This window comes from Lithobates pipiens, unplaced genomic scaffold (assembly GCF_037356315.1).
Source record: "Lithobates pipiens isolate NorthernLeopardFrog02 unplaced genomic scaffold, aLitPip1_a1.2 Scaffold_30, whole genome shotgun sequence".
Lineage (NCBI taxonomy): Eukaryota > Metazoa > Chordata > Amphibia > Anura > Ranidae > Lithobates > Lithobates pipiens.
In genome coordinates this window covers 180,348,681-180,492,859 of record NW_027507791.1, presented here as the reverse complement: position 1 = coordinate 180,492,859, position 144,179 = coordinate 180,348,681, and the positions used below count along the sequence as shown (strand labels likewise).

The window sequence follows — 144,179 nt, the reverse complement described above, 5'->3', positions numbered from 1 at the left end:
ATTTCATCCCTGCCTGCTTTAAGCCCCCTAAATGCCAATCCCTGCAGGTAATGACACAGTTCACTTTGAACTCCACCTTATTTCCATTACTCTCTGTAGGTATTAGATGTGGTCTCACCTTTTTGTTTGCACATCAAATACCAAAGGGTACTTTCACACTGGGGCGATGTGGGCGGTAGTGGTACAGCGCTGCTCGTTTTAGTGGCGCTTTATCATTGTTTTAGTGGCGCTAGCGGGGCACTTTTAACCCCCACTAGTGGCCAAAGAAAGTGTTAAAAAGGGCCGTGTTGCATTCATTTCTATAGGCTGGGCGAGGTGCCCCAATAATGCTGCTTGCTGGACTTTTCAGAATGTCCTTCAAGCGCACCTCCCCAGTGCGAAACCTGGGGTGGCATAAGAAGCGCTTTACAGGTGCTATTTTTTAGCACTAAAACGCCTGTACAGCGCCTTCGGTGTTAAAGGACCCTAAAGAGAGTTCTGGAAATAAGGTGGAGTTCAAAGTGAATTTCTACACCTAAGTGGAACCCCACTTTCAGAAGATTTGAGGATATTATTAAACCGAGAGACTGGTGGACTTAGGCCACAATAGACAGATTGAAATTCTGCTGGTTCAGCAGACATTTCAATCTATCTCTGTGCAGACTGGTTGTACAGAATTTGACTCCATCAACTGACAGTACAACCAGCATGTCTTTATGTTTTTTAGCAATCAGTGCTGGCTGCTATAGCTGCCAGCAGTGATCGCTGTATTCTGATGGCTTGGAAGCTTTCACCTCAGAGCACACACCGACACACGGCTTTTACGGAAGCTTGGTAATTCAAGTTCTGGGCTTCCCTAACATTACAGCCCTGTGGGGCTGTGACCAAGTCTGGGCAAGAGCTGGGATATGACATTACTTACCTCATATCCCTGCCACTCCTAAACCTGCTCCACTGCAGCACCAGGCCCATAATGCCCTTAATCTGGCCTGTGCTCCGGCATGTGCATTTCTTACTATCCGCAATTGAGACAGTAGGAACCTGCACCCTGGTGAATCTGGTGTTCATGCTGGGGAGACAGCAGGACTTGCGTGTTTAGCCTGCTGCGCTCACTGTGACTCTCAGCTACTCTGCTTGCTTGGCTTGCCCAGTGGTGTGGTGCTCACTCACCAGAGAAGCTCCGGACTCCACAGGTAGTGCTTAGTGTGGTGGCAGTGACAGCACAGTCTTTAGTCTTCATCTTCCTGCAGTCTCATTGGTCTGTGTACTGGGTGTGGGAAAGGGGCCAGCTCTTTTTCTCAGTCTCTCTGGGGGCAATCATGCAGTCTCTTTCTGAGAGACTGCTCCATTCTCTGAGAGACTGCTCCACTTCACACTGCCTGTACAGAGACTGACTGCTTCACAGTGCCTGCACAGAAAGTGACTGCTCTCTCTGTGCAGGCAGTGTGAAGCGAGGTCTGTGCAGGCAGTGTGAAGCAGGGTCTCTCTTTGTGGAGGCAGTGTGAAGCGGGGTCTCTCTCTGTGCAGGCAGTGTGAAGCAGTCTCTCTCTCTTTGGGGCAATGTGGAGCAGTCTCCCTCTCTCTCTGTACAGGGAATGTGGTGAGCTGATTCAGTGGTTCAATGGGCCACTTGACTGGACTTGCCCCCCAGGCCTAAGGCTGCCAGCCCTCCCCTGGGTTAATGTTTTATTGAAGCATTCCCCCAAGCCATCAGTTTGAGGGTGGTACACAGAGGTTCACAACTGTGTCATCTTAAATAACTTGCACAACTCCCTAGTTACTCATGACATAAATGAGTTGCCCTGGTCTGTAAGGGCTTCCTTAGGGATCCCAACCTGACTGAACACCATGAACAGCTGTTTGGCAATGCTCTTACCCCGAGGCAGTTCCCTTATGCACTGCATCTGCTAATGGGTAGCATAATCCATGATTACAAGAACATGCTGATGACCCAAGGCAAACTTAGGGAGTGAGCCCACCAGGTCCACGACGAACCTCTCAAAGGACACTTTAATAATAGGTAAGGGCACTAAAGGACTTTGGAAGTGGGTTAGTGGGGCTCACATTTGACACACAGGACAGGATTGATAATAATTCTCAATATCTTTCTGTATCTACTAAAATCTGCCAAACACAGTTTCTATGGTTTTCTCAACCCCTAATTGACCTCCTAGCAAGTGCCCATGGGCAAGTTCCAACATCATCTGTCTGTATGGCTTAGGGACCACCAACAGTCCAACAATTTCATAATTTTTTTTTACATACACGATACATTAAATCCTCATTGCTGCTGAAATAAGGAAAACAGGGCCTGTCCCCTGGTTCGACATGTACATCATTAATCACTACTCCCAGACCCTGGCAAGGGTAGGGTCTTTTCTCTGCTCGGTACCAACGTTTTTCTTGTGCACATTAAGGTCAGCAAAATCTAATGTAGCCTCAGAGTCAGCAGATGTCTGTCCACCTTCACTGGTTGTGGGGACTTCCTCAGGCTCCTCCAGTTCTCCTGCCATAACTGAGAAAGGAAGACCCAGGGACCCCTGAGAGAAGTCTCTTGAACCCACATTGACTCAGTAGCAGAGCCAGAACTACTGGTCACCACTGACAGTTACTGTGATTCGGGACAATTCCAGGGTTCCCAAAACGTAAGAAAGTTCATGCACCAAGTGGGGCACAAGTCCGACTGGATGGGTCACTCTACCTAAGTCAGCTTTAAAGTTAACAGTGGCTGTAGGATACTCCTGGGTATCCCCAAGTACACAGATCACAGCAACTTTTTTTTTTGCATGAAAGTTCACAGTTTGAACCATCTCAGCTTTAACCAAAGTCACTAGACTTCTAGAGTCCAGCAATGCCAAAATAGCCTTATCATTCACAGTCATTTTGCACATGTGTTTTCCTACACTTAATGTTGCAGCACATTAAACAGCAGCAAACATAGACTGTCTCCTATAAGATACATCACACTGCATGGGTTCATCTGTCAATGGACAGTTGGCTGTCACATGTCCCAGTTTGTGGCAATGAAAACACCTGATGTTGCCCCAGTTTGGTTTGACAGGCAGTGGCTTCCCTTTTTGGGATGCCAAACTTCAGTCCTGGCTCCAAAAATCCTCCCCCAATCTCCTTTTCATGCTTACCACCCACTTCCCCAGGAACAATCTGACCAGTTGCCTGGGGAGACCGTGGCTTTGGGTGGAAAGTCTGTGCGGCTGTAGGGGTGTTGACCAGGCTCTCTGCAGCAAAGTATCTCTCCACAAGCTCCACCAGAATGTTTGCTGACTTGGGGTCTCTTTGACTCACCCACTTCTGCAAGGGAACTGGTAGTGACCTCCGGAATTGGTCCATGACCACACACTCCACTGTTTGTGGCCCAGAGAGGCACTCTGGCTGTAGCCATTTCTGCACCAGGTGGATTACGTCCAACATCTGCGAGGCCTCTCATCTTGGAAGAACCAGCTATGAACCCGCTGTGTTCGAACTGCTAAGGTGACACCAAGTCGTGCCAAGATTTCCTGCTTGACCTTTTGATAGTCTTCTGCTTCTGCCGACTCCAGATCATAGTAAGCCTTCTGTGATTCTCCAGATTTTAGGCCAACCTTCCCCCTTCCAAATGTTAGCAGAAAGGCCCCTGGATCATCTTGGAAAGAAATGGACCCACATGGATGGCTGAGGGCTTGTCTCCAACATCATTCATTTTAGCAGGTGACCACTGTGCTAGCATCTCCACAATCTTAGTCAGGGTTTTCTTATCCACTTTTGCCTCAGTGGCTAGCTGTTCAAACAGCCTCTGCGCTTGCTCCTGTATAATAGTGTTAGTTTGCTGTTATGCAGCGTTGGATAACAGCATTTGTTTGAGGATTTTCTCCATGTTTAGTCACTTTAGGTACTGGCCCATTAAGTAGTAAGTTACTACTACTGGTCGCAGCCTCCACCATATGTAACCTGGGGGACAGGTAGCTCCCTGGGATGAGCAGTCTTTCAGGCACAGATACCAAATCCAGTGAAGTAGTGACAAACAGTGCTGTGTTTATTTGTGATATATACAAGTCTATATACAGGTGCTGTACAGTGTTCCAAAAACAAATAGAATCTGTAAATATTGTTTAGTTAGTGCCGAGACATGGCTAGGTTTTTTTTTGGTTATTTTTGTTCCTAACTATCAGGCTGGCAAGCTTACAGCTTCCACATACATAGCTTTTACCAACTTTTTTGTCTCCTAGACAGAAGTTGTCTGAGGTTCCCAGGCCAAGAACACTGGCTGTCTTTCTCAGGGGAGTTTAAATTAACCTGAGGGAGGGGACCAAGACCCGAACTGGACCATTGATAAGAGATCCCTTAATGTGTATGAAAGGAGCCTAGGAGATGTATAAACCCCGAACAGGACTTTTTCCGTCTCTCTCTGGGATGCTCTTCTACAGCCCCCAAGCGCATAACTTTTAGAGACAAGCTGGTTGTGACAGACCTAGCAGGGACAGAGGCTGTTGGAGGGGACAGAATGCGAGCCTCTTGCCTTGCGATTATAGGCCCTGGCATTTGGGGGAACGCTGCTCTTTGTGAGCTGTATGCCTGGGGACCCCTGAGGTGGTGTTACTTGGATTCAGATCCATGTCCCCCCAAAGACACACAGACTCTGGATATGTATTTGCCATATTAGCAATAGACTGAATCACACTGTTAGGACACAAACTGTTAGATGCTAATGTCATCAACTCCAGCCACCTGTCTGTTGTGTAAATGAGTCTAGTCTGGCTTATAAGAATATTCCACACATTGTTGTTTGTGCTAATTAACCCTGTGTTTATGTTTATGGTAATGTGTATTGAATAGTCAATCAGTGAGCTAGGAGACAAAGTCTTACCCTGAAAAGTCCAATCTCTCAGACAACTAGTCTGGGTCAATGATTAGATAATTAGCTCATGCTAATTAGGTTAGGTTTTAGTCTTCTACTGTATTATAAATACTTATCATTTTGGTTCTAATAAATCAGTCCACGTTGAGCAGCTAAGCAAGTGTCGTCTTGTTTTGTGCTTGTGAGCGGTTGGAATATCTGATATTTATATTCAGACTTAGGAAGCGGTATACTGATGAAAGCACTCAATCGGAGTGTGGGATCGGTTCCGTCACACTGGTGCTTTATGGGCGGATAGGCTACGCGCTTGGAGCAGCTGCTCCTTCAATAGGCCTGGAAAGGAAGTGTCAACAGTGTGGTATTTATATGCCTGAGCTGTGGCCTATCTGCCCATCCAGCACTAGCTTGTCTCCTTGTTGGAAGCCCTCCCCTGGAAGTGTTCCATGTCGGCCCCAGTGTATGGCTGATGGCCACAGGATTTACTCTGTCGATAATCATCCACCTGCAGTCCCACATCTCTGCAGCGTCACCCGGATTGGGAATTGAGGAAATCTCCATGGACCACTGAATAACAGATGAGCCTTTTTGTCTTTTTATGTCCTGTAAGTGTAACCTTAAGTTGTGTCATTAAAACATACATTTTATTACTGCACTCAGGTGGCGCTTCCCTTTTTACCCTTCTCTTGCTTACTACAGAGCCAGCTCTCTGAGGACAGCAGCCGCATTTCTGATCAGCCATTATACTTGGTTTTAAACTCCTGAACTGCCAGATAACATTTTAACCACTGGACTGCCAGTTTGAGAACCATGGACTTAATACTCAGTCAGCTTTAATTGTCCAGTTATTGTATGCATCTTTTGTATTGCGCTTACAGTTACTACCATATTTATTTGTCCACCTCTTCATTAACACTGGGAGGTCTATAACAAACTCTGATGATTACTTTTGTAGTAGGCACAGCCATGTGCAGTTCCGCCCATAATTGCTTCAGCCTCATCACACTCTCCATCAACTTGGTCCTCTTTCACACTCGCTTTGAGATCACTTCTCACATAGAGACAGACCCTGCCACCCCTCCGTTTTACCCATATTTCCAAAAGAAAGCATAGCCAGGAATATTAATGGCTCAGTAATGTGAAGAATGAAAATAAGATTCAGCAATACCAATTTAATCATAATTTTCTTCATGCACCAAAGCTTACAACTTACCTATTTTGCTTGGAAGACTTCTGGCATTGGCAAACTAACACTTTCATTTGTCACATTTTGCAAATTTTGTATTTTAATACAAATACTATAATTTCCAATGGTTGTTTGTAACATGGGAACCTTCACATCATCTACCATAGCCCTCCTCCCATCTTTCTCCATTTCACCCACTAACATGTACTGACCCCCATCTGCCCCGTTATAATCTATTCCCCCCCCCCCCCCTCAATCCTAGCTTAAACCTTTTCCCCATCACAGCACATCTATTTAAGAGTAAACAATCTTTAGCATATAGGTTGAACCCCAATGTAAAGCCCAGCGCTCTAAAAACCCAAATCTCTCCTTACACCAGGTCTTTAGCCATGCATTCAGTTCTCTAATCTTCTCCTGTCCTGTATTGTGCATGGCACAGGCAATATTTCAGAGAATATCACCTTTGAGGTCTTTTCCTGTAACTAACGGCCTAGTTCTTTATATTGGTTCTTAAGGAGCCTCCAACTTCCATATATTCTGTCATTGTTCCAGAGTGGACCAAGACAGTTGGGTCCTGCCCAGCCCCTCCCAGTAATTTAGCAACCTGGTCCACCACATGCCAAACCCTGGCACCAGGGAGACAGCAAACAATTTGGTTGAGGCGATCCTGGTGCTAAATTATTCTATCAATCCTTCTGATTATAGAATCCCCTATTACCGCCAACTATCTAGGCTTACCTACACTACCATCACCGCACCTACTAGATGGGCTTCTTTCCCTGCTGTTAGGGGTAGCAGTGACATCTATGGGTGCCACCTCTGAGCTTGCCACCCCAGATCTTTACCCAACTTGGCAAATTTGTTTGGGTGCTCAAGCCTAAGGCATGCCTTCCTGTGAGCCCCTACTACCCCCTCAGACTACAGTAAACCATCTTCCTGCTAATCCTGACTTACCCCTCCACATCAACCCTACCAACCACCTGCTCAGTGAGCGGAAGACCCCTTTCAAGGTTGTCAATTCTGCTCAGTGTCTCAACTTTCTCCTCCAGATCTCTAATGTGAGCTTCCAGAAGGGCAACCAGCTCACATCTGTCACAGCAGTATCCAAATGGAGCTGTTGCTCCATTGTTGTATATATGTGGCACACTGTGCACTGCACAAAACCTTCAATCTCTTGTTATAATCTCCTGTTTTAAACACTGGTTTGTTAAAGGGGGCTTCCAGATTCCGATAAGCACCCTGCCTGAAAACCCCAACAACCAACGGCCACGGTTGTCGGGAAGAGACCCTTGTCCTCATCAACATGGGGACAAGGTGCTTTGAGGTGGGGGGTGCAGGGCCCACTTGCCGCAAAGCACCCACCCCCCCCCCCCATGTTGAGGGCATGGGGCCTGGTATGGTTCAGGAGGGGGGCGTTCATTAAAGTCGGACGCATGTTGGACTTCAAGTTGGAGGGAAAAGTCGGATCCAAGGTGGTAAGACTGTCGTGTCATACCAGTGTGAACCCAGCCTTAAAAGCTGAAGTAAAGACCCTGAAGAAAATAAAAATGCAACCACAGCAATCACAAGCAGTAAAAAGCAAAACTGTTTTTCACTCTCCACTCAAATTTCTCACTCTTCCAGCTTCCAACAAGCAAAATGTGTCTTTGTGTTGGTAAAATAAAGTTTTTACGCCAGAAGAAGCTTGAAGATTTCACACATTTCGTAATAACATTAACATTGCTGTCCTGGGCATTGGTGGGAAATATCCTCCGGCACTCCTGGACACCCTTCAGAGGAAGAGTTGTGTCACATATGGAAAGACATTTGTCAACCAACTCAGTAACAAAATTCGATGGACACCTATTGTAAGTAAGGCTGAATCTTAATTATCATAGTTTTAGTGAGGATTTTTTTTCTCCCTTTGCAATCCTAGAAAAAAACTGAGTTTTGTGACAGATTCCCCAATTACATAGTTACATAGTAAGGGATGTAAGGGAGCATGCTAATGGGGACACCTGATGTAAGGGAGCACTCTGATGAGAACAGATTTGACTGAAAACACATACATTGTCACAGTGCTATTATACAAGAGCAGAGTGAGGTATGTGATATGTGGAGGGGAAATGGGGGTGCTGGGAGCTTCGGCTGCTTTGTACTCCGGCACTTCACAGACGAGAGCAGAAGGAGGATGGGCCTGATTGGTACTGGGGGAGGATTCTGCTCTTACCCACTCCAGTTGCAGCCTACTATGGGCAGAAGAGAGGAGGCACCCAATGAGAACACACCACTGTGAAGTGCCACTCAGGAGTGAAAGAAGACCTCTCTTCTAATTGTCTCCCCTTCTCATGTGACATATAACCTGACCTGAGCTAGTAAGAAGGAGAAGCTGCCTTCATTTCTGGTGGGCACTGCACTGAGGAGGTCTGAACTGAGGAGATCTGAACTGAGTTCACAGACGATAGAAGGACAGAACAAAGTATTGTGGGAGTGTGGGACTTTAGGGGCACCCAGTTCCACAGACAACCTTTAAAAAAAAAAAATGTAAATCTTTATTATGGTGACATTAAAAAAACATGAATACGGGGGGCGTGGCCTGGACGGAGACCAGGATGGCAGCATAAGCTGAGAGCTCCTGCGATCCGGGGACTGAATCTCGCCTTTTCAGGGAACCTACACCTACCTCCACACAATGAGCAGATCCACGAGAAGCTCCTCTACCTCCCGCACTACCACCGACCCAGGTACTCCATTACACAGGAACATACCGGAGTTGTTCTGCTCCCAACGCGTGGCTGCGCTGGCGGCCTCACAGGCCCAAGCCCCGGCCTTGCCTGACTTGGATCCCGATGCTTCTATGTCTGGACTTTCTTCCGCGAGCGCGGGACGCGCTCACCCCCCCAGCCTGTTTGACCTTGAAACGGTAACTACCGACATCAAGAACACGGTCACCGCGGCTATCGCCAATCTCAAAACGGAGATCCATGCGGTAGCCCACCGCATTGATGGGGTGGAACAAGCGACCCAGACGCACGCGGCCGCCATTAAGCAGGTGCAGACTGCCTTTGACTCTCAGCTCTCCCAACTGCTGGACATTCATAGGCATGTCGAGGACCTCGATAATCGAGGCCATAGACATAACATTAGGGTGCGAGGGGTACCCAAAGCTGTTGAACCAGGGTCCCTACAACAGACCATATGTGCGATCTTTAATGACCTGATTGACAGGCCGGCGGACTCCCCCATAGACATGGAGAGAGCCCATCGAGCATTACGCCCCATACCCAGGGAAAACGAACCACCTAGGGACATTATTTGTTGTGTGGTGAATTTTCCGCTTAAGGAGGAAATCCTTCGTAAGGCCAGGGAACAGGGCCGTATCCTCCATAATGGCATAGAAATCAAACTATTTCAGGACTTATCGCAAATTACACTTCAGAACAGGCGTGCACTGCGCCCCCTCCTGGAAGCGTTAAGGGCCAGGAATATCCAATACCGCTGGAAGTTCCCTACTTCGCACTCCCGAGGACCTGCTGGGCTTCTGCGAACAACTCGATCTCCCACGTATTGAGCTTCCGGACTGGTACACCTCCTTCTTCCCCATGGAACCCCGGCTCCCTGTTTCGCTCCACCAGTCACCGAAAGCCCAAAGACATCGTTCCAGAAGGAATAGGACCGACCCGTCTACACCAAACAGCCACTCAGCACGCCGGGATCAACACCAACGCAGCCCAGGCTCCCCGCCCTCACCCTCCAGGAGGAGGGATCGCCTAGAGATCTGATGCCTCCTTTAGGTCTGACTGCCAGATGCCGCCGCCTGCGAGGTACTGTTTTTCCTTTGCCCCCTTTGTTGTTTTTTGTCCTGCCCGTTTGTATCCCTTTCTGCCCCCTAAACCCCCCAAGACCCGCAACCCCCTTTGTTGCCCACTCTGCTGAAGGCCGCTAGGAACTGATCCTCATTAACTGCAACGAGGCATGAGCCATGGGTGGTCAGCGTGGGCCCCGGGGCCCTGGAGTTTCACGTCTTGCCTATGTCACCACCTCTCCCTACCCAGAGATGGCACTGCTGCCTCATGCCAGTCGATACACGGCCACACGACATACAGATACCGCGACCACTTTGCTGTAACCTGTTTGTCTATAAGGTTTATCGCTTGCTAGCTGCCTACCGACTGCATCTCTTCTCCCTTGCTGACTTATGGACCAACGCTTCAGTCGGAGCATTTGCGACAAAAGACAAGCGTTTCTATAAAAACTTTTTTTTCTTTTTTATTTTTTTATATAACATTTTTTTTTTTTCTTTTTTTATTATGTTTGCTCTGTATGACCTTGCTGAAGGAAACCTGGAGGACACCTACTAGCTTAGACATACTATATTTAGGGTTATTGTAATGTCATGTATGCTTTTATGTGGGTTCTGGTGTGCTGGTTTCCATGCTCTGCTCCTCCGTTCCCCTGTGCAGGCTCGAGATTCCAGCTAGTGGGTTCTTGCAACTTAGCGGGGTGTTTTCTCCAGGCCTCTATGGCTCATAGGGCGCCTTAACCTCGCCCTCACTATGGTATTGTGTGTGAATTGTCTATGCTATGTGAATATCCCAAACCCCCCCCCCCCTTGTTTTCCCCCTTCCCCCCCTTGTTTCCCCCCCCCCCCCCCCCTTTTTTTTTTTTTTTTTTGGGGCACCGTCTGGCAGGATGGTTCATGTGGTTCTGAAGTTTACACTTGTTTTCTGTTTTTTCGTTTTTGTTTTTGCTATGCACTGGACTTGGGCTCTAGAGCCCTTACTTGCTCCGATAGTATTGTACCAATGGTTGTGGAGTTGCCTTACCCATAGGTTCCCCACCCACACTTATTCTGTTTCAATCTACTTACGATTCCCCCTCCCCGGATCGCAACCCTCCTGAGGTTTCCGCCCTTTCCTCCGCTCCCACACAGCGGTCTCATTGAGATCCTGCTGACTTTCCAGATCCTTCTTCCCCTTTAGGTGGCCTAGCTGGCTAGCGCCACCTCTGGTTGTCTCTCCTTTACCCCCTGAATCTCCCTTTTCTCTGCTCCCTTTCTGGCCTTGTCCCCCTCACTCCCTCTTTGTCTGTCCCTTCCCTAAATTCTCCTCCTTCCTCTTCTCCCCCCTCCCCCCCCCTTTTTTTTTTTACCCGGCCTTCCCCTCCAATTTTGTTCTCCGACCCGGCTTGGATCCGCCCCTGCCCTACTTGGGGGCACCCTACCTCAACCCGCTTTAATTGCAAGCGTTGGTATAAAGAGACGACTTCTGGACATACGTTCTTGAACCTTTTACAATAGAGTAGTTGTGTGCATTAACCATGCCTCCCCTGACTCTGAAGTGTATTTCTCTCAACGTGAAGGGGCTTAACCTTCCTGAGAAAAGTCACAAGTCCTGTCATCACTTTCTAAACATAGAGCGCACTTTGTACTCCTACAGGAAACCCACTTCCGCTCCGACGCCATCCCCAAATTGACCAACCATGTGTACCGAACGGTGTTCCACTCCACCAACCCCACCTCCAAGACTAAGGGTGTCTCCATTCTTATTTTCAAACATGCTAACTTTCAGGTTTCGGACTCCCTCATTGACCCAGAGGGCAGGTTTATCTTCCTCAAGGGGTCATACGCCTCCAGACCACTTACTTTAGCTAATGTTTATTGCCCCAACGATCACCAGGTCGCCTTTTTTAGGAAAACTTGTGATCTACTAGCCTCTTTCCGGTCCGGTGTGGTTCTTCTGGGAGGAGATTTCAATGTTCCTCTGAACCCCTTGCTGGATTGCTCCACGGGCTCCTCTACTTTACCCTACAAAGCACTTCGCCAGATCAACCTACAATTACAAGCATTGTCCCTCCACGATACATGGCGCACCCTGTCTCCCTCTGACAGAGACTACACTTTTTACTCGGCCCCCCATCGAAAGTATTCTAGGATCGATTATTTTTTCCTCTCTCAATCTGACCTCCCCTGTCTTCAACATGCCACCATCGAACCAATGTTTTTATCGGACCACCACCCGATTACAGTTACTATAGCCTTTCCTGAGTCTCACTCCAGAAATAAGACTTGGAGATTGAACCCTTCTCTTCTAAAAGATCCCATGGTCCTAGATTGCATCCGCACAAGGATACAGCAATACTTCGCGGAAAACTCGAACCCGGAGATCTCTCCTATCTCCTTATGGGAAGCACACAAGTGTGTGGTCCGTGGCAAACTAATAGCCCTGGCCACGAAAGCCAAAAAACAACAACAGTAGTATGTGAATTCCCTTCTCAGGTCTATCAAATCTCTGGAAGCCTCCCATAAACTGTCCCAAGCGCAGGCCACTCTTCAGGCGCTGACCCACAACCGAAACTTACTTCTTCAAGAACTAGGTAGAAGATCTAAGAGGCGGTACATTCTTGGCCAGAGGATCTTCTACGAACAAGGCAACAAATGCGGCCGTCTTCTGGCCCGCTCAGTCCAAAACTCAAAATTATCCTCTGTAATTCACCATCTCCGTACGCCTCAGGGAGACCTGGTCAAGAATGAGGATATCGCCAAGGAATTTGAGCAATTCTATTTCAAACTCTATAACTTGGATTCCCCCACTCTAACACAGCAGACAGTGGAAACATGAACCGCCCGCATTAGGGAATTCCTCTCTACTAATAGCCCGAAGCCACTATCCCCCCAGCAGTCATTAGATCTAGAAAGACCTATTTCTCTTCTTGAACTAACCACTGCTTTGAAGCAAATGAAACCCGGTAAATCCCCGGGCCCAGACGGGTTCTCTCTCCAATATTATACAGCCTTTCTAGACCCACTGGCCCCCAAACTCTTAGACACTCTCAACGCACTTTCCAATCCCCAGTACAAGCCAGAGAAAATGCTAGTAGCTCACATCACGGTGATCCCTAAGGAGGGTAAGGACCCTTCTCTAGTTGCAAATTACTGCCCGATCTCTCTTTTAAATGTCGACATCAAGGCGTACGCGAAGATTTTGGCCAATAGACTCCTCCCCTTGATTCCCGATCTAGTCTCCTTAGACCAGGTAGGTTTTGTCCCTGGTCGTGAGGCCAGGGACAACACCATTCGCACACTCAACCTACATCACTGGCTCACTTCCACCAACGCGAGGGTTTTTTTCCTCTCACTGGACGCTGAGAAGGCGTTCGACAGGGTGGCCTGGGACTATATGCGAGAAGTCCTTGCCGCCCTTGGCCTGGGACGTCAAATGCTTTCAAACATAATGGCTTTATACTCGGGTCCCACCGCGGTAGTGAAAGTTAATGGCCACCTGTCGAACGCCTTCCCCATTAGCAATGGAACGCGTCAAGGTTGCCTGCTCTCCCCGTTGATCTACATACTTTCTCTGGAACCCTTCCTTAATATATTAAGAGACAACCCGAACATCCAGGGCATTAGGGTCAAAGACAGGGAATTTAAGGTTGCAGCATTCGCTGACGACATCTTATTGTCCTTACAATCTCCCCGCGTCTCTCTACCTAACCTTCTCAAGGATTTAGCTCACTTTGGCACCCTGTCCAATCTCAAGATTAACCACGCCAAGTCACAGGCTCTCAATGTCTCCCTCCCGACTCCAGAGGTGACTCACTGCCAGGAATCATTTCCCTTTAGATGGGAACAGGACTCTCTCACCTATCTCGGCATCCGTATTCCAGTCCGCCTGTGCGATTTGTACTCCAAAAATTTCCATCCAACCCTGTTGCAGTCTCAACAACTTGTCAAAGACTGGATGAGCTTGAACGTCTCATGGTTTGGTCGTTCGGCACTACTCAAGATGATAATTCTACCCCGCTTCCTTTATCTTATGCAGACGATCCCTATCTCCCTACCAGCGAGTTTTTTCGCAGCCTGCCGTAAAACTTGGTCCACTTTTCTGTGGAGAGGCGCACCACCTCGCATTAAGTTCACTAGACTCACTCTTCCTAAATCTAGAGGGGGTATAGGATTACCAGATCTTCAAAAGTACCATACTGCCTGCCTACTTACGAGGATCACGGACTGGAATATTCACGCCTTGAAAAAATTATAGGTGCCCCTGGAGAGTGCCTTTTTCTCTGGCCCACTTCACCTACTCCCGTGGCAGCCCCCTAAGAACTGGTCCAGTGCCCTAGTAGCTCACCCTCTCATTTACCCTACGTTATCAGCCTCTAGGAAGTTGGGACCGCAGGGCTCTCCGGCCATCCTTCCAGGCCCCCTGACCTCCTTGCGGGGAAATCCTGATTTCCCCCCGGGGGTTTTTTGCGCAGGGAATGGCCACACGAGGATGTCCTACCACTCCAGTTCTATTCTAACAATAAGCCCCTGGCCTATGAAGACATAAAATCCACCTCCAAGACGTTAGCGTTTTCCTTCTGGACATATAGACAAATCCGACACTTCCTCTCAACCCACTCTGACCAGACAGCGTGGACACGACCCTTCACACCCTTTGAGTCCTTATGTTACCGCAAAAGGCCACAGAGACACTTGATCTCCTTTCTCTACACCATTCTCATGGAGACGCCAAGGCAGACTTCTAACCCTGCCCAGGATTCCTGGAACAGGGACCTACATCCACCCTTATCGACGGAGGAGTGGAACACTGTTCATGAGTACTCACACAAGGGCTCGTTAAATGTTGCGAGTCAGGAAAATGGATATAAAGTGATCACAAAATGGTACAGAACCCCATCACTTCTTCATAAATTTTCCCCCAATATCACAGACAAGTGCTGGCGATCTAACTTGGAGGTGGGAACGATGCTCCATGTGTGGTGGGACTGCGGGAACATTCAGCCCTTCTGGAGAGAGGTCCACAGTCTCATCTCGCATATCACGACCTACACCCTGGACTTTACCCCACACCAATTTCTCCTGCATCACACATCCCTACCCAGAAAAGTATACTTTAAATCTCTGGCCATGCATATGGTGAATGCAGCTAGACTATGCATACCCAGACATTGGCGCTCCGCAAATGCCCCGACGGTCAGGGAATGGTTTGCACAGATTTCCTCCATGAGAGAAATGGAAGAATTAATCTCTACTGCACATGAAACCATGCACAAATTTTACTCTACATGGGCTTACTGGTCCCATTTTGTCACCACAGCTCAGTATCGTCAGTATGTCCCCTAGGGTTGCCCAGAGACTGAAGCCCGGCTCTCTCTCCCCACTGGGGGGAGGGCAGGGGCGGATCCACCAGTACCCCCCCCTTTTTTTTTCTCGACCCCCTGTCACCCTTCCCATCCCTCACTCCAATCCTTCCTCTGTCCTCTCTCTCTCTTCCTTTGCCCCTTCCCCCCTCTATGCCCGTTCTACGGAGAAAAGGGTACCCGACCGTGCCATAATTGGGTGCACCGCTACCCCTTGGAGGTACGAAACTGCCTTGCTATACCCCCCCCCCCCCACCTGCCATAGCTTCAGGGTAAAGGCGGGGGAGGAGCTTTTCATTGCTTACGATACTCCACCCAGTTATGTTGACTTATCGTTATACCTGCTGTGGGCGTTTGCTCAATTCCACCTCAACCAATTTTTGTTATGCATTGTCACAGGTACCCTCCATACTCGGATACTCTGTAATTCTGTTATTTAATGATCTGTGTTGAACACCTTGTTATGCCTACTCTGCTGTATTTTCTTTCAACTAAATAAAATACTTTGTGGAAAAAAAAAAAAAACATGAATACAATTAAATATAGGATGTACATAAGTCAAAAACTCATACTCTCCAGATATACAGATGTAAATGGTTAAATCATCTATATTATAGTAATAATTCCTGACATGTTACCCGCATGTTTTAAGTTTGTCTCTTCTTCAGTGTCAATAATTGATGGAGACAACTGATGTAAGGGACCACTCTGATGGGGGCACCTGATGTATAGGATTACTCTGATGGGGAGATCTGATGTAAGGGGGCACTCTGATAAGGAAACCTGATGTAAGGGAGCACACTGATGGGGAGATCTGAAGTAAGGGAGCATGCTGATCGGGACACCTAATGTAAGGGAGCACTCTAATGGGGACACCTAATGTAAGGGAGCACTCTAATGGGGACACCTAATGTAAGGGAGCACTCTAATGGGGACACTTAATGTAAGGGAGCACTCTAGTGGGGACTCCTAATGTAAGGGAGCACTCTGATGGAGACACCTGCAGTAAGGGAGCACTCTGATGGGGATATAAATAGACAAAAAGTACAGCACTGGGTAATAAACTAATAATGCAAGTGATTATGAATAAAAACCGTGATTATACAAAGATGTATTCTAAATAATCAAAAAAAAAAACGTCATAATAGTCCATATGTGTTAATATGATCAATCCATGAGCAACAAAACGTGTATCAAACGCAAAAAACATTCATAGGTGAAATAATCCAACAAGGAAGTGTTCACAAACGAAATCCAAATGATAAGTTTCCACCACTAGTGCAGCCCCTCACCTAGGAATAAGCAATGGAGGCTTACCAAAAAGCCAGCAACCACCCTTGTTCAGGGGGGTCACATAAGGCTTAGTAGAGCAGCAGGCTTGCTGTTGAAGTACTACTGACTGTCCTAACAGGTAACCTACCAACGTCTGTGGAAAGTGGTTTCAAAGGCGCTTCTGTCAGGATACGATCACTGCGCATCAATGGACGTGTCCTTCCACCAGTGGGATGTAGTCATCCAATGGATTTCCACAAGTTATAAGGAGAAAAAAAGACTCCAATAGTGCAGAGATACCTTTGACTAATTTATTCAAAAAAGGTACCAACAGGTTCACAATACATAAAAGCGTTTCTTGCAAGGATAAAAAATAAAAAGGATCTGCTAATCTCCAAAAAATCGGTTCGGGCATGCGCACTGCGTGTATGCGCAACATCCTTACGGCTGTTTCGTCACAGCTAACATCATCAGGGGTCGTCACCTTTTTGTGTTTTTTTTCCAAAAATATGTAGAAGAATACGTATCGGCCTAAACTGAGGAACAAAATAGTTTTTTTATATATTTTTGGGGGATATTTATTATAGCAAAAAGTAAAAAAGAATGCGTTTTTTTCAAAATTGTGGCTCTTTTTTTGTTTATCGCGCAAAAAATAAAAAAACGCAGAGGTGATCATATATGAAGGTAAGTGGTGTCGCGCTCCTAGAAGATTATTTTACTAGCGAACGCTTAAGTGAGAATAAATTAGAATTCATTACGTAAAATACCAAGGGGTCAAGATGAAATACTGTCTATTTTCACTATGGTGTTAAAATGATAAATGACGTAAAATTGATATGGAATCCACAAAGATATGTAAAAATATATAAAAAATAGAAATATATATATCTAAAATATATAACACTAGACAGTAATTCTATGTAAATAAACAAAGTATATAGATATTAAAGAGTGCCATAAATAAATGTGAAAATTAGCAAACAAGTGCAAAAAAGCAAATATATGGCGGGGCTGTGCAAAATATGCAACGTGGAAATAAATAGATAAATAAATCCCAAAGTGGAATGTGAAGCTCTTAGATGGTCCACAGTGCCAAACAGTGCAAGTGTAGCAGTGTTTTTCAGGGACACTGAGTGTTATTGTAATACTCTTCAGGTGACAGTGTGACTTTAGTGTGGAAAGAAACTCTTCAGTGTCATTGACACTCGTGGCTGTGCTAGATTATTACCTTACTGCTTTAAGGTAAACAGCATGTAGAAAAGGAGGAAGGGGTTTAGACTCTTTCAAGCTGTGATGTTCCTGCGTGTCCCTTATTGGGTATGCAGCAAAGCCTGGGGGGTCCTTGGACAATCCTTCCGTTCTTTTTCACGCTGTGTCAGTCTCATATATTCAATGCAACAGGGTATAAAGAGGGGATATAGAGCCTACCATGGTGTAGTTTTTTCAATCAAAAGCAGTTTATTAAATAAAATTGATTGATAACTCACATTTCCATATGTAGGTATGCACAATGTAAAAACGAGCGCCGAGCTCGTACCTGACCGTCTCTTCCAGTGTCTGTATGCCTCCGTATCCTACGCATTACGTCACAAAGCACGTGACTTCCCCATTGCATATTTTGCACAGCCCCGCCATATATTTGCTTTTTTGCACTTGTTTGCTCATTTTCACATTTATTTATGGCACTGTTTAATATCTATATACTTTGTTTATTTACATAGAATTACTGTCTAGTGTTATATATTTTAGATATATATATTTCTATTTTTTTAATATATTTTTACATATCTTTGTGGATTCCATATCAATTTTACATCATTTATTGTTTTAACACCATAGTGAAAATAGACAGTATTTCATCTTGACCCCTTGGTATTTTACGTTATGAATTCTAATTTATTCTCACTTAAGCATTCGCTAGTAAAATAATCTTCTAGGAGCGCAACACCACTTACCTTAATTTTTTTCCACATATTTGGGTAACAGTTTGGCCCTGACGGTGGATGCAGCACCTATAAAAATAAAAATATATGCAGATTCCCTTTTCCTTTTAGAGCAGGAGTACTTACCCTACACAGAGGTGATCATATACCACCAAAAGAAAGCTCTATTTGTGGGGAAAAAAAGGACGTAATTTTGTTTGGGAGCCACATCGCACAACCGTGCAATTGTCAGTTAAAACGACGCAGTGTCGAATCGCAAAAAGTGCTCTGGTCAGGAAGGGGGTTCTTCCAGGGCTGAAGTGGTTAAACATTGTTATATCTCACCACTCCATATTCAAAGTGTGGCGCTGGAGAGTTTATTTTGCGAATGGGATGACATAAAGTGCGCATCTACCATCCTGCTGTTGCCTTTACTTTTATGCAACTGTGCTGCATGTCCCTTTGCTTTCTTAAAATCTGCAGGAGGTAATCTAGTGCAAGACTCTGCTATGCTCGGCTACTCCCTCTCTGCCCTTATTCGCTGTGTTAAATCTAAGATCTGATTGCCGCTGTGTGAAAAGAGAACTCATTCTTTGGATCCCTTACACATTTGTAATTGAATTGAGTGCTGACCAATAGGAATACAACAGATAATACACTTTAATTTTGTGCTCAACATACAGTATGTTGATGCCAGCTCTCAAACACTGATCAGCCATAACAATAGGACCACCCAGCTAATATTGAGTATGGCCCCTTTTGCTAAAACAGCCCTGACCCGTTGAGGCATGGACACCAAAGTAACATCCACATCAATAGCAGGGCCCAGCAGAACATTGCCCAAAGCATCACACTGCCTCTGCGAACTTGCCTTCTTATACAGCATCCTGGAGCCATCTCTTCCCCGGGTAAGTGATGCATGCACCAGACCATCCACATGATATAAAAGAAAATGTGATTTATCAGACCAGGCCACTTTCTTCCATTGCTCTGTAGTCCAGTTCTGATGTTCATGAGACCATTTTAGAAGCTTTTGGCTGTGGACATTGGTCACCATGGGCTTCATTCACAACACCATACACAACAAACTGTGATGCCCATTTTTTTCTGCTTTCACCACATCAACTTAATGGACAACATATTTACTTGCTGCCTAATATATCCCACCAATTTTCAGATGTCATTTTAACAAGATATTCTCTTTACCTGTCAATGGCCAAATTGCTATGGCTAATCGCTGTATATATTATTGATGGTGTTATGATGCTTGATTTTGTGTGCACTGTAATACCAGGTGCTTATTTTTAAGGTGGCACAGTATTTACCATTGAAGCCTATTTTGGGGTAATTACCTATTATCTTTGATTTTGTGCTACACCTTCTTTGGGGTTAGCGTAACATCTAGACTTCTGTCCATGTGAACTAGACAACATTGTCTAATTTTAATAGGTGGGGTATAGGGTATTGGTTTACTTACGTTCAGTTGTATATTTATTATTAAAACCTGAATATTCAACATAATTTTGATAATAACTTATTTTCTTGATCATACATCACGGGACACAGGAGCTCATTACATAGTGGGTTATATAGGCACCTCTGGTGATTGGACACTGGTTAACCCCAATTAAGGAGAATTCCTCCCCTATATAACCCCTCCCATATGGGAGGCACCTCAGTTTTTTCGCCAGTGTCTATGGTGGTTGGTCACGTAAAACATGTGCTATGAAGAAAGCTCTGTGCAGGTCCCTGTGGGGGCCTAAGGGCTACAACAAACCAGATCCATATTTGACTCCCAAGATGATATGGTACCCGGGCCTCGTCAGCCGAAGAAACGAGGCTTGGCCTGTAAGTCCTTTCCTATTGGAGGACTGGGCTCTGGGAAAACGAGACTTGGTGTACTGTTTACACAGAGTGCAGGAAAGTTTCTGGCAGAGTCTTTTACATGGTCCAGGTAGGAGGCTCTTCTGAGAAAGAGCCCTAGATAAACCTGAAGGTTGGCTAACACTGCCCGCCGTGATGGGTGAAGGCTGGAATTTGTCTGTTTCAGCTATTCCTGCGGCGAGGAGAGGTAAGGGAAGTTAATCCTATATATATATAATTATATGATGGATTTCTTCATTTTGAGTAGTTGTATGTCTTACCTGGTTTCCACCACTAGAGGGAGTAAGAGCAGCCTGATGCATACTTACATGCCTTTCAGTACACACGCTCAGTGAAGCCTGGTTCTCCAGCTGTCTCACATCTCCACTGCAATCCCTGCCACAATAGAGGTAATACAGGGGTCCCACGTAGTCTGGGGGTCCCACGCAGCTCCGATTTAGTTTCCCTTTCCCCCCCCTGGATTCCGCGGTCCTCGTGCACGCGCGGCGGGCGCGCTCCCGGCCTTATGGAGGAGAGGGGAGTGTGGTTGTGAGCCGTGCACGTCAGTGTGCACGGCGCTGTACTGCGCAGGCGCCAGGCGTCAGTTTTAATAAGCCCAGAGCGTCAGGGGGCTGTAAGTGGAGACACAGGAGCTGTGGGCAGTAAGCATCCCAGGGGATTTGATCCAGGCAAACCTTAGACACATACTCAGCCTGATGCCGTGCAGTTTAAGCATATATATTATTGTGAGACTTTAGGCACAACAGTGATTGCACTTTGTACTAGTACCTTTGCTTTGTAGCTTAGGACTATGTCGCCTTGTAAGAGGGTCTCAGGGGGAGGTAACAAGAGCACTGGTAAATCACGGCCTAGGTCCAGGGGTTCTATAAGTGACTGTAAGTTACCATCCCCCCCTGCAAGACTGGAGCCAGCCTCTCAAGACGAGTCAGGGCCCCTGTCAGGTTTTGCAGCCTCTCCTAATGTCCCAGCCCCGGTTTATGTCACTGAGAACTCTCTTAGGGCTACATCAGAGGGTTTTGAAGGGAGAATCATGAATTTTATTTCTGCTTCCCTGAAAGATAGCAGGAAAAGGGGTAGATCCTCTCCCTCTGCTGAGATTCCTCTCTCAGATGATTCTTCTGACAATGAGGAGAGATCCCTGTCTTGGGACAGGGATCTTGAGCAGTCGGAGGAATCAGAGGAAGAGGAGAGAGTCCCCTCCTCCCAGGTGCTCAGAAAACAGGTGCGGTATTATACTGAATTGGTGCGTACCACATTCAGAATGCCTGCTGCTGAAGTCGCTACGTCCTCTGTTTCTTCCCTGGGAGTCAGGAAAGCCCCACAGACTGCCTATTCCTTCCCAATTCATCCCTTAATGGATAAATTGTTGTATGAGGATTGGGGACATCCCGATAAACTGTTTGCTCCTCCTAAAAGGTTTTCTATGCATTATCCTCTGGAGGAAAGTTTCACCAAGAAGTGGGGGGTCCCATCTGTTGATGCGGCTGTTTCTTGCGTGAATAAAAACCTGACTTGTCCCTTGGATAATGCGCAGGTATTTAAAGTTCCAACTGATAAGAAGCTGGAAACCTTATTAAAAGCCTCCTTTTCCATGACTGGCGCTGTAGTGCAACCTACAGTCACAGCTGTGGGATTGTGTCAGTTCCTCAAGGAACAGGTTAAGCAGATGCTTGGGCTCCTTCCCAGTGAGGAAGTAGAGAAATATGCAGAAATACCTCATATTCTGTGTTTCACGATTGATGCGATTTTGGATTCTGTCCAATAAGCATCACGTTTGTCTCTCCTGTTGGTACACATGCGAAGGGTCCTATGGCTAAAGAATTGGGCAGCTGAGCTGTCATGCAAGAAGCATTTGATTGGGTTCCCGTTAAAAAAGGGGAACGTTTGTTTGGAGAAGAATTAGACAAATTCGTCCAAAAAATTTCAGGGGGTAAATCTACTCTCCTTCCAGTCAAAAGGAGCAAACGTCCTTCATTTAGGCGTGCTCTCTCTCTCCCGGAGCATCAAGCTCTAAGCAGTGGCGATGGCATTCTCAACCCTCCTCTACAGGAAAGGCTCAGGGCCGGGCCCAGGGGCAGAAAAAGACTTGGGGGCGAAAGCCTGCCAAGCAGAGCCCAAAAGCTTCCTTGTGAAGGGGCGCCCCCGCTCGACTGAGTGGGGGGAAGGCCCCTGCAGTTTGCAGGAGCCTGGCAGGAAGAGATCCGGGACAAGTGGGTGATCTCTTTGGTATCTCTGGGCTACAGGCTAGAGTTTCAGGAGATTCCACCTTCTCGCTTTCTAAGGTCAAGGATCCCCAGGGATCCAGTAAAGCAAAAAACGCTATTTCTGGCCTTAGATCACTTACTATCCCAGGGGGTGATAGTAGAAGTGGACCCAAAAGAACAGGGTTCAGGGTTTTACTCGAATCTCTTCACCGTTCCGAAGCCAAATGGAAGTGTCAGACCTATCCTAGATCTGAAGGATCTGAACCGGTTTTTACGCATCCGGTCCTTCTGAATGCAGTCAATCCGCACTGTGGTCTCCTCCCTGCAAGGGGGAGAGTTTATGGCATCAATAGACATCAAGGATGCATATCTCCATGTGCCAATTTTTCCCGCACACCAAAAATTTCTAAGGTTCGCGGTAGAGCGGCGCCATTTTCAATTTGTGGCCTTGCCGTTCAGGCTTGCTACGGCCCCTCGAGTCTTCACAAAGATTCTGGACCCTATCTTGGCAAACCTAAGAGCTCAGGGTATAGCTGTCATGGCTTATCTAGATGATTTGCTTCTCATGGAGAAAACAGTAGCGTTCCTGAATCACAGCGTTACCAGAATGCTAGAACACCTGGAACGCCTAGGTTGGATTATAAACCTAGAAAAGTCGTCCCTACAGCCTGCCACCAGGTTGGAATACCTGGGTATGATCATCGACACCGCTCACCGTTTCTTCCAAGGCCAAAAGCCTTGGCCATTGGGGATCTAGTGCGCCTAATTCTGGGCAGGAGATCTTCCCCCATTTGATTGTGCATGAGACTGTTAGGGAGAATGGTCGCCTCCTTCGAGGCCGTCCCATTCGCCCAGTTCCACTCAAGGCCTCTGCAAAGATGCATCCTTGCGGCTTGGAACAGGAATCCCCAATCCTTGGATCTTCCTATGCATCTATCCCCAGGGACACGCAAGAGTCTCGTCTGGTGGTTACAAACCAAGAATTTGCTGAAGGGCAAAACTTTTCTTCCTCTTCCATGGAAGATTATCACAACAGATGCCAGCCTGACAGGCTGGGGAGCAGTGTTGGAGGAGACGTGCTCGCAGGGGAAATGGTCTGCGATCGAGAAGCTATTGCCCATAAATGTCTTGGAGATCCGGGCAGTTCTCTATATGGCTCTCATAAAGTGGTCTTACAGACTACGAGGTCTCCCTGTTCGGGTTCAGTCTGACAATGCCACAGCAGTGGCTTATATCAATCACCAGGGCGGTACCAGGAGTCTGGTTGCGCAAAAAGAGGTGAATCGCATACTTGTCTGGGCAGAAAAGCATGTTCCGTGTCTTTCTGCAGTCTTCATTCCAGGAGTGGAAAATTGGCAGGCGTATTTTTTTAACCCCCAGCAGTTGTGCCCAGGAGAATGGGCTCTGCACCCCGACATGTTTCGGAACATAGGTCACAGGTGGGGTACTCCAGACGTAGATCTGTTTGCATCCAGGTTCAACAGGAAACTGGACAATTTTATGTCAAGGACAAGAGATACACTTGCTCAGGGGTCAGATGCTCTGACAGTTCCCTGGGATCAGTACAATCTGATCTATGCCTTCCCCCCGAGCCCGCTTCTGTCGCGGTTCCTGGGAAGAGTCAAGAGGGAGACAAAATCGGTCCTTTTGGTGGCCCCGGCTTGGCCCAGGCGACCGTGGTATGCAGAGATCATGAAGTTGGCCATAGGCAAGCCATGGATCCTCCCTCTCCGGCCAGATCTGCTCTCACAGGGTCCAATTTACCATCCTGCTTTACACAGTCTGAATTTGATGGTTTGGCTGCTGAGACCCACATTCTGAGAGACCGTGGGCTTTTGGGGCCAGTCCTTTCTACTCTGGTCAATGCCAGAAAGCTGGCATCCAGGCTTATTTATTACAAAATCTGGAGGGCATATGTTTCCTGGTGTGAACTCAGGAAATGGCATCCTAGAAAGTATGTCATTAGCAGGATCTTGGCCTTTCTCCAGTCAGGCCTAGAAATGAATTTGGCCAAAAGCACTATCAAGGTGCAGATTTCGGCCCTGTCAGTGTTTTTTCAGAAGCCATTTGCATCGCATTCCCTGGTGCTGGCTTTCATCCAGGGGGCCATGCGGATAAGACCGCCAGTCAAACCTCCGGTATGCCCATGGGATCTGAATTTGGTTCTCTCGGCTTTGCAGGGGCAACCATCTGAACCTTTGCATCTGGCTTCATTAGTTCTCCTGACTAAAAAATTGGTTTTCTTGGTAGCCATATCCACGGCTAGAAGAGTATCAGAGCTAGCAGCTCTTTCCAGCAAGGAGCCGTATCTAATTATTCATAAGGACCGGGTGGTCATGCGTCCCAACAGGTCCTTTCTACCTAAGGTGGTTTCGGGATTCCATTTGAATCAAGACGTAATCCTACCATCCTTTTTTCCGCACCCACAGTCCGCAGAAGAAGAATCTTTGCACACTTTGGATGTGGTTAGAGCAATCAGTATATATCTTCAAGCAACTGCTCAGATAAGGAAAACTGATTGCTTGTTTATTTTGCCGGAAGGCCCTAGGAAGGGCCAGGCGGTGTCAAAATCCACCCTCGCAAGGTGGATTAGACAGGTTATTTCTCAAGCCTATAGTGTTAAAGGGAAAATCCCTCCTTTTCAAGTGAAAGCGCACTCTACTAGGGCTGTAAGTGCTTCTTGGGCAGTGCATCACCAGGCCTCCCTGGCTCAGATCTGTAAGGCTGCAACTTGGTCATCAGTCCACATATTCACCAGATTCTATCAGGTGGATGTCAGAGGGCAAGAGGATATCGCCTTTGGGCGCAGTGTACTGCAGGCTGCAGTTTAGGTCCTCCGGTCCCTGGCAGTCTATAATTATGATCTGTGTCTCCCTCCCCTCAATCTAAGCATTGCTTTGGGACATCCCACTATGTAATAGTTTCATAGTTAGTAAGGTTGAATAAAGACACCAGTCCATCCAGTTAAACCTGAGCATCTACAATTGTCCCTATCCCTGTACATTACACACTCACATTGGTCCCTACCCTCAAGGAGCCCACAATCCAAGGTCCCCATTCATATACTAGGGACAATTTTGGACAGAAGCCAATTAACCTACCTGCATGTCTTTGGTTTGTGGGAGGAAATCGGAGTACCCAGAGGAAACCCATGCAGGCACAGGGAGAACATGCAAACTCCAGGCAGGTAGAGTCGTGGTTGGGATTCGAACCAGCGACCCTTCTTACTGCTAGGCGAGAGTGCTAACCACTTCACCACTGTGCCCCTGGGAGCTCCTGTGTTCCGTGATGTATGATCAAGAAAATTGGATTTTTATATACAGCTTACCTGTAAAATCCTTTTCTTGAGAGTACATCACGGGACACAGGGCTCCCGCCCCTCTTGGGTTTTACGTGGTTTCTTATTGCTTTGCTACAAAACTGAGGTGCCTCCAATATGGGAGGGGTTATATAGGGGAGGAATTCTCCTTAATTGGGGTTAACCAGTGTCCAATCACCAGAGGTGCCTATATAACCCACTATGTAATGAGCTCCTGTGTCCAGTGATGTACTCTCAAGAAAAGGATTTTACAGGTAAGCTGTATATAAAAATCCCATTGTTTAGCAACTTCTTTCTATGGACTAAGGTGTCTATACCTTGGCCTATTATGTTTTGATTTAGTTTTCTGGGTGCAGTGACCACATGTAAAAGTGAGTTGGCATTTTTTACCTTGAGCTCTACTCCAAAATAGGGCTCTAATGCCACAATGTAAATGGACAGTTTTTGAATCAGGCCTTATTGTTGATAAAGCTAAATTACTACATACAGTATATGCTAGTATCTGCATCATAGTCCAAACATGAGTGTCGGACCTCTGCTGCAATAAAATGGAACTGACCGGGCCTCCTTGAAGTTTACCTCAATAACCCTACTTTACAGCATACATTAACTGAAGTAAACTTACAGTCAGCAGACTCTAGGGCTCCACTAAGAATAGCATATTCATATGCAAAAGAAATTGAAAAAAAAAAAAACACAATACATTACATATCCCTTAACATCCACAATATGGATGATTGGTTAAAGAGCTGGTACACTATTAAATGTATTGAGTAAGTATCTAGTGTGGCGCCACCTTTAGGAACCAATTACAGCATAGTTAATATCTGAGAAGGGTTCACTGTTCACAAAACCCTCATCCAATTAAAGTTAATAGTCTGAGGGCTATAAATGACTGAACCGACACACCTTCCTGAGGTAGCTGAAAAGGTTTAATTTCTCTTTAGATAATCTATCTAATTACATCAGCCTATTGACAGTTCACTTTTTGGATGCTTTTTTTAAGAGCCTCTTTAACATCTTTGTTCCTCAAACCATAGATTACTGGATTAAACAAAGGGGGGAATATATTGTAAATTAGGGCATAAACTTTGTCAGTGTCCACAGTATGCAGTTCTTTTGGTACAACATAGACAACAAAAACACTGCTAAAAAATAGAATGACTGTGGTCAGGTGTGATGAGCAGGTGGAGAAGGCCTTACTTCGTCCTTGCTTTGTCTTTATCTTCATAATGGAGTATATTATAATTATATACATGGTCAAAATAAAAAGAGGGATGAATAAGGCAGCGATAATGCTGGCTGATTGATTGGCAGTGTTTATAGGGGCTGTATCAGCACATGCCAAACTCATAAGTGGTGCTAAATCACAGAAATAGTGTTTTAATTCATGTGGTTTACAGTATGGGAGTCTTACAGAGAGGGTCAATGGCATTATGGCCAACAAGAAACCATAACACCAGCATATGAACGTTACCACCTTGCATACTCTTCCAGTTATGATACTGGGGTATCTGAGAGGGGTAAATATTGCCATACAACGGTCGAAGGCCATAATAGCTAACAAGCTGCATTCATTGATGGCTAGGCTGTGGAACATGTAGAGCTGAGCAAAGCATGCTTGAAATTGGATCCTTTTATTGTTGGTCAACAGTATGGACAGGAGCTTGGGAACAGTGGTGGACACTAACCACAAATCCAGAAAGGATAAATTGGCAATGAAGAAGTACATAGGAGTATGAAGACTTGTGTTAGACCAAACCAACAAGATTATGATTGTGTTTCCGCTCAGTGTCAAGAGGTAGATGGTGAGAAAGAAGACAAAGAAATAAAATCGATACTGCTCAAGATTAGCAAATCCTACTAGGAAAAAATCACCTAACAATTCAGTGGTTTGATTTACTTCTTCCATAACATAACAGAGTATATGTCAACTCTTGGGAAGAGGGTTTTCCTTCTTTACTTGACCTGTGAACACCAAACAGACTGTTACAAGTTCCATTTATTAGTTTGAATTTACATATAACAACATGAGCAATAGAATATTTGCACATAAAATACTGTACATTTTGTAACCACTTCAATACAGGACTCTTTCACCCCTTTCTGTCCAGGCCAGTTTTCAGTGCTCTCTTTTCTCTCACACTTTGAATGACAATTACTCAGCACTGTACCCAAATGAAGCTTTTAGCATTTTTTTGCGTTTGAACTTGGTGGTATTTAATCACCACTGGCTTTTTTATTTTTTGCCCTAAAAACATTGCAAATAAAACAATTTTCTCTATAAACGTAGGCCAAATCGTATTCTGCTACATTTGTTTAGTAAAAATAACCTAAAATCAGCTTATTTTATTTAGTCTTTAGAGAGAAAGTTTTAGAGTCTACAATCTATGGTATGTATAATATATATATATATATATATATATATATATATATATATATATATATATATATATATATATATATATATGTATCACCGGCTCATGACGAGCATGCGCTATATGTTTTTGAAAATTTATATTCCTGAAACCACAGTTGGGTTTTAGGGCTAATTTTGCTAATTTATGGTTTCAGTACCAGTCTGGCTGGATTGCACTGAGTTCTCTGTCGCTGTCACCGCCGGCAAGTGGTAGAGTGCAGTTTAACTTGGTGTATTGAGTGCCATGTTTTCTCGGAACCAGCCCAGTGGGAGTGTTCTCCTGCTGTGCACTCTGGGAGGTGGTATTTAAGGTACTGACATCACATGCTTTGGAATTCCGGTCCAGAGGATATTTTCAGTTTTTTTGGTCCTGGTCCTCCTGACCAGCCCCAATGGCCCCTCTGGCCTGGGGTACAGATCCATGCAATTTCAAGTCTCGGGGCTAGATAGCCTGAGGCGAAGTAACTGCAGGGACAGGCCTGAATGGATATCGAGGCCTGAGGATTCCCAGGTGGTCCGGTGCTGTCTCATCTAAGGAGAGGCCCAGCAACTCGAGAAGCATCCAGGGGAGGACTCTTCAGGAGAAGGCCATGCACAAGGCTGGTTTCTCTGAAGGAGTCTGGAGGCTCAGTTGAAGGACATTTCATGGATCTACACTTATACGGTATCGCCGGACCGGCTGAGAGATATTGGTACCGTATGATAGTTCTTTAAATTTGTATATGTCCCTCAGTTACGCACAAGTCTGTGGCAGAGACTTTTCTCAAGTATTTCACATTCAAGTCTATGGCAAAGACTTTTCTTTACTTAACACCCTACCGGCTGCTAGGCCTAGTGAGAGGAGGTCTATCCGGAGGTTTTGAGAATCCAGCTGTAAAACGGTTATTCTCTGGATTTTTTCTATAAAGACTTTCTATTTTTGCAGTCCAAAAGTACCTGAACTTCCTCCTAACCCTCTACCCTAAACTGAGAGATCTTGTTTCTATTTCAAATAAATAACCCAAAAGAAGATCCAGTGTCAGTTTCTGCATTTCTTTGGGCCATCTACTACGCGAAACCGTAGACAAAGACGAGGTCAAGAAGGTAACGGTAAGCCCAACAAAACCAGCAGCTCCTTCGTCAGTGCCATTATATATATATATATATATATATATATATATATATATATACAGTATCTCACAAAAGTGAATACACCCCTCACATATATCTTTGCCTATGCCATCTTTATGTAGAGCAAAAATTATTTTTTTTCATATCCTCAGAGAATTCTTTTTTTTTTTTTTTTTTTAATAAACTTTTATTGAAGGAAAGAAGCATACACAGTATAGGAAAACACACTGTTACCAGGAGAAAACAGCCACGTAATATATACATATTCCTTTTAGGTAGGCAATGAGGTACAGACGAGTATATCCCTCTTTCCAATCTATAGGAAAAAAAAGCTATAACGGATTAGAAAAGAGAAAGGTTAGAAAAAGAGAAAAGCAAGAGTGCAGAGTGCTGAAGAGAAAGAGAGGGGAGTAGGGAGTGCGGGGGGGGGGGGGGGTGAAGTTGGCCTGAGAACCTGCCTTCTCAGAGGGCAACCTCAATACACATATATCAAAAATCAGTTGAGATTCATACAGGTTGAGACATAATATCCGCATAGGCAGTAGAATATTTAAAGGCGACCCAGCAGGCCCATATTTTTTGCGCTAAATCGGCCTTGTCACGCAGGGAGAGAGTCAAGTCTTCCATAGCATAAATATTGTCAACCTTAATTAGCCAATGTCGAAGCGTCGGGACCTTTCTCTGCTTCCAAAATTGTGGGATGAGTGTTTTAGCGGCATTAAGGAGATGAGGTGTGATAGAGTTTTTATATGAGCCTGCTGGTTCCCCTGTACAATGGAGCAAAACATACCATGGGTCATTAGGTACCTCCCAGCCCTGAATCTGGTGGATCCAATGCTAGACCGCCAGCCAGAATGGTCGGATCCTAGGACAGAACCACCAGATGTGGGCATGAGTAGCCTCTTCGCCACATTCTCTCCAACAAAGCGGCGAGACTTGGGGAAGACCTTGTGTAAGGTCACGGGTGTGTAATGCCACCTGGTCAGCAATTTATAAGCCACCTCCGCCATTTTTGAGGAACCAGAGGCAGTATGCGCCATGTTGAGGACCGTAGATTTTTGGTGTGTGGTAAGTTCCTTATGGAGATCCATTTTCCAGTTATGTATAAAAGTAGGGGTGGTAGTAGACATCAAGGATAGTAGGGCATGATAAAAGTATGAAATGGGTTTCTCAATGGGTTGGTCCTCCAAGAAAGCGGTCTCCAAGGGGGTGAGGTTATTAGCAGTGTGCAAAGGCTTGGGCAGCGAGGATACAAAGGCTGCCAGTTGTTGATATTTCCAACGGTCCATAGAAGAGATATGCGAGTCCCCCATAATGGCAGGGAGTGGAAAAGTGCCAGATGGGCCAGCGACTTGACACAAGAGAGTTCTAGTCCCCAGGTGCCAGGAGGAGCGTGAATACAGGTCGATGTTGCCAGGGGGGAAATAGTTGCGTCCAGACAGGGGTAGTAGTGGAGAATTATAAGCCCATCCCTGGGCTTTACACAAAGAGTCCCAAACCATAAGAGAAGAGCTTGTCAATGGTGACAAGTTGGCAGAGAAGGCTCTATATTTCCTCGGAATCCACATTTGTTTAGAGAGGTCGGTACCACTGAGTTCAGTTTCTAATGCAACCCACAATTTAGTACGAATGTTATACTTCCAGTCTGACAACCGGGCCAACACTATGGCGCGGAAATAGAGCCGGAAGTCTGGCATTGCTAGGCCCCCTGTCGGACCTCGACCATACGAGCAAGGACCTGGGGAGTCTAGGCTTCTTCCTGTTCCAGACATATCTATAAACCAACGAATTCAATAATGTGAAAAAACCAACCGGTATCCCAAATGGGATCATTTGAAACATGAAAAGCACCCTGGGTAGCAGATTCATTTTGACCAATCCAATTCTTCCCAACCATGAATGATTCAATTGTGACCATTTCTGGATATCAGACCTTATGGCGTTGAGGAGTGGCAGGAAATTTGCGCGGAAGAGGGCGAGTGGGTTGGGAGTAAGTTGAATACCGAGATACATCATATGCTGTGTCTGCCAGGTAAAGGGGAAACTTTGTTTCATATGGGATGTGGCGGTCGTGGGGACCGAAACGTTCAGTATTTCAGATTTGGCCATATTAATTTTAAAATTAGAAACCTTACCGTAAGCCGCGAATTCAGATATGAGATTGGGGAGGGTAATCAGGGGCTGTTGTATATAGAATAGGACATCGTCTGCGTATGCCGCGTATTTATGTTCCGTGCTCCCGACCAATATACCGTGTATGTTTGGGTTACGTCGAACGATGGAGAGAAAAGGCTCTAGGGAGATTGCAAAGAGGATTGGGGAGAGCGGGCAGCCCTGGCGCGTACCGTTATGTAGAGTGAAGGAGTCACTAAGCGTGCCGTTGATTCGTATTTGAGCCGTGGGATGGCAATACAGAGCCGCGATCTGAGATCGGAGGATAGGGCCGATGCCTAAATGAGACAACTTTGCCATAAGATACTCCCAGTCCACCCTGTCAAACGCTTTTTCAGCATCCGTGGACAATAACAGGGTGGGCTGGGAGAGCCGACGTACGTGTGCCATCAGGGAGATGGTGCGCAGGGAGTTGTCACGTGCCTCCCTCCCTGGTATAAAACCCGTCTGGTCCCCCGATATCCATCTCAGGACCAGGGGGAGCAACCTATTCGCAATGGCTTTAGCATAAATTTTTGCGTCAATATTCAATAATGAGATGGGGCGATAACTCGCACAATCGGCCGGGTCCTTCCCTACCTTAGGAATTACAGTGATATGGGCATGCACAGTTTCCGGTCGGAGAGTCCCCCCGGTTAATGTTACATTAGCATAATTGGTCAAGTGTGGGAATAGGATATCAGCATAAGAACGGTAGTAAGACACCGGAAAGCCATCAGGGCCCGGTGCCTTTCCGTTCGCCATGCCCTTCAGGGCACTCAGCAACTCCAACGAGGTGAACTCCCCCTCTAAAGATGCAAGAGTCTCCGGAGGGAGCTGCGGGAGCTCAGCCTTGGCCAGGTATGCCTGGATGAGCGAACTCCGGATGTTGCCATCCGTAGCCCCTTGGGAGACACTATAAAGGCGTTGATAAAAATCCCTAAATTCTTTGGCAATGTGCGGGGTGTCATAAGCCATTGATCCTAGAGGGGTCTTAATTTTAGAGATGAAGGCAGCTGCCTTCCGCTGCCTCACAGAGTTAGCGAGCAACTTACTAGGTCTATCCCCCCATTCATAGAAACGCTGGGATACCAGTCGCGAACGTCTCTTATGTTCTAAATGTAATAGGGCTTTTAAGGCCTCCCGTTTCTCCGTCAGGGTATGGAAGAGGGCCAGAGTCTGGCTCCGCTTGTGTTGCTGTTCCAGCTTCCTAATATCCTGTATTAGGGCGTCCTGTCGTGCTATCCATTCTCTCTTTTTCCTGGCGCCCAGTTCAATAAGTTTACCTCTAATAAAGGCTTTATGGGCCTCCCATAACGTACCGGGGGAAACTTCGGTGTCCGCATTGGTTTTAAAATAATCGTCTAGTTCCTCACCTATCATTTTTTTATCTATCTCCTCCAAAATCAGATTTTCATTCAATTTCCAATTAGCAGATTTAAGTGGGATTGACTGCACTTTTAGGGTGAGCAAAATCGGGCATGGTCCGATAGGGGGGACGTTTCTATACGAGACCGCACTAGTAACGGCAGATGTCGGTGATCTATCAGGCACAAATCGATTCTAGGGTATGTCCGATGTACCGCCGAATAGTAGGTGAAATCCCGGTCGCGTGGGTGCATGATCCGCCAGGCATCCATCATCTGAGCCTCAGTAAGCCGTGCACGAATGAACCTCAGCTTGTTATGGGACAGGGTCGACCCCCCCCTGGAAGTGTCCAGGGTGGGTTTAAGTGCAATATTGAAGTCTCCTGCCAGGATCATGCACCCACGTGCGAAGTCTCGCAACGAAGTAAGCGTAGATGCAATAAAACCCGCCTGGTCTCTGTTGGGGGAATAAAGGGTAGCCAGGGTACAGGTCATGCTACCCAGGGTGCCTTGCAGGAACAAAAAGCGGCCAGTTGGGTCACTAAGCATAGAATCCAGGGTGAACGCGGTTCCTCTACGAAACCCAACGGCCACTCCCTTAGCTTTAGAAATATCGGACAGGCTATAATACCACGTGGGGTATTTGGGGGAGTATAATTTGACCTGCGTCGTATGGGTGAGATGGGTTTCCTGAAGGGGGCAGGGCTCCGGCCCGGGACGTCGCCCTCACGCCCGTCACCCCAAGTGGGGCAGGGGCACAAGGACGCCGCCCCAGCCGTCCCCCGCCATGAAGGGGGGAGGTGACAGTCGGGCAATCGGGACTCAACCATGCCATGGGGGTGAGGGATGCATCCCGAGCGCCCGGCGCCAGCACTTCAAATAAACTCACAGCACCATAACATAAACATAGCAGTAAAAAGAGAAAAGCAAGGCAAAAGGCAAATAAACAGGCAATGTATGTAGGGCAGCCACTGGGAACCGAACTAGGAGATCAGTGGGCACATTATCGCATAGTCCCCCTAGCCCACTCGGGGGTCAGCTCAAGACAGGTCCCCATAATGTCCATAGGGCATCCCACTCAGAGCAGTCAAGCAGTCCTGCTCGCAAGTACGGGGCAGCAAATGAAAGGGCCGGGCAGTAAAGTCAAACAAAACAGGAAACTAAGAAAACATGCCCGGTGGAGAAAAAATAAAACTTTACCCAGGAGTCATACTTGCGGAGAACGATGAACCCCTCGCAGCCGGGGAAGGAGAAGGCGTTGTAGCGAAAGCCCGTAGGGGATTCCCTCTACTGACGGTCCAGGATGTCTCGTGGTATAGCTTGCGGTTTGCGGCCTACCCTCTGCCAACTGTTGTCCGAGCCGCCTGGCACTGGTGGGATGAAGTCTTGCCAGCCGGGGAGGTCCGGAACGTCGATATTGAGGTCTGCACAAAATTTCGCCAGGTCCTCAGGGAACCGGAGGGCCGAGGTTTTGCCGTTGACAGTAGCTAGGAGTGCCGCGGGGAAGCCCCATCTGTACCTTATGGACGCTGCTTGGAGGCGTTCAGTAAGCGGGCGCAAAGCCCTGCGTCTGTCCAAGGTCTCTTTCGCCAGGTCCGGGAAGAGGGTAAGTGAAGCGCCATCAAAGTCGAATGGCATAGCATCCCTGGCTTTCCGCATGATCATGTCCTTATCCGGGTAGTGATGGACTCTGCAAATAACATCGCGCGGAGCGTCCATAGCCATACTACGGGGACGGAGAGTCCTTTGGACCCGGTCAATTTTAAGGGGCGCGTCCGCTGTCCGACCCAGGAGACTGTTAAAGATACCTCTGACCGATGGTAGTAGGTCCTCGTCTCCGGTCGCCTCCGGTAGGCCTCGGATCTGGATGTTATTGCGCCTGTTCCGGTTCTCTTGGTCCTCGATTCGATAAAGGGCTGTCCGGTGGGCAATCGCTAGCTGGCGGGTGGTCGACTGCAGGGACCGTATGGCAGTGGCATGTCGGTCCAATCGCTGTTCGGATTCCTCCACGCGGGCCAGGACCTGCGACAAGTCAGAGCGTACCGCCGAGACCTCCTTCCTAATCACTTTCTCCAGATGTAACAGCATGGAGGCCAGGTCTGTTTTAGTAGGAAGGTCGCTCACCGTGGGCACCGCTCTAGTAGGTGTAGACTGGGCGCCCTCATCTTCCGACTCGGCCGAGGATTCAGGTAAGCATGGTCTGCGCGTCGGCCTGTCTGCAGAGGCGGAGTTAGTACCAAGCACTGCGCCATGTGGTGAGCGGCCTAGGCCATCCCGCCCATCTCCGTCTTCGGGTTCCGCGGATAAAAAACGCTTGATCGTGCCCGCAGCGGCACCCTTCTTGGGCAGAGACTTCCCCGTCTTCCTCCCCATCATCAGGCAAGGTAGCTGTGAGAGTATCGGGGCAAAAAAAGATAAAATTGCCGTGCCAGCGCCGGAGCTCCCGGGAAACACGTCCGCTCTAGCACATCGTCAAGCCACGCCCCCTCAGAGAATTCTTTGTGATGAGGTGCCATGTTGAACCATTATGAGAGAGAGAGCGATAACACCAAATTTAACACACCTGCTCCCCATTCATACCTGAGACCTTGTAAAATTAACGAGTCACATGACATCAGGGAGGGAAAATGGCTAATTGGGCCCAATTTGGACATTTTCACTTAGGGGTGTTCTCACATTTTTTGCCAGCAGTTTAGACATTAATGGCTGTGTGTTGAGTTATTTTGAGGGGACAGCAAATTAACAGTTATACGCTGTACAAGCAGTACTTTTCATTGTAGCAAAGTGTCATTTGTGTAGTGCTGTCACGTGAAAATATATACGTAAATATTTACAAAAATGTGAGGGGTGTACTCACTTTTGTGAGATACTGTATATTTGAAACTTGATCAGTCTTGATGTACTGACTGCCTATTTCACTTCATGAGCCCCTAAAATGCCAGGACAGTACAAATACCCCCCAAATGATCCCTTTTTTTGGAAATTAGACAGTTCAATGAATTTAGTAAGAGGCACGTGAGTTTTTTTAAGTTGTAATTTTTTTTAGTCACAGCTTTTTGGTTAATGGAGATTAGATACAATTCGTTTTTTTTTTCTTGCAAAGTTGTAATTTTAAGTTATTTCTCACACACAGCATAGGCATACTTAAAATTACACCCCAAAACACTTTTTGCTTTGTCTTTGAGTATGGGGTTACCACATGTGTGAGATTTTTTATCGAATTTCCTGACTATCTAACACATTTTTGGAGGCCCTGATGCCCAAGGATAGTAGACACACTTAAAAAATAACCCCATTTTGGAAAGCAAACACTTCAAGATATTTTTTGAAAAGCACAGTGGGTCATTTGAAGACTTCTTTTTTTTTTCCCCACAAGTTGTTGGAAAATGCAGGAAAGAAAACAAAAATGTATATTTTTTTTCAAGTTGTCAATTAAGATATTTCTAACACACATCATAGACATACTGACAATTACACCCCCAAACAAAACACATTCCACTGCTCCTGTGTATGGAGATACCACACGTGTGTGACTTTTTCACAGCCTAGCCACATAGAAGGACCCCAAATCCAAGGAGCACCTTCAGGCAATCTAGGGGGATAGATTACGTATCTGATTTCCTAACTACTTATCACATTTTTGGAGGCCTTTGAGTACCAGGACAGTAGAAAACACAAAATGACCATATTTTGAAAAGCATCATGGAGCATGAATCTTTTAAAAAATTATTTTTTGCCACAAGTTTTTGCAAAGTGCAAAGAGAGAATGAAAATGATTTTTTTACTCAAAATTGTCAGTTTAATACGATATATCTTACACACAGCATGAGCATACTTAGCATTACAATGCCTGCCTCCACACTGCCAAGCAGACCTAATTTAGGACTCTCATTAAGAACTTCTCATCCGATCCCTGTCAACTCTTCTTCTCTACCTTCAACTCTCTTCTTTGTCCTCCATTGCCTCCACCCACTAATTCAATCACTGCCCAAGAGATCGCCAATCACTTAAAAAATAAGATTGATTCAATACATGTGGAGATCTCTGCTGATGTCCCCAGGCACAATCATTACTTCTCTCATTCAATCCCGCTACCATAGACAAGGTTGCTAAATTTGTTCTAACACCCACCTAACCACCTACCCCCTAGACCCTGTTCTATCTCAAATACTATGGTCATTCTCTGTCTCTATTCTACGCTCGCTAACTCACATCTTTAAGCTCTCCCTCTCTTCTGTAATCTTTCCCAACTCTCTAAAACATGCACTAGTCACCCCCATACTTAAACCCTGTCCCTTGGACCCCACCAATGTTAACAACCCTTTAAATGGAGGTGATTATTTTCTATACCCACGGTATTTTGCAGTATCCAGCAGTTGGTTATTCCTTTATAAAAATAAAATCCTATCCTACATTTTTGGATATATTTACTCATTTTTAGATATTTACTCTAATTAGGTCCATTAATCAGAATGTATTACTTGCCTACCAGCAAGTCCCCAGGCCAATGATTCATGGCTGGGACCTGCTGATTGGCTGTGTACAATAACAACCTAGAGCTCTTGTGTTGGTAAACAATACAGAGTTCTATAGGAAAGGAACGCAAAGCAAGGTTGAGAAATTGAGAGATAAGTTAGTAAAAGCAGCACACTTTAAAAACATAGTTAGGCATATATTTAACCCCTTGATTGTCCTAGAGGTTAACCCCTTCCCAGCCAGTGTCATTAGTACAGTGACAGTGTACAATATCACTGATCACTGTATTAATGCCATTGGTGTTGTCAGTGGCAGTTAGTCAGTTCTCTCCAGCTTAGTGTCAGATTGGCTGCCGAAGTATCACAGTCCTGTTATAAGTCGCTGATCGCCACCAATACCGGTGAAAAACAAGAAAGCAAAAGACAGTACCATACTACCATCGTTTGTAGGCCCTATGACTTTCATGCAAACCAATCAATACACTTATCAGGTTTTTATTTATCAAAAACATGTATCAGATTACATTTTGACCAAAATTTATAAAGGAAATTCAAAATGAATTTTTTTATTGGCTGTTTTATAGCAAAAAGTAAAAAATATAGTTTTTTTTTCTTTAAAATTTGTTTAGTTATATAGTTAATATTGCAAAAAAAAATCTTGTTATGTGAAAAAAATTATATAAATTTAGTTTGGGTAACGCATCGCATGACAGTGCGCAATTGCCAGTTAAAGTAGCGCCATGTTGAATAGCAAAAAATGGACTGATCATGACAATCTCCCAGAGCTCAACCATTCTTCCAGAAGAGCATTTGTGAGCACGGATGTTGGTCAGGTTTGCAGTCTCTGCTCTAATTCATCCCAAAGGTGTTCTATTGGTCTGAGGTCAGGACACTGTGCAGTTCCTCCACCCCAAACTCACTCTCAGGAAGGGACCATCCCCAAACTGTTCCTACAAAGTTGCATGACCTTACAAATACGCTTCTGGAAGAATGGTCAAACATTCCCATAGACACACTCCTAAACCTTGTGGACAGCCTTCCTAGAAGAGTTGAAGCTGTCAAAGCTGCAAAGGGTGGTCCAACCCAATATTGAACCCTACGGACTAAGACTGGGATGCCATAAAATTTCATGTGCGTGTAAAGGCAGGCGTTCCCATACTTTTGACAATATAGTGTAGTTCCCCCTGCAGGGACTCTCTGCAATCCCAGTGTTGTCAACCTGTCTTGCGTGCTCCTGGCTGGAACTACAACTGTATGTGCAGACATTCAGTGCACCAATGTGCAGCACAGAAGGCCTTCCTCTAACCCCTATGCTCCAGCAGTGGACTGTCCCTTGGCGTACCCAAGTCCAATGCAGGGTCATTGAATGCATGTCCAGTACTTTGACATCATCAAGACCAGAGGACCTGTGGCAGCTGCATTGCAGCCTGGAGGGAGCCTAGGTGAGCAGAGGATTGGATAAGTAAAACAGCTTTTTCTGATCCTCTAGACCTAAATGAGCATATAAACCCTGCGTTGAGGTGTCAGCTCCCTTGCAAGGGAGAATTTTTCTTTCCCTGGACTTCAGCCTTAAATAAATATTGCACTAAACTACGAAGCCAAATTGAGTACAATATTTAACAGCCTGTGCAACTGTAAAATTAATCTAAGGAAGGAAGGTAGGGGAGACCTATACTTAAAATAAATACATACCTTGCTTGTTTGGTCTTAGGGTGGCAAATGCAAATGTCTTATTATTTGACGTGGCTTTTTATACCTTTTAGTGAAAAACCATCCGACTATACACAATTCCTGGCCAAGCACATATGTGCTATTATTGTTTGTAAACACACATGTCACCATTTGCTCCTCTGGGGAGGTCATTACAACTTATTCTTACTATTATTTGTAACAATATCTAGTCCTCAGAGTCCAATCAAAAAATAAATAAAAAAATAGATGCTTGTAAATAACTCCATCATTTGTAAAAGTTACACCAACTCTAGGCAAATAGGTAAATCCACAGCTGAAATTCACAAATGGTAGCTGTTCTACATGCCAACTGATTTGTGATTGTGTTTTATCTTGTCCTCAAATCGGGAGAAATATTTCCTATATCACTAACCTTTTAAAATGGGACCTGGCACTCAAAATGATCAAAAAACATTAGAAACACAATACGTATTTCTGATCCCAGCGCTCAAATGGATAAAAGATGTTGATGCACTGTAGCAACTACTATGAGACTAAATCAATAAATGAAGATGCAAAGATAAAATATAAAGAAAAATATCCCAGCATTAACAGCGCTAGAAAACATATAGCTAAAAACGTTTGAGTGCAAATAGAAATACCACACATAAAACCAGTGATCCTCAACCAGGGTTCCGTGGAACCCTAGGGTTCCTCCAAAGGTTGCTAGGGGTTCCTTCAGCATTGGGAAATTTCTGTCCCTCAGACACCATTGATCTTTTTAGCTATCTGTAAGAAGGTAATTCTTCCCAATGACCACAAGTGTAAGGACCATTCTTCCCACTGACCATCACACTATTGTATCATGAGTTGTAGATTTCTCATTTTGAGCATGGGTTCCCCCGAGCCCGGAGAATTATTTAATGGGTTCCTCTGTGTTGAAAAGGTTGAGAAAGGCTGTATAAAACCAAAAATTCATATGCAACAGAGTCCTAGTAAAAGTCCATAGGGTAGATGTAGTGCTCCGTGACCCCTCATAAACGTAAGTCAGCTTCAAAGTCTACACACCATCACCAAAAAAAGAAACCTCGTGCTCAGAGTGGTCCCCTTTGGTAATGCACTTACCACAAATGGGCTAATAGCGAGCCTTATTATCTCCAGGTAATACTGTATACACCACTATTCTGGAATAGGATCCTTCAAAGGCCAGCAATCATAATATGGGTGAACCTGGTATTTCCTTTATGGTGTGAACTGTTCTTGTATATATCACGATTATTGCTTAAGATTGCTCACTAAATAAACCATGCAAAACAGAGGGAATATACATAGCATAACACTGATTTATTTGGGAACATACCCGCAACCCATAAAAATATGCTTACAAGATTCATCAGATAAAAATGCGATGAGACCCGGGATAACAGATGCTGAGACTGGTAGACAGGGGAGCTTCGTGGACATGTACTAACGCGTTTCGTAATCACATCTTCCTCAGAGGACCCCTTGACGCCCTCTGAGGAAGACATGACTACGAAACGTGTTAGAGCATGTCCATGCAGCTCCCCTGTCTGCCAGTCTCAGTGTCTGTCATCCCGGGTTTCATCTCATCTAAACACCAGGAAGCTGCGAGAATTGGCTGTGTGGTACAGACTTAAGCATTTCCATTGCTGTTTTTATCTGGTGAATCTTGTGAGCATATTTTTATGGGTTGCGGGTATGTTCCCAAATAAAATAGTGTTATGTGAATTCCTTCTTTTCTGCATGGATTATTTGGTGATCAACCTTAAGCAATAATCATGATATATACAAGAATAGGATTTCAGTTCACACCATAAAGGAAATACCAAGTTCACTCATATTATGATTGCTTGCCTTTGAAGGATTCTATTCCAGAATATTGGTGTATACAGTATTACCTGGAAATGATAAGGCTCGTTATTAGCCCATTTGTGGTAAGTGCATTACCAAAGGGGACCACTCTGAGCACAAGGTTTCTTTTTTTGGTGATGGTGTGTAGACTTTGAAGCTGACCTATGTTTCTGAGGGGTCATGGATCACCACATCTACCCTATGGACCTTAATGCTGTGTACACACGACTGGACTTTCCGGCAAAAAAGGTCTGACAGTCTTCCCGACCGGTCTTCCCGATGGAGTTCCGACGGACTTCCGACTGAACAGACTAGCCCACACACAAACAGACTCCATCCGTTTTGAACGTGAAGAACCAATGCACGTCTTCAGAGCAGTGATGATTTACATAACCTCCAATGTAACCAGGGCTGTACTAGAAGCTGACTTAATTAGCACTAGGATGTGACTAGTGCATACTTTGTTTTGTCTCCTGCTTACCAACATTTCAGGCTCCCCGCAGCACTCCACGTAGCCAGCTCAGCCAAATACACAGTGGGCCACACATAGAGGACTTGAGGACCTAATGCAGGTCACCTGTTCTGCACCAGGGCTCCCTGGCTGGCAGCTGAATGTCCCGGGTGGTACGAGTCACTGGTTGTTAGCACACCAGTGGTTGCCAGCTCCCTAACAACTAAGAGCCTTGAGAAGGCAGCTGTCACATTTACCAGGTGGTAATAACACTGATGCTAAATGTTTCACTTCACATGGCAGCTGGAGATTTGCGTGGCTGAAACTTGGCCAAATACCCATTTGTTAAGCTATTTGTACAGGAATATTCATAGAGAGTACTTAGTGCAGAGGTTTCTCTCATATAATTTCCCTTTCTGGTCAAATGTTCTTAGCCCATAGTGTTATGCCGCTTACACACGACTGTTTTTTCCATCAGAATAAATTCTGACAGTCTTTTTGACAGAGTTACGCTGAAACAGACTTGCCTAAACACGATCACACCAAAGTCCATTCGTTTTAGACATAGGCCCCTTAAAGTGTTACTAAACCCAGGACCCTGTATTCACTATATCTGGTCTCCCACAGTACACAGAACATGAAATGCAATTATTTTAGTAAATATAAACAGCTAAATACATTTTCTCATCAGAAGTTAGAGCAGTCGAATGACTTCTATCAGTGTCTGGTTAGAGTTTGTAGAGTTTTCATTCTCTTCTGACTGTCCTATGAGGCTGCAGGACCCCTGACCCACTGTCTAGACAGTGCTGATTGGCCCTGTGCTGATCACATGCACTCTCCTTAGAAAAAAAACAAACTCTCTAGCAATACACACCAAAATGAGCATGGGCAGAGTGACTCCAAATGCTCTGTCTTATCAGAAGAATGATTAGGGATAGTGGAAGAAGGAGAGGATCAAAGAAGACTGGATCAAACAGACTTTTTTCACAATGTGCAGGAATAACTCCTTAAAGGGGTTGCATAATGCTATGCATTAAGGTGAAAAAAACACCTTTCAGTGACTGGCCCCCCAGTCCCCCGTTTTACTTACCTGAGCCCTGTATTTCTGTCGCCGGAGACACGCTCTCCCTCTCTCCACGGGGCCCTGGCTCTTGATTGTATATATTGACAGCAGTGGGAGCCAATGGTTGCGCTGCTATCAATCAAATTCAGTGACCCAAGCGACGGGGGCTGGGGCCGAGTCCGGCATTCATGTCTATGGACACAAATGCTGGACTCGGAAGCATGCCTGCAAGGTAACCCCCCAGGAGAGCGCTTCTCCTAGGGGGTTATCTGAAGTGGGGAGAAGCCACGAGAGCCATCAAAGGAACCCCAGAAGATGAGGTTCTGGGCCACTCTGTGCAAAACAAGCTGCACAGTGGAGGTAAGTATGATATGTTTGTTATTTAAAAAAAATAAAAAAAACCTTACAATCACTTTAAGTTCCACAGTAAGTATAGCAAGCAAGGTTTACTGCATAAACAGACAGATTTTACTGTTGTGGGTTTAGTAACACTTTAACAAAAGATTACAACTTATACAGTAGGTTACCACTTTCATTCTGATGTCATCAAACTAGCCTTGAGAAATGGGCACTATACTTGGAAACACTGATGTTTGGTTCCCCTATTTCTGATGATTTGAATTACCATCCCTCTTTGGCTCCTTTAGGCTTGGTTTGCATTTTTTCATTGCAGTATGCAATGTTCTGTACTGTAGTATATGTACATTGCATTGTGTTGGCATTATTTTTAGATGGCACCTCAAAGCATAACAAACATGATATAGTGCACCACAACACACATATGTGAATGTTCTGTGAGTTTTGGCGTCTTGTTATAGTTATTTTCTGTGACTTTAAACTAAATTGGTTGTCCTAATACAACACTCTTCAACACACCAATCCATGCAAAGGTATATAGCTATAATATTTTTTTTTTTTTTTAAACAATTTTTATTGAAAATTATATAGAACAGCTTATACATAACAGCAATTGGTTTGGTTTACATGAAATGTAATACATCTGCGGACGCAGCTATAATATAACATATATATAAGGGGTCCAGGTTTGTTGCGCAGTGGAGGATCACATAGAGTTATGTTTCAGGGGCAGGAATGGGAGGTAGGCTATTACTGGGACCATGACAAAAAGGAATCATCACAATCTGAGCTTTCTGCTTTTTTCACTATTGCGGAGAGTGGTGGAGAGAAAAGCAGCTTGTTTTTGGCACATAGAGAGCTTTGAGAGATACATTAGAGAGGATGTAAATCCCTTTGGTTTAAGGATACAAATTTTCCCACTCTTGGAGGAGGTGGATGCCGACTTCAAACAAAAGTGGGAAAATAACCTGCAAAGTTGTACCATGACAATGATGAAACTTTTGAGTGAGGAATACCACAAACACATCAAGGTCATGGACAAAGAGATTAACCTCATATACGCCAAGCTACAGCCATTCAAGGACCTAGCTAGTTTCAAAGAACAGGAAGAGACAATTAAAAATAATTTAGGTCTATTTACTCAAGATATTCTTGCAACCAAAGAGAAAAAAATCTGGAGGGACAAAAGAGCCTTCAAAGAAGGAAAGGCCTATAGGTGGCATCGGGGCAATAGATCTGTACCCCAAAGAAACAGACAAAAAGGTCAAATGTCTAAGGAGAAAGGATCAAACTCTTCATTTTATTCATCTGCTTCTTGTTCTTTCACACAGAATTCACAAACAAATGATAGAAAATCTAAAAAGACAAAACATTCACAGCGGATGATGTCCCGATTCAGAAGAATCACACAACTGAATCCACGCCTATACAACAACACTCTATGCTTCCTACCTTTGGAACTATTCTCAATCTAGGTAAAGGTAATTCATGAAGGTGTGCCTATAACTTGCCCTTTGGGGTGTCTATTGTGTCTATTTGGTACAGCTTGTGGGTGCTGGCTCTCACATTCACTGGAAATTATCTGGATTGGTAGAACCCTCTTTATGTCTTCAGAAATTGCGGTTGGGTAAATGGATGTTGCCCCTGTGCCAATGAAAGAGTGGGCAGCCAAGAACCTGGGAAGGCTAAAGTAACTGCTGGGTCCTATGTACCATGGCAAGTTTCTCACTTTATGGTACTGGAAAAAGAGGAGGCTTGTTGCCAGTTGTAATTTGGAGCAGAGGTGGAGGTCTCCTTACAAAGGAAACAATTACCTAAATACTTAAATGTCCATATTCCAGACACAGGAATACTTTGAACAGGAACTTCATCCATCAACAGGAAAATTAAAGTACTTATAGCTGCTGACTTTTAAGAAACATATACTTAACATTTCAAGATGTCCAGTATTTTTTTCCATGTAGCCAGTTCTATCTGGGCTTCTGAATTTCTGTGCCGCCATCTTGTACTTGGGAGCTGGCTGTGATCACATACAGCCAGTCCCCTCCTGTGTATGTGCAAGATCTGGACTGCAGGGAGGCTGGTTCTGTAGCCTCTTGGGATATGTGACTTTATCCCAGGAGGCTGCAGGTGGAGGGGCTAACCAATAGACATGGCTGCCGTCAATAAAAAAATGTTCGTTCTGTTCTGTTATGGTTCGTATTAAAATTAATTCATACTTCGTATTTTGTGTCCGTAATTCTGTTTCAATTCGTACGAAATACGAATTGCCGTTAGGTTCATTAAAGGCAAAAATATACCTCAATATGACAGTCGATGCTGGTGGAAGTTTGTTTTTTATCCGAAATACGAAATTCCGTTGAAGAATTTCCTATCCGAAATACAAATTTTCGTTAGATGAGGGGCTCCCACCATCCCTGTGCTGTGCAGACTTCCTCCTAGGGATTTGTAAACAAAAGTTTGTATTTCGTACAAAATTCGGACGCATGGCCATTTGTATTTCGGATCCTCCCAAACGTATGAATTTAAGGAAATTCGTATGAATTTGAGATTCGTACTAAACGAATCGCACATGTCTACTAACCAAAGAGAAGAGAAAGTGAGAGAGAGTACCACCAATACAAATGTACTTGCTCCAGAAACAAAAAAAGTGATTGTGTAAGAGGCTGGGGAAGATGAAGGAGGATGATGGGGAGTGTACATTTTTAGATAAAGGTCTGCTTTAAGTGTTAGGTCTCTCTTTGTGTCAATGTCATTTCTAAACCATTCCCATAAAATAAAAAAGCGTAATGATAGTTCCAGTTTCTGCTTTAAAATGTGCAATGAACTTTGCATCCTAGATGGAGACAAGGTCACTCTGTTCTGTTTGTCTTTAGAAATCTCCTTTGTCCCAGATAACTATGTCAACACTTTGCTCTAGAGACAGCTAAACCATTTTTTCTGCTTTCAAAGTAGTTAGTGGTATTTTGTGTCTGGATTTAGGAGTCACCATGCATGTCGCAGTGATAATGAGCCTTTTCCGTAAGTAGATTTCTATTAGAATCCTTGCATATGCTTAAAGAATAAAGTGTATATAAACTCTTTTCATATATCTAAGTATTTTTGAAGGGTAAACTCTAAGCAATGAACTTCTCTTATTTACTTCCTTTTGGTCTGTTAGCTATATCATAGAAAAGTTTTTTTTCTTCCCTTCAATTTGATAAATGCAAAAAATACCAGTTAATTCTGCTAGAAATCTGAGCTGATAACTTTCTGCCTTGCTCGACATTATTAGCATTGCATTGTCACCAGCTATTTGTGTGAACTTACAGAACACCCCCCAACAGGGGCAGACTGACAGATTATGGGGCCCCCGGGCAATAGGAGATTATGGGGACCCCAGGCAATAGATTATGGGGCCCCCAGGCAATAGGAGATTATGGGGCCCCCGGGCAATAGAAGATGGGGCCACACAGTATACACACACACATACAGTATACACACACACAGACACACAATATTCACACACAGTATACACACACTGAAATGGTACTGGAGAGGCGGGGCAGCTATATTCTTGGGATTTAAAAAAAAAACGGATTTTTACATACTGTGCCTGGTTTTATTGAGGCTGGCAACCCTGATGGTGCCCCTTAGTGGAATGGGGCCCTCGGGCAGTGCCTGAGTACCCGAATGGTCAGTCCGCCCCTGCCCCCCAATGGTATGGAGAAGAGAAAGAAGGGGTTTGTTCTGGAATGCTAAAACTCTTCATGCCCTATGGGGATGATGCTGCTATTCCATACAGTAAGGTCCCTAGGACTGTAAATGTATTACCACCACCAGGTGAAAAAATAGAAGCCTGAAAAAAGAAAACGAATGAACGTACTACATCTAAGGACCTGTACACTTCAATATATTACTGTTCTCTGATTTAGCTATTTTTTAATCTGCAATCTTTAATCTACTATGAAATAAATTAGAGCTCTGCATAAGCTTCGTTTACAAATACATTTTTGAATGCTTATTTAGCCACTTCAGCCTCGGAAGATTTTACCCCCTTCCTGACCAGAGCACTTTTTGCAATTCGGCACTGCATCGCTTTAACTGACAATTGTGCGGTCCTGCGACGTTGTACCCAAACAAAATTGACGTCCTTTTTTTCCCACAAATAGAGCTTTCTTTTGGTGGCATTTGATCACCTCTGTGGTTTTTATTTTTTGCGCTATAAACAAAAAATGCGACAATTTAAAAAAAAGCAATATGTTTTACTATTTGCTATAAAAATATCCCCCCCAAAAATATAAAAAAACAAATTTCTTTCTCAGTTTAGGCCGATATGTATTCTTCTACATATTTTTGGTAAAAAAAAATCGCAATAAGCGTATATTGATTGGTTTGCGCAAAAGTTATGGCGTGTACAAAATAGTGGATAGATTTATGGCATTTTTATTATTGATTATTTTTTATTAGTAATGGCGGCAATCTGCGATTTTTATCGTGACTGTGACATTATGGCGGACACATCGGACACTTTTGACAATATTTTAGGACCATTGTCATGTATATCGCGATCAGTGCTATAAAAATGCACCGATTACTGTATAAATGACATTGGCAGGGAAGGGGTTAAACGCTAGGGGGCAATCAAGAGGCTAAGTGTGTCCTAGGGAATTATTCTAACTGTGGGAGGGGGGGGGTGGGCTACCACTGACATGGCAGCGATCACTGCTCAGGGAGCAGTAGATCTCTGTCATGTCACTAGGCAGAACAGAAAAATCCCTTGTTTACAAAGGCATCTCCCTGTTCTGCCGCTGGGTGGCACTATCGCGGGACACCAGCGGACATCGAGTCCGCGTGACCCACGGGCACGGTCCTGGAGTACGGGGTGGGCATGCCGACAATGCTGCGTCTTAAAAGGGACGTACCTGTACGCCCATTTGCTCAGCCATGCCATTGTGCAGACGTATATCGTCGTGCACTGGCCGGCAAGCGGTCAAACATAAAAAATGTATAAAGGGTCTAACTTAAAATATCATTTTATCCAATGAGATTACTGGCCTTTCCCTGTTTACATGTGACCGGCTGTGATTGAACACAGCCAAACACATGATTAAAGAGCAACGGCTGCGATCGCCACACTATGCACCCCCACGGGCGTGTTTGACCGGCCTTTCGGGTGTGCCATCATATGATGTCTATCCAGAACGAGAGCCGCACTGTCCCTCCGTCAATTGACGGTGGAAGGGCGGAAAGTGGTTAAGAGAGTGCTCCTAATCTCAGCTCGTTACCTGTATAGAAGGCAACTGGGAGCTAGAAATCTAGCCGATTGATAGAGGATCAAATACTTATTTCATTCATTAAAGTGCAAATCAATTTATAACTTTTACAATTTTTGAAATGCATTTTTCTGGATATGTTTGTAGTTCTTCTGTCTCTCACTGTTAAAATAAGCCTACCATTAAAGTTATAGACTGATCATTTCTTAGTCAGTGGGCAAATGTAGAAAATCAGCAGGGGATCAAATACTTTTTCCCCTCACTGTATAGTAAATATCTCCTACACGTGCACCGTTTAGGAGATATTTACTTTAAATACAGCCAGTGACATCATCGATGCATGCACTCTGAAGGAATGGCATACCCATATCATTCCTTGAGAGCTGTGCTGTAAACAGTGACTCCCACACGAATGCGCAGGAGTGACATCATCACCAGCTCAGCCATTCATATCCTCAAAGCCAGAAGGAAGACCAGGTGAAGATGTAAGTGCCCTCAGCAGTGACAGTGCACCGATGGAGGACTTTGTTTTCAGGTAAGTCTGCCATAATGTGCTAGTATGCGATGCATACTAGCACATTATGACTTAAACTGCATCCTATCACAGTCAAACTATAAGTTGATAAACACGGACATTGCATTGGGGGTTATTTACGAAAGGCAAATCCACTTTGCACTGCAAGTGCACTTATAAGTGCACGGAAAGAGCACTTGGAGGTGTGGTCACTGTAGATCTGAGGGGGACATGCAAGGAAAAAAAAAAAATTATTTTAGCTTGCACACGATTGGATGATAAAATCAGCAGAGATTCCCCTAATTTTAGATCTTCCCTTCAGATCTATAGTGACTGCACCTGTAGTGTGAAGTGTATTTGCCTTTCGTAAATAACCCCCATTGCCTTTATCTGTGTAAATTCCAATATTCGGTATATACCATAGTTTGTAGACACCATAACTAATTTTACACAAACCAATTCATATACTCTTATTGTGATTTTACTTTTACCAAAGACATGTAGGAGAATACATTTTGGCCTAAATTCATGAAGAAATTCATGAAGAAATTAGAATTTTTGATTATGTATTATAGAGTAGAACTATAATTAAAATAATTATAAGAAAACCCAGTGGCGAACAATAATTGCCAAAAGAAAGCTCTACAATATTTGTGTTCTAAAAAATGCTAAAAATGTCATTTTCATACAGCATTGGATGACTGAGCAATTGCCAGTTAACCACTTCAGCCGGAAGGATTTGCCCCCTTAATGACGGGCCACTTTTTACAGCACTGCATCGCTTTAACTGACAATTGCGCGGTCGTGCGACATTTTACCCAAACAAAATTGATATCCTTTTTTTACCACAAATAGAGATTTCTTTTGGTGGTATTTGATCACATCTGCGGTTTTTATTTTTTGTGCCATAAACAGACAAAAGCGACAATTTGCTATAATACACATCCAAAGAAAAAAAAATGTATGTATCAGTTTAGGCCAAAATATATTCTTTTACATATTTTTGGTAAAAAAAAAATCACAATAGGCGTACATTGATTTTTTTTCACAAAAGTTATCACGTCTACAATCTATGGGATAGATTAGGGGACTTTTTTTTTTTTATTGTTTTTACTAGTAAAGGCAGTGATCTGTGATTTGTAGCGGGACTGCGACATTACAGCAGACAAATCTGACCCCAAATTACACTTTTTGGGGACCAGTGACATTATTACATTGATCAGTGCTATAAAAATGTGGGAAACAGGGAATCACCTTGTTTACAAAGGTCGTTCCCTGTTCTATTCAACAATCCTCTTTTCTTAAAAAAGAAAAACTTATGCTGTAGCAAAAACTGAAGATGAAATTTAATTCTTCCCATGCGCTCTTTCAATCGAATCCTACTCCACTACAAAATCACAATTAGATAAAGCACATCATGATCTTGATCTTTTTCTCTTAAACTCTGCCGAAAAATTGTTATGTAAATCTAGGCATTCATTTTACCTTAAAGCCAATAAATCTACTACACTCCTAGCTCGAGCCCTTAAAAAGTCTACTCACACCTCCAAACCAATACGCCTGAAACTGTCACAAGATACATACACCAGTAATCCTGTGAAAATTCTTGACTCTTTTCAAAAACATCTTGCTTCTTTATATAAAAAAGAGCAATCCCTAGATCAAGCTTCTACAGATTCACTCTAGGCCCAACGAGATAGCCTTGAAAATTCCATAACCACTAGTGAAATTACTATAGCTATTAAATCCCTTAAACTAAATAAATGCTCAGGCCCAGATGGCTTTTCAGCCATGTATTATGAGAAGTTTGCTCATATCCTAACTCCATTATTGACCAAAGCCCTTAATTCTCTTCTTACTGGACATTCTTTTCGACCTGAAACTCTAATGCCGCATACACACGACCGGACTTTCCGGCAGAATAGGTCTGATGGAATCATTCTGTCGGATATTCCGATCATGTGTGGGATCATCCGATCGTTTTTCTTTTAAAATGATGATGGACCTAGAAATAGAACATGTTTCAAATTTGTCCGACGGACTCAATTCCTATTTGGAAAACCGTTCATCTGTATGCTGGTCCGATGGACCAAATACAACGCAAGGGCAGCTATTGGCTACTGGCTATTGAACTTCCTTTTCTAGTCCCGTTGTATGTCATCACATTCAAAACTAACTGACTTTTGAACAGACTTTAGTCCATTTGTGTGTGGGAAAGTCCTTTCGTTCGGAAGACCGGCGTAACTCCGTCGAACGTCCGTCGGGAAGACCGTCAGACATTTTATGCTGGAAAATCCGGTCATGTGTACACTGCATAACAGCAATTATTTCAATTATTCCAAAACCAAATTCGGATGAAATATCTTGCTCCAACGATAGACCTATTTTCCTACTTAACCACTTGACCACTGGGCACTTAAACACCCTTAATAACCAGACCAATTTTCAGCTTTCGGTGCTCTCACATTTTGAATGACAATTACTCAGTCATGCAACACTGGACCTATATGAAATTTTTGTCCTTTTTTCACACAAATAGAGCTTTCTTTTGGTGGTATTTAATCACCGCTCGGTTTTTTATTTTTGTGCTATAAAATAAAAATGTGCCGAAAATTCTGTTATAAAAAATATTTTTCTTTGTTTCTGTTATAAAATTTAGCAGATTAGTAATTTTTTCTTCATAAATTTTGGCCAAAATTTATACTACTACATATCTTTGGTAAAAATAAGTACAAATTGGTGGATATTATTTGGTCTTTGTGAAAGTTATAGAGTCCACAAGCTATGGTGCCAATATCTGAAAATTGATCACACCTGAAGTACTGACGGCCTATTTCAATTCTTGAGACCCTAACATGCCAGAAAAGTACAAATACCCCCCAAATGACCCCTTTTTGGAAAGAAGACATTCCAATGTATTTAGTAAGAGGCAGGATGAGTTTTTTGAAGTTGTCATTTTTTTCCCCAATTCTTTGCAAATCAAGATTTTTTTTACTTTTTTTTTCACAAAATTGTCATATTATCAGTTTATTTCTCACACACAGCATATGCATACCACAAATTACACCCCACAAAACATTCTTCTATTACTCCCGAGTACGGCTATACCACATGTGTGAGACTTTTACACAGCGTGGCGACATACAGAGGCCCAACATGCAGGGAGCGCCATCAGACCTTCTGGAGCACCCAGGACAATTCTGACATTTCTCTCCTACATGTAAAAATCATCATTTATTTGCTAGAAAATTACATCCAGACATACAGAATCCCAAAACATTATATATGTTTTTTAGCAAACACCCTGGAGAATACAATGGTGGTCGTTGCAACTTTTTATCTCGCACGGTATTTGCACAGCAATTTTTCGAATGCTTTTTTTGGGAAAAAAATACAGTTTTGTGCTTAAGAAAAAAACACAGTAAAGTTAGCCCAATTTTTGCATAATGTGAAAGATGAAGTTACGCTGAGTAAATAGATACCTAACATGTCACTCTTCAAAATTGCACACGCTCGTGGAATGGCGCCAAACGTCGCTACTTAAAAATCCCCATAGGCGACGCTTTAAATTTTTTTTTACTGGTTATATGTTTTGAGTTACAGAGGAGGTCTAGGGCTAGAATTATTGCTCTCACTCTAACGTTCGCAGCGATACCTCACATGTGTGGTTTGAACACCGTTTTCATATGTGGGCAGGACTTATGTATGTGTTTGCTTCTGCATGCAAGCACATGGGGACAGGGACGCTTTAAAAAAAAAAAAAAATGTTATTGTTCATTTTACTTTACTTTATTTTAGTTTGACATTTTTTTCCCCAAAAATAAATTTTTTGATCACTTTTATTCCTATTACAAGGAATGTAAACACTTGTATCCCTTGTAATAGCAATATGGCATGACAGGTCCTCTTTACAGTGAGATGTGGGGTCAATAAGACCCCACATCTCACCTCTAGGCTGGAAAGCCTGAAATAAAAAAATAAAAAAGATTCTGGCTTTGATCGTATTGGTGAGTCGGTAGAAGCAACGGAGGGTGGCGGAAGGGGGGGATGACTATGGCTGGGTATTGCAGGGTATCACCAACTATGGCTGGGTATTGTAGGGTATCTTTGAGTATGGCTGGGTATCTCCAAGTATGGCAATTTATGGCAGGGTATTGCGGAGTATTGGCAGGGTATTGCAGAGTATTGGCTGGAATTTTACTGCAGAGTATTGGCAGGTACTGCAGAGTAATGGAGGGTAGTGCAGAGTATTAGCTGGTATTGCAGAGTATTAGCTGGTGTTGCAGAATATTGGCGGGTGTAATGAGTAATGGCAGGGAAATTGAGGGGTTAAATTTTGGTGAGCAGCAATGTGGGCACTGCAGATGCAGCCCACAGCCCTGCTGACACCGATCTCTTCCCCCTCCGCTGTACCGATCGGTACAGAGAGGGGGAGGGAAGAACCGGCGTCATGTCATTTGACGGAGCGATCACGTGGTAAACGGCTGCGATGAGCGCCCGTTTACCGTGATCTGTGATGCGCCGGGTCTTGTGGACCCGGCAGTCACGGATGCTCTCGAGTGCGCGCCCCAGGGGGCGCGCGAGAGCGGAATTCTGGGAGGACGTCATATGACGGCCTCCCAGAGTTAAACAACCGCCCTGTAGCCGTCATTCGGCTATGAGCCGGTTGTTAAGTGGTTAATTTAGACATTAAACTCTTAGTGAAAATCTTAGCAACACGTTTAAACAATATAATAGGATCTTTACTACACAGAGATCAAGTAGGCTTTATCACAAGGCGTCAGTCAGGAGACAATATACGTTGCCTCTTATCCTTAGATGTCAAAAAAGCATTTGACACGGTCTCGTGGCCATACTTTCATTATGTCCTACAACGCTGGGGATTTGGTCCTCATTTCCTTAGTTGGACCTCATCATTATATAACAATCCCAAAGCCTATGTAAAATATGCAGGATACAAATCTAATTTATTCAATATCAATAAAGGAACTCGCCACGGTTGCCCACTTTCTCCACTTTTATTTGCCCTCCTCATCTAACCTCTTGTTCAATCAGTTTGCTCCAATCCTTCTATTAAAGGCCTTGAATTAGCTGGACATCAACATAAAATTTGCTTATTTGCCGATGACATTTTAATTTTTATGTCCTCTCCTCATATTTCCACTCCCAACCTAATCCGGAAACTAGATCATTTTGCCCACATATCAGGCTTAATCATTAACCTTCAAAAATCTTTGGCACTTAATATTTCCCTATCTCCTTTGGAAGTACAACAAGCACAGACATCTCTTCCCTTCTCATGGTCCATTACTCACCTTTTTTTATCTAGGAGTCACTCTTACACCCAATATTACTGAATTCTTCTCAGCCAATTTCCCACCTATTTAAGTCACATTACTTCTTTATTAACACAATGGTCTTCTCTCCCCATATCCTGGATAGGTAAAATGAACTTTATTAAAATGTCTATATTACACAAAATAATTGTTCTTTTCTGGGTTCTGCCCATCTCTGTTGCGGTATACTTGTTAAGAATATTAAAGCGTAAAATAACTAAGTTTGTTTGAGGCTCTTCAAAACCCTGTTTACCTAATCATTTCCTAATCTATCTACCTTTTATTATGTGGCTCATCTGGCACAAATGACTAAATACCATGCAACCTCTGAAATCCCACTATGGGTAACCCTGAATTCAATAGGTTGTGATCCGCTGTATATTTCTAATCTATTATAACTGCACTCCTCTGATCATAAAATAGTCACTAATCCTGTTACCAAACATTCTCTTACTATTTGGAATAGATTTAAATCAACAAACGGCCTACAATCCCCATATATTCCAATTTTATCGTTCTTTAAAAATCCCCTTTTCTACCCTGCCTGGACCTTTCCTAAATCCTTTAAAGCCTGGACCACTTCTAAATTAACTTGACTATATGATCTGATATCCTTGACTTCCTTTATACCGTTCCCTGACTTATGTGAAAGACATGGACTTCCAAACTCAGAACTATTTAGATATCTACAAATAAAACTTTTTTTACACCCAATATTCAAGGAAAATATACACTTGATAAATTATCACGTTTTGAAAGCATATACAAAAATGATCCCATGCAAAAGGACTTATTTTGACCCTCTATGCCCAATAGGGATGAGCTTCGAGTTCGAGTCGAACTCATGTTCGTCTCGAACATTGCCTGTTCGCCTAATCAGTGAACAATTTGGGCTGTTCGCAGCAAATTCGAAAAGCCGGAACACCCTATACAAGTCTATGGGAGAAATCTAAAGTGCTAATTTTAAAGGGTAATATGCAGGTTACTGTCCTAAAAAGTGTTTGGGGACCCGGGTCCTGCTCCAGGGGACATGGATCAATGCAAAAAAAAGTTTTAAAAACGGCCGTTTTTTCAGGAGCAGTGATTTTAATAATGATTAAAGTGAAACAATAAAAGTGTAATATTCCTTTAACCACTTGCCGACCGCCGCACGCCGATGTACGTCGGCAGAATGGCACGGGCAGGCATAAGCACGTACATGTACGTGATTTGCCTCCCGCGGGTCGGGGGCCCGATCGGGCCCCCGCCCGGTGCCTGCGGCGGTCGGTTTTCGTTCGGGAGCGATCCCGGACGAGGGGACGGCCATTCATTCATGGCCACCCCCTCGCGATCGCTCCCGACGAATGGAAATCCCCGGTGACATCACTTCCTCTCCTGTAATGTAAACACAGGAGAGGAAGTGATGTATTCTCTCCTCCGTGTCGGTATTTTTCGTTCCGACACGGAGGAGAGCGGATCAGTGAGTTGCACCAACACATCCCACACACAGTAGAACATGCCAGGCACACTCACACCCCCCCTTTACCCCCCGATCACCCCCCCAATTACCCCTGCCCCCCAGTCACAGTGACACCAATGTCATTTTTTTTTTTTTTTTTTTTTTTTTTGCATTGGTGTCATTTGTGACTGTAATAACTGTTAGGGCAGTTAGGGTTAGCCCCCTTTAGTTCTAATGTACCCCCCTAACCCCCCCAATAAAGGTTTAACCCCGTGATCACCCCCCGTCGCCAGTGTCACTAAGGCTGGGTTCACATTGCAGCGGTTTATGAGAACGAATGTGATTCGCACCGCACTGCAGTGCAAATCACATCCGATCTCTGTGCGATTCGAGTTCAGCCATTCGCCACACCCGCCGCACCCGCCGCAAATTCGCACGGGACCCTTTTTTTGGCCCGCAGCAGAATCGGATCGCATGGGTGTTCACACCATGCGATCCGAGTTTGCAGATCGCACTGCGATATGCGAACTGATCTGGGGGTGTCAGTAACATTTCACTGACACTCCCAGCAGTTCGCATAGGGCAGTGTGAACTGCCGCCGGGAGGCATGCGATGCGGGAACCCGCCGCGGATTCGCGGCGTTTCCGCATCGCTCCAGTGTGAACCCAGCCTAATAAGCGATCATTTTTCTGATCGCCGTATTAGTGTCACAGGTGACGCTAGTTAGGCAGGTAGGTATTTAGGTTCGCCGCAGCTTTTTATAGCGCTAGGGACCCCCATATACTACCGCATAAAGCCCCCTGATTGCCCCCTAGTTAACCCTTTCACCAGTGATCACCATATAACTGTTACAGGTGACGCTGGTTGGTTAGTTATTTTTTTATAGTTTCAGGGCACCCGCCATTTATTACCTAATAAAGGTTTAACCCCCTGATCACCCGGCAGGTGTCATTTGTGACTAATAACTGTTAGGGCAGTTAGGGTTAGCCCCCTTTAGTTCTAAGGTACCCCCCTAACCCCCCCAATAAAGGTTTAACCCCGTGATCACCCCCCGTCGCCAGTGTCACTAAGGCTGGGTTCACATTGCAGCGGTTTATGAGAACGGATGTGATTCGCACCGCACTGCAGTGCAAATCACATCCGATCTCTGTGCGATTCGAGTTCAGCTATACAGATAGTATGGCTGAATTCGTGTCGCACCCGCCGCACCCGCCGCAAACTCGCACGGGACCCTTTTTTTGGTCCGCAGCAGAATCGGATCGCATGGGTGTTCACACCATGCGATCCAAGTTTGCAGATCGCACTGCGATATGCGAACTGATCTGGGGGTGTCATTAACATTTCACTGACACTCCCAGCAGTTCGCATAGGGCAGTGTGAACTGCCGCCGGGAGGCATGCGATGCGGGAACCCGCCGCGCATTCGTGGCGTTCCCGCATCGCTCCAGTGTGAACCCAGCCTAATAAGCGATCGTTTTTCTGATCGCTGTATTAGTGTCACAGGTGACGCTAGTTAGGCAGGTAGGTATTTAGGTTCGCCGCAGCTTTTTATAGCGCCAGGGACCCCCATATACTACCGCATAAAGCCCCCTGATTGCCCCCTAGTTAACCCTTTCACCAGTGATCACCATATAACTGTTACAGGTGACGCTGGTTGGTTAGTTATTTTTTTATAGTTTCAGGGCACCCGCCATTTATTACCTAGTCTCACTAGTGTACCCCTAAATTTAGGGGTGTCTACTTTCTAAAATGGGGTCATTTGGGGGGGGGGGTTTGTGCCATCTTGGCATTTTATGGCCTTCAAAACTGTAACGCCCTTAGAAAGCCTGAAGGCGGTGCTTGGTTTTTGGGGCCCCGTACGCGGCTAGGCTCCCAAAAAGTCCCACATATGTGGTATCCCCGTACTCAGGAGAAGCAGCAGAATTTATTTTGGGGTGTCATTTCACATATGCCCATGGCATGCGTGAGCAATATATCATTTAGTGACAACTTTGTGAAAAAAAAAAAAAGTTTGTAATTTTCCCGCAACTTGTGGCAAAATATAAAATATTCCATGGACTCAACATGCCTCTCAGCAAATAGCTTGGGGTGTCTACTTTCTAAAATGGGGTCATTTGTGGGGGTTTTGTGCCATCTTGGCATTTTATGGCCTTCAAAACTGTAATAGGTAGTGAGAAGTGAACTCAAAAAATTACGCCCTTAGAAAGCCTGAAGGCGGTGCTTGGTTTTCGGGGCCCCGTACGCGGCTAGGCTCCCAAAAAGTCCCACATATGTGGTATCCCCGTACTCAAGAGAAGCAGCAGAATTTATTTTGGGGTGTCATTTCACATATGCCCATGGCATGCATGAGCAATATATCATTTAGTGACAACTTTGTGAAAAAAAAAAAAAAAAAAAAAAGTTTGTAATTTTCCCGCAACTTGTGGCAAAATATAAAATATTCCATGGACTCAACATGCCTCTCAGCAAATAGCTTGGGGTGTCTACTTTCTAAAATGGGGTCATTTGTGGGGGTTTTGTGCCATCTTGGCATTTTATGGCCTTCAAAACTGTAATAGGTAGTGAGGCGTGAAATCAAAAATTTACGCCCTTAGAAAGCCTGAAGGCGGTGCTTGGTTTTCGGGGCCCTGTACGCGGCTAGGCTCCCAAAAAGTCCCACATATGTGGTATCCCCGTACTCAGGAGAAGCAGCAGAATTTATTTTGGGGTGTCATTTCACATACGCCCATAGCATGTGTGAGCAATATATCATTTAGTGACAACTTTGTGTAAAAAAAAAAAAAAAATTTTTTTTTTGTCATTATTCAATCGCTTGAGGCAAAAAAATAAAATATTCAATGGGCTCAACATGCCTCTTATCAATTTCCTTAGGGGGTCTACTTTCCAAAATGGGGTCATTTGGGGGGGTTTTGTACTGCCCTGTCATTTTAGCACCTCAAGAAATGAGATAGGCAGTCGTAAACTAAAAGCTGCGTAAATTCCAGAAAACGTACCTTAGTTTGTAGATGTGACAACTTTTGCGCAAACCAATAAATATACAATTATTGACTTTTTTTTTACCAAAGACATGTGGCTGAATACATTTTGTCCTAAATGTATGACTAAAATTGAGTTTATTGGATTTTTCTAATAACAAAAAGTAGAAAATATCATTTTTTTTCAAAATTTGCGGTCTTTTTACGTTTATATCGCAAAAAATAAAAATCGCAGAGGCAATCAAATACCATCAAAAGAAAGCTCTATTTGTGGGAAGAAAAGGACGCAAATTTTGTTTGGGTACAACATTGCATGACCGCGCAATTACCAGTTAAAGCAGCGCAGTGCCAAAGTGTAAAAAGACCTCTGGTCATTTACCAGCAAAATGGTCCGGTCTGAAAGTGGTTAAATTTCGTAGCTGGGGGGTATCTATAGTATGCCTGTGAAGGGGCGCATGTTTCTGGTGCTTAGAACTGTCCCTGCACAAAGTGTCATTTGTGCAGGAAAAAAAGTCTTTTAAAATCACTTGCGGCTATTGTTGGGTCCCGTAATACAGAGAACACTCAATGAGTGTTCTCTGCATTAGCCGACAATTCATTCATTCGTTGATAAAAAAATAAAATAAAAAAAGCGTGGGGGTTCCCCTAAATTCAATTACCAGGCCCTTCAGGTCTGACATGGATATTAAGGGGAACCCCGTGTCAAATTAAAAAAAAAAATTGCCGTGGGGGTCCCCCTAAATATCCATAACCAGACCCTTCAGGTCTGATATGGATATTAAGGGGAACCCCGCATCAAATTTTAAAAAAATTGACGTGGGGGTCCCCCTAAAAATCCATATCAGACCCTTTATCCGAGCACGCAACCTGGCAGGCCGCAGGAAAAGAGGGGGGGGGAGAGAGCGGCCGAGACACTGCAGAGATCCCAGCACTGACGTTTCTTATATTAGGAGGGCGGGGCCACCCGTCACCTGACCCCGCCCCTCTGACGCTGGAGAGGGAAGCCAGGGGTTCCCCAGTGACGTATGGGTGACCCTGCCCCCTCTGATGTAACGCAGGTTTCCGTTACATCAGAGGGGGCGTGGTCACCCACACGTCACTGGGGAACCCCTGGCTTCCCTCTCCAGCGTCAGAGGGGTGGGGTCAGGTGACGGGTGGCCCCGCCCTCCTAATATAAGAAACGTCAGCGCTGGGATCTCTGCAGTGTCTCCGGAGTGGAGACAGAAGAAGGATGTATGGACAGCGCTGGACTGAGAGATCTCCCGTCGCTGGATATGATCATCCATCGCTGGACCCCGGAGACCCGTCGCTGGATAGCAAGAGTGGATTAGCACCGCTGGAATCTTTTTTTTATTTTTTTTATTTTTAATAAAGGAATTTTTCAAAAGTGTGTTTGTCTTATTTAACCATTTTGACACTTTCTTTGTGAAATGGTAGGGGTACTTTTGTACCCCCTTACCATTTCAAACAGGGGGGGCGGGATCTGGGGGTCCCCTTATTAAAGGGGGCTTCCAGATTCTGATAAGCCTCCCGCCCGCAGACCCTCACAACTAACGGCCAGGGTTGTGAGGATGAGGCCCTTGTCCTCATCAACATGGGGACAAGGTGCTTTGAGGGGTCACAGACCCCCAAAGCATCCTCCCAATGTTGAGGGTATGTGGCCTGGTACGGTTCAGGAGGGAGGGGGGGCCGCTCTCTCGTCCCCCCCTCTTTTCCTGCGGCCTGCCAGGTTGCGTGCTCGGATAAAGGGTCTGATATGGATTTTTAGGGGGACCCCCACGTCAATTTTTTTAAAAATTTGATGCGGGGTTCCCCTTAATATCCATATCAGACCTGAAGGGTCTGGTTATGGATATTTAGGGGGACCCCCACGTCAATTTTCTTTTTAAATTTGACACGGGGTTCCCCTTAATATCCATGTCAGACCTGAAGGGCCTGGTAATTGAATTTAGGGGAACCCCCACGCTTTTTTTAAATTTATTTTTTTATCAATGAATGAATGAATTGTCGGCTAATGCAGAGAACACTCATTGAGTGTTCTCTGTATTACGGGACCCGACAATAGCCGCAAGTGATTTTAAAAGACTTTTTTTCCTGCACAAATGACACTTTGTGCAGGGACAGTTCTAAGCACCAGAAACATGCGCCCCTTCACAGGCATACTATAGATACCCCCCCAGCTACGAAATTTAAAGGAATATTACACTTTTATTGTTTCACTTTAATCATTATTAAAATCACTGCTCCTGAAAAAACGGCCGTTTTTAAAACTTTTTTTTGCATTGATCCATGTCCCCTGGGGCAGGACCCAGGTCCCCAAACACTTTTTAGGACAGTAACCTGCATATTACCCTTTAAAATGAGCACTTTAGATTGTGAACGTTCGAGTCCCATAGACTTTAATAGGGTTCTAAAGTTCACACGAAGTTTAGGTCTGTTCGCAGGTTTTGGTGCGAACCGAACATGGGGGTGTTCGGCTCATCCCTAATGCCCAACTCGTTACTAAACTTGATTCTGATCCACCCTTGTAAGTAGATAAATGGGAGGGTGATCTTGGTCTTTCGCTGGAAGCAACCGAATGGGACAGAATCTGGAATACTACAAAATCCTCTTCACAAAACATAATTTCTTTAGAAACGAATTATAAAGTGCTTACGCTCTGGTACTTAGTCGCTGCCAGAATTGCGAAATTTGCCACCAATTACTCCTCATCCTGCTTTTGAGGATGTAGTAATCTTGGCTCTCACCTTCATACCTGGCGGAATTGTCCAGTAGTCAAAAGGTATTGGAGAGATATATTTCTTATACTTTCAACCTTATTTGCAATCTCTATACCTCCAGATCCTTTGAATGTATTGTCGGCTTTAGATTTAAGAGCCCTATCACACAGCCAATTCAAACTTTTAGAACAGATTACTACAGTTGCGAAACAAACAATAGCTAAAACCTGGAAATCTAACAATTTGATATTAAATGAAACCAAGACTATAGTTCAAGACAAAATAAGTTACTTTAATGCCCTGTACACACGATCGGACATTCCGACAACAAAATCCATGGATTTTTTTCCGACGGATGTTTGCTCAAACTTGTCTTGCATACACACGGTCACACAAATCTTGTCGGAAATTCCGATCGCCAAGAACGCGGTGGCATACAACACGTATGACGAGCCAAGAGAAATGAAGTTCAATAGCCAGTGCGGCTCTTCTGCTTGATTCCGAGCATGTGTGGAACTGTGTACACACAATCAGAATTTACGAGAACGGATTTTGTTGTCGGAAAATTTGAGATCCAGATCTCAAATTTGTGTGTCGGTAATTCCGATGGAAAATGTCCGATGGAGCCTACACATGGTTGGAATTTCCGACAAAAAGCTCCCATCAAACATATTCCAACGTAAAACCCGACCATGTGTACAGGGCATAAGAGTATATGGCTCCCTTGGGTGACTCACTATTTACCATCAAATTTTGATGAAGCCCTGTTGATGCCTTGATAATTATACTCACACACTCTCTCTCTTCTATAGCCATATGATTATTAACACACAGCCTCAGGGCCCCAGGGATTCTTCCTATCGCTTCTCCTTTTTCTCTCTTTTCTCTTCCTTCAACCTGTCTTTTCATTATATATATCTTTTTTTTCCCTTTAGGTTCAAATAGCAATACTTTTGTAGACTCTACCTGGTTTCAAAAGATCATAGATATAAGCTCCCAGACGCTTTATAACAGTGATAATCCCTTATCACTCTTTTCTAATGCATATTTTAGTTTAGTTGTAACGTTTTACTTATCTGAGGCTTTATTATATATTTTAGATTCCAGCCTCTATTGACCAAAATGTAAAATGTTATCTACACCACTAATCCTAAAACAGACTATGCAAAATAGGCTACTTTCAGTTAAATTGTGGAGCAATAGTTGTTTATTATACCTTGACATATTACTTTCTAGCACTGCTTTTGAACCTTTGTGATTTAAATTTTAATAAACAAATTTGACAAGGAAAGAAAAAAATCCAAAGGGTGGGCTCATTGCAAATATATTGCGGTTTCCCTTATGAGGAAAAGGGGCCCTGGCTGCCATAAACCTGGTACATTCATGCATTGGTTAAATTGTTTTACCTCCCCTGAGCTGCCCAGGTCCTTAAAATAAAGTAAAAGATTGGGCACCACAAGGAAAGGGTAGGAAAGAAAGAAAGAACTTAAGAAGTGTGGGAGATCATTAAATTCTGACCAGCCATTAAGCTTTCAAGTTCTTCACAGCTTTGTTGTTTTTTTGTTTTTTACCTTGTTAGTTTTAAATAGTTAAGGCTTTAAGCACTACGAGAACCTTGGTTGGTGAATGCCTGTCTGGAACTTGTGTTGAAGACAGGTCTTTAGACAATGTTATATTATACGTTATGTGATTGGCATGGATTTAGAACGGGTTTATGTTGGTTTGAAAACAATTAAAGCTTTGGCCTTGACCTTCCAACAAAGGTTTGTCTGGTATATTCTTGACGAGGGCAAGGTTTTCAAAGGAAAGTGTGTATCTCAGTTCAAGTGTGTGTTGGGTACCTGCCCCATCATTTATATACACAAAGACAACTCAGTTTGTTTATATGCCACATGGGCCTTGAACACCACCTGTCACCAACATGTCACCAACATACAGTGCATCTTTAAGCTCAACTTCAGTCAAAAAGATTTTCTTTATTTGCCAGTAGTAGTTAAGGGTCAAATTTATTTTTCTGTGTCCTCTTCAGGGAAAATGTGGATATTTATCGTCATTGCCTGTCAGCGCAACTGGAAGACATACAGCAATAAAGACTTGACATGGCTTTGACACTTCCCTTGGTTGGGCTTTAATATCTTTACCATGGTGACTTGACAACACTTCACAGATTTGTCAATGTTTCCAACATTGTTAAACATTTTCATTTGAATGTGACTACTATTAAATATACAGTGCAGCTGATTTTACGTGCTAAGCACTTGGTGAGGTGTGCAGCTATCTCTTTCTACTTCTATACCATTAGGAATGTGTGCTGTACCTGGACTTTTTTCATTTCTGGCAAATTGCCTTTTTCACCAATCCTGCACCCTTCCATCACAGCAGTAGTTTATCTGCAGAAAGGAGAAATGTCTAAATGTTGAAATACTTAAAATAACATATTCTAAACACTCTTTTTATTTTTTATCTTTCAGTGTCTTCTTGGGTAAAAGCTGGTGAGTTTATTTTAGAAGAGGTTTATACCTCATATTATTTCTGTTCGCACACTCATATTATATATATTATAGTATTTTCCATACAGTATGCATGATGTAAGCCATATTTACCACTTATACATGACATCTGCACACATGACATATTTCTGCTATAGAAGTACACAAAGGGATATACCTGACTTTCAATAATAGTCTAAGAAGCGCTAAGGTGCAGCGCTTCATCAGAAGCTGTAGAAGTGTCACCAATCCTTAATACCATGTTTCTGATACTCATAACCATACAGTAAATTGGAACTTAAAGTGGTTGTAAACCCTTACAAACCACTTTGACCTACAGGTAAGCCTAGATTAAGGCTTGCCTGTAGGTCCAAGAAATATCTCCTAAACCTACACGGTTTAGGAGATATTTGTCAAAACACAGGTAGACAGCGGCGCGCAGGCGCACTGAGCGAGCCACTGTCAACGGCGATATGCCGCGAGTGGCAGCTCCCGTGCGCATGCGCGGGAGTGACATCATCGCGGCTTTGTCGAATGACAGTGCCGGAGCAGCGAGGCCCCCCGAGAAGATGGAGGCTCCGTACACAAGGGGACAGTGGTGACTTCGCTGGCTCCTGTGTCAGGTAAGTGACACATAATGGACTACTATGCGATGCATAGTAGTCCATTATGCTTTACCTTTGCAGGGAATCAAAGAGGAAGTAAACCCATCAGGGTTTACTTCCTCTTTAACAGGGAGCTTTACAAACAGATGGATTGTATCGTCCACAAATTGAAAAAGCTGGGAAAGGGAAGATATTCTGAAGTCATTCAGTTAATATTGTATCACCAACTGGCAGTGATAGGTGAACCCGGAGTAACTTACTCAACCGTAAAATTTCATCCCTTAGAAAGAGTTTGGACTGCCATACCTACATTTTAATACCAACTGAATACTCAGTTTAAATGACCTAAATACACTCTAAGTGCATCAAAACAAAACATGTGCAGACACCTGATAGTCTGCACTTTAGTCTCTGCATGGAAGCGGTCATCCTGACGAGGTCTGATATGCCCGATGCTGATTCAGAGGTCAGAAAAATGACTGAGTTTTGTTGATTGCAGATCTATATAATAGGTTTGACTCAGCAGGAGGAGGAGGAGGGTTTAGACCCTTGCAGAGAGACCACTCTTGTGCACAGAGAGCAAGGGCTCTTCCCTACAGCAACTTTCCTAGTAGTTGTAGGTGCTTCTGAAGAACTTCAGCTGTACGACTTTACACACTTTGTACATGTTTTCAGGACTTTGCTCATACTTTTAATGTATCTGTGTTAAACTTATTTCACCTGAAAGTTTAATTAGCTTCAAATACAGCTGGAAAAACAAAACAAAACACAGGTTTGTCACGAGAGCCACGTGCCTGAGGTGAGACTGAAATAGTGGGGAGGCCTCCCTTGCACCTCGGGTCCTTGAAGCCTCTGGATATGGAGATAGAGACTTGGTGGACACTGAGTGGGACGGGTGCCAGGGGTGCGGAGCACCGTGCAAGCCTTAGCCCCCGTACACACGGTCGGACATTCTGCCAACCAAATCCGTCGGATTTTGTCCGACGGATTTTGTCCGACGGATTGTGTCCGAAACTGTTGCATACACACGGTCGGACCCAGTTGTCGGATTTAGCGGTTGCCAAGAAAGCGGTGACGTAAGCCGTGTACGGTGGGACTAGAAAAGGGAAGTTCAGCACCACGTCCGGCACCCTTTGGGCTCCTTCTGCTGATCTCGTGTAAGTAGAAGTTTGGGGAGAGACGATTCGCGTTTTTCACATTAGTGATTCAGATCGCTACTGCTCTTTGGTTTCTGCTTGTCTTTACGTATCTGATAATCAGTGCGTGCAGTCATTAAGTATTTGTTTCTCATTGTGGACTATATCTAGGTATAGTATGCTTTGAAAGGCATTTTTTATTGTCTGCTTGCTTCTGCTATTCAGGTCGTTCTTTCAGGCCTTGCTGTTTATCGGTGCTTTCTGATGTCTGTTCTGACCAGCCGACCGTTTTCAAACCATGTTTCCTCTACGTACTCGTCGTACAGTTTGTGCTGTGCAGGGGCTTCGTGTTGGGGTTCTTTTTTTTTTTTTTTTTTTTATTGTCAAAACATTTTTATTGAAGTTTATACATCAATACAGATAATCAAATTAGCACATAGTCAGTGGGGACCAATGGTTCGGTTACATTTGCTATAGTATAAAAGGCGGACGCAGCCGCCAACAGACGAATGAAAACCTTTAAGACATTATGCGACTCCTAGAAAAAGAAAAGGAAAAATGTCTGGAAAAAAAAAAACCATAGGGAAGAAACTATGAACCATCGTGTAATGAGCTATCTTATTATCTAAACAGCCAAGTGGATCCACCGAATCTCAGAGGCTATTTGATTGGAATGAATTTATCTGCCATGTTATTAGTCATAAGTATAGACAGAGGAGATGGATAACTAATAGAGACATTGATCTCTAAGTATGAAGAGATCGCATAGTTACAAAAATTTGTGAGGTAAGCAGGGGAATTTGTGAGACTCAACATTAGAGCAGATTTAATGAGTTCGGAGAAATCCGAGGTGAAAAAAGGCTCCCATTCATTGGGTATCCTCCTGTAAGGGGAGTCTGCTTTTGGAGCTATGTAGTCAAACCTGCATGAGTCGTTTATAGGGATCAGTAGTCTTAAAATGAATCCAACAAGCCCATGTGGTCGTAAATTTCGAAGGAGTATCGTTAGCTTGGTGGATCAAATCTTCCATTGTCATAATAGTGTTAATGTGATTAAACCAATCCTGGAGTGAAGGGGGGTCAGGAGAGCGCCATTTGCGTGGGAAACATGTTCTGGCAGCATTGATCATGTGCATAGCTAGAGACTTATAATAAGAGCAGGCGGGTTTAACGGAGTAATGCAGTAAAAATTGGGCCGGACTTTTGTCCAGTTGATATGTAGTGACCTCTGCTATTATTTTGTGCACTTCTGACCAATATGTTTGTATGATGGGGCATGTCCACCAAATATGAATAAATGTCCCTGTGGCCGTGTTACATCTCCAGCACATCTGGGAGATGGAGGGATTAATTATGTGGAGTTTGTGGGGTGTAAGGTACCATCTTGATACTATTTTGAAGGCAGTCTCTTGCGTGTTAGCGTTGACTGATCCCTTATGGACATACCTATGAACATTATCCCAGTCAACGTGTTGGGGTTCTTACTTTGACACAAGCCCGTTCCATGAACAGGGAGGGGAGGCGTTTGTGGACCAAGAATTGGTTGCGCCAGCGTCACCAGTTCTCGCACATGCCTTTGCTCCGTGAGATCCTCGAGAATAATCCTGATCATTTCAGGAATTATCTCCGGATGAGGGACCCCATTTTTCACTGTCTACTGGCTTTGCTGACCCCTTATATCACCAGGCAGGATACCTGCATGTGGCAAGCCATCACTCTGGAGCAGAGGCTCATCGCCATGTTGCGCTACTTGGCGACAGGGAGAAGTCTTCAGGACCTCAAGTTCTCTACAGGCATCTCCCCCCAGGCTCTGGGGATCATTATTCCAGAGACCTGTTCTGCCATCATTCAGGTCCTGCAGAAGGACTATATGAAGCTAAGTTTTATCCTTAAACATCACATTCTATGTATTTCATGATTGCTAATGTCTTGCATTTCTTTCCTCATTCCCTAATTACCATCATTGCAATATGCTCTAATTTATATGCTCTGCCCCTTTGTCCTCATGCAGATTTGCCTCACTAACTTCCCCACCATGCTCTTCTTGGCCCATAAAACTATAGTCTAGTCACTTACCAATGTTTTTTGTCAGCTCCATAGTATTGCTTTCCCCTAAACACCCCCTAAAATTTCTACAAATGTGATGTGTATGCTTCAATTCATGCAGAGTGATCTTTTTTTAAATTTTTGGGGTTGTGCCAAACTCATTAGTAACCCCCCTCCTACCAACTGCTAGCTCAGCTGATAGCAATCCTCTATCTGATGACTTGACCAAACCCAATACACACTCTAAATACCTTTTTCATGATCATATTTATGGACAAATTCACCAAAGCATGTAGTGTAAGGGCCTGCTTCAATACTTTCAAATGCTATTTTTATTTTTGTAACACATTCATTTTCTTGCTATGTAATAGCAGAATGTCAAAATGTGCTTCCATTTTGTTATTATGACACTTCTTACCTGTCCCGTGGGCTACCAATAGTGTAAGTAAGGAGGGGCTTCACAAAGTATCACACATTATTTAGGCATTCAGCTCTCAATCAAGTGGAGAGGGTTACCTATCCTAAACATCCCCCCTCATTTTTTAGCAAGGGCCCATCATATGGGGGGGGGGGGGGGTGATGACTCTCATAAGGGGACCTTATACTTTAGGCTTTAAATACTCAGTTCCCAAAATGTTATACTAATTTTGATCAAAAATGTGGGTGTCTAATCTGTTTGCAATGTTGATTTGTCAAATTACTAATTTTTGTACTTGTTTCACTACACAGTGTCCTTCAACGCCACAGGAATGGTAGACTGTGGCCTCCCACTTTGCCAGTTTTTTTAAAGTTGTGCCTTTTTCACCAACAGTGCAAACCCAAGTTCAGAGCGAGATGAGGGGACAGTCTCTTCTTCAGATACTGTTATTATGTTGTGGGTCTGCTACACACACACCTTCTTTTTGTAACTCATGTATGTAGTGAATTACTGACCAAAATTGTGCTCATTTTCAGCACCATGGCAGGAAAATGGCATGATTGTCCAAATTTACACCTCACTGTGGTTGTTTTTTACTAAAGGCACATCCACTATGCACTACAAGTGCACTGCAAAAGTACACCTGAAACTGCACTTGGAGTGCAAAGTGGAGTTACCTTTAGTAAATCACACTCCTTCTCAGCACAAACTAAAATTTGACTACAAATACATTTTATGCGCAATGAAAAAGGAAGCCACACATTGTTGAGAATTAAACTTTTTAATACAAGCACATTCACATGTGCGTTTTGAAAAGGTTTTTACAACAAACCAAGAGATTGTGTGTATCCAAAACAGAGTTTAATCCGAATTTTGTTTCCTTGTTGTTTTTGTGTAAACAGGCATGTATTAAACCGTAAAATACAGAACACAGGAACTTACAAAGTTCAACTTTGAAAAGTGAAGACAATATCAGACCTGAGTATGTACAAACTGGGCTGATATTGCCTTGATCACATGGGGTGTGACCCCTGAAAAATCCAAATTTGGAAGATGCACACAGTGTGTCAACATGTGCTATCTCCCATCATGGGGGATCAATGTACATGCTTTGGGGCTGCAACCCCTTCATCTCAGACACTTTCCACAAAACATGTACATTGATCCCCCATGGTGGGAGATAGCATATGTTGACACACTCTGTGCATCTTCCAAATTTGGAATTTCGATAAATACAACATTTTGTTTTTAAAATAGCAAAAATAAAACCCTATCTAGTTTTTGTTGTTTCACACTCTCCCCAAAACATCAATGATGTTCTTCATTTTATTTTTTACATCATTGATGTTTTGTTGGATAATTTCCAAATCACGATTGCACCCCATTATCTCCCCGATCAAGATCTGGGCACTTTCACTGGTAAAACCGGAATCTTCTTCCACATCACCTACAAAAAAAAGCAAACAAACACACCATGTAATAAAAATATGGTGATATACATTGCTGAGCTTACCGGAAGCTGTGTTCTCCGACACTCACCTGTTGTGGTGACAATTTGTCCAACCTCCACGATCTCTCCTTCCTCCTCCTCCTCCTGCTCCTCTGTTTCTGCTTTTGGAAGTTGGCCTAGAGGGGTGTGGTCCCTGGTGTCCTCATACTTGCCGAGTCTTCTCTCCCCTATGAGAATGTAAACAAAGAATAATTAGCACACAGAGGGCAGAAATATTAATCTGAAACATTGCTTGGAAGTGTTGTACAATTGTGTTTTTGGGCCGAGTTACAAGGTGAGAACATTATTGGGTACACTTTGTTAAGCTGAAATACTTCCCTGCAGAACGATGTTTCTTACGAACGAACGAAACCATGAACTTGAAAGTGGCCATTTTAAAATGCACAACATGAAATCAAAGCACATGGAGCAGTATGCAAGCAAGAATAATCATATGAACACATGACAACTACTTACTTTTTTTAATAACACGCTTGATCCTTATTTACTGCTCGCGCTCCCTCAGTTTTAGGTCTGACCAGCGTTTTCTCAGTTGATCCTTGGATCGGTGTACCCTAAAGACTCTTCACAACTTTATTCATGATCTTGGCCTTTCTGATATTTGGGTTTGGGTAAGGTACATCATAGTCGGTCCTGTTCAATATTTCCACCATCTCCAACATCTCTCCAAAAGACATATTTGAGGCCTTAAATCTTGTCTTTCTGGATCGGGACGTTTCAGGCTCCGGGCTTTCCTCACCCTCCTCCTCATTAGTGGAACTATTATTAGTGCACACCTGTGTTCTCTCCGCCATGTGCTCTCCCCACTGCGCCAGAAGCGAAGGGGCGGGGAATAGTCTGGAAAGACCGTCAGGGGCGGGTAGAGTTTCACGAATGCACACTGCATATGCAAAACGCAACACGCGTGTATCATCGTACGATCTGGAAAGAGAGTGAGGAGCGGACGTGACAAACGTGGAAACTAAGGTAACATTTTTAACTTGGTGCTTCACTAGACTAGACTGCTTCTATCTAGGCCGATGTTGGGACAATATTAGGAGGGTTTTTAATGGCATTATTAGTATTTGAGGGTTTGTCTTGTGTTGTGTCTTGCAGATAATATGGATCCTTTCCAAAATGAAAATTTTATGGGGCTATTCCTAGAACTCTACATGGGGATGCCCTGCCTGTGGCAGTTCCACAACGGGTTTTATGCCGACAGAACAAAGAGGAACGCAGTACTGGAGAAACTGCTTTCTTTGGTGTGGATCATGGTCCCCACGGCAGACATGGACTATCTGAATAGGAAAATTGGGGCCATGCGGATTACATATCTCAGGGAGAGAAAGAAGCACCTGGAGTCCTTGAGAGCAGGAGATCCAGATGCCGTTTATTACCCCAGGATGGTTTACTTTGACAGGCTGCATTTTCTGGTAGACCAAGGGGTACCCAGGCCACCACTCAGGCCACCACTCTCTCTTCCTCCAAGGCATCCTTCACCCCAGCTGAGGCTTCTGATGTCCAACCTGGGCCTTCCAGGCAACAACATGTGCTGGGGCCCAGCTTGAGACAGGTATTGCATTGTTGAACATATTTCTTTTGTTACATTTAATGATGTTAACGAGATGTTCTTATTGATCAGTAAGTTGTGATTTCTCAAAGTGGTTTACATCTCAAGAGACAGTAGTGACCAAGAATGATTGGGACGGGAAAGAAAAATGCTGGTCTCAGAATGATAGTCTGTTCTATTTGGTAACATTCAATTAGCAAAAGCCAGGAGCACAAAATGATGTGATTGATGATCAAAAAACTAAAACTATGTCCCCTTGTCATACACAGGAAGACCTCAGTCGGGGGGAGGCTGTGGCAAGTGGCAGCCAAGAGGTCGACCAACGCCCTCCTTCTCCTCCTGCCCCAACTACAGGAGCCAAGCCACAGCCTGGAAGGATGCCTGATGGGAAGTGCCCAAGGAAGACGAGAGAGTGATTGCCTGGGCTCAGTCTGGTCTGCCGGAAGATGCAGCCTCTTGAAGATCCACATCCTGGGGACAGAAATGGCATCTGAATTTCCTGTTCTCTAGGACTTTGGGATCAGACTTCTCTCCCTGAGATATCTACTCCTTAGGCCACCAATTTTTTCTATTCTAATTTGTTCATGTCTGCCCTGGGGGCCAAAGGCTGCACCAAAGTAAGAAGTTTCTCCAGTGCTGCGTTCCTATTTTTATTTTATAGCGACCAAAATAAAGGTTTTTTTTGTTTGATGAAATACTTGTGTAATGTGTTTTCCTTCCAAAAGGCCAGTTTATTTGTGAGCAGGCAGGTACATTTCAAAAATACAAAGTGAAATGAATAACAAGGGGTACCAACACTAAACAACCTCCTGTAGATTAAAAACGTATAACCAAAGATAAAAAATACAATAATGTTGTTGTGGTAAGTTTACACACAAAAAACACCCCAAAAAAAGGAGAAATGAGCAAACTGTCTTTAAAGGAGATTTTTAGGAATTAAAAATAAAAAAGCATCCAAAAAAGAATAAACCAAATCTAAAATTGTGTAGATGTGACGCAAACTAAAATTGTATTGCTAAAATGGTTAAAAAAGAGTAATGAAATACGTTCGGGAGAAGTGTGTGTGACTATAGACATCAAAAGAAGTTCGTTCTTGCAGCATTGTAAAGAACAAGAGAATGCGCTTGATGAAAGAATTTTTAACATTGCAGCGTGATGAATGTGCTATATCGCTTACGAGCAGTAGTTTTACCTGCACGAGCGCTTCCGTGTCGGAATTTGAATGTGAGCATGCGTGGCACCTTGTCCATCAGAGTAGGCTACACATGATCGGAGTATGTCCGATTGGACCAGTTGGTCGGAAAATATTTCCAACATGTTGGAAAACTTGGTCCGACGGATATTCCGACGGAATCAGTCCGATGCATACCACACACAGTCGGATTATCCAACAACACGGTCCGATAGGACACATTCCGACGGATTCTCCGACCGTGTGTACAAGGGCTAAGTCTAAGATCTGAGCCGAGGTCCAGTCCAGTTTGGTAACAATGTATAAAAGGGTTAATCAGAAGAAGAATGGTCGAGATCCAAGCCGGGTTCAGTTCCAATCTGGCAGCTGAGTACAAAAGGGGCAAAGAAGTAGAATGGTCAAGGTACAAACCTGAGGTCAATGGCAAGCAGCAAACAAGAGTAGTCAAATAGGTTTCCAGGTCACAACAAGTTCACACAGATCACACACTAGCATAGGAACAAGGGGGACTGAAGATAATCCAGCAATTTGGCAGTGTCTGGACTGGGCTTATATAGGGAAGTTTGAGGTCACTTCCTGTGCGCCTTCTGGGCATTTTACTGCCTTTTTCCATCAGGTCTTCTGCGCAGGTACGTGTTGGCGCAGTGAGGCATCTTTGGCACATGCTCAGTTGGCACAGATTTCCTCTTGCGGCAACACACCATTGGTGCATGTATAGTAAGCCTTTGACTCTTACAGGTAACTTAATGTATTACTGATTTGGCCCTAGCAATTGTTAAGCAAGATGATGGAGAAATATATAATTTGTTGCTTTTTCTGGCAATGCCTTATCTATACTCAATAAATATAGTTAAAATTAATATCTGAAAATTCCTTCTACTGCCAATTTGTCTGACCTCTTGTTGTGGCCGTTATGTAAGGTTTCAAGCAACTAGTTATTACGTATTAGGGAAAAGACATAACTATTTACATGTCACTGCACTGTCAGTCATTTAAAGAGGCAATAAAATAAACTAGAGGCACTGGATCCGATGTTTGGCTTCTTCAAATTCAGTTCGGTAGTGGATCTTGTCAAATGGATCAAGGTTCAACTGAACAAAACGAGGTAAGGGAAATAGTCCCAACAAGACACACTCAACCTCAGAGGTTCACATTCACATCAAGAGAAGAAAAAAGTGCTAAAAGATCAGTTCCAAAAAAATCCATATAACCTTTATTCTTGAAAAAACTCCATTGAGTCACAATCAGTAGAAAAATGATAGCCAACATGTTGCAGATGTTTATACTGAAATATTAAAACTATTTCATATTCTTTTTTTTTTTTCATGCATCAGTCGGTAGCCTGCCTGTTGTACTGGTTGCCACAGCTAAGGCACATATGCCCAGGATTAGCAACCTGTTCATTATCCCACTCGCATGAAATTAACTGTGACTGCTGAACCATCATATGCATATACTTTTTCCTTTTTCCTTTTCTTTTCCCTTTGTATATTTTCTTTTATTGTACTTATATTCTTTCAGTTTAACAGCGTTTATTCAATATTAAAATTTTCCCTTTTCATATACGAAAACATAATTAAACTTATATCAATCCCCCCTCCCCCCCCCTCTCTCTCTCTCTCCCCCCACCTCCTCCTCCCTCTCTTCACTCCTTTACCCTTTTAACCTAACCTTCCACCATTTCCAGATGTTCCGCTGTCTTTTTGAACTCCAGCCACCCTCCCCATATACTGTGAAAGACTTCCACCAAATCTTTGCTTCTGTATATAGTTTCTTCTATTGATCTTAACCAATCTATCCTTCCTATCCAATCTTTAATTGATGACGGGTTAGGGGTTCTCCAGGCTTTCGGTATTAAACTTTTGGCTGCGTTTAACAGGGTTTTTTTATATTGAGCTGGTGTTTTATCCGTGTCTTGGAACAAACACGTCCATGGTTCCTTCCTTACTTGTTCTCCTGTTATCTGATATATATTATCTATAATCTTTTCCCAATATGGCTGGATTTTTGCACAGTCCCACCATAGATGTGCAAAGGTTCCCGGAGCATTACAGCCCCTCCAATACATTGCTGAGGTCTATGCTTTGATCTTCTGTGCTCTTTGTGGGACAATGTATCATCTCGCCAGCAGTTTATAGGACATTTCTACTGTCCCGATATCTCTAGAAGTAGTGCATACTGTTCTCAAAATCCTGCTTCTATGATCCTTGTCCCGTAGAGCTCCCAACTCTTCCTCCCACTTCTTCAAATAGGGCGGGTCCCTAAGTTCCATTTCCTCTCCCAGAATTTTATATATTTTTGACGTACTCTGTCTCAGACACCTCGGGAGAGGAGAATTCTCTCCACAGGTCTCAAATCCCCCTCTCCTCAAAGTGGCCGGGGAAGTGTCTGTGCGAAGGGCTGTATTTGTGCATACCTCCATCTATCTAATGGCTTATTTCCCCACTTTTGTCTTAATTCATTCAAAGTGCATCTTTCAACATTGTCATTTTTCTTTGCCCACCTAATAAAATACATATATTCTTCCTTCCCAGGTTTAAAGTAGATTGTATCTAATAGAGAAATTAAAGGTGAATTAAATTGCCAGTGATATACAGTAGTTTACCCAATTCATCCCAAATTTTAAAGACATTTATTGTTAATGGGTTTGTACTACTTGCTAATTCCCAATGCTCCCATGGAACCCATATCCTTTTTCCTAAATCTACTTTGTTTTGCACTTTCTCAATATCACCCCACCCTTTATTACCCTTATCATATACCCAACCCGTTATTCGTGATATAATAATTGCCTGATAGTATCTCTTAAAATTCGGTGCTGCTAGTCCCCCTCCTTGTTTCCCCTTTTCCAGTGTTGCATATGAAATTCTAGGATTCTTTTTTTTTTTTAAATTGTCATTTTTATTAATTTTCAAATCAAGTACAAAGTAATCGAGCATTAGAATAATCAATAAACAGAAGTGAATATAGATTATAACAGAAACACTGACTTCAGAAGTCAGAGAATATCGTCCATATATGCAGGTACACGGGTAGTCTGCATAACCATATCATGTAGAATGATTAATAAACAGTTTACTAAAACAAAAATGTAATTTGACAAAAGGCCGTAGGCCAGAAGGAGGCATAGAAACAGAACATTCACATGGTCATCATGGTGAATCTCGGGGGGGGGGGGGGTTACCAGGGGTAGTACATAGAGATGGTAAACAGGAGTAAGGGAGATGGGAGAAGATGACAGAAAGGGGGATGGTGCTACTGGTAACTATGATCGTGAAGGGTGTACGGATGGGGGAATCCCATATCCCGACCTGTCCCAGGGCCCCCATACCTTATCAAATTGGGGAACTAAGTCATGCACCGAGGCCGTCAGGTATTCCATTCTCCGAATATCGGACACCAATTGTAGAAATCTAGGCCATGGGGGAGCTGCGCCTGACAGCCAGCACAATGGGATAAGCCTCTTAGCAGCCAATAGAATATAGGAGACTAGCCTGTTTGTATTTTTAGGAAGGCCAGAAACAGGAAGACCTAACAGACTGTGTAAGGGGTCGATTGGGAGGGACACCCCCGTCACCTCCGCCACCAATGTCCCCACTGATATCCAAAAGGGATGTATCAGGGGGCATTGCCAAAAAATATGGAACAGTGACCCAATGTCAAGCCCACATCGCCAGTAGCGCGGTGAGACTGAGGGGTCATATTTGTGGATGACATCGGGGGTCCTATACCAGAACATGAGGATTTTAATTGCCGTTTCCCTTTGCGTAACACACTTAGAGAATTTAAAGGTAGAGGACCAAATTTTATCCCATGTTTGTAGGGTGATAGGTTTGTCTAACAACCGAGACCACCTACCCATATACAGATGTGTAAGTTCATTTAAGGGGGTCGACTCATGGAGGATTCGGTGGATAGAGGAAATTAAATGTAGTTGGTGGGGTCCCTGAGCACTGAGGTGCTCAAAAGCCGTGGGGTTATCAAGGATTAAAGTCGGAGACTTGGAACTAAAGAGGTGCCTAACCTGTAGGTAAAAGTAAAATGAATGCTTGGGGATGTCATATTTTCCGCGTAGAGTCCCGAAGGCATGAAGCCTACGCGTAACAGGGTGTACCAAGTTCCTAAGTTGGAAAAGGGGGGATCTAGCCACGGGGAAATTCTACCCAAAGACAGTCCATCGGGGATAATAGGGTTAAACAGCACACTTCTGCCACAGGTCCAGGGTAAAGGTCATTGGGGCCGTACATTGACGTCTAAGGTTCGGGTGTAAAGGGGATGAAGCGCCCCAGACCAAGGAGCGTGGGTGAACCGGATATAGGACCCCCTTCTCAATAGCAGCCCACTGACTCGTGGCATTAAGAGAGGACCAGGTGGTAATAATTCGTAAATGTGTAGCGTGGTAATATTTCACGATATCCGGAGCCCCCAAACCACCCCGATCCCTAGGCGCAAACACCACAGAACTGGCAAAGCGGTGAGACCTATCAGCCCAAATGAATTTTAGAAAACGTCTTTGGAGAAGTTTGAGATGTGAGGCCGAAATAGCAACCGTCAGTATCTCAAAGTGGTAAAGTAATCTGGGCAAGACCGACATTTTAAGGACGTTAATCCTGCCCAGAAGGGACAAAGGGTATCTGGACCAGGACAGTAGGGAATTATTTATATCCTGGAATAAGGCAGGAAAATTTGCACGGAAAAGGTGGGAGTAGGAAGGAGTCAGAAAGACACCCAGATATTTGAGTGAGTCATTGCACCATCTATAAGGATAAGTTTCCTTCAGCCTAGAGAGTTGGGTGGCGGGTATGTGTATGGGTAAGGCTTCGGTCTTTGAGGTGTTACCTTTGTACCCAGAGATACTCCCAAAGGATGATAATAGCTTATGCAGTGAGGGGAGGGATATCTGTGGATTAGTAATGGTTAGCAAGATGTCGTCCACGAAGAGTGATAGCTTATACTCTCCCTGTCGCATCGTCACCCCGCGGATATCTGGATGAGAACGTACGGCCTCGGCTAGGGGTTCTAGACATAAAATAAATAACAGTGGTGATAAAGGACACCCCTGCCGAGTGCCATTCATCAAGGGGAAACGCGGCGACAAGAAGGATGACATCTGTACCTGGGCAGCAACCGTTGAGTACAAGGCCTCGATCGCATTTAAAAAGGGGCCTCTAAAACCATAGACCTTGAGCGTGGCGAACATATAGGGCCAGCTAAGCCTATCAAAGGCCTTCTGGGCATCTAAACTGAGTAGTAGTGCTGATTTGTTGGTCCTGTCCAAAAGGTCAATCAGGTTGATTGTGCGCCGGGTGTTATCCCCGGTGTGCCTGCCAGGGACAAACTCAACCTGATCTCTGTGAACAAGCTTGGGGGCAAGAACTGATAGTCTAGAAGCAAGGATTTTCGTAAATATCTTGTAATCCGAATTTAGAAGGGCTATAGGTCTATAATTATCTGGAATGGAGGGGTCCTTACCCGGTTTGGGGATCACTGAGATAAAGGAGTGTGAGAAATGGGGGTGGGGAGGGGTACCCTCTAGTAGAGAATCATATAAGGTAAGCATGTGCGGTCCCAAGATGTCCAAATAGGTTATATTAATAGAAATAAGGAAGGCCGTCAGGGCCAGGTGCTTTATGTGATGGGAGCTCCCGTATAACAGCCGAGAGCTCGTCTGCCGTTACTGCTTTGTTTAGGGCCTCTAAATCACTTGGCGAGAGCTTAGGAAGTTTCAGGTTGGAGAAAAAGGACTTAGATTTCTCTTGTGTAAAGTGAAAGGGATTTTCAGGGGATAGACAAGTATAGAGTTTGTGGTAAAAAGTGCCAAAAATGTTTGAGATTTCGCGAGGGCAATGGGTCCTAGATCCGTCGGGCCTAGAGAGAAACTCGGGGAAGGAGTTGAATGTGCGCGGACGTAGTTTGCTAACTAACATTTTATGGGGCTTATTGGAAAATTTGTAGAATTTCTGCTTCATCCAGAGCAGCGATTTGGCTGCCCGATTGAGTTGCGCTGTTTTAATCTGTTCCCTGAGCAGAGTGACTCTCCGCAATCTTTCCACCGTGGGGGCGCCCAAGAGCCTCTGCTCCGCCGAGTGAAGAGCAGAGGTTAGAGATCGAATATATTCAGTTCTGTCTCTCTTCAATCTAGAGCCTTCTGCAATGCAAGCGCCTCTAAAAACGGCCTTGTGGGCTTCCCACAGGGTGGAAAAACCAGAGACAGACCCCTTGTTTAGTTGTAAAAATTCTATTAGGCTCTGCGCAAGGACAGAACGGGAGCTTTCAGATTGTAAAAGGTGAGTATTAAGTCGCCAATGGCAAGATCTGGGTATAGGCCTGTGTGAGCAAGAGACCTAGGGTAATGGGAGCATGGTCAGACCAGGTAATCTGCAGGACCTCAGAATCAACCACATGGGGAATGAGGTGGGCAGATATTAGGAAGTGGTCGAGTCGTGAGTACATTTTATGAGCTGGGGAATAGAAGGTAAATTGTTGGGCTGTGGGGTGTTTAATCCTCCATGAGTTGAAAAGGCGGTGGGATCTAATAAGCTGACGGAAGGAGGTGGCTTGAGAGGCAACCTTCTTAGAGGGTGTTGACGAGAACAATGTTTGCCTATCTCTAGAGGGGGACATAACCAAGTTAAAATCCCTGCCAACTATCATAAAGGGTTGTGATGGGTAATGGGAGGAATCAAACAAGCCACTAAGAAATTCAATCTGACCAACATTAGGGGCGTACAGGTTCACGAGAGTCAAAGAGGTGTTAAAGTATTGACAATCTAAAATTAGGTATCTACCAAGGGGGTCAGCATGGGATGTTTTAACCTTAATGGGGCATGACTTTTTGATCAAAATCGCAACACCTGCCCTTCCTGTAGGATCGGAGGCTAGGAAGGAGGTAGGGAAGTGCTTAGAGGCAAACTTAAGGGAGCCATCCGCTTTAAAATGGGTTTCTTGTACCATGATCACATCTGCACCAGAGGACCTGAATTCCTTCAGGGCCAACCAGCGCTTACGGATAGAGCCTAGGCCCTTTACATTATATGAAAAAAGCTTCAAAGCCATAATGGTGGGCTGAATGAGTAAGCATGTGTAAGTACCTGAAGGTTGCAGCACATCCAAAAATAAGTAACATTAGACCAGGACTCTAATTTACCAAACGTGTCAGTAGCGTCAGTTATATCCAGGCGGTGGGGAAGGAATAGGTACACCCAGAACCAGGATAACCTGAGGCCAAACCAGCCTATGCTGTGTATTAGTAAACAGTGTAACTGAGCTAAAAGAATGGACACAATAGAACAAAAAACGTTAAAAAGAAACATTAACAAAATCGTTAAAAGAATAAAAAAGGGAACAAAAACAAAAAAGAATAGAACATCTGGAGAGCCTGAGGGAAAAACACACCTCAGGGGACCCAGGGTATCAACCCAGGCCAAGAGGGTCATGGCCGGACGATCACCGGAGGAGGTTGGACGTAAAGGTGGAAGGGCCATCCACTCTCCTTTATGAAAGTGGAAATTAGCAAATAGCATTAACAACATGCAGTCTTTAGTATGAACTGAACCCCATGGGATGGGGAAAAATAGTCCCAGTTTGAACATACAAAACGAGGGACAAACCTGATATACTCATAGCAACAGGATCCTCTCCTTTCAAAGCACAAAGTAAAAAGAGAGGGCGAGGGAGTATAAACAGCATACAAAACTGAACCAAGTGGGATCTGGCGAGGGAGTTCAGGGGGGTTGCTTGGAGAACCGTGGACGTTGAGGAGTGGAGAGGTGCCTCCTTGATTTGCTCCTCACAGGTGTCCAGATGCGACTTGGGGTGTTGGGAAGTGGGCGAATCTGGGCTTCAGCAGGATGCATGTCCTCCTCAGGAAGGGGGGAGCCCAAGGCTCTTTAAAAAGGATTCGCTCTCCGGAAGGTCCCGCAAGGTATGTTGAGCACCATTTTTTGACACCAGTAAACGAAAGGGGAACCCCCAATAGTATGGGATCTTGTGATGTTGCAAATAAGAGGTGATCGGCCGGAGGTTCCTGCGTTTAGCCAGGGTGATGGGGGAGAGTTCACAAAAAATCTGCAGTTTCACCCCATTGTAGACAATTTGAGGTTTGTTGCGTGTGGATTGGATCAGTGCTTCCTTACTTTCGAAGAAGTGGAACCGGACAATAACATCTCTGGGTCTAGCTCCGGCAGGAGGTTTGGGGGCCAGAGAGCGGTGGGCTCTGTCAAGGCGCCAGTCTATGTCCACGACCGAGGGGGCCAGAGTATTGAAGAGGCCCAGGAGGTAGATGCGTAAATCAGAGTCTCCCACAGTTTCCGGGATACCTCGAAAACACAAGTTCTGGCGTCTCTCTCTATTTTCCAGGTCCTCCTGTTGCAGCTGTAATTGAGAAACTGAAAGGTGCAGGTTGTGGTTGTCCTCCTCGACAGCCTGGACATAGCTGACCATCTCGTCAAATTTATTTTCGAGTGTGTCCGTGCGCTCACTGAGTTGGTTAATTTCCTTTCTCAGTTCCACCGCAAGTTTATTTACCTCGGCCGAGACATTAGTTGTAATTTGTTGGAGCAATAGATGTAATTTGGCATCCAATTTGGCATCCAAGATAGCAGGTGTAAGGATCCCCTGCTCTGGAGGCGGGCCTGGGTCAGGGGCTTGGGGGTCAGCAGCTAGGGGAATGCCAGAGCCCTCCATTCCCAAAGGCGAGTCCATGGTGGAAAAAGGATCCGGGGGGGGGAATGGGAGGGAGCAGGTTGAGATCTGGTAACAAAACGGTCCATAATAGGCCCTGTCCGCTGTTCAGGGATATGTTTGTAATGTTCCTGTTGCTGGCCAATTTTTCCCATGGGGTGCTTTGGTACTGTAAGGAAGAGAAGAGCTTACCCCCGGGTTGTTAGTAGCAAGCGTTGTTTTGCGGGGGTCGCAGAGAGCAGATGGGCCCTTTAACTCATTTAAAAGTCACGGTGGTTGAGGAGGATGCACATCATAAAGATTACTGATGGTGGGTGCAGTTAAATTCAGGAGAATCCACTCCCCCTGCACACTTTGAGGCTGTGGTGACAGTAACTATAAGGTGCTGGGTGTAGCAAGATGGCCGCCTACAGCCAGAATAGGCCGGAGCCAGGGCCCTGCCTGAATAGGGCTGGAGGGGAGACTGACTATGCCTGCTTGAGGGACTCACCGGACTTGGGAGAGACAAGGTGAGGGGGTCCCAGGTGATGTCCGCCTGTGTGGTTCCGCAATCGAGCGCCACCTCTCGGAATTTCGTTGCTCCGCCGCCAGAGTGACTCCCAGCGGGTCCGTAGGAAACAGCGGTGCTTCCGGGTGCCTAGTAGGCCACAAGATGGCGGCCGGCAGGGCGGACAATAGAAAGCGCAGCGGGCCTAATCCCTCGGTCCACAGAGGTCGGATCTCGGCCAAAAAGGTATGGGCAAGTAGCAGAGGTCCCGGCGGACAAGATGAGCTGTTTTGTGGGCAATCTACGCGATCCGCGGTGAAGGATGGCCGCGGATTGCCTTCTATCCAACAGAGCTCTGATGGCTTGCGTCCGTCCTCGGATCCAGCCGGCCACACCCTGAAATTCTAGGATTCTTACGCCCCCAAATACATTTTTATTACCAAGGTTCTTAGTTTCATAAAGAACTCTTGTGGGACTCTGTTTGGAATCATTTTGAAATACATATGTTAGCTTTGGTAGTATAAACATGTTTAATGCGTTTATCCTCCCTATCAGCGAGAGGGGTTTATATCTCATATATCTTAGGAAGTCTTTAACCTTATTCAAAATAGGGACATAATTAGCCGCATACGCCGATGACAGTGATGCTGTGAGTTTTATGCCCAGGTACCCAAGCTTTCCCCTACACCAAGCAAAGGGAAATGAGGCTTGTAGTATCTGTTGTTCTTTTTTAGTCACTGTTATGTTCAAGATTTCCGTTCCGTTTCTACTCATTTCCTTCATTATATTAGGTACGGTTATCCTGGGATCTGAAACATAAAATAATATGTCATCTGCGTATGCAGCCACCTTATACTCCTCTTTACCTATTTTACCCCTCTTATATCCCCATTTTTCCTGATTGCAGCTAATAAGGGTTCTAGTGCCAGTACGAATAGCATTGGTGACAGGGGGCAACCCTGTCTTGTACCGTTGTGTAATTCCAAGGCAGGGGATAGACTTCCATTAATTTTTATTTTTGCTATTGGATGATGATAAAATGCCATTATCCACCTCATCATTCTTTCTTTTATTCCCAGATATCGCAAAGTTCCCATCATGAAGCCCCAGTCGACTCTGTCGAAGGCCTTCTTGGCATCTACTGACAGCAGGATGACCGGGGCTCCACTCCCTCCAGCCTCATGTATCAATAACCAGGTTTTAAGGCAATTATCCTTTCCTTCCCTCCCTGTAACAAACCCCACTTGGTCGCTGTGAACCCAATAAGGGAGTAATGTTTTTAATCTTCCCACTATTACCTTTGAGAAGATCTTAATATCAGTATTCAGTAAAGATATTGGTCTGTAGCTCTCTGGTGCCACTGGATCTTTACCTTCCTTTAATATCAAGGTGATATATGCCATCAGCACCTCTTCCATTAACTTTTCCCCTTCTGCCAGCGCGTTCATATAATCGCATAATTTAGGTACCAGAATTTTTTCAAACTTCTTATAGTACATAATAGAGTACCCATCAGGGCCCGGACTCTTCCCAGTTGTCATCTCCCTCACTGCTCTTGAGACTTCTTCCTGCATTATTGGAGCCTCTAAAAGCTCCAATTCTTCTCCAGGGGCCCCTGGCAGGTTGAGCTCCTTCAGGTACTCCAGAATGTCTTCCTTATTTCTTCTATTGTCTTCATCTTGTCCTACGCTATATAGCTGACTATAAAAACTATGGAAAACTGCTGCTATTTCAGGGGATGAGTGCATTATTTTCCCTTTTCCGTATCGGATTTTAGCTATGAATGATGCATTTTTTTTCCTTTACTGCCCTCGCTAACCATTTCCCAGATTTGTTCCCCTCCTGATATCTCTTTTTATCCACTATATGGAAGGCGCGTTGCCTCTCCTGATCCATTAATTCTGCCAGTTCTTCTTTTTTATTTTTCAACTCCACCCTCTCTGGGATCCCCCTTGGTCTTGTCTATTGTTCTAATTCATATATTTCCCTGCATAAATCTTTCATCTTTTTCCCCTTTTCTTTTTTTTCCCTGCCCCAATACTTATTAGGATTCCCCTTATATATATACTTTATGGGTCTCCCATATAGCACCCCTAGAGATATCTGATTTTTCATTCCTAAAAATAAATTCCTCCAACTCCTGCTCTATTTTCTTCTTTACCTCCAGATCTTGAATCGGGGAATCATTGAGTTTCCACATTCCACCCTTAAAGGGGTCCGTTGTTATTTCTAATTGGAGACATAACACATTCGCCCCATAGTCCTGTAATTCCTTATTCACCATAAATCTTTTCTTAGGGTTGTTTATGCCCCTTATATTATATGATATTAAATTTAGCGTAGTCATGTGTCAACTAGAACCATCTACCCCCTTTCCCTCCCTCCTCTCCCCTCATGGGGGCTCCAATGTGAGCCCCCCTGAGGAGAGGGCGCAGCATAGGAAGGGAAAGGAGGGAGAGAGAGATACCCAAAGAAAGGAACCATCAACCTTTTCCTCATAATAATGAAATCTGACTATTACGTCTCTTGGATTTTCATTCGCCTGAGGTTGGTATCTTGTGATCCTATGCACTCTATCCAATTTATATATTTCTTCTTCTTCTCTCCCTAAAATGGGGTTGAACAAGTCCTGCATTACTTTACTTAATTCCCCATTCTTAAATTTTTCTGCTATTCCTCTTATCCTCAGGTTCTTCCTTCTACCTCGGTTTTACCTGATCTTCGATTTTATATAAAGTAGCTCTATTTGTTTTTTGGATGAATTCCAGTTGTTCCTTTATTTCCACCAGCTATTGATCATACTTATTCATTCTTTCTTCTATTTCCTCCACTCGGCCTAGGACTTGCCCTATATTCGCTCTAACTGCTGCTATATCGGTTTTCAATGATGTCTCCACTTTAGATAGTGCTTCGGTAAGTATTTCCCTTATTTGCCCTAAATTTGCTTGGGGCCCCACTGACCTTACTCCATCATCTATTTAGGGGGGTGCCTCTCTTTTCTTCTTCTGGTCCCCATTTTTTTAATCTTATCACGCCCTTGAGGACTCTCCCCCCCTATTCTAGAGCGTGTGACACACGTATCGTTGGTTTTCTCTGCTCCAATCCCCTCGGCTGTCCCTTTGGGCTTACTGGCTCCAGCTCTTACAGAGATTTCCTGTCTGGGGGTACCGTGGCCATTCTCAACCAGACTTGTCTCCCCCATCATATATCGCTGGATTCCCCCAGGGCTGAGGCCGGTGGCCCCGTTTTTTTATTTGCATTGCCCCTCATTTTACCGGCCTTCTACTTCCATACAGATTTCCGGGGCCTTCTCTCTTAGAACCTTAAAAAAAAAAAAAAAGCAGCTCCCAGGAAAAAAAATAAAATAAAGAAGTCTCTCCCATCCAGACCTTTAAATAGTTTGGCTCTTATTCTTGATATACTATTGCTCTATCTCAAGCAGTCTAACAATGTTTGAGCAAATTAGCTAACAGCTGGTTGTCAAAAAACGATATCCAGATTGGGGAGTGCCAATCTATTTATGTTCCACCTCCAGCTCCGTACCATAGACACTTAACAATAATTCGTAGCAATTGGTGGTTACCCAGGGGCAGATCCGGTCACTCAGGGACTAAGCCCCTTATATAATATGAAAAAAAAAAGACACTAGGGGTCCTATTAGTTTAATCCCTCTATGGTTTTTGATATATACGATTATTAGCGAGAGTCCAGTACTTAATTATAGGGCCTGGCCGAAGCGCTGGCCCTGTAGTAAGCCACTCAGATTTCCTCTATGGCCCTTAACTAGAGCCCATATACATTTTTGTTTACGGTCAGCGCCCCTCACTGTTACCAACTCAGAATAATAGAGGCTATGCCACTGCAGCGGAAAAAAAAAAAGGGAGATCCAAACTCTTCTATATCCACTACGGGACAGGGAGGGAGGAGGAGAAAGAGAGAATAATGTGCTCTGGTCCTTCTTATAACATATTATTAATTTAGCGAGCCTTATAGGCTATAGTATGGGCAAACACCACCAACTAAACATGGTTGCTTAGAGCCCACATGTAATCATCCTTTCCGTGTACACACTCTCCCATCTATACCTCTGAGTCTCTTTAAGGCAGATGCTTGGCAACCGTTCTTCCTTCCCTCCCTTCTCCTTCTTTCCCTCCCCCTTTTACAGGATCTATGAATTTTGATGTGATACAATGATCCGCAATTTCGATATACTGCTGCTTTCAGCATCCATCCATACCCTCTCAGCTATACCACAGAATACCATAGAGTTTAGAGGGAAATTAACCACTTAAGAACCGCCACACACCTATGTACGTCAGCAGAATGGCACGGCTGGACACAATCACGTAGCTGTACGTTATTCTTTAAGTGCCCGGTCCTGTGCTCCATGACCGTGGCCGCGGGACCAGCGGACCCGATCGCCGCTGGTGTCCCGTGATCGGGTCACAGAGCTGAAGAACGAGGAGAGGTCTGTGTAAACAAACCTCTCCCCGTGCTTCCCTGTGTGGCTGTCACGATCGCCTTTTACCTTTTATAGGGAAGGACGATCAGTGACATCACATGCCAGGCCACGCCCCCTACAATAAAAAAAACATATAACGTCATACATAATACTACACTGCCCCCTTGTGGTTAACTCCTTCACTGCTAGTGTCATTTACACAGGAATCAATACATTTAAATAGCATTGATTACTGTATAAATGATAAGGGTCCCAAAAATGTGTCAAAAATGTCCGATGTGTCCGCCATAATGTCGCAGTCACAATAAAAATCGCTGATCGCCGCCATTACTAGTAAAAAAAAAATATTAACAAAAATGCTATAAAACTATCCCCTATTTTGTAAACGCTATAACTTTTGCGCTAATTGCGAAGAATACATATCGGCCTAAACTGAGGGAAAAAAAAACGCGCAATTGTCAGTTAAAGCGACGCAGTGCCGAATCGCAAAAATGGGCTTGGTCCTTTGGCTGCAAATTGGTCCGGGGCTTAAGTGGTTAAACAGTTAATTAATATTTGCCGACAGTCTTTGCCAGACTGCTCGGCTCCTCCAGGAGCCCCGCTAGTGTATGCGTCGTGTGTAGCATTGCGTCCCATCCCGTCTGGGGCTTCCGCTACATCCTGGGCAGGTGACTGGGTGATGGGAGAGAGTCTCAGAGCTGCGTACGTCCGCTACGTGTGAGCGGCTCCTCCCATGCCCCCGCGCTCATTCTTAGTATGAGCCGGTCAACTATTTTATATTCATGGAAATACGTGGTAATGTCCTCAATTTTAGATTGATACTTGTTTCCATAAATCAACTAAACAACTCAAATTCTTGTGTGATGGGCACTGATGGACACTAATAGATGGCACTGATGGGCAGCACTGATGATGAGGTACTGATAGGTGTAACTGCTGGGCACTGATTGGCACTGTGATGGGCACTGATTGGCACTGTTGTGGGTTCTGATTGGCACTGTGGTGGGCACTGAGACACTTTATTGAGGGGCACTGACTAGCAGCTATTGGGCACAGATTGGCAGCTGATTGGCACATCTGATGGGGGCTGTGCTGATAATCAGGACCTTGCCCCCCTGACAGGGAGAGCCACCGATCAGCTCTCCCTGTCAGTGCAAACCAAGTAATGCCGTTTACTGGCACTTCCTGTTCATGCGAGGCTCCTTTAAATGACTGGAGATGCTGCATGTCAGGCTGACACTCCACAATCGCAATCGGCGTGCTGCGTGCCCCCGAGGGCCGGCATGTTATCCTTCTGGACGTCATATCACGCAGTCAGGTAACAGAACCACTTCCCGCCTGTCAATCTGCTATAGCCTGGGCGGGAAGTGGTTAACCAAAGATATAGGTAAAACGATTCACTCATTTAGCATATAATTACTGTAATGTAATGTAATAACAATACCATATAAGTTATAACTAATATGAGTATCTGTACTTGATTATACAAGGTACTTTTTAAACACTGTTTAAAAAATGCCTCTTTCCTTATTTCAGTTAAGAAAAAAAATAGATATCACTGAACAGAAAGACATCTCACATCTTGGATGTAACCTTATCTTTAACATAACATTAGCCTCCAGGCCAAAGCTGGCCCCTAATTTATGACCTAGGATAATTCAAGATAAAACTCTCTTATGCCTTGTACACACGATCTGAAATTTCTGCCAGCAAAAGTCCAATGTGAGCTTTTGGTCAGAAATTCCGACCGTGTGTATGCTCCATTGGACTTTTGTGGCGGAATTCCCACCAGCAAAAGATTGAGAGCAGGTTATCAATTTTTCAGTCGGAAAGTTCTAATCCGAAATTCAGATCGTCTGTACCAATTCCGACACGCAAAATTCCTACACATGCTCGGAAAAAATTTGGACGCATGCTCTGAAGCAGAACTTCACTTTCTCGGCTCATCGTAGAGTTGTACGTCACCGCGTTCTTGATGGTGGAAAGTTCAGAGAACTTTGTGTGGCCATGTGTATGCAAGCCAAGCTTGAGCGGAATTCTGTCGGAAAAACTATCCAAGTTTTTTCCGACGGAAAATCAGCTTGTGTGTACGGGGCATTAGTCTCCTTGTGAAGGACTCTAAAAAAAAAAAAAACATGAACTCAGCTTCAACTTTAGGAAGAGAGAGAAAAAAAATAGTCACAAAATGGCTTCTCTCACGTTCACAAAAACATGAAAAAAAAAAGAAGATAATAATATGATACGCAGAGGCCTTCTACATTCTTTTAACCTCCATAGTTCTCACAATGTCAATAAATCCTGCTACATTGGGGGTAGGGGTTTGGTTGCTAGACTTCCTAATATGGACTGTGGTAAAGTCCCCTATATCTACTAATGTAAAATGACTCAAGCAACATGTGAACCTATTTATTTAGACAAAATGTTTTAGTGCAATTTAATATAAAATGTACTGTATACTACTAAAGTAAAAAAGTAAAGCAAAAATAAAATCTCTAATGCGCAATAATTACTTGTGAATATGTAATAAAGTGACTGACCAGTTATATCTGCAGGCTCTCTAATGCAATTATATGCACTGGTGTTGGGGGGGGGGGGGGGGGGCAGGTATTTTGACAGCACCAAACTTTATACATAGCTTAGTGGTCAGAGCTAAGACTTTTTTGAGAAATAATTTTAAGAAAATAAAATTGGGAAGTGGTTCTCAACCATAATATACAAAAAACAGCGTGCAATAGGACCAGAAATTAATAAGCTGATAGTAATAATGTAAATATAAATTCATTTAATTGGGTGTACAAAGGATTAAAATTCACAACAGTCAGATGAAAAGATTCAGAATCAAAAGCGAACTCAGTCAGATAAAATCATATTCATCACTCAACCATAGCCTCTCTCATTCCGGCTCTCAAGCCAGTTGCAGATGCCCTAACCTGCCACATCACCTCCCAGTTCCATAGTGCCACTTAGCCTCCCATAGAGGGCCACAGTGCACTCAGCCCCCTGAGATCCCTTAGCCCCAACAGTGCTGCCCAGTCTCCCACAGTGTTCCCTAGTGCTCTACAGTTTCCACTGGCTTGCTGCAGAACTTCTAGCCTGCCATAGTTCCCCCAACCTTCAACAGTGCCCTGCAGATCACCCCTGCCCCTGCAGTGCCCTCCAGTTTCCCAGAGTGCCCCAGCAAAGTCCCCAGCCTCCAAGAGAGTAACTCCCTCCAGAGACACATCCCCCACAGTTCCCCCTAGCTTCCTTCAGAAACCTTGTCCCTTACACTTACAGGACCACCAAGCATGCCCTCTAACCCCCTCCACAATCTCCATCCTCCACTGTGACATCCAGCCTTATATAGAGCCTTCCAGATTTTAAATACATATTTTGTAAAAACCATACTTTTATTGTGTGCTATATAGCATTTTTTTTATTTACTGTTGAGGCATGGAAGGTTTTGTTTTGGTAGATTTTGCCGTAAAACAGTAGCCATCATAGCTGTTTGGGGTAAATGTGCTTTATTTCCTTTTTATAAGCCCATGTATTAATTTACAGAAACCACATATATTATATTGTATATATGGGATTGTGTTATATCATTATATATATATATATATACATATACAGATCTCAAATGCGTAAAATAAGGTCTGGCGAGGAGCTGGGCTGCCTGGGAGCCATTCTCCCAGAGAAAGAGAGTGTAGAGGAACAGAGAGGGCGGCTGAATCATTATAACGGTAGAGGTAGATGAGATACGGCTTGATCACAGAGCGGGGTTTGCGTGCTGTAACAGCTTACATTACAATTGCAGTCCACGCGCCATTACACACAGCCCCACCCTCCTGACCCGCACCTTTGACAGACAGAATGCCGGTCCAATGCCAGGGCACGTTCTGTCTGTCACAGGTGCGGGGTCAGGAGGGTGGGGCTGTGTGTAACTGCGCGTGGACTGCAATTGTAATTTAAGCTGTTACAGTGGGTAAACCCCGCTATGTGATCAAGCCATATCTCCTCTTCCTCTGCGCTCTCTTGCGCTATAATGATCTGGCCACCACCCCCTTCTCTATAGGTGAGGCTGCAATGATGGACACAGGTGAAGCTGCAATGATGGACACAGGGGAGGCTGCACTGGTGAGGCTACATCCTGGACACAGGTGAGGCTGCACTGGTGAGGCTGCATGATGGACACAGGAGAGCCTGAAATTATGGACACAGGTGAGGCTGCACAGGTGAGGCTGCATGATGGACATGGGTGAGGCTGCAATGATGGACATGGGTGAGGCTGCACTGGTGAGGCTGAATGATGGACACAGGTGAGGCTGCACTGGTGATGGACACTGTTGAGGCTGCGATAATGGACACAGGTGAGGCTGAATGATGGACACAGATGAGGCTGCGTGATGGACACAGGTGAGGCTACAATGATGGACACAGGTGAGGCTGCATGGGTGAAGCTGCAATGATGGACACAGGTGAGGCTGCACTGGTGAGGCTGCAATGATGGACACAGGTGAGGCTGCAATTATGGACACAGGTGAGGCTGTGTTAGTGGGCACTGGTCACGCTGCGTTGATTGGCACTGGTGAGGTTGCATTGATGGACACAGGTGAGGCTGAATGATGGACACAGGTGAGGCTGCAATGATTGACACAGGTGAGGCTGCGTTAGTGGGCACTGGTCACGCTGCGTTGATGGGCACGGGTGAGGCTGCATTGATGGGCATGGGTGAGGCGGCATTGATGGGCATGGGTGATAAAGTTGTTGTTAATATTTATTTGTGTAACTTAATTCTGCATAAAACATTTAAGTGTCATTTCATGAGAATTAATGAGGGCATGTAGAGGGGCAGGGCATGGTAGGGGTTGGGTGGGGCAACTGGTGGCAAGTAAGCCTTAAGGCCTGGTTAGTAGCTTAGGACTTGAAATTTTGAGCCCTGATATATATATATATTATTTTTTTGGTTGAGCTAGATGGGCTTAGGTTGAAAAAAGACACAACTATGTAACTATGTATAACTATGTATAAGCCCATGTATTCATTTACAGAAACCACAACAAGGCCTATGGTGATCTTCACACCAGAATGGAACAAGATCTTTACTGGAGAGGCTATTACAATGACCTGCGATGTGAGGTCGATGGCACAAGGCGTTTTGGTCTATACCTGGTACAAGGATGGTCACTGGTTACATACAGGGAAGAGCTATACAATTCAACAAGCCCAACACTCACACAGTGGAAACTACCAGTGCCAGTTAGGTACCAGTGACAGAAGTGACTCAGCCAGACTGGATGTCGATAACGGTGAGTCACAGATTTCCTTTTACTAGTGATTTTCTGTTTCAAGAAGACAATGTAATCATTGTCACAGGTCATTCTGGAATGCTATGCATTGGAAGCCAGGTGAGAAATGAAAAGATTTGCAGAGAGCTGTATAGAGGGAGTTTTTTTATCAGTCCTGTTGGTGGGCTTTAGTAAAATATATTAGGGGTCTAAACAGACCCCTGACATCTCCCCTAAAGAACGTGACTAAAGACAGAGATTCCTCAGTCCCTTTCTCAGCAGCCTCAGCATTGAAAATGAATGAACAGGAGTCAGCGTCTCCTGTTCATTCATAAACTGAAACAGAGTAAACACAGTTTACTATGCTCAGTTAACAAAGGACACAGGAGCGATTGGTACCGATCGCTCACTGTGTCCGATTCAGAAAAGGAAGGGGCCTGTAAATTACATATTTACAAGCCCCTTCCGCTGCTCTCCATCTTGACAGATCCCCCAGCAGCCAGTGGGAGAGGAGAAAAGGAGAGGGAAGTTGGCTGCAGGAGACGAGGGAGGCAGAGGAGGAGCACACAGGGGGCTGGAGGAGCGGCACACGGGGGGAGCACATGGGGGTGTCAGAGGAGGAGGGGATGATTGGTGCAGCAGGGGGGTCAGCTGCAAGCACTGATCTACCTGTATGGCTTTTCAGCTGACAGCCGCGGGAGGGAGAGGAGGAAAAGTGTCTGTCAGCTGCTTCACTGAAAGCTATACAGTGAGATCGGTGCTTGTAACTGTCCCCCCGTCACACCGATCAACCCAACTGTCAACCAAGGGATCATTCATGTGTGCAGTGTGGGCCACAGTGGGCCCTGAACACCCTGCACACATGGATGATATGCCACTATCCTGAAGTCACTTAGTGCTTAGGCCCACAATAAGTAAAATTTGTTTCAGAAAAGGCACAGAAAGAACTATAGCAGATGTTATTTCGGTTTCTACCCTTAAGCAGAACTTTTGAATTCTTGAAATGGCCAACAAATTGTAATGTCAAAACTTTAAAGAGCAAGTGGGTAAAGTTTAGAGCTCATGAACGTTTTTGTTATTGCCGTCTGTGTCCCCACTAGGTAGAGTGACCTATCTGTTTCTCTGACTTAACTGTCCTGGCAAGCCCTGATCCTCCTCTTCTTGCCCCCCCACCAAGTGCTCCCTTAGCAAGCTGTTTGTGCTCACTCCCAAGTCAGCTTTTTGTGTCCATAAGGCACAGTGTATCTCAGCCCCACCCGCTCCTTCCTCATTGGCTAGAATGCATTAGGGTAAAGTACCTGCCTTTAGAACCACTTTCAGCTGGCCATTAGACATATGCACTGAAAAAAATGTGTTCTCCTTTTTTCATTCTTTTTTTGCTTTTTTCGGAAATTCTGAAATTCTAAAATTCTGAAAATTGGGAAATCCGAGAATTTGGATTTTCACATTTCAGAATTTTCGAATTTACGATTTTCAAATTTTCAGATTTCAGAATTTTCGAATTTTTGGATTTCCGAATTCTCGATATTTGAATTTCCAAATTTCAAATTTCCAAATTTTGAAATTTCCGAATTTATTATTATTAGATCGTTATGTTCCATTCCTTTAGATATAGCATTTGTTATTTCAGATCATTCGTAACTTCAGATAAATTCGTACTCGTTACATTTACAAACAGCCAAATTTGAAAGGAAATTACAATACCTATAATTTAATAGTTTGTAATTATTTCAAATTTTACATATTTTCTTTCTTTTTTTCAGATTTTCAAATTTTCAGAAACAAATTCTAATTTTCAGAATTTAGAATTTTTGAATTTCCAAATTTTCAAATTCTGAAAATTCGCAAATTCGTAATTTGAAAATTTGCAAATTCATAATTCAAAATTCGCAAAATTGACAAATTTGGAAATCTTAAAATTCGGAAATTCAAAATTTGGAAATTCAAAATTTGGAAATTCAAAATTCGGAAATTCGGAAATTTGACATTCGGAAATTTGGAAATGCGGAAAGTCGAAATTCTGAATTTTGGAAATTCGAAGTTTCGAAATTTGGAAATTCGAAAATTCATAATTTCGGAAATGGAAAAATTCGGAAATTCTGAATTTTGGAAGTTAACGAATTTGTCAAAATTTGTTAAAAAACGAATTTGGAACTAAACGAATTGCACATGTCTACTGGCCATACACTATTCTGCTGGACAGGCTGAATTTCAATCAGTGAGTTGCCTCTTTAACACAACAAAAGTCGGTCATTTAACCACTTAATAACCGCCCTATAGCCGAATGACGGCTTCAGGGCGGTTTCTTAACTCTGGGAGGCCGTCATATGACGTCCTCCCAGAATTCCGCTCTCGCGCGCCCCCTGGGGCGCGTACTCGAGAGCATCTGTGACCGCCGGGTCCATAGGACCCGGCGCATCATGGATCACGGTAAACGGCCGCTCGTCGCGGCCGTTTACCACGTGATCGCTCCATCAAATGACGGAGTGATCACTTGTAAACAAACCGGCGTCATGTTATGACGCCGGTTCCTCCCTCCCCCTCTCTGTATCGATCGGAACAGCGGAGGGGGAAGAGATCGGTGTCAGCAGCGATGTGGGCTGCATTTGCAGTGCCCACATCGCTGCTCACCGAAAATTAACCCCTCAATTCCCTGCAAATACTCTGCAATACCCTGCCATTACTCTGCATTACTCTGCAATACCCTGCAATACCCTGCAATACTCTGCATTACTCTGCATTACTCTGCATTACTCTGCAATACCCTGCAATACCCTGCAATACTCTGCAATACTCTGCAATACTCTGCATTACACTGCAATACTCTGCATTACCCTGCCATTACTCTGCAATACCCTGCAATACCCTGCCATTACTCTGCATTACTCTGCATTACTCTGCAATACCCTGCAATACCCTGCAATACTCTGCAATACCCTGCAATACCCTGCAATACTCTGCATTACACTGCAATACCCTGCAATACCCTGCAATACCCTGCAATACTCTGCATTACCCTGCAATACCCTGCAACGCTCTGCAACACCCGCCAATACCCTGCAACACTCTGCAATGCTCTGCAACACTCTGCAATGCTCTGCAACACCCATCCATACCCTGCAACACTCTGCAATGCTCTGCAACACCCGCCAATACCGTGCAACACTCTGCAATGCTCTGCAACACCCTCCAATATCCTGCAATGCTCTGCAACGCAATACTCTGCAACGCCATACTCTGAGATACCCAGCCATACTCTGATATACCCAGCCATACCCAGCCATAGTCGGTGATACCCTGCAATACCCAGCCATAGACACCCCCCCCTCCCGCCGCCCTCCGGTGCTTCTACCGACTCGCCAATACTATCAAATCCAGAATCTTTTTTTTTTTATTTCAGGCTTCCCAGCTTAGAGGTGAGATGCGGGGTCTTATTGACCCCATATCTCACTGTAAAGAGGACCTGTCATGCCATATTCCTATTACAAGGGATGTTTACATTCCTTGTAATAGGAATAAAAGTGATCAAAAAAATTAATTTTTGGGTAAAAAAATGTCAAACTAAAATAAATAAAGTAAAATGAACAATAAATTTTTTTTTATTTTTTTTTAAAGCGCCCCTGCCCCCATGTGCTCGCATGCAGAAGCGAACGCATACGTAAGTCACGCCCACATATGAAAACGGTGTTCAAACCACACATGTGAGGTATCGCTGCGAACGTTAGAGCGAGAGCAATAATTCTAGCCCTAGACCTCCTCTGTAACTCAAAACATATAACCAGTAAAAAAAATTAAATCGTCGCCTATGGGGATTTTTAAGTAGCGACGTTTGGCGCCATTCCACGAGCCTGTGCAATTTTGAAGAGTGACATGTTAGGTATCGATTTACTCGGTGTAACTTCATCTTTCACATTATGGGATAAATATATTGGGCTAACTTTACTGTGTTTTTTTTTTTTTTAAGCACAAAACTGTTTTTTTTCCAAAAAAAAGCATTCGAAAAATTGCTGCGCAAATACCGTGCGAGATAAAAAGTTGCAACGACCACCATTGTATTCTCCAGGGTGTTTGCTAAAAAAAAATATATAATGTTTTGGGATTCGATGTAATTTTCTAGCAAATAAATGATGATTTTTACATGTAGGAGAGAAATGTCAGAATTGTCCTGGGTGCTCCAGAACGCCTGATGGCGCTCCCTGCATGTTGGGCCTCTGTATGTGGCCGCACTGTGTAAAAGTCTCACACATGTGGTATCGCCGTACTCGGGAGTAATAGCAGAATGTGTTTTGGGGTGTAATTTGTGGTATGCATATGCTGTGTGTGAGAAATAAACTGATAATATGACAATTTTGTGAAAAAAATCTTGATTTTGCAAAGAATTGTGGGAAAAAATGACAACTTCAAAAAACTCATCATGCCTCTTACTAAATACCTTGGAATGTCTTCTTTCCAAAAAGGGGTCATTTGGGGGGTATTTGTACTTTTCTGGCATGTTAGGGTCTCAAGAATTGAAATAGGCCGTCAGTACTTCAGGTGTGATCAATTTTCAGATATTGGCACGACAGCTTGTGGACTCTATAACTTTCACAAAGACCAAATAATATCCACCAATTTGTACTTATTTTTACCAAAGATATGTAGTGGTATAAATTTTGGCCAAAATTTATGAAGAAAAAATTACTAATCTGCTAAATTTTATAACAGAAATGAAGAAAAATTCATTTTTTTACAGAACTTTCTGTATTTTTTCTTTTATAGCACAAAAAATAAAAAACCCAGCGGTGATTAAATACCACCAAAAGAAAGCTCCATTTGTGTGAAAAAAAGGACAAAAATTTCATATAGGTCCAGTGTTGCATGACTGAGTAATTGTCATTCAAAATGTGAGAGCACCGAAAGCTGAAAATTGGTCTGGTTATTAAGGGTGTTTAAGTGCCCAGTGGTCAAGTGGTTAATCGACTTCTGTCAAGGGGATGTGTTGTAACATTTTTCAAAGATCACCAGCTGCAGCCAATCAGCTGCAGCCACTGATAAGTGTATTCAAACAGCAACAGGTGCTGCTGTCAGAAAACCCTGAATGACCTGAAGATGGATTCCTCCATCCACCTTGTTTGTGCCCGAATGAAAAAAAAACTGTGTATAGCCAGCCTTAGAGAGAGGGAGAAATATTCTGGTGACAGCTTTTGAAAGAAGTATTCTTGCTTCCTAACAAGTCTGTGGGCAGAACATGAAGAGAAATCTCACCCAGGAGATACAGACAGCAAAATAAAGAATAAACCTGATGGGGTCTTAATTCTTCCCATATATTCCAAAAAATAAAAAATCTTTGACTTGACCTACACTTAAAGGCTTATTCTGCCTTTTGCAAATAAATAATAAATGCACCCACATTGATTAATAAAAAAATATTAATTTGTTTTTTTTTCATTAGGGTCTACAAAAGGATTGCAACCACAGTCAGGGTTGAAAAGGCTCATGCAGACTATTGTACTAGCTGCAGGTCTGTAACGAGGTATAGACCTTCAGTTCTGGGGCTGGAGGAAGTATCAATGAGCTACTGGTGTGGTGACATCACTGCACTTGTGATCTATTGAAAACGAAGTCCCTTTGTTGCAGTGACAGAAGGGAATTGCAACACAAAACTCTGCACCCGAGCCTACCCTTTTTGAAGCCAATTAGAGCCTCAGACTCTAATCGTGTGCTTCCAAAAAAAAAAAAAAAAAAAAAACCCCATTGGAATCCACGAGTCCAGCAATTTGAATGTAGATTAGGGGCCAGGCGCATGGATTAGAGTGGTGGCGCCCCTGCGCTCCATATAGACAGGGTGACACTGGCTAAAGCTATTTTGGCTATACTTCTTGGTAACAGGAGTGTAGTTCATTTTGCACTCCTGTGACCCTTTTTAAGCTGACAGTGGGCTAAAGTCAAGTGTTGGCTGATGTCACTCAGCTGGTCCAGGTTTGGGAAAGATCCTGACAATATGGTCGAGATCCACCCAGATGCCTTGACCGTCACCTGGCTCAGCCTCTCAGTGAAAGTCTGAGCCAGACTCTCACTCTCCCTACACAGCCCAGTGCTCCAGTGAGCACTGGAGGGGCAGAACAGACAGCCAGTGACTGACAGCCATGGCTCACTGCTCAGCAGAGCTGGAGAACTGAATGATCAGTGGTGTTTGATCTCTCAGTTCTTACTGCAGAGCTGGCGTGGGAGAGATGCAACATTGCATTGATGCTGCATCCACCTAGGTGGGTGTAAGTGTTTTGTTTTTTTAAGTCCATACTTCTCTTTTAATGATGTGGTTGTGGTGCCATGCAGACTGCATTTACATGCAGATTGCCCTAGGTAATGCCCACATGCGAATGAAAGGGGTCGTCCATAGACAGTAAGGTTTAACTTTAAAGGCCAAACATAGAACTCAAAGCTGGTCATATGTTGATTGAATTTTGGCCATTTCCTGATTAATTGACTGAAATTCGCTCAGTTGGTGGCCCTGTTGACCTCCTCCCATCAGACATCCCTTGATTCATTTGGACTTGAATGCCGCAATGGTTTTTCCGAAGGAATTCCGCTTAAGCTTGTCTTGCATACACACGGTCAGACAAAAGTTATCTGAACTTTCGACCATCATGTGCGCTGTGACATCACAACACAACCGACGACGAGCCGACAAAATGAAGTTCATTGCTTCCGAGCATGCGTTGAATTGTTTCTGAGCAATCTTTTTGCATGTCCGAATTGCATACAGACAATTACATTTTCAGATAGGAACTTTTTTCTGACCGAAAAATAGAGGACATGCTCGCAATCTTTTGCTGGCTGGAATTCCACCAGCAAAAGACCGATGGAGCATACACACGGTGGCATTTTCCGACAAAAAGCTCTCATCAAAATTTTGCTGGCCGGAATTTCCAATCGTGCGTACGCGGCATTAGCTGGTTGGAAAATTGTCAGATGATAAGCGGCTTCATACAATCAGATGCTGCCACTGTTCAGGTATTTTTACACCCAGCAGGGAAAACTGTCAAAATACAATAAGTACAGTCCTACTTAAAGGGGTTGTAAAGTAAAAATTTTTATTTTTTTAAAATAACAAACATGTCATACTTACCTCCACTGTGCAGCTCGTTTTGCACAGAGTGGCCCCGAACCTGCTCTTCTGGGGTCCCTCGGCGGCTGTCTCAGCTTCCTCCCGCAGGTGCTTCTCACGTTAATGCGAGCTCCCTCGCATTGGTGAGAAGCACTGCGGGCGCGCTCCCGTGATACAGCCGGCGGCTATAGCCGCTCGCTGTATCACAAGGCCCCGCCCCCGGCGCGCTGCGTCATTGGATGTGATTGACAGCAGCGCGAGCCAATGGCTGCGCTGCTTTCAATCCATCCACTCCAGCCAATCAGCGGCCAGGCTGAGCGGCGAAGAGGACGGCGGGGGCGAGCGCGGGATTTTCGAGGGGTCAGGTAAGTAAAACAGGGGGAATGGGGGCGCCGGCAGTGTGAGATGTTTTTTCACCTTAATGCATAGAATGCATTAAGGTGAAAAAACATTTACCTTTACAACCCCTTTAAGTAAGAGTGATAATGAGACAGTCACCAAACTTGGTGACAAGGTGTACACATGAGGTTCTCAGCCTCAATCTTCAAGTACCCCCAATGGTTCATGTTTTGGGAACTTCCCTTAGCTAAAATAACTCTTATCAATACCATGTCATTGCTATTGATTTAACGCAGCTGTAAAAAATATAAAGGAAAACCTGAAAACGTGTGCCACAGTTGTGGGTACTTGAGGACTGAGGTTGAGAACCACTGCCCCAAATAATTGTAGTTGATAACAACTCCAATGTTTGGATGAGCTCATTACTACCTTCTAGGGTAGCCACAAAGGGCCTCGTCCTTTCCTTGCCATTATAATGGGGTAGAATTGGAGCATTTTTAATGGTTTATGGATCACAAATAGTTCTCAGATTTGTCTTGTTACCTGGATTTGCCCAGTAGTATTTTTTATGTTTCCTTTTTTATTTTTTAGCTGTGCTCCTCTATCCTCTTTTTTTCCCTGAGACACTCAGTGACCGAGATTGTTTTTCATATGTGCAATGGTGGCTTTGATAAATTATTTATTTTCTGATTGATCTCTTCTGTTAGGAATGATTAATCCATATTTGACAACCGATTTGATTGAAATGGCACATATGGGGAAAATGATTTTTATTTCTTTCAATACTATTAGCCCTTGTACACACGGTTGGACATTCCGACGGAAAATGTCCGATCGGACCGTGTTGTCGGATAATCCGACCATGTGTGGGCTTAATCGGACTATTTCCATCGGAATATCAGACCGACAAAGTTTTAGAGCTGGGCTATAAAATTTTCCAACAACATGATCTTAGCCTGAACGTAGCCCTGTCGTAATGAAATAACGTCATCACGTTCTGAACTTTGTCAGACCGTGTGTATGCAACACAAGTTTTGGACAAAGATTTTGTTGTCGAAATGTCCGACCGTGTGTACAAGGGCTTATAGTTCATGATAATTAGTTATTGATCACATCTCTGTTACCACTATGTAATCTCTTAATCTAACCAATTGTAGGTACCATCGTATTTGCAAACAAAATATTTTGATGCTGCAGAATGATCCAAATGATAAATAATTCAGTGCCCTGGCCGGTTGACTCAATGTGGTGAAATCTGATCCAAAATCGATTAAAAAATAAGTTATGGCTTTTCAATTGTTTGCAGATTTAATTGTTTTGATTGAATCGTGCATTGTTTGGTGATTGTGATGGAATCAAAGTGTGTATGACCACCACAAGTCATGAGCGCTCAGTATGTTTCTTGAGCTGCTTGAGGGTTCTGGTCCACTTTTGCATACAATTCCGACACAACTCCTTCAGTACTGCCACGTACAGCTTCTCCTCCTCTGGTCCTGGGCATTTCACCCAGCTCTATTTTTACTCTTCATTGACTCCTCGTGTGCAACACTACCTTACTAATTATTTCTTATTTTACTTTCAGGCTATCTAATCCTGCAGGCTCCTCTTTATGTGTATGAAGGGGACAATGTTACACTGAGGTGTACTCAGTTTCCTGGGTACGCAGGTAAACTGACTGCATTTTACAAGGACGGTATGGTCATTCAAGATTGGTCACTCGAATCTGAACTACTGATTGAAAATATAGACAACACATCTAATCAGAGGTACAAATGCACAAAACAGGTCCAACGCCATTTATTGTATTACCTGCACACAGATGAAGTGACCATTTCAGCCCAAGGTAAATGTAGAGAACTTAAAGTGACACTAAGCCTAATGTTTAATTGCCATTATCTCTTCTATTTTCATGATCATGCAAATGTATTTAATGTACTGTAGCGCTGCCTCCTGATGAGCAGGTGCAATTGTTTTGTAAAGTGCCTGGAGCCACAGTTGGGCTTCAGGATTATTTCTCTAAATTTCTGGTTTCAGTACCAGTCCAGCTGGGTTGCACTGGGTTCTTCTTGACCGCAAGTGTGTCACTGTCACCGCCGACAAGAGTAGAAACGCAGTCTAGCTGGATGCATTGAATGCCACATAACTCTCGGGAACCAGCCCAGTGGGAGTGTTTTCCTGCTGTGCATTCTGGGGGGTGGTATTAAAGGTACCAACGCCATGTTGGCGGGAGATTACTACTCTGTCCGTTGGGTTCTGGTGGTCCTCCTGACCCAGCCCCATGGCCCCTGGGGTGCGGAACTATGCATCCTGTGTCTGGCATCCTTGCTGGCCCGAAGCGACGCAACTGAATGGATAGGCCCGAGCGAATTTCAGAGTCTACTGATCCAGGGATGGTCTGGTGGTGTCTCATCAGAAGGGAGAGGCCCAGCAACTGAAGAACCCCAGGGGAGGACTCTTTCAGGAAAAGACCATGCTCAAGGCTGGTTTCTCCCAAGGAGCCTGGAGACTTTGTTGAAGGATGCAACCTGGATCAACACTCATATGGTATCGCCTTACCGGCTGAGAGAAACAGGTACCGTATATCAGTTCTTTAAATCTATCCACATCCCTCAGTAACGCTCAAGTGTATCTCACAAGTCTGTGGCAGAGACTTTACTGAGCATCCCATCGGCTGCTAGACCTAGTGATAGAGGTCTATCCGGGGGTTGTTGAATCCAGTTTATTTACTGGATTCTCTTAATACTTTCACCTTGCAATTTAAGTGCCTGAACTCACCCCTAACCCTCTACCCTCCTTTAAGAGACTTTGTTTTTTCTAAATAAATAACCCAAAAGAGGATTCAGTGTCAGTTTCAACATTCTTTGGGCCATTTACCACAGGATCTCCAAGATGGAGAAGCAAACAAGGAGGTAATGGTAAGCCCAAATCAAACCAGCAGCTCCTTCAGGGGTCAGTGCTACAGTAAAAAAGCACTGTTCTGTATTAATTTATTGCAGTTCATTGGTCACATGACATTTCCCAGGCCTTAACCATCCTCAGGGAAAGGTTTGAGGGGGTAGTTTCTAGTACAGGTCCATAGTCCAGATGTCCTCTGCTGCTACAGAGCATACATCAGCACAGAACATCTGGACTATGGACCTGTGTCTGCACGGGGCTGATTGATGCTGTGCCAGTCACATGACATAAAAAAAGGCTTTCAAAATAGAGAATCAAAATAAATAATACAATAAAGTGTTTTAAAGCTTCATACAAATCTATATTTTAAAGAAAATGTTTATTATTATTATTTTTTTTATTTTTTTTTGCAATGACATGGTGTAGGAGGAGTTTTGGTTGCTTGACAATAGTTTTCACTTTGTTCACACTGCAAAGAGATCTAAGGGAGATCTAGGGAAGGTTCTGGCAATCACATAAAAATAAAACTGAAAAATTGCACTTGTGTACCAAAAATTTAAAATAAAAGTAAAAAACATGAAATATAAAAATCCACAACTCCAATATGAGATATGTATCATAGTAACTATACCAGTTTTAGACATTGAACTGCACTAGAAAATTTTGAAAAAAAAAAAAACTTTCCCAAATACATGTACAAAAATAATCAATCATAAACAAGTGCATCCAGAGCTGCTCATAAGGCAGTGCAGCCAGCCCTTCTCTACTGGGCCCAGGCCCCATCAGTTCAAAAGGGGGGTTCAGGCACCTGCTGAGCAAGAGGGCTGGCTGTTTTGTCTTATTGCAGTCACCAATCCTCTTCTGCCACCCCCTGCAGAGCTGCCAGCTTCTCCTCCTATTTCTTCCACTAGTTGCAGTGCAGGGGGATTGGTTCTAGATTCTACCTGTCCAGGCCCCCCTGTGTCTCCCTTTCCCCCGCAGCGCTGTCAGCTTCCCTGCTCTACTCTTCCGGCCAGCCTCTACAGGCACACAGATGGATGCTTCAGGATAGAGAGAGGGGAAAAGGATAGTAAATATGTAATTTTCTGACTCCTTCCTCTCCTGAATGAACACAGTGAGTGATTGGTATCAATCACTTCTGTGTCCTTTTATAGTTGAAGCATAGTAAACTGTATTTACTATGCTTCAGTTTGTGAATGAGCAGGAAGCCTTAGAGCACTTCCTATTCCTATTCATATGTGTATCTGTGGTTGCAGAGAAAGGGACTGATAAATCAAAGTCCTCAGTCACATTCGGCCAGGTGAAGGTCCAGTCGGGGAGGCTGTATGAGGATTTCTAACAGCAGCCCCGAGTGCATCTAGAAGTCCAAATGAATCCTTAAAAAGTCCACGTTACAAATAATGAAGTCCTCTGTTATGTGCTCATATACAGTATCTCACAAAAGTGAGTACACCCCTCACATTTTTGTAAATATTTTATTATATCTTTTCATGTGACAACGCAAATTTACACTAACACACCCCATTAATATTTAAACCGCTGGCAACAAAAGTGAGTATATCTTAAGTTAATATGTCCAAATTGGGCCCAATTAGCCATTCTCCCTCCTTGGTGTCATGTGACTCATTAGTATTACAAGGTCTCAGGTGTGAATGGGGAGCATGTGTTTAAAATTTGGTGTTATCGCTCTCACGCTCCCATACAGTTCAACATGGCACCTTATGGCTAAGAACTCTCTGAGGATCTGAAAAAAATAAATGTTGCTCTACATAAAGATGGCCTAGGCTATAAGAAGTTTACCAAGACCCAGAAACTGAGCTGCAGCACGGTGGCCAATACAATACAGCAGTTTATCAGGACAGGTTCTACTCAGAACAGGCCACACCATGGTCAACCAAAGAAGTTGAGTGTATGTGCTCAGCATCATATCCAGAGGTTGTCTTTGGGAAATAGACATATTAGTGCTGCCAGCATTGCTGTAGAGGTTAAAGTGGTGGGGGGTCAGCCTGTCAGTGCTCAAGCACACTGTATCAAATTGGTCTGCATGGCTGTTATCCCAGAAGGAAGCCTCTTCTAAAGATGCACAAGGAAGCCCCAATCAGTTTGTTGAAGACAAGCAGACTAAGGATTGGATTACTGGAACCATGCCCTGTGGTCTGATGAGAACAAGATAAAATTATTTGGTTCAGATGGTGCCAAAGCGTGTGTGGCAGGATCCAGGTGAGGCGTACAAAGACAAGTGTGTCTTGCCTACAGTCAAGCATGGTGGTGGGAGTGTCATGGTCTGGGGCTGCATGATTGCTGCTGGCACAAGGGAGCTACAGTATATTGAGGGAACCATGAATGCCAACATGTACTTTGACATACTGAGCAGAGCATGACCCGCTGCCTTCGGAGACTGGGCCGCAGGGCAGTATTCCAACATAACAACCCCAAACACACCTCCAAGATGACCACTGCCTTGCTAAAGAAGCTGAGGGTAAAGGTGATGGACTGGCCAAGCATGTCTCCAGACCAAAACACTATTGAGCCTCTGTGGGGGATCCTCAAATGGAAGGTGGAGGAGCGCAAGGTCTCTAACATCCACCAGCTCTGTGATGTTGTCATGGAGGAGTGGAAGGGGACTCCAGTGGAAACCGGTGAAGCTCTGGTGAACTCCATGCCCAAGAGGGTTAAGGCAGTGGTGGAAATTATGGTGGCCACACAAAATATTGACACTTTGGGCCCAATAGGGACATTTTCATGGGGTGTACTGTATTTTAGGGGTGTACTCACTTTTGTTGCCAGCAGTTTAGACATTAATAGCTGTGTGTTGAGTTATTTTGAGGGGGCAGCAAATTTACACTGTTATACAAGCTGTACACTAACTACTTTACATTGTAGCAAAGTATAATTTCTTCAGTGTTGCTACATGAAAAAATATAATAAAATATTTACAAAAATGTGAGGGTTGTACTCACTTTTGTGAGATAATGTATATTAAACCTTAATTAATATTTATTTAAAGTTAAAAAAACTCACATTTGAGAAGATGAACAGCGCTTTTGGTACATGTATAATGGCAGCAGTAGAGCCCTTCTGACACGTTTCAAGACATCCACTGGGGTGCTAGCCCACTGCAGCCATTGCTTTTGTATACAAAGTTTGACCCCAATGATGAGATACAGACCCATGGTCTATCATCAAATTCAGAAGTGTAATTCCGCAGTAGCTTCCTGTAACAACAAGATGACAACGCTCACTATAAAAGATGGATCACTTCCTGTCATGTCCAGAAGACGTAAGAACGTGCGTGTCATGCCTCGATCTGAAGAGAGGACCGTAAACGCGGCACTGATATTCGGTGCCATGTTGACAAAATAAGCCAAGCCTCGTTTTCAGATGCCGAGAACGATATCAAACCTTGTTTTAAATTCACACTAAACATCCTATGAGACTGATCTCAAATAACAGGCAGCTAGTAACCCACAACAGCATGCTATCAGTCACCAAGGATAGGTAATCAAAGGTATAGTGTCACAAATAACAACGAGATCAAACCCATATCGGCAACACCATACTTTTTTGGCCTCTATTTTATGACACATTAGTCATGTGCTACATGAACATAGGATGATAAAAATTACAAAAAATACTTAAAGAGTCTATAAAAATAAATGAATGACAAAAAATCTTAATAGAATGAAAAATTTAAAACAAATAAAAAATGAAAAAATGAAAAAATGAAATGTAAAAACTCTTGCTTATTTTTAAAAGTTGTTTTATGACAGTCCAGCGGGACTGACACTCAACTGGGGTCAACAACCATGAATATCCATAAAACATGAACAATGTCAAACATTATGAGATATGATATTATGGTGAAATAAATGTAAAATTAAAATTAGTAAATAGTAAAAACCCAGAATTCCCGATTAGATTGGTTTACGCCTTGTTGATAAAGGCGTTGATATCCCACTCCACATTCATACCGAACAGGGAGTGTGACTGCAACTCATAGATCCAGAAGGTCTCAAGATGTGAGACCCCACTGGTAATGGCCCCCCTCCAAGGGGGACTGTATCGATCAATAACTAAAAGCTCTGTCCCTTTAGGATCTTGATTGTGGTACTGTCTATAATGTCTAGGTACACTTTGTTTGGTGTCTCCACTTTTAATTAAAGCAATATGTTTATTGACCCGCTGGGTGTTTTCCTTCCTCAATGTGCTCCCCATTTCCTGCTGCCTCTGCTACCTGTTATCCTCCCCATGCATCCTTTCTCAGTGATACTTCCCACCTATTCTTTGTGTACCTTGTATCTGTTGGGCCTTCCTCCATCCCTTACCACCGATGAGACTGACATTCTGGTCTCATTGCTTTTGTCTTCAGGATGAGGGAAGGGGAGATCAGTGAGGTAGCTGGTGAGAGAGTGAGCCAGTTGTTGCCTGCCTAGAGTACATATTGTTTAATTAAGACCTCAAACAGAACCATTTTATAAGGGATTAGTCACTCCTGACTGACTAACATGTGCATGTTAACTACAGTTTAAGTCACTGAACTCTGTAACCAGGCTTTTTAGAACAAGTAGTAAGAAGACACAGGAAATGTGAAAAGGTGCACACATTTCTACCTGCTGGCTGAATAAAAGGCTACGTAATACCCGAATAAAATGTAACATTATTGTTATATTTTCAAAATAGTTGTTATGAATTTAAAAAGAAAACGATATAAAACCACTACACATTCTCATATTTGTTTTACATGATCATCTAATTGCAGCTCATAAAAAATGAAACTAACTTTATCCTCAGCTTGAGTTTCAGTGTTCAGGTAGGCAGCTTGCTGGTTTTCTCTCCTTCAACATTAGTCCTTAAGCATTTCAGTTGGGATCACATGACTAATGCCTTGTTATTTGGTCAAGCGATTGACACCAGAAGGATCCCCTTATGTAACCATCAACTGTATATATACATTTTAAAAATATTTGGGCATTAATAATTGATGCAAAAACTTGATTCATGAAAATTTTTTCATTTTTGTATTTTAGAGTTGTTCACACCGCCAGTTCTGAGAGTGATAGAAGGTGATCCCACCGTGCTAACTTGTGACACCAGCCTCAGTCCACTAAGAGAGACAACAGAAATGCACTTTTCTTTCTATAGAGATGGACAGAATGTTCAGAGTTTTAGTACAGCTGGTAGATTTTCCATTCCATCTGCCTGGATGAAGGATTCTGGGAGTTACACGTGTCAAGTGAGAACTTCGACCAGTGAAGTGGAGAAGACCAGTGTGCCCCTTCACGTAGAAGCTAAAAGAAAAGGTGGGAAAAAATAGCATCGCTTACAATGTCATATAGATTAACAAATTTATTGTACTTTTTGTTATTTTTTGTGTTTGTAGTCAGGGTATACAGAGGGAGTGGTTTTAACTCTGTTTGGGGGAAGACTTTGCAGATCTTCAGCAATGAGCTTGTGAATCAACTACCCCATAAGGGGATTCACAAGCTCTGCAGCTACCATCTGTAAGCATGTGTACAGTAGGTTAGAGAAAGTGGCTTTCCGAACAAGCCATGACTATTAGGGTCAAGAATTATGGGGATATATTTAAGTGTTAGGGTAAGGTTACATTTAGGTGTTATGTTAAGGGTTTCATTGAACCTATGCACAATTAATTATTTCATTTAGGTTTTTGATGTACGGCCAATTCAAATATTAATGTTTGGCTGTCTAACAGGAATTCATTAGCAAAAATTAATATGACCGAAGAACTATTACAAAACGAACCTTTAGCATATAGTTCCTAGGTGCAGTAGAGCAATTTGATATGTGTGATACATATTGACTTATCAAAATTTGTCTGGTTTAGCAGGGGCTGGACTACTTTCAATCAGTGTGTGGTTGTCCCTGCTCATCAAAAGTAGTTTGATAGGCTTCTGTCGATGGGACACGTTGGAAAACATTTTTCTAACTGTGACTACAGCTGCTGATCAGCATATGAGGGTCCTGCTGTCAGAATACAATGTCCCGGTGGGGGAATTCCTCCATCCACCTTGTTTGTGTGGTGGAGGATCTGCTTTTTTCCTTTCATACTAATGGCTAAATGGCCCGGTTAAAGTGGGATTAGATTGGACTTCTACTTTAAAGACGTTCTAAAGGCTGAAGGTTTTTTACCATCATGCATTCTATGGAGCTGAAATAACGCAACTGCTCCTTTCAGAGTTACTTTGCTTTAATTTGTAGTAGCCAAAACAATGTCTGAATAGTGTTATAAGGTATTGTTTTAATGTATCTATATTTTGATTATACAATTAGTGAACATGTATTTTCATGTATGCAATGCCTGAAAACGAGAAATAGTGTATAACATAGTTTATCATGAAGCTTTGAAACATTTGGGAAAATCCATTGAGCAATAGTTTAATTTCTGCACGTAACAGAGTACTTTCTAGAACTTGATTTCTGTTACGTTTGTATTTAAAGAATCTGTATCTCCTTTGCTCAGTGATGACAATCCCCCATTTGTATAATTGGGGGCTCTCTGGATTTCAGGCAGATAAACTGAAAGATTACCAGGTCCCCAGAAGTTCCCATTGGGTTCAACATGAATTGGAGTAGTGATGTTGGCAGAGTCATAAAGTTGGCAGAACAGTGAGCTAACTCTGTAGCGAAGGGAAGAGAGACAGGAGGAGGTGTTTGCAATACTTTCTCTTTCGTTCATTGACAGACACAGTGCTCCATTATTCAGAACCATAGGGTTATATCGCCACCTTCAGAGGAGGACTAGGCAAAAAAAAAAAAACTTGGCTATGTCTATGGGCAGTCCTAGGTGATATACACCCCCCTCTCTTTTTTTCTCTCTAGTCAGGAGTAAGGACCTAATTCCCTGCGGGGCTCTCTAGTACTGGCATTTTTTTGCTTGTTGTTTTCTTTTTTTCCTGGACTTTTTTCCTGTGAGATCTACAATCAACTGCAGGACCGGGCGATGGGTTGAATAATATAGTTCAGTGGTCTCCCCAGTCTGGTGAGCGAGCGCATGCAGACCATAGCTACGCGCTAGATCGGCCGCGACATAGCCCCACTGGACAGGGGGCTGGTCATGTGAGTTGAACGTCTTAAGAGGTCACATACGACCAGGTCTTGGCCTTAGTCGCAGCGTTCCTCATGGCCAACAGCCCCTCCACTTTGGTGGTGAGGAGGATCTGTCTGGGAGCGTTACCACTGGATCGGTAATTAGGGGGCCCCACCTCTCTTTCCCTGGATGTTGTGTGGGTCGCGGGTACTCCCTGGGGTGGTCGGTCCCTCCAGGGGTTCTCCACCTCTTCCCCCGTGAGGCCCAGGTTTCTGGCCTAAGTGCTGCAAACACACTGTCCACCCCTCCTCTCCAGGGCTGTCACAGGGGTACATCTTGGGCTCATCTGCTGGATGGTCAGGCCTAGGGTGCAGGTGACCAGGCATCCACAGATCTGCGCTTCCTGCTGTAGCCCTCCGGTAATTTGGGGTGTGGTTTGAGGCCTACTGACTGGACAATGCATGGGGTGCTCCCCTGGCGGCCGGCAGAGGCTTTCAATTTCTATTGCGTGTGTCCGCCTTCCATTCCGTGGTTCTGTTCAATCCGTCCCCTCGCGAATCTGCGCACTAGCGGAGGGTGGGGCACCTGGTAGTCTGCAGATTATTTGGCCTACCAGACCTTGCGGCCGCCTTCTACCAGAGGGTTCTCCCTGTGCGGGGCCTTAGTGGGTGCCCACTGTGTGGGGCTACGGTCGGGGTCCCCTGTGTGGGGCCTTGGTTGGTGTCCCTTGTGTGGGGCCTTGGTCCTCATCCCCTGTGAGGGGCTTCAGTCGGCGTACCCTGCGTGAGGACTCTGTAGTGCCCCTGTGAGTTTTTTTGCCCCTGCCCTCCTCTGCCTCTTCTGTCTCAAACAATCCTATATCTGGCTCTGCTGCCAGAGAGCGGGGTTGGTGGCTATGTTCCCTATTCTGTCAGGTAGTGAGGATATTTCCTCCACAACTGAAGTGCAGCAAAAGAGGGTGCTGGTTGTCACACTTATTACATCTGAGCGGGACCCTTTAAAGTTGGGGGATGCAGCTGCTGCTGTGGAGGAAGGCTTGTCCCCTTTGGCACCCAGAAGTCATCTTGCATGGCAAAAGCATTCCCTTCTCTCTCTGATTTTGCCAAATTTGTCCATGAAGAATAGTAGTGTCCAAAGTGCCCCTTTGTGTTTCCAAAAATGCTTTGCTGGGAGGTACCCCTTTGAGGAGTCCCTCCTTAAGAAGTGGACTTTTCCACCAGTAGTGGATCCCCCTGTCTCTAGATTGCACAATGCAACCATGATTGCAGTGGAGGAAAATCCGTTTTTTAAATATCCAGAAGACATAGCTGGAGGGGGAGCATAATCCCCCTGCCTTTCATGAACTGGCAGACCTGTTGGCCTAGGAGCTGCAGTTTGTTTGCTATGCCTCTTGGACACAGTTCCTCCAGTTGCTGTTTCCGCAGTGGGGCTTACAGAAGTATTGTGGCTAATGTGTTGGCCTGCAGACTGAGCTTCTAATGTTCTGCAAACTTTTGTGTGGCCATGTGTATGCAAGCCAAGCTTGAGTGGAATTCCATCTGAAAAACCATCAAAGATTTTTCCGATGGAGTATCGTGTGTATGCGGCATAAGAGGAAGTTACATCACACAAAGGGGGAAGGAGTTATAAACATTACATGTAATGAAAAAAATGACCACAAGGAGGCAGCATAAACAAAAACATTCAACTAGAGCCTGGGTCTCTAAACTTTCTAAATAAAGGGCCAGTTGGGAGTAAAAAATGCCTCAGGCTTGGTGGTCAGTGGGATTTAAAAAAAAAACATTTTTGGAGCCCCATCGCTGGTGTCAGTGGGGGGAATTATACCCTACTGTTGATGTCGGTTATAGAAGCAATTAAATTGCTCATACAACTATGGATGGCAGCACACAGTCAGAGGATAGCAGACATGAAGCAGCAGTTGGCTCCTTCTTCAAGCTGTGCCCCAGTGAGCAGTATAAAGATGAAGTGCCAGTCTGCACTTGTGTGGCAAGGAGAGGAAAGTAGGACATCCCTAGAGGAAAAGCAGAAGAGAGCAGCAAAGTGCTGGAGCGGAGGACATGTCACAGTGGATAGTAGGCATTAGCTGTCGTCTGGAACTGCAATAAAGCTACACTATAACCACACAAGCCTAAACTTTGCTCAAGATCTATGTTTGCCCCAGAGTGGCAGTTTCCCACCACACAATTTTTTTTTAAAATATTTTTACTTGCATTATTTAATCATTTAACATTTTTTAGTTTATTTATATTTTCTATTTATTTTTATTATTTTCTGTATTATTTTGTACTATTGTGGTGGTCTGGCTGCACACAGCAAAGGCCAGGTTCCTCTGCTTCTGCATGAAGGTAGTGGATGGCAAGCATTACTGATGTGCCCTCTTTTTCCAACATATCTCTTTTGTTCCTCTCAGAGAGCACGCTTTATTACCAAATAGGTGTAATCATAAAAACATTAACTGCAACTCTAGTGCAAAGTTATTTGACTGGGTGGTCCCACATTAACATATTGCCACCCTCCATCACCTTTTTCATGTTTTTTTTTCCTCCCTGCCCAGATGAAGCCAATGTGAACAGGAACAACAATGCCATATCAGGTGGGAGACTTTCCTTCAGCCCTTGTTGGCCTTTTCTGGATGTCTTTCTCCAAGCATAAGTTGGAAAGGGCAGGCAACATCAAAAATTAAGTATACAATCCTATGCCAATAGGCTGCCTGCCATTCCCCGTAGTGAAAACTTGAAAGTCAATACAACACTTGCCAACACCCACTTTCCTTTTTAAGCCATTCCTGCCTTGGTAAAACAAACAATGGCAGGATTGAAAAGGTATAAATAAAAAATAAACTACTGTGTTGAGAATATTCCACTGGATGCAGGTAGCCCTCAAGGTAATGCCCTACCCGTTTGCAGGTGTCATGTCAGAGAGCGTTTAGTGCAGTGGGAGGATTTGTGACATAGAAGCTGACTTTTATCAAAAGGTCTGAATCACAGAGCACTACCCAACACCCACTGCAACTGTTACTGGTAAAATTAATACTGTAACGGCTCCCCTAATATAAAGGGGGTTAACGCCGTTTGCGATGTTCCCTCTCCGAGACACACATCCAATCGGTACCAATATCCACAGTTAAACGACCCTTTCCTATAGGAGCTGATCCCTCTGGCAAAAAGACGAGACGCACTCTGACTCTGCTGAAGTAGGAATGACTTTATTAAAAACCAACATTGTATTTTTATACACAATTCTAAGGAACATGCTTTAACATGAACAAGAGCCCAGCATCCCAAGACGTCTGCTATGCTTCAAACGATCCCACCCAATACACATCTTTTCACAAAGGGTTAGCAGCCAGTCTGTCTGGCACTTTACACTACACACAAGGATAGACTTAAATGAACAATAGAAATGCAAAACAACTTAATTCCTCACAACAATGACACTTAACCCCCACATACAGTATACAATGTATTATACAGCCTTGAATATGGCTATCACAGACCATATCGGGGGTTTCTTTTATTCACCCTGTGTCCCAAAGTGACCCCACTGTCACACATCTCCCCTTTTGGCAGGAGACTAACAGAGGAGGGGACCCCAGACGGGTTGACTCCGCAGTTAGTCCATGGGTCCATTCTTCCAATACTGGATAACCCATCAACATTGCACTAGGAGCCCGGGAGGGCGTCGGTTTGCCGGGACAACCCATCAGCATTGCCATTTTGCTTACCGGGTCGGTAGCTGATGGTGAAGTTGTAAGGTTGTAGGGCTAAGCTCCACCGCAACAACCTGCCATTATCTCCGGAGACCCGGTTAAGCCAGACCAATGGGTTGTGGTCGGTGACCAGTGAAAATTCCTGTCCGTATAAGTAAGGGTTCAGCTTTTTAAGGGCCCAGACCAGGGCCAAACACTCCTTCTCCACTGCCGCATAGCTCACTTCCCGGGGTAATAGTTTTCTACTCAGGTATGCGACAGGGTGTTCTCCTCCATCCTCCCCAACTTGGCTCAGCACCGCCCCCAGTCCAAACATGGAAGCATCCGTGTGGACAAGAAAACGTTTGGTAGGTACTGGGGCAGCCAAGACAGGGGCATTTACAAGTGCTTGCTTGAGGGCTAGAAACGCGGATTCACAAGCTGGAGACCAGAGGACTTGCCTAGGTAAATTCTTTTTCGTCAGGTCAGTCAGGGGTTTGGCGATAGCACTATAATTAGGGACAAAACGTTGGTAGTACCCTGCAGTTCCCAAGAAGGCCAAAACCTGGGTCTTAGTACGGGGCGTGGGCCAGTTAGCTACTGCCTCTACCTTGGCTGGCTCGGGTCGCTGGTTCCCACACCCCACTCGGTGTCCCAGGTACTGCACCTCCGCCATCCCTAGATGGCACTTGTCTGGTTTCAAGGTCAGGCCTGCGGCCCGAATTTTGTCCAGAACCACTCCTACGTGAACCAGGTGCTTCTCCCAAGACCCACTGTAAATCGCAATGTCATCCAGATATGCACATGCAAAATCCTGGAAGCCATCGAGGAGCCTATCCACCATACGTTGGAAGGTCGCCGGGGCATTTTTCATTCCAAATGGCATGACCTTAGACTGGTACAGGCCAAATGGGGTAACAAATGCCGACTTGGGGATAGCATCCTCGGCCAGGGGAATCTGCCAATAACCTTTACACAGGTCTATTGTAGTTAAATAACGTCCCCTGGCTATACGATCTAGTAGTTCGTCTACCCTGGGCATCGGGTAGGCATCGGTGGTGGTCTTCTCGTTGAGTCGCCTGTAGTCCACGCAGAACCGGGTAGTCCCGTCTTTCTTAGGCACCAGGACTACAGGCGAGGCCCAAGGGCTGTCAGAAGGCTCAATGACTCCTAACTGAATCATCTCCTGTATCTCCTTCCGCATTTCCTCTCGGACTGCTTCAGGGATACGGTAGGGGGACTGGCGGAGGGGTGCTTGTCCAGGGGTCTCTACCTTATGTACAGCCAAGGTCGTATAGCCCGGACTTTGGGAGAACGTCGCCTGTTTCTCCCACAGAAGCCACTTAGCCTGTTCCTTCTTTGTGGGGCTTAACCGGTCTCCTAGCTGTACAAGGCTAATGAGGTCGGTCTGGGGCTCTCTCTCTAGTAAGTCAGGGAGGGGTAAACCTTCTGAGTCGTCCGCAGCAGGGGCACATACTGCCGCAACAGCCTCCTGCCGTTCCTGATACTCCTTCAGCATGTTCACATGAAAGGTTCGCTGGATTCTTTCATCTGCACAGCTGGCAATGACATAGGTAGTATCACATACCTGGGCTACTACTTTATACGGGCCCTGCCAAGATGCCTGCATCTTGTCAGTCTTCACAGGCTTGAGCACTAAGACCTTCTGCCCAACCTGGAAGACCCGCTGTCGGGCCCCCCGGACGTACCATCTCTTCTGTCTTCCCTGGGCCGCCTGGAGATTCTCTCTTACCATCAGAGACAGTTGCTCCATGTGGTCCCTGAGTTCCAGAACATAGGGTACTATGGGGGTCCCTTCTTGCTCTGTCTCTCCCTCCCAGTGTCCTCTGATGAGATCGAGGGGTCCGCGGACCCTTCTCCCATAGAGTAACTCGAAGGGCGAGAACCCAGTAGATTCCTGGGGTACCTCTCTGTACGCAAAAAACAGGTGAGGCAGGAATCTCTCCCAGTCTCTGCAAGAGTCCGAAAAGGTCCTCAGCATTTGCTTGAGGGTACCGTTAAAGCGTTCGCAGAGACCATTAGTCTGGGGGTGGTAGGGGGAGCTCAGTAAGGGCTTAATATTGCACACCTTCCACAACTGCCGGGTGAGTACCGCGGTAAACTGGGTTCCCTGGTCAGAGAGAATCTCTTTAGGGAACCCCACTCTGGTAAAAATCTTAACCAGGGCATCAGCTACTGTCTCTGCTTCAATGTTGGACATAGCTACTGCCTCTGGGTAACGGGTGGCGTAGTCCACCACGGTGAGAATATACTTCTTTCCGGATGGACTAGGCCGGGCAAGGGGACCCACAATGTCAACGGCTATGCGGTAAAAGGGCTCCCCAATAATAGGCATGGACGTGAGTTTAGCCTTAGGGTGGTCCCCCCTCTTCCCTATCCGTTGACATGTGTCACACGTTTTGCAGTATTGTCGCACATCCTGGCTAAAATTGGGCCAGAAGAAATTCTGTGTGATCCTATGGGCCGTGCGACGGAACCCTAGATGTCCCGCTATCGGCACATCATGCCCGATTCGCAGAATCTCCAGCTGGTATTTCTTAGGTACCACCAGCTGTCGTTTCTGCGAAGGGGCCTTACTTCTCTGAGATGGCTTAGGGATCCTATACAGTCTATCCCCATCCCATTCAAACAGCTCCCCATCTATTCCCCTTTCCTGAGTATCTGCCTTAGCCCTATACTTGTGTAAGGTCGGGTCCTCCCGAGTTTCCCTCCCGAATTCTTCTGGGGTATCCCAGCCTAGGCGCGCCTGATCTAAGGTACGTGTCGGGGAGGATAGTCTCACCTGGGTCTCTGCAGCAAGTGGGCCGGTTCCAGCAGTACATGTCTGTGCACGGATAGTCACAGGGTTGACTTCATCGGGGCCCATCGGGGTGTAAGCAGAAAACATGGGGGCCAAATCATTCCCCAGTAGTACATCCGCAGGCAAGTCCTTCATCACCCCCACATTCACGTGTCCCGAACCAACCCCCCAATCCAGGTGAACACGGGCCACGGGTAGCCGGAATATGGTACCTCCCGCTACTCTTACGGCTACAGTGTCTCCGGTGTGTTGGCTCTCTGGGATGAGGTTCTTCCGTAGTAGGGTCATGGTAGCGCCGCTATCACGTAAGCCATTGGCTACCGTTCCATTAACCCGGACCGTCTGCCTGTGTTGTTGCCTGTTGTCCCGGTTAGCTGCTTGTATTGGATCAGCCTCGTGCAGGACGCCCCAATGTTCTTCCCCCTCAACGCAGTGGGCCGCAGGCATGGATGTGCGGGGGCTCCCCCTTGCTGGTTGTCTCCATGACTGGGACCGGATGGCTGGATTTAATGGACAGTCTGGCTTTTTGTGCCCTAGCTGTTTACATCCGAAACACCTGATGGGTTGTGCATAGTCCTGGGCGTTGAACCTGGGCTGCTGAGGATAAGTGGCCGCTGGGGTTGGTGCTGAAGCTGTGTTAGAGGCTGATAAACTGGGCCGAGATGGTGGATAGCGCTCGCTTCCGCCTGACCTTCGAGAGTCCAGATATTCATCGGCCAAAGTAGCCGCTTGCTGTACAGTCCGTGGTTGCTTATCTCGTACCCAATCCCGTAGTACCGGAGGGGTGTGGTTAAAGAACTGTTCTAAGAGTACTAGTTGGGTGATGTCCTCTATGGTATGAGCGTGGCTTCCCTGGATCCAGCCCTTAAGGTCTCACTGCAGACGATGTGCCGAATCCACGTATGTTATGTGGGTTTGTTTCCGAGATTCTCGAAACTTAATCCGGCTGGCTTCGGGTGTAATGGCAAATCGGGCTAGCAGAGCTTCTTTTACCCGATCATAGTCTTTAGCGTCCTCATCCTCCAGGGCCCGATACGCATCCGCCGCTCTGCCAGTTAAATTACTTGCCAGTAAGACGACCCAATCTTTGGGCAGTACTTCATGTATCTGGCATAGTCTCTCAAAGTCCTGCAGGAATGCTTCAATTTCCTCCTCTCCCTCCTTAAATAGTTTGAACGCCCGAAAGGGCAACTTACGGACAGGCGCTGCATTTTTAAGTGTTGTCTCCGATTGCCGTATTTCTGCCATTCTCTGTTCATGTTGCCGCTCTAGTTCTCTCTCCTGTCGCTCATCCTGCAGCTGGATGTCTCTAATGGCATTCTGTATGGCGGTCTCTGATGGGTTAGCACCATATAATGCCAGCCGCTGTCGAACTCGTTGCTGAAACAAGTCTTCAACTGACCGGGGTCCTGCATCACCATCCCTCTGATCCATCTCGGTTAGTTCCCTGATCAAGGTGGCCTTGTTCTTTGTCCCACTGGTCCCTACACGGCTCTCAAGTAAGTCTTTCAGTGCGGCTTTCCTGCAGGCTGCATAGCTGGTCATTTACTGTGGTGGTTTGAAGTGTCCCAGTAACTGGAGGGAAGATCCCGCTGCTGCCACCAATGTAACGGCTCCCCTAATATAAAGGGGGTTAACGCCGTTTGCGATGTTCCCTCTCCGAGACACACATCCAATCGGTACCAATATCCACAGTTAAACGACCCTTTCCTATAGGAGCTGATCCCTCTGGCAAAAAGACGAGACGCACTCTGACTCTGCTGAAGTAGGAATGACTTTATTAAAAACCAACATTGTATTTTTATACACAATTCTAAGGAACATGCTTTAACATGAACAAGAGCCCAGCATCCCAAGACGTCTGCTATGCTTCAAACGATCCCACCCAATACACATCTTTTCACAAAGGGTTAGCAGCCAGTCTGTCTGGCACTTTACACTACACACAAGGATAGACTTAAATGAACAATAGAAATGCAAAACAACTTAATTCCTCACAACAATGACACTTAACCCCCACATACAGTATACAATGTATTATACAGCCTTGAATATGGCTATCACAGACCATATCGGGGGTTTCTTTTATTCACCCTGTGTCCCAAAGTGACCCCACTGTCACAAATACTTTTAAAAAAAAAGTCCAAAAATATTTCCCTCTTATTCCGGCTTTTGCTGCCACTCATATCAACAATTTGACCTCCTGGCACCTCTCTTCCGTCTTCTTCTTCTTCCTTTCCCTTTGTAAAAAAATATACCCCCTTGTATTTGGTCGGAGTCTTTTGTGTCCACATTTAGGCCTGTGCTTGTTTTTAAAATGTGGTGCCAGAGTTGCCAGTTTTCCCAAGACCCTAAGTGAAAAAGCTAAGAAGTTGTCTGGTATTTATAAGCACATCTTTCAAGGGTAAAAAAAAAGACCTGACCTGTGTTCATATGTGATGGCCTATTTGAACAGTGCAACAGTGTGGCTGCTATGACCTCAGCCTTTTATACTGAGTGGGCTTGATTATCCAAAAGCCCCCTTATTGGCCTTCATAAGCCAACCAACCTAAGATTAAAGGCCATGTAGTGCAATATGGTTACAGAGAATTTACTGTAGCTTAGCCAAATTCCACAAAACTTCACAGAGTAGCAAACTTTGAATCTTCTAGATCTGCCGTGAGTCCATGGTAACAGGGAATCTGAACCACATCCCTATCAAGTTATGATACCTCATACTTACTCCATAATAGCAGCAAACAACATAACAACACAGTATTTTACTCAAAATGTAAACGGATACATTTTAAGCATTGAATAGCATTTCATTTCCTGTCTTAAGCATTAGTTCTAGGCAGATCAACAGGCTAACCAAAAAAAACAGGCACCATTCAACTGCTGGTAAGATAAAACTTGTCAATAAATGTATAGGGTGGGAACTTGCTAAGAGGATGAAGGAAAGCCAAGGTCAGTAATCCCCACTTTAGGACTATGTAGCACCCCAAGCCAAAGGAAAGAAGGTCTTTAACGTCTCCTTCTTTACCCTAAATTATTCTTCACAATTGACAACAGGTATCACAAGAGGCATGCCTTGAATGTAGTATACACTGCACATGCACTAGTAGGCAGAGGAAAACCCTCAAAAAAAGAAACAGTTTTATGTTTGATTAAGTATTTAAGAGAATATATTGAGGATTTCTAACATAAGCTTTCTTTTGGGAAACAGCTCAGATGCCATACTACAGTACCAGTACTGTGCTCTCAGCATTAAAAACAAATGGACCTGAATAGAGCTATAGAGATATTATAAAGTGTCCACAAATCTCTGTGATATCATTCAGTAGTGCTCTACCCTCCACCACATAGATAACACACTCACCAGAGTGCCATAACCATATAGTGGTCTATCGATTTAAATCTCCTCAAGTGGGTCCACATCCAACAGATAGTATTTCACCACTCTCAGTATACGCCCCGATATAATGGCAGAAAATCACAAACAACAGCCATAATCGCACAGAATGTTTATTATGCTAAAACTATTAAAATATTGCGCAAACTCACATGGTATAGTGCCCTTAAACCAGAACTTAGTTCCCCCAGCAATGCTAAAAACCAAATGCTCACTGCTGCTCTGCACCTCCGAGCTGGCGTGCTTTCCAATTGTGGGAAATTACAAAACCGGAAGTCCCTGGAAGTGGCGTCTATGATATGCTGCTGTGTCTGAATGTGTTTTGCATGAATTGAGGCTTCCTGAGGACGCACAATATATGTGAAATGCATTGAGACACAGCAGCATACCATAGAGGTGACTTCCGGGTATGTCTTGTATATCTCCATGTCAGTTCATGAGTGTCAGACTTAAATAAAACTGTCATATAATAAAAATGCTATCAGTAATCCATAAAAGAAAACTAAAGGCTTTGTTCATCTACAGCACATTCTCCTGTAGAATTTTACAAAAATAATGCAAATATGAGCTCACTAAAAATATCTTCTATAATTTCACTTTAATGTACTTTCTTTTACCATCTCTTTTGCAGAGTCCTCAGATCCTTATGAAATGATAGCGACTGCACATCCAGGGACCCCATACCCAGTGACAGAAGGTCATTGTGCTATCCAATGTACAATCCTTATACAACTAATTGCAAAGTTCGGAGTTGCTGTGTGGCCTTTTCAAACCCTACTAAAAAAATAGCTATGGGTTATCCCTAAAGTATGCCTATCAATATCAGAAGGACTATCAGTATATAGTGGCTACAAGAGGTTGTTCTGTATATGAAGGTTGGAGAGGCAAGGCAGAAACCCCAGTATCTATGCTTGGGTAGTAGGTGTACTGATGTACCCATGACCTAAAGATAACAGGGTAGCTATTTTGTGCCTAAAGCAATAGACCAAAGAATGCAGCTTATCAAATCTCTTATTTACTCTCCTATGAGTAAATTTAGGATGAGATATAAGCACTATAAATAATTTCTGATGTGGTCAAGCAATTGTGATGCAGAAGATACTTTAATTAGTGTTTAGGTTACAGGGAGGGTTAGGATTACATGGAGAGTTGGACTACAGAAAGGGTTCATATTAAGCTTACAGGAGGGTTAGTGTTAGGGTTATAACAAGGAAATTGGGTTACATGAACAGTTAGTGCTAAGCTTACACAAAAGTTAGTGTTACAAGAAGGCAGTGGCGGAATTATAGGGGTCGCTGAGATCGCCAAGGCGACCGGGCCCCGTGCTGCAGGGGGGCCTTGAGGGCCTCTCTGTATATCTGAAAGACCGAGCTCCCAGATCTTCAGCCGAAGTGTAATCGGCACTGTGCGGAGAGCGCGGAGTCATCACACTGCTTGTAACTAAAGTGAAAGCAGTTTGTGCTCTTTGTCTCCCCCTACAGTGCAGTACCCGGCAGGAAGAGGTAAGATGAAGCACTGCCGTTTTTTGAAAAGACTTTATGTGTGTGTGCATTTGTGTGTGTATGTGCATGTGTGCGTGTATGTGTGTGCATGTGTGTGTGTATGTGTATGTGTGTAGATGGCGAGCGGGCGGGGGGGGCACACTGGGGGCATTCAAGGGCACACTACCAGCATTTGATGGCACACTGGCAGCGTTTAATGGCACAGTGGCTGCAATTGATGGCACAGTTGTAGCATTTGAGGGCACAGTGGCAGCGTTTGGCACAGTGGCTGCAATTGATGGCACAGTGATAGCGTTTGATGGCACAGTGGCAGTATTTGAGGGCACAGTAGCAGCGTTAAATGGGCACAGTGGCTGCAGTTGATGGCACAGTGGCAGTGTTTGATGGCACAGTGACAGCTTTTGATGGCACAGTGGCTGCAATTGATGGCACAGTGGCTGCAATTGATGGCACAGTGGCAGCGTTAAATGGGCACAGTGGCAGCGTTTGGCACAGTGGCTGCAATTGATGGCACAGTGGCAGCCTTTGATGGCACAATGGCAGCATTTGAGGGCACAGTGGCAGCGTTAAATAGGCACAGTGGCAGCATTAAATGGGCACAGTGGCAGTGTTAAATTGGCACGGTGGCAGTGTTTGATGGCACAGTGGCAGCGTTTGATGGCACAGTGGCAGCGTTTGATGGCACAGTGGCTGCAATTGATGGCACAATGACAGCGTTTGTTGGGCTACAGTAGCAGCGTTTGGGTACAGTGGCTGTGATTGATTGCACAGTGGCTGCATTTGAGGGTACAGTGGCAGCGTTTGATGGCACAGTGGCTGCATTTGATGATTTGGTTTATAAAAAATGTTGTGCCCCCCAAAAATATTGAGCACCAGCCGCCGCTGTTTAGATGTATGTATGCACATTTTATGTATCTGCGTTTAATCCTGCCCCCCCTTCCCATATTAGAGCTGGGCGATTTTCTAAAAAAAAAATGCTGTCATTTAAAAAAAAAAACTCAATTCACAATTCGAATCCAGTTTTTTTTATGGACACCGCGCCAGTCCTGAGGAGCTGCGGGCAGGAGTTTTTAGGTGAGGCCGTGGCTTCGTACTAGTCCGCAGGTCCGGCCTCGGGAGCTAGGCCGAGGCCACGGCCTCACCTAAAAACTCCTGCCCGCAGCTCCTCAGGACCGGTGCGGTGTCAGCACTGATCCTGGTGAAAAAATAAATATCTAAAAAAAAACTATTTGCTGAAAATTTTTATCGATTGGACCTCTCAACTCAATTCAAGATTCAAATCGATTTTTTTCCCCAGCCCTACCCCATATGTGTACAATCAGAACTGTTTTTTTTTCTTGCTTGTTCAAAGTAGCAGCAAAAAAATGCTATTACTCTGATAAGCGACCTATGCTCAGATCGCTTTTCAGAGGCATTTGACAGCTGGTAAAGGGGCAATATGTTGCCTCCTGACCACCGGTTTTAATCCCTTAATGTGATTGTAAAGGTTTGCTTTTTTTTTTTTAATAACAAACATGTTATACTTACCTTCACTGTGCAGCTCGTTTTGCACAGAGTGGTCCCGAACCTTGTATTCTGGGGTCCCTCGGTGGCTCTCCTGGCCCCTCCTCTTATCAGACAACCCCCTAGGAGAAGCGCTCTCCCGGGGGGGGGGGTTACCTTGCAGGCGCCCCCGATGCCCGCCTCATTGGATTTTATTAACAGCAGTGTGAGCCAATGGCTGAGCTGCTATCAATCTATCCAATCAGGAGCCGAGAACCCTGGGCAAAGGAAGAGCGCATCTCCACCGAGTGAAGTTCCAGGGCTCAGGTAAGTAAAAAGGTGGGGGCTGGGGTTCCGGTGAGTGCCAGGTGTTTTTTCACCTTAATGCATAGGATGGATTAAGGTGAAAAAACACGAGGGTTTACAACCCCTTAAATGCATCATAACTATGCTGCAACTGCATGCAATGCACACAGTTGCAGGGTGGTTGCAGTGCAGCCCCATTCACTTAGGCCGCGTACACACGCGCGGACTGTTGGCCCAACTTTGTCCGTCCAACAGTTTGAGCGAACAGTCCGCTCAAACTTAGCATGGACGGACATGGCCACACACGACGGACGAACAGTTTGCTGAAACCGTGCGCGATGACGTGAACGGCACGTACGACGGGACGAAAAATACGACGTCCTATACACTGCAATGCAACCTTCCGACGTGGAAATCCTTTCTGAGCATGCGCGAGACTTAGTTGGCCGAACAAGCCTACACACGAGCGAACAGTCCGCTGAAACCTTGTTTCAGCGGACAGTTTTTCGGAATTTCCGTAAGACCTTGTTCGGCCAACTGTCCGCTGAAACTGTCCGCTGAAGCCCCACACACGAGCGGACTGTCCGCCCAAACACTGTTCAGCGGACAAGGTTGGGCGAACAGTCCGCGCGTGTGTACGCGGCCATAGGGATGTACTTAAAGGGTGCCCTGACTGGAAAAATATTGAGAAACACCGACATAGAGGAACCCATCTCTCCATTTTCCTCCTGCAACCGCTGAATGCCTGTGGGAGGGAGAGGTGGAGAAGCAGCAGCAAATGGAGAAATTGGTTCCTTTACATGTAGCCACCCACTTGCAACCGGGTCCTGTTGTTCCGCCACCAAACTCGGAGTAAAGGGCCCTGTCAGGGGGGCCCTCCATTGTTTCTTGCATCGGGGCCCTGAAGGTTCTAGTTACGCCACTGCAAGAAGGGTTAACATAAGGGGGGTTTATGGTATCTTTGCATTGGGATCTCTGCACCTCCGATGCAGACACTTAAATTATTTCTAAAAAAGGTTTCAGTCTTTTTTGAACTGATGAAATCTATGAAGTAAATATATGATTCTACTTTATTTTAACTTTAGAAAGAAAATTGCCAAAGAAAAATAGCAAAGTATCAGTTTTCACCCTACCAGAATCTGTCTTTATCCACCAATAGACATAAGTCGGCATTTGGAAACATTATGCAACAACCCTCGAGCAGGACACTTGGCTACATAAACAAAAACACTACAATTTAAACCTAAAGCACGAATAAAGAGGAGGGATCCAAGGACAGGTTGCAGAAAGCCTAGCACCAGATTTTTCCAGGAGACATATACTGAGAACTTTTGGTTGACCAGTCTGCAGCAACCCACATAATTACAACATTTGGCCAAACGAAAAAACAATAATCCTCTTTATTAATACAGGTGTTAATTTTTCAAAAGCAATAATTGTACTTTACTGCAGTTGCTTTAGTTTCAAAGTTGAACTTTGGGCAAAAAGATATATAATAAAATGTGACTGATTTAATTTAAAATACTAAAATTGTATAAAATAGAGGCACTGGACTTGAAGCTTGACTTTCTTCAAATGCAGGTTGGTTTTAGTTCTTGACAAATGTATCACTTGGAAAACACAAAGTGGGGTGATAGTTCCACAGAAGTAGGATACTCTTGACTTAAACATACATTACCAGAAGAAATTAAGCACCAAATGATCAGTTCAAAAGTCCATATATTCTTTATTCTTGTCAGTGAAGTCACAACCAGTAAAAAAACAGTAACTAATAGTATTTATTCCCCTTCATCAGTCCCAATATGGACCTTGATAAAAACTTTTAGATGGATATTTTAAACAAGGATGAGTATTCAGATCTCAGTGGTATTAGAATTCCAGCAACCAAACACGAGTCCTGATAAAGGGGGATTCTTTATCTTTGGCTACTATTTTTCCACTGGTCGTGACTTCAATTTTAAGAATAAAGGGTATATGGACTTTTAGACGAATTGTTTGGTGCTTGGTTTCTTCTGTTCGTGTTAATTTTAAATACTGCCAGTATAGAAGCCTGACATTAGATTCCTATATTCTTCCACGCATCAGAGCTCTTTCTCAAAGAGCAAAGAGAGGGTCTTATTAGTATGCTGTCGGTCCTTCATTATCCAATTTTCAAGCTAAAAGTGGGGAAAGGACCAAACTTTATTGCTTATCTTTAACAGAGAAAAGTGAGGTCACCCAACCATCTATGCAGGGCTGTTGATGTGCATAAATCACAAGTATGTATGAACAGAATTAGAAATGTTACTCAATTTGCATATACTGTATGTATTTCAGCACTGTTTTAGTATTTGCTGTTACTTTAAGTACAACTACACCTTTAGACAAACAAGCAGTGCCTTTGGTTTACTCACCTGAGCCCTGTAATTCCCACACCGGAGACGTGCTCTGCCCGTTGTCTCAGCTCTTGATTGGATAGATTGATAGCAGCACAGCCATTGGCTCCCATTGCTGTCAATCAAATCCAATGACGCGTGTCTGGGGGGTGGAGCCGAGTCTGGCATTCTGTGTCTATGGACAAAAAATGCTGGACTCGGGAGCGCACCCACATGGGACCCACAAGAAGAGCACTTCTCCTAGGTGGTTTCCCGATGCTGGGAGGAGCTGCGAGCACCGTTGGGGGACCCCAGAAGTGGAGGATCAGGGCCACTCTGTGCAAAACGAACTGCACAGTGGTGGTAAGTATGATATGTTTGTTATTTAAAAAAAGAAAATAAGAGTTTACAACGAGAGTTTTGAGGAAGTGTCAGAATCATTGGCTTTTTATATCAGCCAGGGAATCTTGTAGAAAAATATTCCTATTTGAATTACCAACTTTGCCTAGCTAGCACATTCATTTGACTTCACTACTTTCAATTTACTCACCATAATTCAAAATAATAAAAAAAACAACAAGATATCCCATGGTAATGGCTGTGACAGGCTCTATAACACCAACCCAAACATCTGCTCTAGCAGGATAGCCAGCAGGAGATAAAAGAATGAAACATCAGTGGTTCAGCCTACTTGCATTCATTCCTAACAGAATCATAAGTATAGATTGGAGTAACTTTCTTTACAGCACCTTCATTCTGCTCTATCAATAGTATGCCATGCCTTTGCTTTAAAATACAAATAACGATTGTCTGTTTTTCCTATAGAGACAAATAACACAAATAATCTAGTGTCGATACTCCCTGTGACTTTGGTAGTATTGCTCCTAGTCCTTGTTGTTGCCATCTTAATCTTCGTGTACAGAAGGAAACAAATTTGGTTATCTGTGAACAACCAACAGCAAATAACAGGTAAGTCCTATAGAAAAGAAAGACTCCCAACTGATCCATAAGACCCTGAAAGGAAAACGGTGGCATAACTGTTTTTCACATCTTAATTCACTAATTTGTACCTATGATGAGATTTGTAAGTAGCTCACACACTCATAGTCCATGTTCCTCACTCTGATGCTCAAATGCATTGTAGAGGCCAGTGACTGCAATCAAGGATATCCTTTGTCATTGTGGACAATGGAGCGCTAGATTTTCCCTTTTTTTGTACAAACTAATCATAAAAACAGCATACACTGCAGTGTGATTCACACTGTGTCTTGTGTTAAGCAGTTACCCAAGTTGCATTTGTATTCAAACTTCCTATAGAATGAAAAAGTTGATCCTCCTGAAACTGATATCTAAAGTATGTGTTAAATTTTTTTTAGACCAGATCACACCACTAGACATGTGCAATTTGTTTAGTCCTGAATTAGTTTTATTAACGAATTTTGACAAATTCGTCAATTCCGAAACTTCCAAATTTTTACATTTCAGAAAATTTTTAATTTCCAAATTTCAAATGTTCTAATTTCCGAATTTCCAAATTTCCGGAAATTTGGAATTTCGGACATTCGGAAGTTGTAAAATTCTAAATTTCAGAAATTGGAAATTTTGGAAATTCTAAATTTCGCAATTTGGAAAATTTTGGAAAATTGGAAGATTAGACATTTTGGAAATTTGAAAATTTGAAATTTGAAAATTCGACATTAGGAAATTAAAAAAATCTAAAATTTGGAAATTCGAAAATTCAAAAATAAGAATGAAAAATCTGGAAATTCAAAAGAATGAAAATCCAAAAATTTGAAAACTCGAAAATATGAAAAAATAATTATCTAATAATAACTATTAAATTATAGGTATTGGGATTTCCTTTCAAATTTGGCTGTTAGTGAACGTAAAGAGTATGAATTTATCCGAAGTTACGACTTACTTGAAATAATGAATGCCGTATCTAAACAAATGGAATGTAACGATCTAATAATAATAAATTATAATAAAAACCTTTTTATTATTATTGTTATTATTAATTTGTTCCATTCCATTTGTTTAGATGCAGCATTCATTATTTCGGATAATTCGTAACTTCAGATACATTTTTATATTCGTTACGTTCAAAAACAGCCAAATTTGAAAATAAATTCCAATACCTATAATTTAATAGTTAGGAATTCGGAATACGAAAATTAGTAATTCACAAATTCGTAATTCAAAATTCGAATATTTGTAAATTCATTAATTTGAAAATTTGAAAATTAGTAAATTCAAAAGCTGGAATTCTGAAATTTGAAAATCCGCATTTTCGGATTTCCGAATTTCCTAATTTTTCAGAATTTTTGAATTTCTGAAAAAAGCAAAAAAATGCATTTAAACGAAAAGAAACAATTTTTTTGGCAGCGCACATGTCTACACACCACCACGGAGTTCTTCAATACAAAGAATTAAAAAAGCTCCTTACCAGTGTAGCACTGACCCCCAAAGGAGCTGCTTGGGCTTACCGTTACCTCACCTTTTCACTGTGTCCGTCTTAGGGGTTCCGTTCAAGAGTTGGTTAAAGAATATTGGCTCTGACACTTAGTCCTTTTTTCAAAGCTTTATTAAAAGAACATCAATTTGCAATAGAGGGATGGAGGGTTAAGGGGGATTCAGGTACCTTGTAATTGCGGGTTAGAGGTGTCTCTTGATCCAGCAGGCAAACAGCTTCAGAACTGGATCCAACACTCACCGGCTAGGCCTCTCTCACTGACCTAGCAGCCGATGAGATGCTCGGTCAAAGTCTCTGCCACAGTCTTGTCAATTTAGCGGTATCGTTGTGCAATCCTCTGCCACAGGAATGCACAACCAGCAACTTGTTGTAAATGAAAGAACTGTCACACAGTGCCAGTTTCTTTCAGCCGGTCTGGCGGTACTGTGTGGTAGATGACCCAGAATGCGTCCTCCAACTGAGTCTCCAGGCTCTTCTAGAGATACCAGCCTTGTTGCTCGGTCCTCTCCTGAAAAGTCCTCCCCTGGAGCCTCCAGTCGCTTGGCTTCTCCCCACAAGCAAGACAGCACAGGACCACCCCTGGATCGGTAGGCCCCAGGACTTCTGGGCCTACCCTTCAGTTGCGAAGCCTTGGGCCAGCCGGCCACGATACATAGAAAAAGGCAGCACACACCTTAGGCCAGGAGGGCCATGAGGTCAGGATAACGAACCCCGAAAAAAGTGGCACCTGTACCTTAAGTACCCTTACCCAGGATGCACAGTGGGTAGATCACTCCCACCGGGCTGTTTCTGAGTAAAGGGATACCCAATGCATTCAGCCTGTTGCATTTCCAACACTTACCGGTAGTGACAGCGACACCCACGGGCAAGCGGAAACTAGCACAACAAAACTGAACTGGTACAGAAACCAGAATTTTGACATAATTAGTCTGAGCCAAACTGCAGCTTCAGACAACTTAAATGTACAGAAAAAAATTGCGTCTGCTCATTAGGAGCAGGAAGCTACACCAGATTTTCTGATTTCACAAGGAGATTACAGAATGCCTTGCTGCTCAGCAGCCAAATAAATCACGATCCAAGGAAAAAAGACTCTCCAAAAGACCAAAAAAAACCCCGGAAAAACTCCACCTCGATGGGAGGTCTCCCAGCGACTGTAGCCTTTTTGCACTGACAGCTCTTATATAGCCAAGGGCCCGGGCCACCCGGTGATGTAAATGGGTGACCCCTCCTTCTCTGTCACGTGACATCACATGACATCAGAAGGGGCGGGGTCACCCGGTCACATCACCGGTGGCCAAGCCCTTGGCTATATAAGAGCTGTCAGCGTAAAAAGGTTAGAGTCATGGGGACACCTTCCATCGAGGTGGAGTTTTACCGTTTTTTTTTTTCGGTCTGTCGACACTGTGATTGAAAATTGTTTTTCCATGGAATTGTCAAAAACCAAATCTCCTGTCATTTTTACTTTTTTGACACTTTTTTTGGTGAATGAGTAGGGGTATAATGTACCCAATACCCATTCACATAAAGGGGGCTGGGATCTGGGGGCCCCCCTTGTTAAATGGGGCTTCCAGATTTCGATAAGCCCCCCCACAGACCCCAACAACCATCGGGCAAGGGTTGTGGGGAAGAAGCCCTTGTCCCCATCAACATTGGTAAAAGGTGTTTTGGGGGGACCCCAAAGCACTCTCCCTATTTTTGAGGGCATATGGCCTGGTACGGTTCAGGAGGGGGGTGGCCTGCCAGATTGCGTGCTCAGATAAGGGTATGGTATGGATTTTGGGGGGACCTCCATGCCATTTTTTTTTTTACATTTTTGGCAAGGGATTCCCCTTAAAATCCATACAAGACCTGAAGGGCCTGGTATGTATTTTGGGGGGGACCCCAGGCCATTTTATTTTTATTTTGGTGTGGGGTTCCTCTTAATATCCATACCAGACCTGAAGGGCCTGGTATGGATTTTGGGGGGACCCTCACGACATTTTTTTTGATTTTGGCGGGGGGTTCCCCTTAACATTTATACCAGACCCGAGTGGCCTGGTAATATCCTGGGGAGGGGGGGGGGCAGGATCCGACAATACATTACAGCCGCTAGCAATTTTAAATAACATTTTTTCCTTTAGAAATTTAATTTTGGTGTTGTAATGTTAGGACCATGGAAAAGATGCACTACTTTACAGGCAGACTAAGGAGACCCCCAGGCACGATAGTTAAAGGAATATTTTTTATTGTTTCACTTTAAGCATTATTAAAATCACTGCTCCTGAAAAAAACATCTGTTTTAAAACTTTTGTTTGCATTGATACATGTCCCCTGGGGCAGGACCCGGGTCCCCATACACATTTTATGGCAATAAACTAGCAGAAAGCCTTTAAAATTAGCACTTTTTCACGTTCGTGTCCCGTATACTTTGACGATGTTCACTCAAATTTTTGGCCTGTTCGCATGTTTTGCTGCGAACCAAACCGGGGGGTGGGGTGTTCGGTTCATCCCTATTTATAAGCAAGTGCAATAGCACATCACTTCTTTCCCCTGTCAAAAGTTATGTTCAAGATCATTTGCTTTGAGTTCAATCAATACCATTTTACTATATTGTCCAAGCACTGAGGAAGGGGCATTTTTGCCTCCGAAATGTGTTGGCTATCTTTTTCTGTTCTGTTGTCATTTATAGTTAACAATAGAGCATTTGGGGCTCTGGGCACGGTCATCCTTTGTTAATTTTTGTATGGAATTTTTTTTTTTCGGGCAGGACCACAAGCTGAAATTAAAGGGAAAAAAACCCGGGCAAAAGGAAAAAAAATGCAGCCACCACATCTAAGGACTGTTATGCTGCAATATATACATTTTTACTTGTGGTTTTTGATGAACAAATTAATTAGAATAAACAATTCTTAATGTTCTGTCTGTTCCAGTTTTTGATAAGGAAGACACGATTGAGTTTGAAGAAAAATATGCTGTATCTGAGGGTCCTCATATACCACAAGGTAAGTGCAGCAATATTAATCAACACGTTTAAACTTGTGACTATTCTAGGAAGTTCAATAGCCAGTAGCCAATAGCTTCCGTCTCGTAGTTGAATCTGAGCATGGGTGATTTTTGGAGTGTCAGAATTGCCTACACACGATCCGAATTTGCGATAAAAAGTTTTTCCGTCGGGAAAATTGAGAACATGCTATCAATTTTTGGCTGGTGGAAATCCGGACAGTTAAAGCGGGAGTCCGCCGGGACTCCGCGTTTTTTTTTTTTTTTTTAAAAGCCAGCAGCTACAAATACTGCAGCTGCTGACTTTTAAAATAGTGACACTTACCTGTCCAGCGCGCCCGCGATGTCGGCACCCGAAGCCGAACTCTAGATCGTCTTGTTGGGTGCTGCCGCCGCCATCTTGGGTATGGGAATCAGGAAATGGAGCCTTTCGGCTTCATTTCCCGGTTCCCTACTGTGCATGCGCGAATCGCGCTGCGCAATAAGGATGGTCCCCGCTGCCTCTGGGATCTGTGTGTTTCCCAGCAGGCAGCGGGGCACTTGCGTAAAGGGGCGGGCACTTGCGTAAAGGGGCGTAATCTACGCCCCTTTCCGCAGAGAGCTATCCCGGAAGTGGGTGCAGAATACCTGTACTGTACAGGTATCTGCACCCCCCTCCCGCCTGAAAGGTGCCAATTGTGGCGCCGGAGGGGGGGAGAGTTCCGATGAGCGGAGGTCCACTTTAGGTTGGACCTCCGCTTTAAATTCCGATGGAGCATACACACGGTCGGATTTTCTGATGAAAATCTCCCATTGGTCTTTTTCTGGCCAGAATTCTGATCGTGTGTACGCGGCATAAGGGGAAATCTTGTGATGGTGATAACTGTCTAAGCCCTTGTACACACGGTAGGACATTCCGACCACAAAATCTGTTGGATTTTTTCCGATGGATTTTGTCTGAAACTGGTGTTGCATACACACAGTCGGACAAAATTGTCGGAAAATCTGATCGTTCAGAACGTGATGACGTTCGTTCGTTACGACGGGACTACGTTCAGGCTAGTAGCCAATAGCTTTGGTCTCGTAATTTGATCTGAGCATCGGAATTCTCTACAAACGATCGGACAAAGTCCGATCGGATCATGTTATCGGGAAATTTTATATCCAGCTTGTTGGTCGGACATTCCGACGGAAAAAGTCTGATGGAGCCCACACACACGGTCGGATTATCCGACAACACGGTCCGATCGGACATTTTCCGTGTGTACAAGGGCTTAAAGGAAATATTACTTCCATCTGTGTCTAATAGCAGGGAAGTAAAGTGAATATCTTTTAAGAAAAATAGCTGACACTGTATTCATGTTGGACAAGAGTTACACGGGACAAAACTTTAAGAGAATAACTTTAGTTAAAGCGGTAGTAAACCTGCAAATTATTATTTTTTTTTTTAAACCTGCAAAGCAAAAGGCATAATGAGCTAGTATGCACCGCATACTAGCTCATTATGAAATACTTACCTTCGAACAAGGCCCCGACATCTGGCCCGATCCACGCTGAGGGAGCTGACATGCTCCCTCTGCGTTTCTTCCGGGTATCGCGGCTCCGGCGCTGTGAGTGGCCGGAGCCGCGATATCGTCACTCCCGCGCAATGCGCACAGGAGATTTCATTCCGGCCGGTCGGCCACTGCCGGATTTTCAGGCCGAGAATCCCCTTGTGCGCATGCGCCGCTGCAGTCAGCGGCGCATACCGAGGGGAATATCTCCTAAACCGTACAGGTTTAGGAGATATTTTTTTTACCTACAGGTAAGCCTTATTATAGGCTTTCCTGTAGGTAAAAGTTAAAAAATTGAGTTTACAACCACTTTAAGTCCTTATTCCGAAGGAAAGAAAGAAACTTCTCTTGCAGTGGGGTTGCTCCATGTTGAAAGAGTTAAATGATCATTTGCGTCTAAGGTACTTTAACCGATTCCCATCCGCGCTATAGCTGAATGAAGACTACAGCACGGACCTACTTCGCCAGTTGCCTATTTTTTTCTCCTTACGCTATCAGCCAGCAGCTGTCTGATCGCAGAGAGTCATCGAGTCATCTGTGCCCACCTGTGCCACCTGCCAGTCTACCGGTGCCCACCAGCACCACCTGTCAATGCCTACAGTGCCACCTATCAATGCCCCCAATCAGTGCCTCATCACCAGTGCTGCCTATAAGTGTTACCTATTAGTGCCCATCAATGCCACCTATTAGTGCCCATCAGTGCCATCTATCAGTGCCACCTCACCAGTGCCCATCAGTGCCACCCATAGGTGCCACCCATCAATGCCACCTATCAGGGCCCATCAGTTCTGCCTTATCAGTGCACATCAGTGCCGCCTTATCTGTGCCTATCAATGCAGCCTATCAGTGCATATCAATGAAGGAGAAAAATTACCTGTTTGTAAAATTTTATAACAAACTATGGAAAATGTTTTTTCCTTAAAAATGTTTCCGTCCTTTTTTTGATTGTTATACAAAAAATAAAAACCCCAGTAGTGATTAAATGCCACCGAAAGAAGGCTCTACGTGTGTGAAACAAATGATAAAAATTTCATTTGGGTACAGTGTTGCATAAACCCGCAATTGTCATTCAAAGTGCAACAGCGCTGAAAGCTGAAAATTGGTCTGGGCAGGAGGGGGGTTTAAGTGCCCAGCAAGCAAGTGGGTAAAAAGTTTTACTTACCTCCTTACCTCTCCCCTGCTCCCCTATGCTCCACAGGTGGAGTGTTCCTTGGCATCCTCATGTCCATTGTAGGGCTATGCATACTGCAGACTACAGGTACTTGATAGAGTCAGAGAATCTGTAACCACTGGAGTGTAGTGGAGGAGAAGCTGTAGGTACTGGTCTAGCTGCATGGAGAAAACTAGGGTTGCCACTTTTTCTCCAAGCCAAACCCAAACACTTTAGAGGTGCATAGCAATTTCTATTTTTTTAGGATGCACTATAGGATAACAGACCTAGGACACCTTTAGGGGTGCCAAAGAGAATAGTAATGCGGTGCATAATTCCCTCTAACCCTCCTGTCAGGCCCTGTTCTGAGCTACATTCCTGTCTGAAAATTGTGTCTGGGTTTTGATTCATGTGTGCGGGTTTCAGTCCCCCTGAAACCCAGACTGTCCGGGTGAATCCCGGACAGGTGGCGACCCTAGAGGAAACATGCAGGAGCAAAGGATAAGGTAAGTGTGACAGACCTAGCCAGGACAGAGGCTGTTGGAGGGGACAGAATGCAAGCTTCTTGCCTTGCGAATATGGGCCCTCACATTTGGGGGAACGGTGCTCTTTGTGAGCTGTATGCCTGGGGATCCCTGAGGTGTTACTTGGATTCAGATCCATGTCCCCCCCAAAACACACAGACTCTGGATATGTATTTGCCATATTAGCAATAGACTGAATCACACTGTTGGGACACAAACTGTTAGATGCTAATGTCATCAACTCCAGCCACCTGTCTGTTGTGTAAATGAATCTGGTCTGGGTCAATGAGTAGATAATTAGCTCATGCTAATTAGGTTAGGTTTTAGTCTTCTACTGTATTATAAATACTTGACATTTTGGTTCTAATAAATCAGTCCATGTTGAGCAGCTAAGCAAGTGTCTTCTTGTTTTGTGCTTGTGAGCGGTTGGAATATCTGATATCTATATTCAGACTTAGGAAGCCGTATACTGACGGAAGCACTCAATCGGAGTGTGGGATCGGTTCCGTCAGAGTAAGAAAAAATGCTTTATCTAGCACCCTATACCTAAGCAAGTGTTTAACCATTGCAGTGTCTAGACAACCCTACTGCATGGGTGAGTTTTTGTTTTCCCTGGAGTTCAGCTTTAAAATAATTTCAGACTCAATTTTGAAGTAGAAAAGGGAATTAAAATGTAACCTACTCTTAGATTTACAGATGTCTTTCGATAACCCACCTGCATATAGTAAAGTGCCAACCCTGGAGATTGCATGACTGACTGTTAACATCACAAAGGACCAATAAAAATGTAAGTAGAACAAGGTTCTGTTTTTTGTTGTCCTTTGAGACATCTGCCCATTCTACCCTCAAAGACAAGTGACAAGGACATGCCAAAGCCGTTACACTGATCACATTCATCTGCTGAAGAGGCTTGTAGGACTGACAGTCAGACAAAGATGGTCAATCAGCAGATGTGTATATATAGTGAAATTCTCCATTCAGCAGAGATCATGTGATCAATGTCATGGCATTGGTCATCCCTTGAGCAGTACAGGATGCTGATTATTTTAGCAAAGGCTTTTTCATTTTTCAGTGTAGGTTTGTTTTGAAGCAAGCCTGAAGTTGGGTTTGGTGTAACAGGAATTTCTATGTGTATGCTCAGAATTTCTTTAGAACGCCCCAGCTCCAACAAACCTTGAAATGAGTGGTATGACCAATTTTGGCCCATCACTGAAAAGCAGGGGCATTGCTAGGTAGCAAAAAGACCAGGGGCTTCAGCCCGAAGTCCAAGGCTGGAAATGGGGGGGGGGGGGGTGCTGAGCCGTGACCTACCTGGCCTACATACACTGACCTACCTGACCTACATACACTGACCTATCTGACCTACATATACTGACGGTAGTGACCTACATACACTGACCTACATACGCTGACCTACCTACACTGACTGTAGTGACCTCCATACAGTGACCTACCTACACTGACAGTGGTGATCTACCTACAGTGACCTACCTACACTGACCTACCTACACTGACCTACCTACACTGACTTGCCTGACCCACATACACTGACATTTATATACACTGTCTGACCTACCTCAGCTCAGCCGTGGTGTGCAGAGTCACAGCAGCCGGACAGTCAGTCAGTCATCAGAGGAGGAGCCAAGGAGGAGAGGAGAGCGGCCCGCCCGAGCACCCAGCGGGGATATGGCGTGGCGGCCACATTGTAATTCCCGCCTTCTGGAGCCGGCAGCGCCTATGATGGACATCACAAGTCCTTCGGTCCCGGCATTGGACCAGTGGAACGTCCATCATAGGCGTTGCAGACTCCAGAAGGCGGGACCTGCTATGGCACTCAGCCACACTTCGGATCAGATCTGTCCCAGGGCTCGCTGCTCGGGGCTAACGGTGGAGAGCTGCATGCCTGATATTCGTGGCTTTTCGGGGTCACATTCGGGGCTTCAGCCCCTCCTAGCCACCCCCTCCCAATGCCCCTGCTGAAAAGTGTAGCCTCCCTGGCCTGAGTTCTCAGGGTCAGGATCTCACCTGGGAATCAGGGGTCCAAAATTGCATGCCGGAACACACTGGAATTCAGAGGTGTTCTATATTAAATGTGAGCCTTCATGCAGCTGGATGTGTCTACTACATAACACCAATGAATAATTCATAATTTCAGTATGTTTTAAAAATTCTTTGTATTAGCACCTTCTTTTTTTTTATTCTGGTTTTTCTAAAAAGACAAAAAAAAAATGAAAAAAGAAAAACATTCAAATACACAAAATTCCAAATTCTAATTCAAATACTAAAAAAATCTAAAATTATATTGCTTCCTTAGTTTTTTTAATTGTGTTTAATTCTTGTTTATTACCCCTGAAAATAAATATGTGGATGTGTCTGCTACATAACACCAATGAATAACTCATCATTTTAGTATGTTTTAAAAATTCTTTGTATTGGCACCTTCTTATTTTCTTCTTGTTTTTATAAAAAGACAAAAAAAAGAAAAGAAAAACATTCAAGCACTCAAAATCCCAAATTCTAATTCAAATACTAAAAAATCTAAAATGATATTGCTTACTTAGTTTTATTAATTGTGTTTTATTCTTGTTTTTTTATCCCTGCAAATAAATAAAATTTTGTCATTTTTTTTCAATACAGATATACAATTCAACCACAGGGATTCCAAGAACATAGCACTTTTCCTTAGCATGGGAAATCTTTGCATTCTTCTGCATATTATTTTCATTCAATTAAAGTATATGTAAGCTCCGTCACTAAAATCGCATTTAAGCTAAAGCATGTTGTGTAATTTACAATGTTTTAAAGTGTGAAGCTTTTATTAAAAAAAAAAAAGCTGGTCAATTCCTTCCTGTGTCATGACCTAAAGTTTGTCCAGGAAGTAAGGCAGAAGTAGTGGGGCAGTTTGAAACATCCATAAAGAAAGTGAGATATTTATATCATTTATATTATATTATTAGATATATTTATCTATTTCGAATAAATCGAAGGCTGTTTTAGTTATGCAAGCTGGAGCTGGAATTTAGAAAAAATTCGAAAAAAGGGCTACTATGCGATGCATAGTAGCCCATTATGCTTTACCTTTACAGGGAGACAAAGAGGAAGTATACCCATCAGGGTTTACTTCCTCTTTAAGGATTGGATTTAGGAAAGAAGTTAACATGGTGCATATAAGGACAATCATTTTGTCATAGTCTACAGAGTGGTATACTGGGTTTGCATGTACAATGAAAGTACAACCACAGAAGAAAGTCACTACAGTCAAATATAAAGAACAAGTAGAGAAGACCTTTCTATTGCCCTTATTAGTTTTAACTATTTCTAGTTTTATCTTTTTTTTTACTATTTTGCAAAGACTTGGACACATTCTTCATTAAACATGCTGTGTATAGCTTGTTTATAGACATGAATAATTGCAGACAGCTGTATGCAGAAGTGAGGTCCCAAATGCAGATTATCTGCATTCAACAGCCTACAACCATTCAATTCTATATATAGCTGTACACAGCACCAACCGCTCCACACACCAAAATATGGCAATGTGTTTAAAGGGGTTGTAAACCCTTGTGTGTTTTTACCTTAATGCATCCTATGCATTAAGGTAAAAACACCTGGCAGTGTTTTACTTTCCTGAGCCCCATATTTCCCTTTTGGTGGGGACGCGCTGTCCCTCTCTCCATGGGGTCCCAGCTCTTGAGTGGATAGATTGATAGCAGCGCAGCCATTAGCTCCTGCTGCTGTCAATCAAATCCAATGACATGGCCACCGGGGGGGGGCAAGTCCAGCATTCATGTCTATGGGCGCAAAAGCTGGACTTGAGAGCACACCCGCAAAGTAATCCCCAGGAGAGCACTTCTCCTAGGGGGTTATCTGATGCTGGGAGGAGTCACGAGAGCCGCAGAGGGACCCCAGAAGAAGATGTCCGGGGGCCACTCTGTGCAAAACGAGCTGCACAGTGGAATTAAGTATGATATGTTTGTTATCTTAAAAAAAAATTAAAAACAAGCCTTTACAATCACTTTAAGCTATACTGAAGAGTGCATCTTTATGCATCCGTCTATAACCAGTTTCTGCCCTATTGTCAAATGATGGCTGGGCACAAACTCTGTTGTACCGGGTAGACGGCATATTATGTCCTCCCAGAATGTGCACTGCACGTGCCAAAAGGGCCACACTGTGACGCGATCTGTCACCACAGCTGATGACAGATCACTGTACCGGGCCGCTGCAAGTACCATGTGATCACGGTGAGCAATCACAGCAGATCACATGACAATTGTAAACAACGGATGGCTTCCTTTCATGCTATCCATTGTGTACAGTTGTGTTGCTAGCTGAGCTTGGTCAAACTGATCACATGGTACAGACCGGGCCAATCACAGCCTATCTGTACCATGTGATTAGCTGTGACCAATCATAGCTAATCACAACAATACACACTGAGTGAATCAGTTCTAGTCCCTAAAAATAGTCGCTTATACACGTGGAATTCAGTAGTATAAGCAATCATGATGTGTAAAAAATAAAAAATAAAAATCTTTATCACTTCTCCAGAAGTGTTAGGCCGCGTACACACGCGGGGACTGTTCGCTCAACTTTGTTCGTCAAACAGTTTCAGCGGACAGTCCGCTCAAAATTAGGATGGACGGACTTGGCCACACACGACGAACGAACAGTCCGCTGAAACTGTGCGCGATGACGTGAACGGCACGTACGACGGGACTAGAAAACGACGTCCTATACACTGCAATGCAAACTTCGGCGTGTAAATCCTTTCTGAGCATGCGCGGAACTTAGTTTGATGAACAAGCCTACACACGAGGGGACTGTTCGCTGAAACAAAGTTTCAGCGGACAGTTTTTTGGAAATTCCGAAAAACTTTGTTCAGCAGACTGTTCGCTGAAACTGTCCGCTGAAAGCCCACACACGAGCGGACTGTCCGCCGAAACACTGTTCAGCGGACAAAGTTGAGCGAACAGTCCCCGCGTGTGTACGCGCCCTTACTCTTGTCAGTGTGGTAAAACAATTTTTTTTTTTTAAATAGTAAAAATAAAATTGAAAAATTTAAGAAACATTATTAAAATGTCCTTAATCACTTTCAGACCGGACCATTTTGCTGGCTTAAGACCAGACCACTTTTTGCGATTTGGCACTGCGTCTCTTTAACTGACAATTGCGCAGTCCTACGACGTGGCTCCCAAACAAAATTGACGTCTTTTTTCCCACAAATAGAGCTTTCTTTTGGTGGTATTTGATCACCCCTGCGGCTTTTATTTTTTGCACTATAAACAAAAAAGTGCGACAATTTTGAAAACAAGCGCATTATTTTTTACTTTTTGCTATAATAAATATTCCCCAAAAATATATTAAAAAAACATGTTTTTTCCTCTGTTTAGGCCGATACGTATTCTTCTACATATTTTTGGTTAAAAAAAATCGCAATAAGCGATTACTGATTGGTTTGCATGAAATTTATAGTGTCTACAAAATAGGGGATAGTTTTATGGCATTTTTATTAATAATTTTTGTTAACTAGTAATGACAGTGATCAGCGATTTTTATTGTGACTGACATTATGACAGACACATCAGACATTTTTGACACATTTTTGGGACCATTGTCATTTATACAGCAATCAGTGATATACAAATGCACTGATTCCTGTGTAAATGACACTGGCAGTGAAGGGGTTAACCAAGGGGTGGCAGCGTAGGGGTTAAGTGTGTCCTAGGGGTGTGTTACTAATTGTGGGGGGCTGGGCTGTGTGTTAGTGAACACTGATCTCGGCTCCAATCACAGGGAGCAGAGATCAGTGTCACTTGTTACAAGGCAGAATGGAGAGATGCTGTTTACTTCCGCATCTCCCCGTTCAGCCTCCCCGTGAGACGTTTACGGGTATCCCCGCGGTGATCGAGTCCGCAGGACCTGCAACCGGACTCACGAGGGTCCTGACCGGCATGCGCGTGCGTGATAGCAGGGTGGCAATTTCAAATAGACGTACCTGTATGCCAATTTGCCTGCCCGTGCCATTCTGCCGACGTATATCATCGTGTGCCGGTCGGGAAGTGGTTAATTGCTGCCACACCTGTTATATAATGACCCTGTGCTGCACTAGTGACCAAATGTAAAAAAAAATAAAAAATTTGTGACAAAAACAACATTAAATACACTCATTATGCCTCTTACTAAATACCTTGGACTGTCTACTTTCCAAAAAGGGGTCATTTGGGGGGATATTTGTACTGTTCTGGCATTTTCAGACCACAAGAAATGAGATAGGATGTCAGTATTGATACAGGATCAAGATTGATACATTTTCAGATGTACTGTATGCACCATAGTTTGTAGACTCTACAATTTTCCTACAGACTAAATAATAAACACTGATTTGGGTTATTTTGACCAAAGAAATGTAGCAGAATATATTTTGGCCTAAATGTATGAAGAATTTTTTTTTTTTTTTGGGCAAAATGTCATAACCCTTTTTTAAATAATCAGATTTGTTTTATTAGCAAAAATTTTTTAAACCCAGTGGTGCTTAAATACCACAAAAATGAAGCGCTGAATGACAATTCTACGGTCACACAAGGAAAGTATGGCAATGCTGAATGCCGAATATTGGCCAGGGCAGGAAGGGGGTAAAAGGGCCCGGTATTGAACTGGTCGATATGTGTACAATATACTAATATTAGCATAACAGATTACTATCATATTTTTATAATATTGGGTTTTTACATACTGTAGTTAAGGGTGAAAAAAGTCCATCCAGTTCAACCAATATATGGGGAAAAAAAATGTATACAATTCTTTATACACAGTCCAATTTGCTCCAGCAATACCTATAAGTCAGCATTAGTATCCAGTTATATTATGTGTTTTGTTAGGAATGAAGCCAGGCCTTTTTTAACCACTTCAGCCATAAAATGTTTTACTCCCTTAATGACCAGGTAATTTTTTTGCGATACGGCACTGTGTTACTTTAACTGACAATTGTGCAGTCAAACGACGATTTACCCATAAAAAATGTGTGTCCTTATTCCCCACAAATAGTGCTTTCTTTTGGTGGTATTTGATTGCCACTGCGCTTTTTATTTTTTGCGATATAAACAAAAAAAGAGCGACAATTTAGAAAAAAAAACAATATTTTTTATTTTCTGCTAAAAAAAACACATCCAATAAATTTTTTTTAAATTTTTTTTATTAATTTAGGCCAATATGTATTCTTCTGCATATTTTTGGTAAAAGAAAATCTCAATAATCATATATTGAATAGTTTGTGCAAAACTTATCGCGTCTACAAACTATAGGATATTTTTATGGCATTTTTTATTTTTTTTTGCTAGTAATGGCGGCGTTCAGCGATTTTTTTGTGGGACTGTGACATTGTGGTGGACAAATCAGACACCTAACTGACACTTTTGACACTTTTTTGGGGACCAGTGACATTATTACAGTGTATGCACTGTTACTCTACCAATGACACTGGCAGGAAAGGGGTTAACATCAGGGGTGATCAAAGGGTTAAGTGGGTGCCAAGCTGGTGCTTGCTAACTGTGTGGTGGTTGCTCTGACTGAATGAAGGCAGAGATCCGTGTTCCTGCTTAGCTTGTAAAGTAGTGAGTGTACAGCTTGTATAACAGTGCAAATTTTCTGTCCCCTCAAAATAACGCAACACATAGCCATTAATGTCTAAACTGCTGGCAACACAAGTGAGTACACCCCTAAGTGAAAATGTCCAAATTGGGCCCAAAGTGTCAATATTTTGTGTGGCCACCATTATTTTCCAAAACTGCCTTAACCCTCTTGGGCATGGAGTTCACCAGAGCTTCACAAGTTGCCACTGGAGTCCTCTTCCACTCCTCCATGACGACATCACAGAGCTGATGGATGTTAGAGACCTTGCGGTCCTCCACCTTCCATTTGAGGATGCCCCACAGATGCTCAATAGGGGTTAGGTCTGGAGACATGCTTGGCCAGTCCATCACCTTTACCCTCAGCTTCTTTAGCAAGGCAGTGGTCATCTTGGATGTGTGTTTGGGGTCGTTACCATGTTGGAATACTGTCCTGCAGCCCAGTCTCCAAAGGGAGGGGATCATGCTCTGCTTCAATATGTCACAGTACATGTTATCATTTGTGGTTCCCTCAATGAACTGTAGCTCCCCAGTGCCGGCAGCACTCATGCAGCCCCAGACCATGACACTCCCACCACCATTGTGCTTGATTGTAGGCAAGACACACTTGTCTTTGCACTCCTCACCTGGTTGCCGCCACACACTTCATACCGTATTGGACATTTTTATTTATATTTATATATTGTTGTACATTTCTTGTACTTTCCCTGTCCCACATTTTCTGTATTTGCCCCTGGTATATATATATATCAAGACCTGAGGGAAATTTGATCTCAGTCACTTGCGCCTGAACTTGTCTACATGGTCCCAGTAATCCATGTCCTTAGCCTGCTTGTCTTCAGCAAACTGTTTGCAGGCTTTCTTGTGCATCATCTTTAGAAGAGGCTTCCTTCTGGAATGACAGCCATGCAGACCAATTTGATGCAGTGTGCAGCGTATGGTCTGAGCACTGACAGGCTGACCCGTCACCCTTCAACCTCTGCAGCAATGATGGCAGCACTAATATGCCTATTTCCCAAAGACAACCTCTAGATATGACGCTGAGCATGTGCACTCACGTGTATTCAGGCTAGGCCTGTTCTGAGTGGAACCTTTCCTGTTTAACCACTGTATGGTCATGGTCACCGTGCTGCAGCTCAGTTTCAGGGTCTTGGCAATCTTCTTATAGCCTAGGTCAGTGATGGTGAACCTTGGCACCCCAGATGTTTTGGAACTACATTTCCCATGATGCTCAAATACACTGCAGAGTGCATGAGCATCATGGGAAATGTAGTTCCAAAACATCTGGGGTGCCAAGGTTCGCTATCACTGGCCTAGGTCATCTTTATGTAGAACAACAATTTCTTTGCCATGTTGAACTTCCACTGACCAGAGTGAGAGCGATAACACCAAATTTAACACACCTTCTCCCCATTCACACCTGAGACCTTGTAACACTAATGAGTCACATGACACTGAGGAGGGAAAATGGCTAATTGGGCCCAATTTGGACACTTTCACTTAGGGGTGTACTCACTTTTGTTGCCAGTGGTTTCGATATTATTGGCTGTGTGTTGAGTTATTTTGAGGGGGCAGCAAACTTACACTGTTATACAAGCTGTACACTCACTACTTTACATTGTAGCAAAGTGTCATTTCTTCAGTGTTGTCACATGAAAAGATATAATAAAATATTTACAAAAATGTGAGGGATGTACTCACTTTTGTGAGATACTGTATATTTCTTTGCACATAGTAGTGCAGCGGATCAGGCACGTTCAAATATTTTATTACCTGACAAAAGTAAAGATTAATTATAATAATGTTATAATAATAATAATTATTATATTATTGTACAAAAATATGCATACACTAAAGAAATACACAAAGTTGATCAGTAAGTTTTCAGTAGGGGCTTTTGGATTAAGTACATTTTTATTGATGATTTTTCATACAATCCTTTGGAAAATATCAGCTTTCAAAGATTTTAAATACACAATAAACAAGAATAAGGTGGTTAGTTTTACATGTGATTATAAAAGATACAGAGCCAACAAACATATTATAGAGCAATTTCAGGCAATAGGCAAAAGAAATTGATAATGGTCTGTTAATGCTATCATGTAAGTACTGTTATTGTGCTAAAATCAGAGCATTAAAGTACAGTAAAACCTTGGTTTGAGAGTAACTTGGTTTGAGAGTGTTTTTCAAGACAAGCAAAATTTTTTAATATATTTTGACTTGATATACAAGCAATGTCTTGATATACAGGTAGCGTCATGTCACAACTGAGTATAAAAGAGATGAGAGGTGCCTCTAAGTGTAGCAATATTGTTACATTTAATGAAGTTTCAACATTTAGCAACATATTGCTACACTTAGAGGCACCTCTCTTCTCTTTAATACTTCCATTTGTGGATCGACATTTATGGTTACACAACCTGGTCTGCTATAATCTTTTTTATCTGGACTATAAACTGAAGGACCTATGAATAAATGGTTGTGGAACGAATCATTTGAGTTTCCATTATTTCTTATGGGGAAATTTGCTTTGATATACAAATGCTTTGGATTACAAGCATGTTTCTGGAATGAATTATGCTTGCAAACCAAGGTTTTACTCTATATTTAAAGCTAAAACGTTTTTCAATTTCTGGTAAAGTGGGGAAAGGTTAACCCCCACCATCAGATTTTTCAGGTTTTTATTGCTGTCTGTCTCCACTGGGATATTTATTCCCCCTACTGGTCCTGGTCATCAAACAAATGAACAATTTTGAGTTGCCACAGGAACAGTATGGAAAATATGGTATAACTGCGCAAACCTAAACAAAGAGAAATAAACAGCAACTACACAAGAATGTGACAAATATTCAAATAGGATAGTGTAAATAAAGCAAAAATAATACATGTGAACTGCTAAAACATCCTCATATGCAAAAGGAAATATTAGAGTCCAACTTAGTGCAAAAAATAAATATCAAGAACCAATTAAAGTAAAAGTCCTGTGACATAAATCCAATCTTGTAAAGAAAATGTGTGTATACGTATAGAAGTTCAACAGTAGAATGCCAGTCTTTAAATGTGAGATGCAATCCAAAACTGGTGAATCCTCAAAGTGAAAGAGATTGAATACTCTTACCAGAGCAGGTGGATCCGGATGTCAGCGACACCGAATCAAATACGTATGGATATCCAGATAGGTGGCTCTCCCGGATCAAGATGAGGACCCTGGATCTCAGATGTCGTCTCCTCTTGGCTGGAATCACTTCAGCAGTATCAACCAAGCTGGAAAGGCAACTTATCTAAATAGGAACACCCCAGCAGTTCTCATCCAACCATAATGCGTGAGAAAAGAAAGAGGGAATGCTTCAATAGTGCAGGTCAAAAGAGGTAGGTTTATTAAAACCATCAAATATAAAATAATAAAATAGTGATCACTTAGAGAAATAAAAGCAATGTTGGGAGCGATAAGCCTTGCCTGACACGTTTCTTCCTAATTGGAAATCTACAGGGGCATCCACAGGAACGGTGGGTGAGGGAAAATCTTCCTATTGGAAAACATATTCTAGTGACCATTAAGTGGGGAATTTCTCTCACTTTGTAGTGATTTACTCTTGAACTTGCTGCTGTCTCTGTTTTAGAAAATTACCTTTACTAAAGGGACACAGAGAAAAACAAGTTAGTTGGCTTTACAAAAATAGTGATGGTGAATTCTATTTGAATTATGGTAAACCCAAACTTACCCGTAAATCCTAATAAAGTATATATGGGGATGAGCCCTTTTATTACATTTTGGTCATTTTTAGGGCTAATAGGATAACTACTGTCAAAAAAGACAGAAGAAGTTGGAAAAAAAAGGTTTTTAAAAAAATGACTGTAAGAAGGTATTTCCATGTGGCTTATAGGGCAATATTGAAAATACCTAAATCCTTTAAATAATGCTTGGGGATGCCATAATGCTGTGCATGGTGTTTTAGAACAGTATCATTTCCACAGACAGTCTTAGCGACAGCGTACACTTGCAGCGCATATTTAATTGTGGAATTACATTTTTTTTTTATAATTATCTAAACTTTTCTTAAAGCAGCAACATTTTTTTTTTAACCACTTAACAACCGCCCATTGCCGATTAACGGCTTCAGGGCGGTTGTTTAACTCTGAGAGGCCGTTAATTAACGGCCTCCCAGAATTCTGCTCTCGCGCGCCCCCTGGGGCGCGCACACGAGAGCATCCGTGACCGCTGGGTCC

General features: G+C 43.9%; 2 protein-coding genes across 4 annotated transcripts; one reads left to right on the top strand and one right to left on the bottom strand.

Annotated features, from left to right (window-relative positions):
- Nucleotides 1-26,652: 26,652 nt before the first annotated feature.
- LOC143942296 (olfactory receptor 6N2-like) lies at nucleotides 26,653-27,694 on the bottom strand. Its single transcript, XM_077463529.1, has one exon. It carries the CDS (start codon nucleotides 27,648-27,650, stop codon nucleotides 26,709-26,711), a length of 942 nt encoding a protein of 313 aa, XP_077319655.1. The 5' UTR covers nucleotides 27,651-27,694; the 3' UTR covers nucleotides 26,653-26,708.
- Nucleotides 27,695-45,562: 17,868 nt separating this feature from the next.
- LOC143943371 (Fc receptor-like protein 3) lies at nucleotides 45,563-135,168 on the top strand. Of its 3 annotated transcripts, XM_077465100.1 has the most exons (11): nucleotides 45,563-45,695; nucleotides 63,383-63,403; nucleotides 90,517-90,774; nucleotides 99,762-100,022; nucleotides 106,102-106,374; nucleotides 110,677-110,715; nucleotides 118,654-118,719; nucleotides 124,492-124,635; nucleotides 129,049-129,120; nucleotides 133,013-133,111; nucleotides 134,962-135,168. In XM_077465100.1, the coding sequence occupies exons 1-10, from the start codon at nucleotides 45,665-45,667 to the stop codon at nucleotides 133,075-133,077; spliced, it is 1,230 nt and encodes a 409-aa protein (XP_077321226.1). In that variant the 5' UTR covers nucleotides 45,563-45,664; the 3' UTR covers nucleotides 133,078-133,111; nucleotides 134,962-135,168. The 3 variants fall into 3 exon arrangements, with proteins under 3 accessions (XP_077321226.1, XP_077321227.1, XP_077321228.1); XM_077465101.1 differs by lacking the exon at nucleotides 110,677-110,715; XM_077465102.1 differs by lacking the exons at nucleotides 110,677-110,715; nucleotides 118,654-118,719.
- The last annotated feature ends 9,011 nt before the right edge of the window (nucleotides 135,169-144,179 follow it).

Coding starts and splice junctions, on each gene's coding strand:
- LOC143942296 (XM_077463529.1), bottom strand. CDS start 27,650: ATGGAAGAAGTAAATCAAACCACTGAATTGTTAGGTGATTTTTTCCTA.
- LOC143943371 (XM_077465100.1), top strand. CDS start 45,665: ATGCATGTCGCAGTGATAATGAGCCTTTTCC. Junction 90,775..99,761: donor CAGACTGGATGTCGATAACG/GTGAGTCACAGA, acceptor TTTTACTTTCAG/GCTATCTAATCCTGCAGGCT. Junction 124,636..129,048: donor CAACCAACAGCAAATAACAG/GTAAGTCCTATA, acceptor TGTCTGTTCCAG/TTTTTGATAAGGAAGACACG.